Genomic DNA, 144,179 nt, shown 5'->3' with positions numbered 1-144,179 from the left:
ACTATTGTTTGACCATTGCCCTTGAGTATTTCGCAACATTTTGCGCATGACACAGTGTTCTTAAAACTTGGCACTCAGAAGATGCACTTTAAAAACACTTGACCAGTTTTGAGGAAAGTTACTTTTTAAAGTATTGCGTTATTATATTGCGTTACTCCCTATACTGTCACTAACTACTGTTACTTGAGTTAATTAGTTACTTTTTATGGAAAGTATTGCATTGAGTTATATTTGCGTTCGTTTTTGACCTGGGCTGGGCTTGTTTGTTTATTTTTTATTAATAATAAAGAAAAGGTTTTGGCAAATGTAAAGGCCTTTTCACACCAAGAGTGAAATGAATAAGTCAAATTCACGCCTGTACATTAGAATGGTGCAGCTCTGTAGCATTTTGGATTGCAGAAGAGGAAAGTTCAACACAAATTTTTGCCATTTTTGCTAATTATCTGGGTTGAATTGGATCATCAAAGGTTAGCAGCAAAGACTGGTTAATAAACTGAGATTAAATACATAAAGTATATTTGTATTATTTAACATTTAATTATTGCAGGTTTGCCTTTTACTGTGTTTATTCATTTTGAGGAATGCTGAATCTGTATTTGTGCAAGTGAGATGAGTGAATGCATGCTCACATTTAGTCTAAAACTAAATGTTTAGAGAGCGCACACAACGCCTCTGCACCTTACTCCCAAATTCTGGAGACAGGGGAGTCAATAAATGGGAAAACAAAGTAACTTGCGTAAGGGTTAGCTGAAAGAGTAACTCAGATATTTTGTTGTGAATTTAAAAGTAATGCTTTACTAGTTACTTAAAAAAGTAATCTGATTACATAACTCGCATTACTTGTAATACATTACCCCCAAACACTGCTCTCTAGACCTTGCGTTTTTGTTCCACTGTTCTGCGTGTCTCTTTTTTTTTTTTTTACACAAAAACGCTATTGTGCGAATGGCCTCTGAGGGCCACATCAACAGTAAAAAAATCACAAAGGAGATGTCTTTAATGTCTCAATTTCTTTAAAAGAGCGCTTCATTCTTAATTCTCTTGCTTCTCAGATTTTTCTCTTGAGAAAAATACCCCAGTGACCTTGCATGAGTTTTAGATAAGTCTGCAATCATCACTCAGAGATTGAACTCTCATCAAAAGAACCAGTGGAGGTCACACCCAACACCCTTTAATTTTTGATTGATATGAAAATTGAGAGGTCATTAAAGTCTCCTGAGATATGAAAGAACGTCCTCTGAGCAATTTTGCTCCAGGCATGCACTTTCACATTCGGCAAAAAGCATTTCCCCAAACTCCCACAGTCTTTCCACACATTTTCGTGGCTCAAGCTCATATGTCTAAGGTCTATAATTTCCGGGCAGAGGGCAGACTCGTGGGTGGACAGTTTCCTGAATCTTTGTGCATGAATTACTCAGAAAACACTGAGCATATTGAAGCCATCAACCTGATGACACTTCCATAAGATCATCCAAGAATAATGATTAGATGAATGCTCACTGAGATAATTGTCACCGTAATTGACAAAACATATTTAGCTAGAATCGCATGCAAGATAACAGAAATCACAATTCATGTTTATAAACCCATTATTTCATAGCTGCTACAGAACAACCTCTCTCTGCATGTACAGAGCCTAGATACTGATTCTAGAAATAAGTCTGACACATTTACTTGTTGGATCTATTATACTTGGCTTATTTACTGGTTCATCAGTTCTGAAGGCGAAAGAGGGCAGAGAGGTTTTTAATTTGAGCCAAAGTGGCACAGTGGAGCGTAATATCCTGTGATTCATTTGTGTAATTGCTCATCCATGTACAGAGAGAGTTTGGAGTCGTTGACACTTTTGTGAAATGAGACACACTGAACTTCAAGTTGGATTTTGAAGTTGTCTTTTTATTTCCTTTAAGCAGTAGTCTGGTGTAACTTCACTAGCAGACAAAGTGCATATAGGAAAAAAAAAATTCTATGGAAGTCAATGGGGTCCATCAACTGTTTGGTTACCGACATTCTTCAAAATATCTTCCTTTGAGTTCAGCAGAAGAAAGAAATTCATACAGGTTTGAAACAACTCGAGGGTGAGTAAATGATGACAGAATTTCCATTTTTAAGTGAACTATTCCTTTAAATCTGATATAATGGGAGAAAAAAGGATATACTTTGTCAATGCATTTAACCTGTATGTAAATATATTATATTATCAGTTTTGTGTTGGCATCATAAGTTTAGTAAGGTTTTGCTTGTTTTTTAAAAAAAGTTGTATTCAGTAAGGATGTAATAAATTGATTAAATTGATCATGTATAATGTTACAAAAAATTTCTGTTTCAAATGCTGTTCTTGTCATGTATCCAGTCACCACACCAGCTCTGTCACCTCTACCGCACTACACTTCCCAGCATCCCTCATGTTTCCCACCTGCACACCATCAGCCATCACCTAATTACACCTGCACCTCATCAGCACTCCCTATAAAGAGACACTTCTCCTGCACTCCCTTGTCTGGTCTCGTCTTTATGAACACCTTAAGACTGATTACCTGTACCTTACATGTTCTGTGGAAACCCGTCTGCCCTTCGTCTGCCCTTCGTCTGCCCTTCGTCTGCCCTTCGTCTGCCCTTCGTCTGCCCTTCGTCTGCCCTTCGTCTGCCCTTCGTCTGCCCTTCGTCTGCCCTTCGTCTGCCCTTCGTCTGCCCTTCGTCTGCCCTTCGTCTGCCCCTGGAACCGTCATCTGTAAATAGAGACGTTTGTTCAGAGCAAGCTAAGTCATCCTTCATCTGTTCTTCATCCATCATACCACCAGTCTGCATTCCTGTTCAGTTCTGTGTATCTGTCCAGTAAAGTGTGTTTGAACTCTTATCTGTCTGCAGTTTTGTGACAGTTCTATTGAACTTTCTATTCATCGAAAAATGCTGGAGAAAAAAGTAGATTTCCACAAAAATATTTAACAGCTTTCAACTCATACACTGAAGAGTAATGGCTGCTGAAAATTCAGCTTTGTCATCACAGGAATAAATTACATTTTAAAATGTATATTAAAATGAAAACAGTCATCTTAAATGATTTCTCAGTATTATTATAATTTTTGATCGAATAAATGCAGCCTTGGGTGAGCATAAGAGACTTCTTTCAAAAACAAAAAAATCATACAGACTTTATACAATAGTAGTGTATACGATATACAATCTATCATGTAAATATGATTCATTAGTTGAATTAATTAAGCTGATTTTTTGTGGTTCATTCTGTCACACTAAGAATCCAGTTGGAAAACAGCTTCATTTCCACTTCTCAAGAGTTACAGAGTGTGTGCAGCTCCTAAAATGTTATCTGCGCCCTGCACTCTGCCTCCAGACAGAGTCAGTCAGTCAGTCTCAGACTGAGTGCGGAAGGGCTTACCGAAGCCTTTTCAGGGGTGTCGAGACAGGGATGAAGCTATCTGTGAGCAGTGCTCTGGAGTTTTCTTAAGGAAGGAGTGCAGCTTGTGAGATATATATGTGTGCGCTCTCTCTCTCACACGCACAAACTTGCACACAAAGTTCAAACATCTTGGTACTGGCAAACAGGAAGATGTGTGTGATAATTTGACTTTAAAAGCATTCCGCTTCCAGAAACGAGTGGAAATATCTGTGGCAGGCCTGAATCTGAGCTCTCAGAAGTATACGAGCTGCATTAATAAGCTCCGCTCGCCTGTGCGAATTTATACAGACCTACACAGACTACAAATAAGGAATCAATAATAGAAGTACCTATCATGGGCACATAAACACACACATATGAGATGGATACAGGGTATTTGAAATACAGTATATACAGTAGGCAGTTAGATCAGAGAAAGGATATTCTTTTGATATCATAGCTGCTTGGTAAAAGATCATCTGATCATCTTCAAAACTAAAGATCATCTGTAAGTGCCCGTTTAAGACAAACTTTGAAAAAGTTTGCGGTTGCACTTTTGCAAGATTACAGAAAATATCAAGGCCACAATGCATCGCAAACGTCACACTGCAGCCAATCTATATTTGTGCTCTGAAAAACATTCATCCCTGACAGTGAAATTTGCTTGGTTGACAGTAAGGGAAAACAACAGCACAAAACTGTAAGGTTATTCATCTTTAAACTCAGCCTTAGTATGCAGGCAGCTTTTCTGAGATAGCCTGACCCCCTGTCAAGACTGACAATAATATCATAGAAGCAAGAAACAAATCTTTCAGTGAATACTTGAGTCACCCTGCTCAACAAACTCCTATTTCCCTCCTATTATTTTACTGTATGTAGTGCTGAGCAGTATTTCTTGTGCAAGTACATTATGTTTCTGAAGAGAGACCTCCTCATCTAGCCATCTGACCATTACTGACTCTGACAGAGAGCCTCTAAATTTCAGGTGTAACATGAATTATATAGAACGGTGACTTACCAAAGAGCAGAATCAGAATAGCCTCATCGCCCCAAACTACCACTTCAAAGTCACTGCCTACTTGCTTTTATCTTAGCTGGCACAGCTTTCTCACACATGACCTTTGGTGACTTTTCTGATGTGGTTTTCCCATAATTAGAAAAAAAATAAAATAAGGTTAAGCTTAATTTTAAGGTGACGTAGTTGTACTTACTAATTACTATAGCTATATATAATTACTTACTATATTATAACTACATGTATAGAGTTACGTTTAGGGTTAGGGTTTGGTTTAGGGTTAGTTACTTAATTATGCATAATTTACTGTTATTAGCATTAGGTACGTGTAGTAAGTACATGTAGTGTAACTACGCCACCTTAAAATAAAGTGTTACCAACAATAATTGTAGGGGTGGGTGATATGACCAAAATCTTATATTTTACAGTCATTTTATTTCACGATAACTATATCACAATAAAACTATTTTTGCTTTAAATGTGGTGTTTATGATACCAACATTTTTGATACCTTTGAAATGTCATCATTCTTGTCACCATTCTCAATATTACAAAAAACTAATACTAGCCTAAGTAAAAAAAAACTGAAAACAAGTAAACAGTGATAAAATAAGAACAATGAAACTAGCAGGAAAACAAACTACAATACAACAGACACAAATTAAATAGACCTAGTCTACCTGAAAATTTTCAAGCACCAGAAATAAGTATACTACATAAATTGTATAAAAACACTGCATATGGTCTTCACTGTAAATTACATTTATTCTTATTAAAGTTACAAAAGTGTTTTAGTGAAGAGCAGTGAGAGATTTTCTGTATTTTGTAGTTTGTTTAGCAGTTTTTAGGCTGCTGTCACTTTAAGGCCGAATGTAAGAATCCACTGATTCACATGCGTTTTCTTTCTCATCTGTTTACATTCACTTAAGACATAAATGACAGTGTTTACGAAGATACTTGCAAAGACGGGCATTTTGGCACATAAGTATGAGTGTATTTAACCAACTCAGTTCATTACTCATGCGATTAGCAGTGGCTTATTGTCAGAGAACGTCTAATGAGGGGAGAAGTGCCACTCAATAAACTTCCGGTTGCAGTTCCACTCTTGTTCCATATGAGGGTGCTCACATGACGAGTGCATAATGAATGGAGGTCTATGGAGCTATACCGCTCAAAATCCACTTTTCTTAGGATATAATTTTTTGTCTAGTAATTTGAATGTTGTTTTCGAAAGGTGATGCAAAGAAATTACACATTGCTTGGTGTTAGATTTTTTAGAGTCACTTATTTGCTTTAAAAAGTCTTTCAAAATGTCAATGACGTCAGAATGCTGACGTCATTAGCAGAATGCTAGTGTGTTATGGGCAACAACAACTCAACCTGTAAGAAATCGAAAAGAAATAAGTACTCTTTCATTCAACTTTCGATCTATAACCCATGTTGAACTTGCAAAACCTACAATCAAATCTGAGATTTCTCAACGGCAATCGGGTGAGGGAGACAAATTTAGCCGTCTAGCCCCATTGACTCCCAATCATTTTGTACTCATGGCGAGCGCCCCCAGTGGAACTCTGATTGGAACTACAACCAATAGGACTTAATAGGGCGTTGGAGTGAACAGGCTTTCCGTAGACGGGCTTTGTTATTGTGCACATATAGTGAAATTAGTTCTCTTTCGCTGCTTATTGCGCTTCATAGGACTTAATAGTGACACCTGTTGGCATGGATGTATGAGGTTTGTCTATTAACTTCTGGCACCCCACACCAAATCTATATGCTAACTGTTTTTGTTTGTTAATTTTAGTTTTTCTCTGTCACATACTAGAAACATCAACAAAATGGACATTCTTAAATACAACCCCAATACATTTTCATGCATTTAACGTGGCTGCATCATGCTTGCTGCAACTGATGTCCCTGCGTTTATCCTAAAAGTAATACAAAGTTAATATCACATACAGTATATTAGATGACATGGCTGGAGTCTCATGTGAGTGTGCATATTTTTATTCATATTTTCCAAACTTTCTGTTAATTTGCTTATGTGTAAAACTTTTTTTTAATTAGCAAAAAATTACTGAATGCACATTTAATTTACTTAGAAAAAGTAAATAATTGTAAGAAAATAATGGGAAAAATTATGCAATGGAAAAACTGCTAATGAGTGATAAGAGTTTGAATAATAGTTTGAATGTGAAAAGGCAACAAATTAAAAAAACAAAACATTTCTCTGATTCCAGATCAGCGTCCACAGCATTTGGCTTACTGTAAAGTCCTCCATCATTAATGTGCATCATGAGATATTTTGGGATACATTTGGCATATCCACCTGCAGGATAAACCAGAACACAGGTGCCAGCCTGAAAAAGACCCTAAATAATTACTCTCCTATCTCATGATTATTCATCAAATATTTTGGACAGACTGATAGCGTCCATTCATCTGAGCTGCATAATTGAATTATGCATTTTCAAGTCACACCCAAGACAATCTGATAAAGACATTCAGATGCTCCCGCTGTCTCTCCACCATTACCAATTCATCATGTGGTCCACATGCACGCAAACAGTCACACTTGTTTTTCCATAAATTCATACATAACTCCGGGCTCGTCAGTAGGATGAGATCTCCCGAGCCGACAATCAGAGGAGCAAATTCAATTACGAGCAGCATGGTGAAAAATCCCATTCTCGCTCTGACCCAGACAAGCTGTTGTGTTGCCGGGATGAACTTTACAGGATAACTTCAGCTGGTTTGATAATTGGTTTTTCAGCCATGAAAAATATGGATGAAATTTGTATTAAGGGCAGGAGATTGCGATTAAATGTGTTGGTATTTGCTCCACTAGTAGATCCCGCTGGGAAAAGATCTTTTAAATATTGCAAAAAAAAAAAAAAAAAAATCACTTTTGGGTAATAAATAAATGAGTAAATAAAAATCAAGGCCTTCAGCCATTACATGAAATATGCTGAAAATATTTCTGTCAGCTTTAGTTATAAATCAAATGTATAAACTGCTTATTTTCCCATTTCCTTACAGTGCGGTCCTGTCACCTGTAGGCAACACCATCAACAGTATGCACAAATACCTGGATAACCTAGTGTTTGCTGATATTCTGATATTCTGAAGTGAGATTCTATTATTCCATAAGGCCACAGGAGCTGATTACGTGTAATGTTGTTTGAGCTTGAAAATGGTCAGAAAAGATACAAAACACAAGGTCTCAAAGGGAGTTAAAGCACTGTTTCTGAACTTCCTGAAATGCCTCAATTCTAGTCTTGAGTTTTATTCCGGGAACATACACGTCACAATATCCCTCATTGAAGTAATTCCTGTACAAGGCATACGCAAAGAACCCCCCCCAAAAAACAAAACAAGGATGATGCTTGTAGTGTGTTGAAATTATAAAGGACGTGACATTTCCTAAACATGCTCAAAGTGGTTGACCAATCACAACGCATTGATCCAGCTGACCAATCCAAGCACAGTGTACTTTTTCGGAAGGAGGGGCTTCATCGAGACCAGAATTTAGAGCGTTACTGACAGACGTGCTGCAACAGTGTAAAATATGTGCAAAATTAGTTTTTTGAACATTCAAGCGTGATTACGTAGACTCCAAAAAAACACAATCAAGAGCATAAATTATGTTTTTTTAACAAAGTTCGTGAGGAACATGTTCAAACGATCTACCCAATCAATACGATTGGAGGCCTATATATATAGCCGACTCACCTCCGTTCCTTGCCAGTCTTTTCCGCATCCCTCCGCCACCCCGACTCCTCAATCTCGGCTAGTTCCTATCCTAGCCAAGGATAGGGGGGAGTACTCTGGGTTCGGGCCACATTTCCTCCCCCGGACAGCACGCCAAATACGCATAACTCTTTTACTCCATCTAATTATTTGTTAGTGTGAACTCGCAAATATTTCCCCTTAAAAAGCACCTACATATTTTATTTTTGTAGTTGTTAGTCCATCAAAGGTCATGGCAGATATTGCATATCCAGGAATGTATTTATTCTACACACCTGCATACCGTACGTTCGGTAATAGTCGAGAAGCATCAAATTCAGAACATGAATTTGGACACAGATAATGACACAAATAATGCTGTTTATTCATAAAAATTAATCTACTTCCTTTTACCATTAGCCCACTTCCTGAAATAGATCCTCCCCATTCACACTTGCAAGTGTTCCAAGGAGAGATATTGCTTCTGGCGGCCAGTGTCCTACATTGCGCCATTATGTAAACTCAAAAGATGAGGAGGAGAGAAAACAGACTTAAATGAAAGAAAAAAATACATACAGGCGATTATACAAAACTCATAACTGACAGCAAAGCAAAGCACCTGATAAGGGCCCACACAGAAAGGATGTGATGCCACAGATGGGTTTAGGTTTCATGATTGCCAATGAACATTTGCAATCTGCCTTTGGCAAAACCATACCTCAAAAGAAATTTTAATAATGCAATACTCATTTTAAATTTTCGGAAAAAACTTTAAAACCCCATCACTTATACTCACAATCAGATTTTGCACGGCAACTGAATATTAACCATCATTTTTCAAAATCCACCCTCCTCACGAAATGACTTTTGTGGTAATGTATTGAACAGTTCAAATAGAAATTGATAAAAAATTTTGCATTCGCAAAAAATTAGCCCCCTACTCATTTTTTGCTAAATAGATCAAATATAAATATTCATGAAACCATCATTCGTCAACATAAAATAATGCTGAAAATGAGCCATGAGAATGAGAGGCTCAGTGAGTGTATCTCATTCACTCACTCAGACAGTTCTGCGGTGGACTGAAGTCACACGGCTCATTTCCGCAAACCCCTCTCTGCCTCCCCTTCATGGGCCGGTAATTGAAAGTGAGAATTAAAAAAAAACTAAAAACATTTCTTTTACTGTTGAGAGACAGATAATCTTTATATCTTCCTTATAAATTAGTCCCAGTTCATCAAAACGTAATGATCTGGCAATTTCCTGTTGCAGAGGTGATTGGAGACTGATATGGAAATGTTTGGATGATGACAAAGCATTGGAGTGGAGGTTTTGGGGCGCTGATCAAACAGGATGAGGAATAATGTAGACTAATAAAGTCTGGAATCGCATAAAGAATAAAACAATCAGCTGCCGCTGCTTGCATAAGTGATTTATGTGTTCACTGTAAAAATCAGAAGTTGTATCAACTTAATTAAAATGTATTTATGCTTTCATAAAACATAATAAAGTCCTATAAACTCAAATGTAATCATAATTTACACTTGTGGATCCAAGTTCAGTATCATTCTGAAGTTAAAATATTTATATTGCACATTATTGATGTAGAAATATTCTTGAAGACTTTTCCACTAAAGTGTTTAAATTTGCTTAACTTGTGTATCAGTTAGTTGCACAAACTCAGAAGTTTAAATTATTTCTATGCACCAAAACATGTGTTTTCAATATATTCCATAAATTAAAGAAACTTGACCAAAGGAAACATTACCCTAATGGTGAATTTAAAGGAGACATATCATGCTTTTAAATTGTTCCTTTTTACATATAAATCATACATTTGTAGTCTATATAAAGCGGAACTGCAATGCTTGGGTCTGAATTCTTCATTATTATAGCTCCACAGGCCCCTTTTCTACCCCTTTTCTGATGTGCGTCTGAGAGCAACTCGTTTTGGTGCGGTCTCTTTAAATACAATTGAGACACTTCATACCCCGCCCCCTCTCCAGGTTGCAGAGGTTCAACTCCACCCCGTTCGGCCATTTTTGTAGTTTGATAGCAGAGATACGATAATCTAGCGGCACAGAAACTTTTTATTCACACGTTATTAACAAAATGTCAACAACGGAAGACTCGTCCAGCCAGCCTTACATGTTCGAGCCAGAGTCGGAGCCGGAGCGAGATGAAAATGAAGACGACGAACCTGTAGAACAACGTATTCATATGGATGTATCGCACTGGTGTGTACTGTATTTACACATGAAACTTTGGTCTTCCGACCTTTTACCACCTTGTCGATTTATTTCGATTAATATGTGCGAGGGAGAGAGAGCAAGACAGCGTCTAGTTTGGAGACGGTGATGTCTTGTTTACACTTTCGCCTGGCTCTGAAGAGAGAGAGAGAGCGCGCACGCGCGACTGGGTCTCTCTCTCTGCTCGTTCTTTCAGTTAAACATGCGCCCTTGTCACAAGCGCGGCAGTTTATCTACATTAGACGGTGTAATGAAGCGTGTGGGTTACTACATCCAACAACCGAACATTTTAACTTACCCTCTCGTAACTTCTGCATCCTTTAGCTTGGACTACAAAATTGCAGCGAGAAATAAAAATGGCGGATTGCTCGAAGTGTTGGGCCGGAAGTCAATGTCCTTATTTGGCAGTTCCGCTGCAAATACTGTGACGTAATAGTTCAAAAAACGTCATAGATAACAGAAAAATCGGAACAGGTTGAAAAATATGACCAAAACAGAATATAAAGATATCAACGAAGCACCTGAAGAGAATAATTTCATATTTTCTGTACTTCTAAACACTCCAAATATACAACAAAATGCATTTAAGGGCTAAAAAAGTGCATTTGGCATGATATGTCCCCTTTAAACAAAACAACTCCTTATTTAAAATTCTAAAACATCTAATTCTCAATATCAAATATTTGCATGTACTCATAGGTCCGCATGCTTTTACCAAAACACACGATTCAAATGCAATGGAAAAGGTGAACAGTGATTCATTTGATTAGTTGTCATTGTAAGTTATTGCCGTTTAATATTTTAAGTTACTCATTCTAATTGGCCTAAAAGTTGACTTTATTTAATATTTTATATAATTTCAACCTTTTTTTTTTTTTACATTAGATCTGATTTTAAATCAGCTTTTAAAATAGAATTTGTTTGAAAAAATGGAAGTTGGATGTTTTACATTTTGATTTGATTTTGATTACGTTTTATCTCCAAATAATTTCATGTACAAAACAAAACTGTCAAACACTGAAAATCATTATTTTCTCTCCCGAGAAGATAAACAAATGCCCTCATTACTAAAAAAACAACATTTATTAATGTTGACAGGCAAAGACGGTTACACTATGGAAACTGTTAACCATGAAAGGTAGAGATGCTCACACTGTTGAACATTATTGTTCAGTTCTGCTTCATGAAAGTCAATGATCTGTTCATACATTTGCCTGACAGCTTCAGATGACATGCGTATTCAATGTGTTGGAAGTGTTGAAACTCACACCAGACATGTCTGGTCAGATAGCACTGTCTTGGTCTCCTTTTCTGCAGTTTAATGAGTTTGCAGTCTCTTTCCAAGATACAGTCAGCTTTACTGACACAGCAATTTGTGAAAAGACTCTATAGTTGGAAGGAAGATTAGGAGTAGAGAATGTGGCCGATAATTTAAATGAAAAGTTCACTCACAAAATGAAACTTCTGTCATTATTTACTCACCCTCATGTCATTCCAAACCCATATGATTTATTTCTTCTGTTCAACATAAAGGGTGATTTTTTGCAAGGGTGATTTGTAGACTACTTTATGATACTTTTATGGCACATTTGTGTTCTTTCAGAAGTTTGAAAGCTCCGGTCTTCATTTATTGTAACTGCATGTATCAGCACATTATAAAAGAAGTCTTTCCACAGAAGAAAAAGGTCAAGTTTAGAATGACATGAGGGTGAGAAATGATGACAAAATGCTTCATTAATGCCAAGATAATCTTTATAATTACAAAGAAACGTAACAGTTCTGTTCCTTCGATATTATGTCCAGCCTTGCTAATTCTTCTCTGTCTCAGAGATTCATGTGCAGCATTTTTATTAGCAGACAGTGACTATTGAATACTGCCGGAGAAGCCCGATTAAAGCTCAGTTGCTGTGCACAAGCAGCTCTTATTAGAAGAACATTCGTTTTGTAGTACAACCAAGGGGTCAAGGTTTTGCTGGTTAGCATGGCTTTGTTAGCCCCTGCTGGTAAAAAACTGTAACTACACCAACTGGCTGAAAATCTTTCTCCCTTGAAAGCCATGCTATGGATTAAAATAATAATAATAAATAATCTTTAATTAAAAAAGTGATTAGTCACATGGGATGCTCTAGCCTAGGTGACCGGCTCAAAAGAGGCAGAACCTGAGAATCCTGAGCAAAGGGGGCAGACTTTTTTTTTGTGCGAGTATGATGACACTAATGCTGAAAAAACAAGCCGATTCCTCTTGAAAGAACTGAAGAATTGTTAATAATGTACGTGGCACCTGTTGCTTTGTTTCTGTCTCCTCCTCTGTCTTCATTAATTGCTTATTGACACGTGTGTGCTTTAGCATGAAATCTCCTAATTGGTTTATTGGGCTCGTTAGAAACACAATTTACCCACAATCCAAAGTGAAGTGGCTGTATTGACCCCAGCACTGAATCCAAACATCCATCACATCGAACCTCAATATGTTGTCTTTTATCAGCATAACTTCTTATGTTACAGTTCTTATGATTTACAGATCAAAAGATTCATCTGTTTGCCTGCGAGAAAAGTTACAGATAGATTTTTGCATACTTCAAGAGTACATAAATAAAGAAAAACAACATCATTTTTATCCTTTAAATACTGACATTATGATCAACAGCTTTGATCTTTTCCCCAAGGGTGAAAATATTTTGCCGTAAAATATTTTGATAGGATGATAGCATCTCAGAGCCGCAGAAGGATTTTGATGGGCTATCATGTAAATCTGTTAAACTGAGCTCAGTTTATCTGGGGTCACTGAGTCTGACTGTTGCGTGTTATCAGTCTTCCTCCGTCTGCTCTAACAGCCGTTTAATTCTGTTCAGGACGTTGGATCTTATTGGATTCTCACCTGTGTGATCTGTCATGATCAATCGCCACTGCAGCCGTAGGGATAATGAATATAGTTAATGACGGGGACGCCGGTGGAGAATACTGCCTGCCTGTTAACTTATCTAATTAAAACATTGCATCACCAGACAATTAGACTGGCATTGCTCTTTCTTTTCTCAGGCCAAAATCAGAGCCATTAAGGGTCTACGTCTAATTAAAAAAAAGTTTTTTCTGCACCGTGGGGTGTCCTGCTGAGGTGAAAACACATAAAACACTATCGATCTGTCCTGTTTGCAATTATAATTTTTTTTTTTTTTTTTACTGACAGAAGGGACCATTTAAAAAGAGAAGAATGTAACAATTTGGAATAAAAGAAAGAGGCTCTTACAAACGTTGAGAATTTTCACTATTGCTCTTGTATCGCTTTTCTATATTCATTTGTAAACTGCCATACAAGTACATTTAACTAAGAATAATTCACTGGAATGAACAATTGAATTGTGTAAGAAACATAAAAGGGTTTTCGAATGTTACAAGCTGTTGACTTTTCAAAGTGGGAAACAATCAAAATAGCCAAAATTTAACCCAAAGGTTAAGTCCAACTTTCCAGTCTCATCTGAATTCTCTATTACTAAAAGAGGTACTGAAGTAATGAGGGGTGATAAATTGTCTCCCCATGGCTCCTCTACACTGGCCTACAGTCAGTCTGCTGACACTATATTGTAAATGTTACATAGTCTTAGGTAAATAAGGTCTTAAAGGTATAGTGGAGGATTTTCTTTTTCCGGGTGGATCATCAAGACTATTGGTCCTCCTAATTGTCAATCATTCTGGTGATATGTTTACGTAAGGCTGTCGTACGTGCTCGTCCCTAGGTAGTTTTCGCTTTCTGCGCATGCGCACTTTCAGGTGTATATGTGTGGTGAGCCATTTATATACTGTCTATGGTGGTGAGCTACGGTTTCAGCCATTCATTGAAGCTCGCCCGTTCTCACCGGGTTTTTTCAAAATGTCTGAGGGTCGCAAGAGAAAAAGTGTCTACGAATTGTATGACAAGAAGAGAAAGGCCTCTGAAGAAAGAAACAAGAACAGAGTGCTTTGGGGAGAATATTTCACACGCTGGCGTGCGCTAAAAGCACAGGTTGGGCTTCCCACTGATGCCTCAGTCGCGAAGTTTCTACTCGACAGGTAAAGTTTGCCATGCTATTTGGAGAAATCCATTTAAAATAACTGCTAGTAAAAGTTAATGTAAGCTATGATTAGCGATGCTAGCCCTGGCACAAGTCATTTACTAGCCCTCATGTTGTTCCAAACCTGTATGAGTTTCTTCTTTTGAACACAAAAATATATATTTTGAGGAATGTTGTTAACTACAGGAGAGGTGATCCGTGATTGGCTGACCCATTTTGAAACTGCCAGCTTTGGTGGTGATGTCTGACATGTAACTCACTTGAAGTTGAGGCTAGGACTTCAGTGAATACTCTTAAATTATATATGTTACAGTATAACATGAATATAAGATGAAAGAATAATATTCCACATCGGCTTCTGCAGAAAATCTGTCAGAGATGACTCTGGATACAGTTACAGAAAACAATCGCCTTTTGCCTAGCAGCTTTCCTGATATTGTAACATCTGCCAAAGATTCTAGTCAATCTCAGCAGCGTCATAATTCCCACAACACTGCTAGAAAGTCTATATGAGAATGTCTGAGGTCAGCTGTAAGCCTCTTTCTACCAATCACCTACATGTTTACTGAGAGAAAATGACACATGTAAAGGCCCGCACTGTTTCGCTCAGATTCACCCGCAACCTGCAGGTGCATTATCACCATGGCAACTGCTGATGCGATCGAGAAGGGCTCACTCCAACTTTTGTGTTACAACATGTCTATTTGAACCAGACAGAATGCGTCACAGGTGTAACATCCGAATAACAATGACTTCCAGGTACATGAGGATCAAAGAACAGTCGACAGCTCCAAAATATTTGTGCTGACAGTGACAGGGTTTCATAAAGTTATCCAAGTGAATCTGCGCTTGGAACCGGTTGTAATTATGCTAATGCTATTATGTATCCTTCCTGGAGGAACATTTACTTCAGTCCCATTTATATCCATGACAACAAGCATCCTTGTGATCCTTAATTGCTAAAACCAATGGTGTTTGTTTGCTTCAGAAATCTGAAGGATGTCTTAATCTGCTCCAGTTCACAGGATTAGAATTTAACAGCTCCCAGCCCACCTCCAAATGCCATTAGGACGAGAACCTGCCTTAAAAGAAAAAACTACTCCCTGTGTTCAAATCCAGCATTTTAAATATATAATGACCCACTCGAACGGGGCAGACTCAATCTGTTTCACTGAGAGGAACATGTCATTACAGAGAAGTAATGAGAACTGCTTCATTTTTGCCTTCTCCTGCACTCTCTAGCATGGAGATGTTTTTTTTTTTACTGCATTTATGTAATTCTCCAAAGTGGCAGCACGCATCACTGGCATGTGATATGATTTCAAGCTCACGATGATAAAACATTCATGTCCCACATCCTCTTAGCTGGGCTTACAGACAGACTGCTCACAAATTCATTACAAAAATATTGTGCTTTGGAAAGTAACTTTAGGGTCTTTTGGGTCATCCTGCGATTAAATGTTGAATGGTGTCAATTTATTTTATTTTTTTCACATCTGACAAAATGCTTACCATTGTTGATGCTTTTAGAGTTCTCATAATTTCAGAGTCAATTAACTTTTCAAAGTTGATAAAACCTTAAAGGGGTGGTATAATGCCCTATTCAAGATGTAGAATAAGTCTCTGATGTCCCCAGAGTGTGTATGTGAAGTTTTAGCTAAAAATACTCTACAGATATTTTTATATAGCATGTTAAAATTGTCATTTTTGAGGGCGAGCAAAAACGCACTGTTTATGTGTCTGTCCCTTTAAATGCAAATAATCTGATGCTGCTCCACAGAGGGCGGAGCTTCAACAGCTTGTGTCCTTTTACCTCACACAGACATGCACCGTTTTATGTTCAAACCGGAGTCAGACAATGATGGAGAGACTCAAGAAGAAGTGACAACATGTAGAATGGTTAGTTGATGAATTTATGTAGCTTATGTAGTTATCTTCTAGTCCTTGATTAGCATATTCTGTCATGATAATCTATAAATCACGTTCCCGGGGGAGGGGTTTATGTAAATTTTACATGATGTCGTGTAGTGCCTACCAGCCTTTGTTGTAGTCCTTAAAAAGCAATTTCTTTAAAAGAAAATATCTCCCTTTGCTTTGAACTTTGAGCATTGTAACTTTGCAGATGTTGTTTATGCTCAAACAGCAACATTACACACTAACTAAAGTTAGAAAAGTGAAATCATAATCAACCACCCCTTTAAATTCTTATTTATTTGATGTTACACATCTCTTTTAAAAATGTGAATGTCTGTTAAAGTTCCCATGAAATCAAAATGTACGTTTTGGGTCCTTGTGGTAATTACAGTATGCCGGGCAGGAAATCCAAACGTTTGTCATCGACCTTAAATATGGCTTATCATTTGAAATGATAAGTAGTAGCAACTTTACATGGCTGCTCGTTCTAACGTTAACTTAGATAAATGTGAGCTAGCCTATTGTTAGGCGCATATACAAGTGTTTGTGTGGAGTGTGAAAGCTATTAGTGCGCTTACTTCATGACATGGAGGCGCCGGCACGATCACTTGCATTCTTACATCAAGATTAGCCTAATACATAATTTGAAACAGACAAATTTTATTTGTGTGCACTCACAATAACTAAAATTTGTGCTTTGGTAAAATAAAGAAACAATCAGGATGCGCTTTCTACTGTCTCTTTCTCTGTGAACTTGAGCGCATCAAAAAAAAAAAACGAAATTCAGTGTGAACTTTCCTCACAGACATGTTAAATACATATATCGAAAGCTTGAAATTTATATTTTTAAATGAACCGATCAAATGGAAAATAAATATTCTAAGAACCACTATTCTGCAGAGATGACAAGTCAGCATCGTCAACTTCATCACTGCAGCCAAAAACACTAGTTTATCAATGAATTATTAAAATGTTCAGACAGTCTCCTTGCTGTTTTTTCACAACACATTTAGAATCATTACTTTTGCCGGTGCGCTGTGGCAAACTTTATGTGTGCGCTTGAGAGATGATTAGGCTATGAATAGGTAATTAAAGGCTCATTATTATGAATTGGCGTATTAATATACACATGCAATTAGTCGTCTAATCGCTTAAATGAACGACTAATAGTCGACTAGAAAAATCTTTAGTCGAGGGCAGCCCTAGTAAATATGCAATCCATTGATTTCACGTTAGTGTCATGCTAACCTCCGCACGCAGTCTTCTTCAGTCCAGAAACACGATAGCACAGAGCGGATCATATGTGGGAGTTGGCTCATACTAGAAAACGTATCGGACCCATTTGAAATCTGCATGGAATGCTATATTTAAAGCAATATGGAGGAGATTAGGAGGAGAAACGTTTAGAGATTAGGAGGAAACTGCGGCTTTACAGAGATCAACGGCTCTGGCAGAGCTGTGATATAAATGAAACGCTATTGGCTATTTAAAAAAAAAGGTTTGATATGTCCCGCCCTGTCTTCCTGTTTCAGTAGAAATGACATAAACACATTGAATCAAGCTGTGACCTCCAATGCACTTCAGTGGGCCTTTAAAAAGATAAATGAATGTCAGATTTTATCTTTCTTGCTTGACATGAAACAATTTTAGCGACATCGGGGGCAGAAAAGATCAAACACAGGTACGTGCGTTATGTTTTGATGTTCAGGAGATTGAGTTTCTTATTCACTCTGATTTTTCTGATTGATAAGTAGCACTGTGTGTCTCTGCATATTTCAATCTGCATTATTTCAAAATAACCAGGCAGACACAGACAGAAAGAACAGCCAACAAAGAACACTTCGGGAACTGAAGAGTGTTAGATGGTGCGTGAAGGTCTAAGCTGGAGATCAGACTGAAATCACCAGCTGCCAATGGCACATTTTTTTCAAACTGCAGCGTTTATTCATGTGACTGAAATAAATCACAACTATAGGTTTTTTTTTTTTTTTGCTTTTCCACTGAGGAACATGCATTGTCTGGGTTTAACTTTTATATGATGCATTTTATGTATAGTCGGCATGAAACGTAAGTTGCGATAGTCTTTTCTTCCCTATTGTAACATACTGGATGCGATCTTTAATATATTACAGAAATCTCTGCAGACAGAAAATTATTTTTGTGGTCAAGCAGAATTGGAGAGACGTGTTGAATGTCGCAAATTCACCCCCCTAGGGGGGGGTCTTATGAAATGTTTGTTGTGAAGACGCCATGTTTCCGTTAATTCCTACAGTTATGGAGCACAACTATCGAAAATGACTGACCTTCTGATCAGACATCCACAGAGGGTCAAAACTTCATTGGAAATGAATGATTTCGTCTGTCGTTTGTCATAAACAGTGAAAAGGCCTGTTAAGAAATGAGTGGAGGATGAGAATGAGACTTAGCAAGAGTGAAGAAGGACAGTGGAAGGAGTGGATAGAAAGTGAGATGGAGAGTGAGACTTATTTTGTTGCTGCATTCTTCAATGTTTAATTGTTCAGTGTTTCTTGAATGTCTCTCGACTATGGTAGCTGTCCTCAAATTACTGTTCAGTTTTGTAAATGCGTTCATGCGTGTGTGATACCCTTGCTGTGTGCGAGACTGTACACTCTTAAAAATAAAGCTGCCAGGAAGAACCAAAAAGGGGGTTGCACAGCGATAGAAGAACCTTTTTTGGTTCCCCAAAGAACCTTTCACTGAAAGGTTTCTTGAAGAACCTATTTTTTTCTTAGTGCCATAAAGAACCTTTTTCGGTACTGCAAAGAACCCTTCTCAAAGGTTCCTTTTATGTTACTATTGTAAGTTTAAATATATTTTCGGGCCGCCACAGTCTAGTTAACAAAGGAAGCACAAATCTTTGTGGCGGTCAGTGTAGATATTGTGGCAGGCCGCCACAAATAAATCAATGTATGTGAAACACAAATTTACTCCAACAATGTAAGGGTAACATGAGATTGATGGTGAAGAACCCTTTTATAATCTAAAGAACCTTTTGGCGCTACAAAGAACCTTTTGTGCAATTGAAAGGTTCCTTGGATGTTAAAGGTTCTTCATGGAACCATATACCCCAACAAAGAACCTTTTAAGAACCTTTATTTTTAAGAATGTAATACGGTAGCATTGTTCAATTATTTTGATGTTTTCTTTCGTCTCGGGTCTAAGGAAGGAAAATATATGCAAATTAAATATGGAAATCATAACATTCCACTTTTGCCAGCCACCTATGAGGTCATGTGATATCAGAGCCCCTCCTCACCTTTGCATGCTTTCTGACATTTTGTCAGCCTGATCTCATGAGAAAAATGTGACCATGCATACATTTAAAAACAAGTTTTTATGTTATTTAATACAGATGAGGCTCAATTTTTAATCAAACCCAACAAACAGGAATACCTATTCATGTTTTGCAAGAACATAATCAAATTTCCCCCATTTTATTTAATTAAAGTAGTATATTTCATGACATTTTTTGTGACCCAAAAATCATTCATCATTCATCACTGCTTGTGTGTTTGAGGAATCCTGGACTGTTGGAGTGGCTGTTCCAGTACATGCTGAGATTTTACAGTCTCCCTAAGTGCTGACGGGAAATTGTGGGCTGTCAGAAAGGAAATGTCAATAATTCACTTGCAAACAAATGTCTTACAGAATCAACACAGAAAACAGGACTAAATTCAGATTTTCAATTGAGATTGCACAGTGTGTTTGGTTTGAGCTTGCAGCTACATAATTTGTTTGTAGAACACAATTTGGAAAAATTGTCTGCATACACTAACTGTACAGCGTCCTGTTAAGAAAACCAGCTCATAGTCAATATGAAGCCGCGTAACTAAAGCCTAGATTTCTCTCATATTCCTCAGCATAAAAGCCCCGGATTATAAAACTTCATAAACTAAATGTAAGATAATACTGGCCTTTTGGACAAGTCACTGGCCCTGATTTCTGTCACCTGAGTCTGAGCTCTTCTGTCAGATAATAGACCAATTTTAATATTCAGCCGGCAGCTGACCATAACCTCAGTGTCACGAATACGGCTCAGGTTATTTTAATTTCTTTGTTGCTCACATTAATTAGATTTCCTGCTCGTCTTTTACAGCGGCGGCTTTTGAATGGTGCTTTGAACTCGGCTCCTCTCTGAGGTGGTACAGGAAGGCGAAACGATAAGAGAGGAAAACCGTAGGACGGTTAAAGAGAACTTCCTGGTGGAGGCGAGCCTTGGGAGATTAGGATCTAAGATGAGCCCTGGCTGTCTCTCCCTCCCTCAAAAAACCGTAAGGTCTCATGTGTTGTAAAGTATTATATCGTGTGAGTTGCTGTGTGCTCAGTTTCTTCATCAGATAATTATCTAAACTGTTTGTGCACACAGTAGATCCCTAGATGAAGACAAAGAACAGACCGGCTCCAGCAACATCCATTTCCTCCTTACGTGATTCATTAAAATAAACGGATCAATATGTTACACATTTCTCATATTTGTCATCATGCAGTGTTCTCTGGATTTATCAGTATTAGATTTGAAACTCGAAATATTATTCAAATGCTCGCACCCCCGTCTACTTGTCTGTCTTTATCCATTTTGTCTCTCTCTTTCAGTCTTTCTCTCTGGCTCTTGCGAACTTCACAGACCATAAAATCAGCTATTTCATTGCTAGGCAACTAGCATTTGCAAGAAGCAGGATGAAGTGGAAGCTTCTCAGTGCTGTTTCAAATGTAGAATATGATCATGACTGTTAACGAGACACACAACATATTCAATTGGAATAAACTGTTCATCTGGCATGCTAAAGTCACGACTTTACACAATGGGAGTTTTATATTACTGTAGATATAACCCTGGAGAAAAAGTATCTAAAGTCACTTTTGTGTTTAATGCTGAGCAGACCAGTGTCACGGATGACAATGAGCTTCTGCTTATAGAACATTTTCACAGTATAACCACAGGGCGGCTTTTAAAAAATAGCGTGCGATACACAAAAAAGTTGGCAACACTTTAGAATACTGTTCAGTCATTAATGACCAACTACACAGGAACAACTGAGTAACGTTGTAACAACTAACTAACAAGAAACTCTGATTAACAAATTAGCGAGTGTATAGTGCTTAGTCGAATGAGGTAGTTCACTATTAGCTATTCAGCAACTACTATTTTTTTCAGAGGACTACTTAAAACTACTATATACAGGTTTATAATTAACATGAATTATGCATCATATATAATTAACTGTAGAGTGAAGGTCATAGTAACCCACTAGTAATGACTCAAGTGTTAACAAATCCAGTAGAAGCCATTACTATTCAAAAGCTTCCAAAAAACTCATTATTAGAGAGTTATTATGTTTTTCACTTTAGAATACTGATCCAAATCATTAGTAATTCCTTCTAATGGATTTGATAATACTTGAGTCATTACTATGGGTTATCGTGATCTTCCCTTTAGAATGAATTATACATTATGCATTATTCATGGTAATTATGAACCTGTAGTAGTTCTCTGAGAGGTATGAAACAAGTTTCTTGAATAGTAGTTACTAGAGTGTTAATAATGCATCACTCATTTGTTTCTGCGTAGTTATTCATTATTAATGACGGAATTGTATTCTAAAGTGTTACAATTACATCTTGAACTTTGCGGCCAAAATCTGTTATCAAACTGAGGCTACTTACACACGGGGCAGCTGATGAAGATATATCATTATCTGACTGGGTTGCTAATGTTTTCATCACCTCCTCCAGTGTTTTTGAACTCTAGAAAAGTTCCCAGGTACATAAGTTAAACTCAAAATTCACTTATTTTGTTACTGTCCACACAGAGCCTCAATTTTGGATGCGTTTTGGAAAGTATTAAAGGACAAACTAAATAATCAAGGAATTTAGGTGATGAGTAAAAAACAAACCCTCACACAAGGTTCCATCAGCTTTGGGTGCCGGAAATGAAAAGCATTGAAAAGTCAATAATATATATTTTTGATAAATTTTCATATTATAAAAATTGAAAAGAAGGCAGGGTCCCCAGGCGCGCTTTTAAAAGTTGAACTTCTTTTAACTTGACATGGCGTCGTCTAAACGCGGTGCCCATGCATCAAATACCACCTTGAAAATGGATATTTACTGTACAACCACAAACATGTTCTGTAAGGTTGAACACTTGCATGCGATGCCTGTGAACACTGTACTGAAGGTAAAGACCATTACCAAAGTAGGTTAACATGTGCTTTGGACATGTAGTCCTACCTTGTTTCAGGTCAGTTGACATAACTGTGACTTGCTATTTTGGGCCAATGATGCATTAATTGCGTTGAAAACTGTTAACTGATCTTGCAAATTCTGCTGATAATATTATTTAGCCAGCTAATATAGATGAGATTTTATATGATTTGTAGAAATTACTTAATTATTGTCTTATTACTTATGATAAACAATTCAGTCATGTTTTGACCAAGCGGCAACCTCCCCGTCTCTCTCTTGAAACCAACACGGAAGTGAGTTAAACTGCAATTCATTGACTGGCCTCTTGAGGCTGGCTGCACAAGTGAGTCAAATCTGTATCTCCCCCATGTTAAAATGACCAACTTTACAGCAGAAAAAAATATGTTTACAGCCTGGATCTCTATGTGGCTTTGGTCTATACAGCTAATTTTGCCCTTCATAACAACTGTGAGGGGGGTGAATTTTTTTAGAACTCATCCGTTTAGTTAATTAGATTAATATTTAAAGTTCTGCATAATTAAGGGTGTGGCCACTTGAGTGACAGGTAGATTGCCGCTGATGTCAATGCTAGCCGTTTGTCTGCTGTTACTAGTCGTCTGTCTGCTGTTACTAGTCGTCACTTCACCTCAGCAAATGTTAGCTGCTGAACTTGCCATCTCTGCAGTGTTTTGTGCTTTTTTTCGGGATTATTTCATACAATTTAATACACCCATTACTTCGCCCACGGCTTAGGATTCCGTCGTTGTCGTCGACGTCGAGTATCGTTCGAGAGAACAACCAGCGCTGTATTTCAGTTGTTTTCCTCTGTGAACATGCACTAATGGATGTCTGACAATTTCGTTGCTTTTTGGAGTTTTCAGATTTAAAAACATCAATAAAGGCTCGTTCGTTCTGCTCTCACGGAACAGATAGATTATGCTTATGTACCGTAAGGTGAAATCCTGCAGGTGTCGCGCTTTCTCCATCCATGCAATAAATGCACATCCTTGATTGAGCGCGGATTTTCTAGCGTATTTACTTGAACTTCATAGGCAATATATCTATGGTTTAACCCATTTGAGAGGCGGCCAAAATTAGAATTTAAAATGGACTGAATAATTCGTCTCTCTACGAACTTGACGAGCGATGCCGCGCTGACGGACCATAGACTATAAAAAAAGAGTGACTGACATGTAACGTTATGCACATAAATCACTGTCACACACACTCTCTCAGAGTAATATTAAGTTACTGCATAATACATTTTCAACTAGCAGAATAGTACAGAATCACGATACACAGTCTCACTTGTAGCCATGTCTTTTAACTATTATAATATTTCGAAGGGCAAAAATAGGAACTTTTAATTGGCTTTACATCATCAACTGCAGTCGCAGACTTGGTACTGTCAGTAGCATAATGTTATTGCATTACCTCCCCAGCCTGAGCTAACTCGATCACGTCGAGCTAGGTGGGCGTGATTTCAGATAGCCAGGCTCCTCAGCTCCACTCACGCCCCGCCTCTTTGCTCATTTTCTGTAATCCGGGAGTGACGCAAGGCCAAGATGGCGACGGCCGGCTCCGCCCACTTTAGGCTTCAAAAATGCTCTTCAGAAACCTACAGGTGACGTCACGGACACTACGTCCATATTTTTTTACAGTCTATGATTTTGACTTATATGCCATTCTTTCCCAGCATAAATGGTCTGATTACTTTTTGAGTGTTGGGACAAGGAAACATTGGAACTACAGGAAGATTCATTTACTGAACCTGATAAGACTGGTATAACCATGCAGTTTCCATGGTACAGTAAATATAAAGTACCCAGTAGAAGTATTACATCTGATACCATCTCTACCGCTGTAGTGTAGCCTATATATGGCACTGTCACTGTAGGCAACTTTTTTGAAAGGTAATTTTGAGAAAGTTCAGCTAGTGCTTTGTCATGCGAATTCTTTCTAGCCCATATAGTTACATTAATGCGAAACAATAGTAGGCCTACTGAAGAAAATGCAGCTCCCGAAATCACTAGAAATTGAACTCTTTGGTGCTGTCATGTTGAAAAAGTTTCCCTTCAGGGAGCCCTCACACCTTAGATTGAAAATGCACCTTTTTATTTATTTTACTTTGTCGCAATAATCTTACGAAAGGCTAGAAATGCCCCTCAAATGTGTAATGTAAATTTTTTTTTACACATATTTGGGGTTGCATGTAACAGTTTTATTTCTTTCTGTTTATGGTTTCCATTCCAATACAGTTCAGTTATGCCTAGTTTCCAAAACAGTTTTAATGTGACCTTCATTATAACGAAAGAAAAATCATTATTTCATTATAAATAAAAAAATGAGTGCCTGTAGTTGAACACCTTTATTTGAACAATTGAAACTGGAAATCTTCTATATGCTGCTAATTTCCCAAATATTTGAAGTTCTGGAAGTGGTTCCCCTCACCATTCATTATGTGTGAGTGTGGCCCGATTGAGAGAAAGAGTGTGTGTGTTAGAGAGAGGTGGGATAAAAGATCATTAGAGCAGAGAAAATTATGAGTTAGCTAATCATTCACCCTTATCTGCACTGCTTGTTAACTCGACTTAATCTGCTGCCAGAGAGAGAGATGGAGATGAGGGAGGTCAGAGAGAACATATAACACGCCATTTATTAGTATGACCACCAACGATTAAATTTACACTTCTCATGATCATAAAAACTCTTTGAAGGCTTATGATTAAATTCTTGAGTTAGTTTTTCAGGCAAATATAAATTGTGACTACATTATGAATTTCTTTACAGCTCAATTTTTAATGCATGAAAGGGGCCAAGTAAATCAGCAAACAGCATACAGGACACTACTTCAATACTGTTTAAAAAGCAGTACTCCAAAAATATGAGTTTTGGTTAGTTTTGGTCACTGTGTAATTCTCTATTTTTTCAGTTTTGTTTCTAACATGTTTGATGTTGTTGATCAAACCTTTGACTGCTAGTGTACATTCAGAACTGTATAAATAAGACTTTGTTGGGGTTTTCTATAAAAAGTGCTGACATTTAGCGTTGCTCAACGAAATTTTGCTTTTGGAAGTAATTTCCATGAGAATCAGAGCACCTGGGACGTTTAAAGATTCGTTAATCGCGCAAATTCTTCAAGCATCGCAATAAAGCCGTAATGATGCCAATGTAACTTCGCACCTTCATTCTCTTTGTCGCTCCGTGTCAGATCCCCTGAAGGATCTCGGGCAGTTTCCGGTCAGCAGCCTCTTCCAGTCTGCCCATTTTTTAAAGTGCAGTCACTGCTGCGCTTCTCCCAGTGGACTCGCAGCAGGGGATCAGTTCATGCAGTGGAAAGCTGGTATCTTATTTTCTCTTAATTTCGTCAAGTCTTGTGTGGCGAGGGTCAGTGAGCTTAGAGACGCCCCTCTCCACAGTTTTTTACAGCCTGGAAAAAACAGATGCAAGGCTCTAAAAAAACACAATAAAGAAAGGGCAAGGCGAGAATAAGAGACATGAAAAACGCTGTTGTTCCTGATCGCACCTCTCATTCGACATGGGCCGATGAGTCAAAAGAGCTCTCAGGCGTAACGAGACAGACAGCGTGAGATGGATGTATCACTGTATTGTTGTGGACCTTGACCTTCATGCCAACAGAACATAGGTCTCTCTAACCGAGAAATTGGAAAGTGCTGCCTTATTTCAAAACAACTCCAATGTCAAACAATCGACACATTCAATTTAGTGACATACATCCTTGGCCGTCACTTTGTTTTAAAAAGTGGTGAGGATAGTTGGGTCACTCATATATGGGGTGCATTGACTTATTTTATTTAGTAACATAAATGACATAGCATACAATTGCAACAAGAAACAGCCACTTCATATACAGTAAATCGAGGGCCTCATCAGTCATTGTTTTTTATGTGTGTTTTCTGCTCAATTAAGTCTCAACTGACGAAAAAATAATAGATGGCTTGTTGGAAGTGTGAAGGGATGTCATGACGCACCATAGCAGGTTGGTCTTATTTCAGCATGTGTCGAAGAGAAAATGGGTCACATTTCTGTAATTGCTTTATCATTTTACTGGTCACATTTCCCACTTTGCATCTGTCTCAGGAGCTGCACAATCTCAGTCAGATTGACACACCTCCTGATTATCACAGTCATACGTCTATCACAATATATCAGGAGGGTGACTTAAGAGCAACCTGTCGTGTAGAATATGCATGAAAAGACATAATTTATGCTTTAAAATAAATCTTAACTATCCTCAATAGTGCTCCAGATTGCACGTATTCTTGTTTTGTGATTAAACTTGTTGATAGTGCTATAACCTCCAGTGTTTGACTCAAGAATGGTACATAATGTATGTAAGCTGAGATGTTCTGATAAGTTTCACTCAGAGGGATGCAATTTTTCCCTCGATGGCTTGTACACAGTGTCCTCTGTTAGCAGTCATGTTGATTTACCAAGCTCTATAGTGCATGCACTCAGAAAATGCTGCAGGTTTCATATGCAGCAGTCATAAATTATGGGGCGGATTCGTAAACGGGATGAATGGCTTTATGCTTCACTGCTGTCTTTTTTCACAGTGCACCTGGATTGCCGAGATCCCATTCAGGGGCCACCGGCCTTCATCTGCCCCACTCCGACTGTATTCATTCAGAGACAATATTATTAACAACAATAAAATTAGCTTTTGTAAAATTTTTTATTTTGGCTTAACTAGACATATCTTTCCAGCGTTTCACTGTGTGTTTGGCTGAACACTCACCGACAGTCTGGAGAATTTGTAATTGTGACAGTTTTTTAGATGCTTTTGTCGAGGTTTCTGTGATATAACCAAACTGTTGAGGGACCGGAGCCAGGAGAGAATGCATGTATGTAAATGAAAATCATGACACCCTCACAAAGACGACTTTAATATGTAAAGCCAATGTGAACAAGCTGTGGCTTGAGAGGAACAGCGAGCGAGAGAGAAAACTGATAGCTTTTTACTGTGGTGACGTTGGAAGGCATCCCATGTTCTGTTTTGCTTTTCGCCAGCGGGTGAGAAAGAGAGATTGAATTGGTCTGTTATCTGCTGGCAGCCTTGTTATTTATTCCATGGTAATTCTGGCCCTCCCACTCCATTCCCTCTCTCTCTTTCTCTCTATATATTTACAACCCTATCCCAGCCCACCTTTTATACTTACTTTATCTCTCTTCCTGTCCCTTCACTTAGTGCGGTATACAGATGATAAGGCCAGTCATTTAAGACTGAACTTTCCAAGAGTTCTTGAGGCACAGGACCAAAGTGCCTCTCACAAAAAAAAACTAAAAAAGGCTCCAAATAAAATGTTAAAATTCTCTTTTGATTAATTATATACTTTTTTTAAAAATATTAAATGTGTAATTAATTCATTTTGAATTACCATTTACTATACACTACCAATTAAATTTTTTAGATCAGTAAGATTTTTAAAATATTTTTAAATTAAGTGTCTTCTGCTCACCAAGGTTGCATTTATTTGATCCAAAATACATTTTCCATTTGAATATATTTTAAAAAGCAATTTATTTTTGTGTTGGCAAAGCTGAATTTTCAGCATTACTCCAGTCTTTAGTGTCACATGATCCTTCAGAAATCCTTCTAATATGCTGATTTGCTGCTCAAGAAAACAGTTGTGTACAATTTGTCAGTATTTTTTGATGAATAAAAAGCTCAAAAGAACAGGATTTATCTGAAATATAAAGATTTTATAACATTATAAATGTCTTTACTGTCACTTTTGATCATTTTAAAACATCCATGCTGAAAATATGTATTAATTTATTTCTAAAAAATAAAAAATCTTACTGACCCCAAACTTTTGAACAGTAGTGTATAATATTACAAAAGCTTATTAAATAATCCTGAAAAAAAGAAAGAAAAATAAATGTTTCTTGAGCAGCAAATTACCATATTAGCATATCAGCATCTGAAGGATCATGTGACACTGAAGACTGGAGTAATGATGTTGAAAATTCAGCTTTGCCAACACAGGAATAAACTGCATTAAAAAAAACAACAACATTAAAATAGAAAACAGTTCATTTAAATTGTAAAAAAAAATATTGCACAATATTACTGTTTTGCTGTATTTTGGATCACATAAATGCAGCCTTGGTGAGCAGAAGAGATTTCTTTTTAAAACATTAAAAAATCTTAGCAATCTAAGGGTGCTAAACTTTTTATGAATTTTGGTCGTTCATTTACACGACAACGGTGTTTTGGGGACCTGCAAACGCAAGCTTTTGAAAACGTGTTTCAAAGTCCAAGATTTTGATAAGCAAGATAAGCAACAAACATGTGAATTTGTGAAAATGACTCGACGACAAATGCTAGACTAAGACATGTTTCTCCGCTTCTCAAATACACAACCCATTGGCCTGTAAATGAGTAAAAGAATGTTGTACTTATTTAAACAACTAGTCTACTTTCTTTTTTTACCATTGCATTGCAAACAAGCAGAGGCACTTAATTTAAGATTAAGGTGGGTTGAAGTTATGAGGTTTTACTGACAGTTTGAGGATCCAATGGAATTGCAGAAGCAAAGGCTAACCGATTGTAATTATTTATTGAAAAAAAAAGATGAACTATAATGTTTCCTCCCGACAGTGACAGTATGGTTTAGAATTTTATTTGATTGCTACCAGTGTTAAATTGTGTAGATTAATCTTCCTTCTAAGTTTAACCTCTTTTCATACTGTTATATTTTTCATATTGAGCACAATGTGCTAGCCTGACGTCGTCATACTCAGATTCTAGTCAGAATGTGAGTCTGATACTGCTCCGTTGGGCTGTGATTATGGGGCGTGTTTCAAACGAACCAGGAAGGAAAATGCCTCTGCACTCAATTGGATAGACCTACAACCAATCAGAGCAACGGAGTAAGTGACGTATGTTTTTCATTCATGTTTTCGATCGACAAATGCCTTGATCGCGGTTCTCTATTCCTCTTTTAAAATGAATGCGCTGTCGATATCTTCTATAACAGACGCGATGGCGGAATCTACACATAATGTTTTATAAACAAAGTTCAAATAATCAATCCAATCAACTTGTCATCAAACAATTACCGTCTACACTATCTGCAATGAGAGGAAGCATATATATTCACTCTGTCAACTCACCTAACATTCCTTGACAGTTTCCAGCATCCCTCCACTCACTCTCGGCTTGTTCTTCCACAGCCAGGAATACGGGGGGAGTACTTTGGGTTCGGGCCGAATACCGATCCCGGAGCCTCTCCTCGATGACTTATTTGTAAGTGTGAACTCGTGAAATCTCAATTCTCCAGCGGCAGTCATCTTTGTTGTAAAGTAAACGAATTCAACCCAAGCGCTCTTTGATGACGTGGATGATTACTGTTGCTCATCTGTCCATCATGGTATAAAGCCCGCCCTAACAATTTGATTGGTCCGAACAATTTTTGTTCGGGCATAATAGCTCCTCAACGGATCGAGTCCAGACCGAACTTCCCGACCTAAAAATGTTGTGGGCTAAATTCGGGTCCAGGCTAATAATGTGCAGTATATTACAACTCTATTCTAATTTCTACCAATATCTGAGAGAAGGAAGCTCAAGAGGAAAGACTTGCATCAAAGTGTTCATGTTATCATCATGCCGTTGTAAAATGCATTATACATTTTTTTTTTTTTATCTGTTTGGAAATTACTGCATTTACTTACATTTGCCACAATTTATCTAAAAAAACAACAAAAAAGTAGTCAAAATAATCATCCCTAGGAGATTCTAGAGACTGGATGAAGGCAACGACCACCCAGATGGCAAGGATTTGTGTCTGTTTTTGGGGATTAAATGTGTTCCCTTGAGCAGAGAATGTAAGACATCTGTTCTCTTTTCTCCCCTGAGAGCTCTGGTCACTTTTCTTTTTCACATAAAAGCCAGTTGTTCTCTCAACCTTTCACATCCATGAACTCTGTAAACAGCCTCTTCAAGTGTCTTTGACTTTGTGGCTTTTGCTCTTCAAGAATAATGAATACTTATAAATGTTTCTTCCCAAACAAACAAAATGGGACAACAAAGTGGCAACGGAAAGAAAAGGAGAAGAATTTCTAATGCAGACCCATAAACCAGCAAAAGAGCACGAAAAACGGGGTCATTGTTCTGTGGCAAGTTTAATTTGTAGCTCATCAGCTCAAACCCCATAAGAACTCTGAGTCTGAATATGCCATCCTCATAATCAGGTAAGCTATTATAAATCAAATATTTTTTAACAAAGGCAAATTAGATTAGATTTTAATACCCGTAAACTCTTTGTGAATCATTTTAATGCATTGTAAAAAATCTTCAGTAACTAATATAAGCTGAAGAACCAAGCATGATACATTTACCTGATGTGTTTCACGAAGTTCAACCCTGAGCTGACACTCTCATCTTGTGTACTTACACCATGGGTTTGAACCAAAGCTCTAATGTGACTGCATTGCCTACAATATATTACGATTTTATATTTTCAGTACAGTACAGTATATAGCATAATTATTACTTAACATGTTAAGTAACAGGTGTAACATCTGTACTAGGCAGAGTAAAAAACATATTAAATTGAATCTCCACGTGTTGATATTTCCAAGTAATTCATCCTGTAGTTTTAGACTGTTAAAACATTAATAGTTAAGAGATTATGATTAATAGGCAATCACACTGTATAGAACTGAATAGTTAACTTCTCGATAGCTTCACAGTAGTATTTTACATTGACAGGAACACCATGTTGTTCTTTTATCAAATCTTGTAATGCACAGTGAATATTTTCTTTTAGTGTATTTAACAGTCAAAAGGTTTGGGTCTGTAAGAATTTTTTTTTTAATGTTTTTGAAAGAGGTCTCTAATGCTCACCAAGGCTGCATTTATTTCAAAATATTATGAAATACGATTACAACTTAAAAGAACTGTTTTCTATTTTAATGAAATGCAATTTATTCCTGTGATGGCAAAGCTGAATTTTCAGCATCATTACTCCAGTCTTCAGTGTCACACAATCATTCAGAAATAATTGTAATATGCTGATTTGATGTTTAAGAAACATTTCTTATTATTATCAATGCTAAAAAACAACAAAAGTTGTGCCGCTTAATATATAGGCTACTTTAAAGGATAGAAAGTTCAGAAGAACATAATTTATTTGAAATCATTTTTAAAAAACATTTTGGCTGTTTTTACTGTCAATTTGATGTTAAAAATGTACGTATTTACCCCAAACTTTTGAACAATTGCATATTGACTGATTTTCCTTCCGAATATAGGACTGATTTTACATTGGATATCAACAAATAAGTGTGAGTTTTGATGGTTTTATGCTCTTTGAAAGCAATAACACACCACACAAAACACAAACCATGTTTATTTATTGCAGTTGTACCTGTAATTGTTTAGTTTGAGTTGTAGATTATTTCTGGTTTTGAGGATGAGGACACAACAAGCAACCTGTCCATGGCATGTACCTAATTTGGCTGCTTCCACCAGTGACTAGAGTTTGAGCGTCAAGTCAGCTTTAGAAAAAGAGAAATATTTTCTCCCTTTTGTTGAAAAGCCTTTGTTTTGCTTTACTCTATGCACGATTGGTTGATTATTTGCTTTAATTATTTGCATTGAGCAATGTCTTTTCGCTGCTGTCCATGACCCTATGTAAACAGATTTGCCATCCATTTTTAGGTCACGAACCACCAGTTGAGAAGCTCTGTTTTAAAACATTTACTGCCTGCAGCAATGAAAGCTTCTGAGTGAGAGAGAGAAAAACCACTTTCCTCTTCAGTCGGTTAGTCGACGCCACGTCGAGACAGACGAATAGGAATCTCACTAGAGAGGCCAATCTACTTCGAGTGAAACTAAACAAGCCAATGCACATTGGCGTGCAATCATTTGCATCAGCTGTTCAGCCACGCAGCGCAGGTATATAATGAGCTGTAGGTGCGACTGAACTTCAGCTTTTTGCTTCGGATCCGAGCACTTCAATGCTGTGTACTCTACTGAATGTGATACGAGAACGAGCGAGCTCTTCAGCGGGACCTCTCGTGTATGGTGCGGGCTGTTACAGCGTGGTTGATTCTTTCTTTCCATCTTTCTCTCTCTATCTTTTTGTTTTCTTCTTCAATTGAGCAAAACAAAAAGGCTGTTTTCACAGCTGGTACAGTGCGCCAAGAGCGCTGAAAAGCCGTTTTCACGGCTGGTAAGACCGCCGACGGAATGCGCTGGACTATCCACGAGGTGTGTACCAGACGTTTCCTTCGGCGCTCCCCACGATGAACAGATGTCGATCGCTGCATCGGAGGGTGGGTCAGACTTCTCCGCGGATGACGATTCGGCGCCGCTGCCCCCTTCGGGTGTGACAGCGGTGCCCGAGTCGGACCTGGAGATGACGGCCATGCTTTCCCGGGCCTCCAACAGGATCGGGATCATGTGGAACCCTCCACCGTGTCCCGAGCCCTCAACAGGTGTCCAGGCATGCTGTGGTGTTCACAGATGTATGTCCCCGCTGTGCTCAACCGTGTGGCTGACGAGCTATCATGGACTGTGCTCCCGGGAGAATGGCGACTCCACCCCCAGGCGGTTCAGCTGATCTGGAGAGAGTTTGGGGAGGCTCAGGTAGACCTGTTTGCCTCCTCAGAGACCTCCCACTGCCAGCTGTTTTACTCCCTGACTGAGGGAACACTCGGCACGGTCGACCGACTGACTTTGTCGGTCTCCCTCATGTTGGCCAGACACAGCCAGAGATGGCGCTCCTGGACCACCATAGTGGACATCGCACGACCCACCGACCGTGCGGTCACCTTCGTCACACTAAGCGTAAGGTCCGTCGTGGCACGAAGTACTTGGAGAACTCGTCAGACATTTTCGGTCGTCGAATCATGCCTAGAGTTTGGGCCGGGTGACAACCATGTTGTACTAAGACCCCTGGCTATGTGCCCAAGGTTCCTACCACTCCCTTCAGGGACCAGGTAGTGAACCTGCAAGCACTACCCCTGGAAGAGGTAGACCCAGCCCTGGCTTTGCTCTGTCCCGTCTGCGCTCTGCGACTGTATGTGGACAGAACTCAAAGTCTCAGGACCTCAGACCAGTTTTTTTGTCTGTTACGGAGGCCAGCAGAAGGGAAAGGCTGTCTCCAAGCAGAGGATGGCCCACTGGATAGTGGATGCCATCGCCTTTGCTTACCAAGCACAAGGCGTGCCCTGCCCACTCAGGTTGCATGCTCACTCCACGAGAGGCGTTGCATCCTCCTGGGTGCTGGGACATGGCTCCTCGCTAACAGATATCTGTAGAGCTGCGGGCTGGGCGACACCTAACACGTTCTCTAGATATTATAGTCTACATGTAGAGTCAGTCTCCTCCCGTGTTCTCACCCTAAACGGGTAGAAGCACTGAGAGGCCCGGCTCTGTCGGCTTGCTGCGCCCTACTGTGTGACCCTTATTGCTCCAGAGTGAAAAACCTGTTGAGTCCTCCAACACCCTCGCCCCGGACATGGCAGAGCGTCCGGCGCCAGGCCTTTATCCGTTGAATCTTTGATAACCGGGTCTAGGCAGGGTCCCATATGTGTGACCCTGCGGGGATCCCATATGTGTATTTCTTCCACGGCTGCTCCTAAATGGAAGCCTGTGTCTTTCCCTTGGGTCACCCAGTATTCATATGCAGTACAACCTTTGGGTTAGTCAATATGTATATCTCCACATAACTCCTTCAGTGAAGAATGTGGGTTCCGCAGCGTTCTACTTCTGTGTTATCCAGTCATTTTACTGAATGGGTTATCACGGTACAACAGTGACAGATATACTCTGTGTAAGCCCTCTCCTATCGTCCTTCCAGGCAAGAAGGGGCAAGAGGCTTGCACAGGGCACTGGATGGGGTCAGCAGCTGTGGCCCTTTGGTAGGGATTCCTATTTGTTGGTCTCGATGTGGTGTCCACTGACCGACTGAAGAGGAATGTCTCGGTCGCCACATCTGCTGCGGCCCGCTGGGGCAGCCAGCTTATCGGCTTGGCTCCTCAGCAAAAAAATGAAGTGCAATCACACCTGCTGCTCATTATATACCCGCACTGCGTGGCTGAACAGCTGATGCAAATGATTGCACGCCAATGTGCATTGGCTCATTTAGTTTCACTCTAAGTAGATTGGCCTCTCTAGCGAGATTCCTATTCGTCGGTCTCAACGTGGTGTCTCCGTTCCCTCCTTCAGGGAACAAGGATTACCATATGTAACGAGACATTCCGTACTTTCATTAAATCATGAAAAAACTCCATCCAGAATAAGGTTTTTTCTAAATTAACTCAGACATTGCTTCACTGTTAATGAATTTGTTTGAGTAGAAGATGCAACAGAGAGAAATTGAAAAAAAAACAAAACAAAGCAAAAGCCGAATATGAAACCAAGACACGAGAGAGTCAATATCAAATCTCCTAACGCAGAGAGTGTCTGATGTTCTGCTGGATACAGGGCATGGATTATGAAAAGATTCAGCCCTCCTCCCTCAGCTCAGATGAATAAATGTGCATTTTAGGAAGCAACCCCTTGCTTGCAGCATAAATTAAACATGACGGTCTATTTAGCCCATCAACATTGTCAGGCAACTCCTCAAAGAAGTACTTAATTAGACTATTGATGCAATTCAATCAATCATTGTGAAATGTGAATAATCCTTTCAGAGCAATGCTTCTTTTTAAACTGTACATTTCAGAATCAGATGAATGGAATTAAGCTGAATTCACATACCTGAAAAAAGGTGTTTTCATAATTTGTTTCAGAAGCTTTGAACTTTATGCATAAGGGATCTTGAGTTTCAGAACAGGAAACTAAACAAAGCCATCACCGGCACATTTCAGAAAAGTGTTATGTGTGTAATAAAAGCATTGAGCCATTCTCATAAATGTCAGATGGCCACCCTTCAGGTCTGTTTTTATGAGGCAGACACAGGGAATATAGCGTGAACTAAAAAGGTCGTTCTGATTCCTGGCTTCAATCGTTCTTCTGTAATTCCAGGTGGTGCGGATCTTTTCCCTTGAGTTTTATTGTATGTTTTTATTTTAGTATTGCCTTGTGTCTCACAAACCACACAGTAGTCATTCAAAGTTAATGCTATTTGAGAAAAACTGAGAGAACTCCTTCAGGCCAAGCTACTTTGTAAGAGTTTTAATATTCAAATATTTAATATTTAAATATTCAGGAAATGTTTGGGCTGTTATTTTATTTATTTATTTTTATGTTTTATGTTTTATGTTTCTCCTTACTTGTGCTTGTTTGGAGACTGATTGTTTTATTCACATTTGATTGACATTTTTATTTGAAAGCGGCATTTTTGATCAAATATTATTACATTTAATAATAATAACTAACTATATAAATAACAGTTTTCTATTATAATATTTTACAATGTATTCCTGTGGTGGCAAAGCTAAATTTTTAGCAGCAATCTAGTTTTCAATGTTGGGCTCAACATTTTTTTTCTCTCTCAATGTTGCAAACAGTTGTGCTGCTTAATATTTATATAAATATATGCTTAAATGATAGTATATATTTGTTATATATTTTTTTAATCAAATTTATTTCAGTTTTGTCATTTAACACTATTAACATGTTCTTAAAGGTCCCATTTTGTCAAAACTGAAATTTCCTGGCTTTTTTCATGATACCAGAGGTCTAGGGGCTATGTAACTATCATACGTTTCAAAACATACAATTCACAGACAAATGCACACAGCCTACATAAAGTAGCTGTGCCTTTTCATAAGCCGTTGTGACTTCCGTAAAAATGTGACGTCAGAACTAGTCACCGCCTTCAGTCACCACCCCGAGCACTGCCCATCATTGCACAGGCTTATAAACAACATTAATATAAGTTCTACCAGAAAGACTCGGGAGATAAAATGATATAACAAGTGTAAATTTATTAGTCTTTGGTGTAGGCCCCGTCCTTAGCAAGCAATGCGAGGGTAACGGAATCTGCAAATCCCGCCTGAAGATGAAGGCAGGGGCGCAGCCGACCCCCTGGAGGTAAAGGAAGGGACCATCCTGGTGGTGGTGGGGAAGATGGAGGGAAAGGACCATCTTGGAGGTGGTTGGGGAGGATGGAGGTAATTGGCGCCGTCAGTATCTGCGGACTCAGACGAAGTACCATTCTTTTATACTGAGAGTGTTAACACGTGATTGGTTAGAAGTGAGTTAATACATGACGCGCTGATTGAGTCTTCCTGGCAGAACTTGACGCTAAGCTTACATAGACCAGTGGCTAATGTTTATTTATTCGGAAATACCACAGCAATTTAGTTCGACTTTTAACCGTCTGTTCTGCACATTTCACAAGTGAATGCTTCGTCAATCAGGCACAGTTCAAAGCCGGTTTTTCAAAGAAGCTATAAAGATGCTGCTGTACATTGTTCGGTCCGACCTCAAATTCGCAACCTGTAAATAAACTTCTAACACATTTTATGTTACATTATGGAGCCAGCATAATCTGAAATTATAGTTTGTAAAGGATGCAACACTAAAGTGTTGCTAAATTGATGCTGACGTATTATTTTGTACAGTCTATGGTTGCCACAAACATATCTGTTGGAAACAAGACAAAATACGTTGTTTGTTTTCCTAAGTTACAGACACCGGCCCTGTTGGTGTCTGTTGTTTTTATTGAGTTTAAGACGGTGAGATTGAGTTCACTCAGTCTCTTGTGTCTTTTGTTTAGGTAACAGAAACGAATGTTTAGTGTACTTGCATGGGTAACGTTATTTCAAAAGTCTGAGTTTGTTTACAGACAGTTTAAATTCGCGTTAACATTAAATCTGCGTGCAGCATCGATGTAATTGTAATTATAATACTCTTACAATAAAAAAAAAAAAAAAACATGATTTACCATTCTGAAACATCCTTTTGTAAGCGCGTTTGAGGAGGTTGTTGATTGTCTCCTGTCGTCGCCGATTGGCGGGTCTGAGTCCGGCTCAAACATATAGGCTAAGGCCGGATAACATTTCCCTCAGCATTGTCCATCATTACAGGTGCTTTATTTACCTTACTTGTGAGCATCACCAAGCCACAGCAGGCTACCGCATACATGAAGAGAGAGGAGAGGCTAATGAATATTAATTAGACAGGCCAAAATCGACCCGTTCTTAGCAGAGCTCCGGAGAAATTAAGGAGCTGAAAAATTTTTTTTTGGTACTTATACCGCAAATATTTATTCTTAAGGACATCAAAACCTAAAATAAAACTACAGGTGTAGCCTACAATATGGGACCTTTAAAGGAAAATACAAGACCTGTTTTGTCCTGTAAATCTGTTATATTTTTACACAGTCAACACATTTACTGTCACCTCAGTGATTATTTATAATTGTGATTTCAACACTGATGGCAATCCAAGTCGACTCGTGTTACACCTCCCGCTCTCCTCGTCTACAGCAGTAACGGTCAGACAATAACAAACATTTCCATACTGTATGAAAAAGTTCCTGACATTTTAAAAATAGCTTTTAATAGTCTCACTCCTGATCAGAGTTTAGATCAAAGTTTCCTGCTATCCTTAGACAAGAATTCCACAGCGCTAGCAGAACCACAGGCTACAGAAACAGAAACAAATGAATGCAAAGGTGAAACATTAGCTTAGCGAAGGCCGTAGAAATAAGACAGAGTCAATATCAACACACATACACTTACACCCACACCTTACTGAATTACGGCCCTCAGAACAGGAGGCCATTAACACTTTTGATGCGGCTATAGGAAGCACAAGGCAACATAATACATGTGTTGTTATGTGAGTGGGCCATTTTATGTCTTTGTGCTTCTGACTGTTGCCCCCCCTCGCAGGTCCCTGAGTCTCCGTGCAGTGTACATGATGTGCTTGTGCAGGCTGGAGCCGAGTGCATTCACGTTGCACTGTATATGTGGGAGTGTGTGGGAGTTCTTTATTTTTCTATGCTCAGAGCTGCCAGATTCTCATACATACGCATTAAAATGCAGGATTTTCTTTTCTTTTTTCAAAGGTAATTTTTCTTTTCTCTGCGAGGCAGATAAAGCTTTGTGTTTTGGCCAGGGACTGCTGAGGTTATACAACATGTGTGAGTGATAGGGAAGCAGGCGAAGAAAGAACTGTCATATGCCACAGAAAGACTTTAGTTCCACAGACAGATCAGCTTTGGTTGGAGAGAGCATGAAAACAGAGAGAGAAAGTGTAGTAGGCTACAAGATCCAGTAAAGATCTGAAATTGTACGTTTTTGAATGTGCTTGTCGTAACTTTTCAGATTTGTGGTTCGTAATTTGTTAGAACTTTAAAACGACTTGCAAATGCAAATGTTTCTTCAGAAGATATGGTTTAGGATGGTCCACACCAAAATGAAACTTCTGTCATTATTTACTTGGTAAAGTCATTATTGATCATTTTCCTATCCAGTGAGCTATTAAGCCTAGATTGTTTGTAAATTTATAAGCGCTTATTTAAGCTTGTTCGCTTTTCACTTTCGATTTTGAATTCACGATCACGCGTACTCTCTACAGGGAGCCGCTATCCATATGTGGGATCTTGGAATCACTTTTGAATGCGTGTTCGCTTTTTTTTACTTTTTGAATTAAAAGTTCTCTGTGTGTAGGGAGCAGCGGTACTGACCGCACATTTTACAAGAGGAGATATTTATCAATGACGCTCAGGATCTGTTGCGTCAGTCATCTCATCTCTCCGAGACTTAGAGGGTTAGTTCACCCAAAAATTATCCCATAATTTACTCACCCTCAAGCCATCCTAGGTGCCTAGTGCATTTATATGTCTGACATATCCGAGTTAAACAGCTTCTTGAACAAGATAAATGTAGGGTGGGACTTCATTTTGTACATCGGGAATTGAAGGGATGCCATCCTAGTGCATTTATATGTCTGACTTTATATAAAAAAAATATCCTGGATCTTCCAAGCTTTATAAAAGGAGTGAGTAGCGCCTGAGAATTTGAAGCTCCAAAAAGTGCATCCATCCATCATAAAAGTAATCCATATGGTTTCAGGGGGTTAATAAAGGCCTTCTGACGTGAAGTGATGTGTTTTTGTATGAAAAATATCCATATTTATAATTTTATAAACTATAACCACTGGCTTCTGATAATGGCAGAAGGCAAGTCGAGTGACCTCTGACCTGAGGTATGACGTAGGATTATGTCCATTATTGGCAGCCAGTTATTATAGTTTATAAAGTTATAAATATGGATTTTGTTTCTTACAAAAACGCATTGCTTCACTTCAGAAGGCCTTTATTAACCCCCTGGAGCCGTATGGATTACTTTTATGATGGATGGATGCGCTTTTTGGGGATTTAAAATCTCAGGCGCTACTTACTCCTATTATAAAGCTTGGAAGAGCCAGGATATTTTTTAAGCAACCATTATGTTGCTAATTTAATTATAATGACCAAGTTTCCCAGTCAAATAAAGTTGATATTAAAAAAGTTAAACTGTCTTCTCACCATTTTAATGCATGAATGTTTCGCCAATCATTATTACACATTTCAGTCTTTAGCGACCCGGATCTATATCTAACATGGATGGCTGTCGGCGATAACATAAAACTCTCCTGATATCAGAGTAACAATTACAAAATAATAAAATAAAGCTTATTTTGTTACATTTTGAGTTCAGTTTTGTTCAGTTTGAGCAGATGTTTTATACCATCATCACTGTCCTCATCAGAGCTCATTTCCCAGTACATTCAGCATATTCGCAAACTCAAACATATTCTCAAAACTATCATTTTCAACAGGTTCTTTTAGCAGATGTTGCTTTTTTTACACAGAAAAATGTATAAACAGTCCCGAATAATGAACCTATATTAGACCCTTGGAGCCTTTCAAGTTAATGGAGGAAATAAATGAGGACAAGTACATTTTAAAGGTACTTTCAGCTTCCCCCCCCCCCCTGATGGAGTATAGTTCAATTAAATTGTGAAACTTCCATATAAAAAATTAAAAATTAAATTAATTTGCGAAAGTTAAAATGTCTCTGGGCAAAAGCGATCAGTGCCAATATTGTGTCAGTGAGTGAAATGGCACAGTTTCTTTTGGAAAGTTCCAGAGACACAGATCTAGTTGTGGTAAGTTGAAACTTTTCTCCCTTTGTCTTCACAAGAAAACTATAGGACAGCCAAAGACTTTCAGATGACCAGAACCAAATACATTGTGAAGTAGTATTAGCCTAACATTTGTAACATTTAAGTAATGAGGTTTTGCGTTCAGATTGCATCATACTTTTGTCAACTATATTTGTACTATGTAGCCTAAAACAATCGTGCTAGTGCTCTGTCCTCAATAAAGTTACACTGCTATTCATTTCTGTGGCATAGTTTGAAACCAGTGTCCGAGGGCTGGGGAATTCTTTAAATCATGTCAGCTGTTGTTTGGACTAATGTTCTCTCAGTGAGTGGATTTTTCAGCACTCAGTGGGCATGTACATTTTTAAAGACTGAAAGCTGGGACAATTATCTTGAACACTTGTTGGATTTTGTTCGGTAAGTCAAAGAGCTTCTTCATGAGTAATGAATGTTCTTTATCTCCTGTCTGATTTAAAGCTTGTGGATGAACCTTTCGATCTCTCTGTATATTTAAAGTTTTTTACACAAAACCTGGCTACAGAAACATACTGTTAGATGTAGTGCATGAGTATATGGACAAGGTTTATGCCACTTATTTTTGAAGCTTTTGTCCTATGAAAAGATCTGCAAGAATTTTTTTTAAAAACAAAATGCGTCAGAATCTTTGTCAGATTTTTTACTTGTTTTAAGCATAGACATCGCATTTTTATTTAAAAATTTTTTTATATATATTGTATTTAAACTTTTTATACAATAGACAATTTTCTAGTACATAGTAAAATAAACAAGGTTTGTAAATTGCTTTCTCTGCATTTAAAGTTGGCATAAAATTGAAGTTGCGATAGTCTTTTCTTCCTTATTGTGACATATCCGAGTTAAACAGCTTCTCGAACAAGAAAAATGTAGGGCGGGACTTTTGTACATCGGGAATTGAATACGTCATCAGAGAAGAGAAGTGATGTCGCTACAAGAGGGAGGGGAATTTTTTTTTATTGAAGATTACACAGGCACATGGATAAAAAAAAACAGTGATGTGCACAGATAAATCATTTATAGTATACTGCAATATTCCATAAAAAAATCATTTTTATTTTATGGTGCCTTTAAGCATAAACCTCACTTATTTTATTCTAGACAATTTGGCAGTATATGACAGTAAAACAAATGGCAGAGAAAGTATTTTATAATCCCTGTTGAAGCAATAAACTTATTTTGAACTTTATTATTTTATTTTATACAATGGACAATTTGGCAGTATACGACGGGTTTGTAAATGACGTCCTCTGCCATTTTGCATAGCTAGCGGCAGTTTTGGACACAACACTAGCATGTAGCACAAGACAACATCCAATGACCTTTGGGCCGCCAGCACTTGGTGCCGAACCAAGGAGATTGTGGGTGGTGGCCCACTTCTCTGAGACAGAGACACCCTCCTCCATCAACAGCCCTGATTATAGTTTCAGGACAATTTAATTGAGCAGCAGACTCTATTCATTTTCACTTTAATTGTCTTTTGTTCTCTTGTTCCAAATATCCGTACTTCATATTACTCTTAAGTGCTCCAGAGGGACCGTTTGAGTCACTGACATCCCCCTCCCCTTCCCCGTACGCGATGTCTTCGGTACAGCCAGTCAGCTTGCTAGTTCTGACTGTCTGCCTGCAATTAAAGTGGCTATGGAGGATAGCGATGCTAAATTAGCCTGTGTTTATAGCTGTTGGTGTACTGAAATGTTGTGCAACACAACACTGAGGGACTCATTAAGTAATGATGTAATATATTGCAGTCTCTCTTTCTCTCTCTCTATACATCTTCCTCTCTCACTTGCCTGCTCTCTCTCTCTCTTTGTCATCATGAATGCATTTATGTCTCACGTAATGGCTGAGTTATTTCGAATGTGAAAAGGTGGGAGAGTTCTGTCTCTCTTAATTTCCCCGCGCTGCAAACGCTGTAAGGAGACACTGCTGAGCTCTATTAAGATCTGAATGAACGTAAACAGGAGGCAGATGCTTAAAGAGTCGACACCATTACCCTCATCACACTGTGTGTATCTGCCTCATTGACTTTTAGAGGTTTCTCGAGTCTTTTGTAGCCGTATTATCCTTAATACCAGCCAGGCTGTCAGTGAGATGTGAAGAATGGGGCAAGTGAAAAAAATTAGCCCTCATTTATAGATTACACGTTTATGATGTCATTATTGCGGGCTGTCACCGGGACAGATAAACGTAAATGGTGGTTATTACATTACTGAGTGAGCATCACCAGAGAGGAGATTATAACCTTCAGTCAATAGTCAAACGCCCCTCTCTCTTCCCACGCTAGTAATAACTCATAATACAATGCACTGTTTCTCTCTCGCTCACTCTGGTAAGGATGATTAGTGCTTTGTGAATGCCGTTAATGAGCATATTTAGATTTGAATATACTGTATCTGCAAGAACATGTTTACTGCTCACGATGAGGCCCTTGTGTCTGTGAAGCAGCCCAACCACAACAGACAGACGAGTTCAACCCTAATGAGGATTAATTGGCTGAAACATCTTCGTATTCATTTGGAATGCATTCATAGTGGTCGGGAAATCCAAAACAAAGAACTATAATGGCAGTAATGAAAGTAATAAATATAGACGTTTGACAATTAGCCTAAGAATAAAAACAGTCAGAGACTGTCACGGCGCATAAGTGCTTTGTTTTAAATTCGAATGCAAGATGCGATGACAATGGTGTGTTTTGGCATGATTTATGGCTGGTGATTGCAGGGGCTGCCTGGCGAGCGAAGTGTAAAAAAATGAAATGATGTGTAACAAGATGTGGCCGGGACGACGGAGGCTCCCCCCTATGCGTAATAATGTCCATTTAATGAGAAGTCGGCCTTCATAAAAATGGCAGCACTTCTCTCAAAGGGAGTTTATTAATGGATTCATTATGGTGTCAGTTTCAGCATGCTGTTGGTGAAAATATATATTTTTTTTATCCTAGATTTTCTGCTCCAAAGAAAGGACCAACCGTGACACTATGTCAAATAAACTGGTAAAATTCTCTCTGCACAATTATTATATAATTTTGATTATATCTAAACCATTTTATTTGAGCCTTTTTTGTTGTGACATGGACAGAGTGACTGTATATATTTTGCAGTGTTTCTCTGCATGGATGTAGATAAATGACCTTGTTTTTAATCCACTATTATCAGTGTGACACTTCTATAATTGCATATTGCTATTTACCTGTGAGAGGTTCAAAACATGAGTAAGTGCCTCATCATGAACATTAAACACCCCCTCAAATTCACTTCAGTCCAAAAATGTTTAAAGGGGTCATGAACTGCTTTTTTTATTTTATCATTTTATCTGAGGTCCACTTATAATGTTATCAATATTTCTACATTAAAAAAACATCCTAATTTATAAGTAATAGGCTATTTTCTATCCTGTTTTTGACCATTGCTGTTGATAGGCGTGCCGCATTTAAGATTTGGAAGTAAATGCCCACTGCTTTGATTGGGAAACAGTTTTGCATATTAAAATAATTGTTTTGAGAACTTCCGATGCTGAAAAAATATCTGTAATATCTCTAAAATACTATTCCTCCTTTTTAATAAAGTGAAAAACACATCATTGTTGTGTTGTATTTAAATGAAATGAAACTTGCTGTAATGTCGTACTGATGAAAAAACAGATGTTGCTCACTGAAGCTTTTATTCGGGATTACAGCGAATGGCGATCAAAACGATAAAAGCAGCGTTCATCCATGCTTTCTCCCATATCCGGGAATCCTCTGTATTAACCCGATAAATGCAGAAGCAAAGGAAAGAACAGAAAAACACAACTATCACAACCATTCAGTTTGACTGTGGCGCTACAGTATAAATACTCAGCACATATCAAAAAAAAAATAACTGTTACTCACACTTGTGTGTTGCAACCTTGTCCATATTTTTTACAGTCTATGGTTGCAACATTACTGTCGGCACTGTCATCTTTTATTTTTAGTCTCTCTGAAAAGCCCGTCAAACTATGTCTTGTTTAAAAATGAATCCACAGTAAAATGAAGCGAACAAGCGAAGTGGCTTTTCTGACGCAATCTGACTGGAAGTGTAACGTCTCAAGGTTGAAGAAGATGAAGTTCCAGGCAAAAGATCCAAAATACTCAATATTTATTTACACTGAAGAATATACGAAACAGTGTGCGTGCACAAACAAAAGAGTGCTGACACAAACAAACATTGACCGACAACTGAAAGAAGAACAGGGAGAACTAAATACACAGACAGATGAACACAAGACAGGTGATGCAAATGATGACGATGATGATGATGATGAACAGGTGGGTAATTGAGGGAGTGAGTTCAGGTGTGGAAACAAGGAGGACTCTGGGAACTGTAGTGAAGACAGGACGATGACAGACGGTGAATGTGACAGGAACATTGTTAAAAATAGTTCATCCACTTTTTCCTAATGCTAGGATCACAAAGGCAATGCAAAGACTGTGTTTTTCTGCAGCTTGGCACTTCAACACGTCTTTTAATACTCAGAGCTATCTTTATGGTTTTGTTGCTAGAGTTACGCTGCATTTGCTTCTGTTTTGTATTTTCTATGACATGGCATGGGCAAATCGGTGGGCGGGGCTAAAGATGCAATGATGTAGAAGTAGGCGTTGCTCTTCTTCTGCAGGGTCTTTTGTTGCACTATGATGTAGTAATATGATCAAATCCAAAATGAGTCGTTTTCTGAGCTTGGTTTCAATAAAAGCTGTTTTTGGACTAACAAAGAATTGTCGAGGTCTGAAACTTGCAGGATATTTTTATAGTATAATGACCTCTTATATGTCAAAAGATCAAGAAATGTTTTATTTTTCAACCGCCTTTTTTCCCAAATCGCTCTGAGCGCCTTCATCTGCAGTGAGACATGTTGGCATTTTCCATGTAAATGGTCTATTTTGTAGTCCCTCCTGAAAGGAGACTTATACTGTCATGCAATTAAAAAAAGAAGAAATTAATAATTTTAGTTAGCAAGGATGCATTAAATTGATCAAAAGTGACAATAAAGACATTTATAATGTTACAGAAGGATTTCTATTTCAAATATTTGTATTCATCATAGAATCCTGGAAAAAAATGTATTGCGGCAAAAATAACAAACAAAACAACACAACTGTTTTCAACACTAATGATAATATTAAGAAATATTCCTAGAGCATCAAATCAGCATATTAGAATAATTTCTGAAGGATCATGTGACACTAAAGACTGGAAAAAATGATGCTGAAAATTCAGATTTACAATTAGAAATAAAAATTAAAATAGACTAATTTTAAATTTTACCAATTTACTGTATCAAATAAATGCAGAATGGATGAGCATAAGAGACACCTTTCAAAAACAATAAAAAAAAAAATCTTACTGACTCCAGACTTTTGAATGGTAGTGCATGTGAATTTATTCTCTGAAGAAAAATCCGGGAGTGGGGAATGGTGCATAAGTGAGTACACCCCTAATGTTAAATTCCCATAGAGGCAGGCAGATTTTTATTTTTAAGTATTTTTTTTTTTTTTAAATTTAGGATACTATGCATCCTGATAAAGTTCCCTTGGCCTTTGGAATTAAAATAGCCCCACATCATCACATAGCCTTCACCATACCTAGAGATTGGCATGGGGTACTTTCCATAAGATCATCTCTCAATGCAAATCAAACTAGCTTTTAGGCTAACTGAAATAAAACCATGCCAATCTCTAGGTATGGTGAAGGCTATGTGATGATGTGGGGCTATTTTAATTCCAAAGGCCAAGGGAACTTTATCAGGATGCATAGTATCCTAAAAAAAGTAAAAAATAAAAACTTAAAAATAAAAATCTGCCTGCCTCTATGGGAATTTAACATAGGGGTGTACTCACTTATGCACCATGTATTTTAAGGAAGAACATGTATTTATTTACGATACATTATTCATTCACAAAGAAAATTGGTGTCCTTAAAGGTTGGATTTTTCCTAATTTTTTAAATTAAGGCATTAAGTTCAATTTCCAAAATATGATTTTTTATTCCTCTTTTTAGTCAACTTTAGCATGGGTGTATTCACTTATGCATTGCACTGTATATATATATATATATATATATATATATATATATAACTGATATATATACAGTGCGTGCAGAATTATTAGGCACGCTGATTTTCTGATCATATTTTATTTCCAGGAATATTTTGCCAATTCCAAACCATATTAATCTTAATAACTACTATTAATTTTGTATTTAATCATTTATAAGTGATATATAATTGTTCATGAAGGCTGGAAATGAAAAATGTCTTATTTTCAGGTGTGCAGAATTATTAGGCAAGTTTTCTATTACAGATAAAATAAGCCAAAAAAGAGATTTAACAAAGACTGAAAAGTCAAAAATGATTAAATCCCCATTAGAAGAATGCAATACTAATGCAATATTAGAGATTGCAGTTAAGGCATGACCATTGGACAGTGAAATGCTCATTGGGTCAGCAGGGTCAGACAAAAACAGGTGGAGAAGAAAAGACACATGTTAACTGCAAAAGAATGAAGAATTATGGTGAAGAATTAAGTGTGAAACCATCAGGAACCCTTTAGTCTCCAGCGCCACCATTTTCCAGAACTGCAGCCTACCTGGAGTCTCCAGAAGTGCAAGGTGTCAGGATCTCAGAGACTTAGGTCAGGTAAAGAATCCTAAAAAATGACCCCCTCTTAATAAGAATCACAAGCTGTAGTAAAATACATGAAGACTGGTTTTATAGGCTTTATAGACAGACAGATTGAGAGTGACTCTTGAAGGACCAGCACCACATCCTCTTCTACGACTATTTGAAGAATTCATCTTCTAGAATACGTTTTAATAAGTTTTTGGAGTTTATTTTTAGTCCATCTCCTACCCTGAAGTCCGTTTTGCAGAGATGGACTAAAAATGATCTCCCAAAACTTATTAAAACATATTCTAGAAGATGAACTCTCAATCTGTCTGTCTATAAAGCCTATAAAAAACCAGCCTTCATGTATTTTACTACACTCCAGCTTGTGATTCTTATTAAGAGGGGGTCATTTTTTAGGTCTTTTTAGGGGTCATTTTAAGTCTCTGAGATCCTGACACCTTGCACTTGTGTGTGTGTATATATAAGTAAACTGAACTGTTTCATTGATTTGAGTTTTATGAAATTATTTCTTTTAATTTAGACGAACATAAGTTTAACTGAAATGGCTGGGGTGTCTATTTTCCAGCATGCTTTGCCGATGGCACTCGGAAGGGAGAGTAAATGCTAAAATTAAGTGTAATATAATGTTTTTTTTTTTTTTTTTTTGTACAAGATTAATGTTAAGTGGGAGATTTAGTAGTGATTCATGTTTTGTTCTGCTAATTTAGAAGAATTTCTGTTAATGTTGGTTATAGTTACCATCATGGTGACAAGTGGTGCATGCAGCTTGATTTGAGAGCGAGTAAAACCTTCATATTGCTGCACTCATACAGCAAGTGCTACTGTATAACATACTATAGATAAAATGTTAACAAATTATTACGTTAGCAAATTAGCTTGTTAAAGCTATAAGTTTAAACTAACAAAAGTGTTCACATTGAGATTACATGAAAGTTTTAAGTTAAATGTATGAATTAGTGTACTCAAACATTTCAAGTTAAGAACAATTAAAATGTATAAATAATAATAAAATAATAATAATAAAAATCTGCCAGTTCTGCTTATTTAAACTTTGAATATCTTAACTTAAAGAATTTGAGGCAACTGATTGCCTTAAATTTTTTACATTTTGCCAACTTATTCGGGTTTACAGTGTGTACATTTCCTGTTGTGCTACTAATGAGATCTTTCTTCAGATTTTTGCTTCCGATAGGAACTTCATACCTGCAGCACAGATTGTACCAACTAACTTGGGTTTTATACCCAATTGGAGTATTGTGGAGTATTAGACTTTTACAGACATGTTCAAGCAGACATTTGTCCACTCAGTCAGGCGGTCTAATAAAAGCGTTTAATTGGACTACAGGTAGCGTCTGGCCCTGGTGTGTAGAACAAACCTGCTGCTCACACACTGCTGTGTTTGCTTGCCCTGCAGCGACAGTGACAGAGCTCCGTCTAGCACACTTCTCATTTCCCAGCATGCTCTGCGCTCAAGGCCTAACCCTGCCCTACATATTTAGCACTCCTCCTAACACAGTTTTCTTTCTTTCTTTCTTTCTCTGTGCTTCTTTGCTCTGTTTTTTGTTTTAATCACTCTTTGTATTATTTTTGTAACTTTAGTTCATATAATAGGTATCATGAACTGTATTTCATAATAAGTAAAACATTTTTTACAACATCTATCAATCTACTGTTTAAAATTTTGGGGGCGGTATGCTTTTTTAAAATAGAAATTATTACTTTTATTAAGCAAGAATGCAAATACTGTCAAAATTGACAGTAAAGATATTGATAATGTTACAATAATAAGTGCTGTCCTTTTGAAACTTCTGTCAACGAATTCTGAAAAAAATATAAAGTTTTCCACAAAATATTAAGTAGCACAACTGTTTTCAACATTGATAATAATAACAATAAGAAGAAATGTGACCTGAGCACCAAATCAGTATATTAGAATGATTTCTGAAGACTCTGAGACCTGGAGTAATGATGCTGAAAATTCAGTTTTGTCATCACAGGAATAAAATACATTTTAAAATATATTCAAATAAAAAATATTTTAATTTGTAATAAAATTTCACAGTATTAATGTTTTACTGTATTTTTGATTAAATAAAAACACAAAACATGTCAATGTTTCCAAAATTTTGACAGGTACTGTATTTTAATTTCAAATAAGTCACAATATTACTGTGTTTATTATAAGTTTTAACAAATAAATACAGAGACAAAAAACACTTTCAAAAACATTAAAACATAAAAAAAAACCACCAACCCAAAACAATTGAATGGTAATGTGGGTTCATGTCAATTAATTTTAGTTTCTAATAGATTTAATTAATGTTAATGTATACAACATTAAACGTAAAATAATGTATTAATATAGGCTATGTAGAATTTAACCTTGGTTAATTAATTCTGTAAAAGTATTGTTCATTTTAGTTCATGATACCTAATGCATTAACTAATGTTAACAAATTCAACCTTATTGTGAAGTGTTACCACGGCAGATGTAAAGTATGCAATTTAATTAATTAAATAAATCGCATACATAACTACAGAGGCACACACATGGTCCCACTGACCAACTTTACACAAAATGTTAGATTTTTTTATTTTTTTAACAAAACTGTTAAAAAGGCTACTTTTAGTTTGACTGTTTCTGTATTCAAGCACTAGTAGATCTGAAGAACATAATAAAGAAAGACAGAAGAATCCTTTTCAGCATAAATATTTTAGATGCTCTCTGTGGACAGAAAAGCTCCTCTGAATGTAGATTGTCCATGAACCTATTACTCCGAAATGATGAATCAATGCATTGGAACAAGAAAAAATATTACATTAAATAACAGACTTCAATCTAAAAGGTGGACAAGTCAGATTATGTTCTGATCAATAGGGATTATAATAGTCATTACACAGCTTGCAGAATACTGCAGTCAATCTTCCCATGCTGTTCACTGTTTTCTTAAGCTCAAATGGGTCAGAGGGTGGGGAGATGAAGGAAGGTGTCCATTAAAATACCCCCAGCCCAGCCCAGACTCTCTCTGATCCCTATCAAATAATTTATCGCCTCACTATGATGGATGGAAGGAAAAGTAGCGCCCAAATCAATAAATAGGGGGTGTCGATAAGCACAAGGAGTGACTGTTGCTCACTGATGTGACAGGTGATGGCATGGGAAACTAAATGAACGCTGGCATGTGTGTTTTTAAATGAGATTAAAGTCCCATCCTGGGCAAGAAAAGCATGACGTGTATTTAGCATCCTCTGTAAATAAAGGTGCTGTCGGTTGTAGTGTGTTGGCAGTTAGTGGTCCTAAGAGACGTATGGGTCAGAGACTGATATCATATCCACATTGGTATTCTGCAGAAAGTTTTCATGCAGAAAATCACTTATACAGAAAAACCAAGTGTTATTTTAACATCAGACCGTGTAATTTGATGGTATGATTTATCATTTTTCACATGATGGAAAAAGCAGCTTTCTCTCGGCCCACTCTCATTGTGCTTTCGGCCCCTCTTGAGAACAGAATGCCTTATTTCCTGTCTCTGTGGACAGTTTATTCTGTTTACGGAAGGTAAATATGCCCATGTTGATTCCCTGTAAACATGACTGAGGAAGAAATTAAAATTGTTTCCTGGAAATATGCCTTTAAATAGACATTAAATTATCCGAATACTCTGTGCTTTCACAATATTTTTTTTTTTTTTTTTTTTTTTTTTTTACTATGGTTGGCAAATCAAATTTGCCATGGTCTAACAGCCTCCAAACTGACACATTGTGCCTCATTTTAATTATTTTGTGCGGAGAGAATCTTGTTTGGGCTGTCTCAACATGAGTCAAATCTCACCACGGGTCCTCAGGTACACAAATACAAGTGGCAGACTTGACAATATGCAGGTCTTTGACATGATAATCACGAGAAGACAGAGAAAGAGGCAAATGATGAGAGAAACAGAGTCCCCTGTGGCTGGAAATGGAAATGAGTTCATGAATCTTAAAAAAATGAGTTGATGTAGAAGAAGCCATAAAGTGTTGGAACAACTCAAACAGATATTGTACACTCTGTTGTATGAAAAACTTGACCTTTAAGGGCACTTCCTCCTCCACCTACTGTACATCACCTGAGTGTGGCTCTGTTCCAAAACATAGCGAGCGGTGCCAACTGCCTACATAGACAGTATTAATAAAAATATGAACATGTATTATCATTATTTATATAAATAATATATGTTTATTTTATATTTATATATAGATAGACCCTATATATTATGTATAATAGAATAAAAAAATATATATATAGATGTGTAAGTCATTTCACTGACTAACCAAAAGGTATTAAAGGGTTAATTCACCCAGAAATGAAAATTATTCTATCATGCTATTTCATGCATTCTCATTCTTGGATTTGTTGGATTCTCATTCTAAACATGGCTAAAGTTTCAATAAAGGAGTTGGACGTATGACGGAGTATTTCTGTGCCAAATACTGTCCAGGATTCGTATAAGTTTCGGAAAGTTTTTTCAAGTATGGCCCAGTATAACGTCATAAAGGGCGGAACTCCTTGTATGGGCATTTCTCCTGGAAGAGCGCATGCACACCTCAACCAACACTGTAAAAAATTTCTAACCCTCCCAAATCAAAAATTTCATGTGACCGATAACATCTAAATTTTTCAATTGGCCCAAGTGAAATTCTGTAAATTATCAAATTAAATTTACAGATTTTCACTTGGGCCAATTGAAAAATGTAGATGTTATCGGTCACTTGAAATTTTTGATTTGGGAGGGTTAGAAATTTTTTACAGTGAAAGCGAGCGAGAACGTAACCTCGTTCGGGTTACAGAGGCCGTCTGCAACGCTGTCATTCTGTTTTTAGACCACGAAATTAAAGGTATAGTGAAGGATTTTCTTTTTCCGGGTGGATCATCAAGACTATTGGTCCTCCTAGTTGTCAATCATTCTGGTGACATGTTTACATAAGGCCGTCGTACGTGCTCGTCCCTAGGTAGTTTTCACTTTCTGCGCATGCGAACTTTCAGGTGTATACACTGTAAAAAACTTCTAACCCTCCCAAATCAAAAATTTCAAGTGACCGATAACATCTACATTTTTCAATTGGCCCAAGTGAAATTCTGTAAATTATAAAATTAAATTTACAGATTTTCACTTGGGCCAATTGAAATTTACAGAATTTCACTTGGGCCAATTGAAAAATTTAGATGTTATCGGTCACTTGAAATTTTTGATTTGGGAGGGTTAGAAATTTTTTACAGTGTATGTGTGGTGAGCTACGGTTTCAGCCATCCATTGAAGCTCGCCGTTCTCACCGGGTTTTTTCTAAATGTCTGAGGGTCGCAAGAGAAAAGTGTCTACGAATTGTATGACAAGAAGAGAAAGGCCTCTGAAGAAAGAAACAAGACCAGAGTGTTTTGGGGAGAATATTTCACACGCTGGCGTGCGCTAAAAGCACAGGTTGGGCTTCCCACTGATGCCTCAGTCGCGAAGTTTCTACTCGACAGGTAAAGTATGGCATGCTATTTGGAGAAATCCATTTAAAATCACTGCTAGTAAAAGTTAATGTAAGCTATGATTAGCGATGCTAGCCCTGGCACAAGTCACGCACTAGGCTCGTGCATGCTCTCTCGTGCACACGTTTAATAGGCGTTCCCTCTCGGGAGCAGGTGGAGTGTTGCGCATGTGCATTTTTTCAAAAAGTGGAGAGGGCGGTTCTTTTCTAAAATTCGGGAAAATCCTCCACTATACCTTTAACAATGTAACCAAAGAAGTGTGTTTTTGGTTGTGATGGAAAGATAACCTTGTTCAGCTTCCTCAAGAACCCAGCGTTAGGGGAACAGTGGATGCAGTTAGTTTTTCCGGGGCAGCAACGGAGTTGTGCAAGTGTGTTTGTTTCTTCCAGGCATTTCGGTGACAAAAGTTTTATAAACAAGGCCCAGTTCGACGTTAGATTTGCAGATTGTTTGAAACTGAAAGATGGAGCGGCGATAAAATATCCAGGTCATGAGTCGGAATTGCAGGCGGTAAGTAACACTAAATGTCTGTGTTTTGTTGGCAATCGGCGCGTAAGTGCATATAATGTAAACAACAAACATAGTGAATCAAAAGTTATCCAGATGAAATTATGTATTTGCAAGACTCTTTAGCTCCGCCCACGGCACGCCTCCAGGAGCTCGGCTGTTTTCGGAAAGAATCCGTACAGCGTAACATTATATCTCTTATCTGTCATTTATAAATCTGATAAAACTAAAGACTCTTTGGAGATATGAAGGATGCAATACTTCTATGTACTCAAAATGAACATGAGATTGGCAGAAACTGTGTGTGTTATGTGCCCTTTAATTACTCACCCTCATGTCGTTCCAAACCCATAAGACTTTTTGTACATATTCGGAACACAAATGAAGATCTTTTTAAGGTCTTTTCCACCATTGACAGACTACGCAACTACCTTTAAGCCCCAGAAAGGTAGTAAGACATTATTTAAGTAATCCATGTGACTCCAGTGGTTTAAACTCGATGCGAGTGCTTTCTTTATTTTAAAAAAATCTTTAAATTAAAATCTTTAAATTATGTCTTTTTTTTTTTTTTTGCACATGGATTAAATTATGTCTTTACTACCTTTCTGGGGCTTGAAAGTGGTAGTTGCATAGTCTGTCAATGGAGGGACAGAAAGCTGTCAGATTTGGTTAAAGAAATCTTCATTTGTGTTCCAAAGTTAAACAGATGTCTTAAGCCTGGGACACACCAGGCCGACTAGCGGTGACGAAAACCGACGATGTTGTCATCTCCTCACATTGTCTGGACCAAAAAGCTGAACTTGAACACACAGCACAGACTAGGGTTGCCAGCTCTGCTCTAGTTACCACAGCTGCAGCTAAAAACGTTCCTGCTGGATCCTGCAGCCTATCTGGCAACCTCGAGTCAGGGGGGAGGGGGAGGGGATACACCACTCTACAGTAATTTGAAAGTGATTGCAGTACCAGTTTTGGCCACAATCTTACATACGGCTCCTTTAAAATAGTATTTTACTGACATCAATTAGAGGAAATGTTTTTTTTTTTTTTGTTGTATCTCAGAAAAGGGCTCTCAAATATTGCATTGAGCTGAAGCCGTGATTGTGTGTGTGTGTGTGTGTGTGTGTGTGTGTGTTGAGCTGAGGTAGTCTCTTGCAGGTCATGCGCTCTTCAGTTAATTGGACATTAAATCAAACTCTCTGTTGCAGCCTGTCTGTGTGGTCTTTAGTGAATCACCCTGGGTCATTGTGTGCAACCAGCTATAGACATTCATCACTAAACAGGAACTTTGTATATCACTGACTTAGGGAAATACATTATATGCATAAAATTCTACTGAGGTCATTTAAAAAATCAAACTAATTGATTTTGTGCATCAGGATTTGATTGGATCGCTGTTGGGTTGCTTCGCTTTGATATTATTGGTTAATATTACTTTTCACCACCTGGACAGCCTTTATTACATCAGTGAAAAACAAGTCATTTCAGTAGAGAAAAGTTGAATTGAATTATTATGAAAGATTCTTTTCAAACAGGGTGCGCTATGGATATTTATTAAACAGTAAATATAGTTCCAGTTTTGATTTCATGTGGCCTTTAACTTAAAGATTATTCATATTAAATTCAAGTTTCTGTCATAGTTTCAAATGAACAAGTCACTTAATTTAAATTAATTTAAAATTGTTTTAGGTATTGTGAATAAAGCACAAGCTCTAATAAGCCTAATTTACATAAACGGAGCCATGTTTGACAAAGAATGACAATAATTTAATTGAAATGTTTTCAGCATATAACTATTTAAATGTTTAACATGTGGCTAAACTAGGTGATTAAATAATAACCCTTTTTATGCAGCTAAAATACTGCACATAAAAGTGGCGCAAATGTTGAATGAATTTGCTCCTTAACGAATCTCTTGACAATTTAAGAGGACAGCTTTAGTAAGGGGATTTTTAGCAATAAAGTGAAGTAAGTGTGATTCTGATTAAACTCAATTTCTCAAAAGGGTCAATCAAGCCGAATACCGCTTGCAATAACACCGACAGGCTCCATTGATCCATAAGAGGAGAGCATTAGAAGCGCATTAGAGGAATGTTGTTCGAGGAGCACTGTGTTGTGGGAAGGCAGTGTTAGTATTGATAATGCTCCTGTGGTGAGAAAGTGCAGCTGATGAGGAACTGGAGATTACAGTATAGATTTACACTGGAGCTTCTTGTCTTCAATTAACACTCCTTCTTAATAAGGCCAATTCAGCAAAGCACACTGTGCTGCAGAACTACCAGAGAGGCTTGGATGCAAACCGACTTTTGCTTTTATGCTCTTGGTCTCATTATCATTTAAGAAGCATAAAACCTGGTCTCATTCTTGGTCTTTGATCTCAGACAAGACTGAAGTTTGATGATAACATTGTGCCACTTCAAATCAGCGCAATGTCTTTAGAGGTCTGAGTGATGAATTAATGAATATACAGTATGAGGCACTCAATTGCTTCACCTTCTATGCTGAAAACCAGCATCGCTGGTCACTTATGAATGGGCTCTTTTGAGTTTGATGTTGGGCTTGCTGAAATCTGGACTTCGCATCTATATACATCCGGTATTTGTATCCACTGCTATCACACACATTACTCAGAGCTTCTGTCTGGATATCACACATAACCCACACATTTCAAATGAGAGGCACAAAACACACCAGCTTTTTTTTTCACCACTTTTTTTTTTTACTTTTCAATGATCTCAAAAAGACCTTCCCCATTTCTTTTATACACATTTTTACTCTCTCTCATCTAATTGTTCACTCTTTCTGAAAAAACAACATGTATCAAGGTGTCCAAACAGTCTCGGAAACAGACATGCCTTCTGGCATCAGTGATCTGTGATGCAACAGTATCAGGTTTAGAACGTACAGCACTATTTTTCTATGGTGGTCTTTGTGGAGAAATATACACAGTACATTAGCAGTCCCATTCATCTATCACTAAACATCTATAATGAAATATTAGCAAGTATTGCTTTCCAAATATTTAATTTAGTCTGAATACACTTCTACTTTAAAAAGCCAATCAAAGGAGAAGGAGACTTTCTGTCCATTAAGACTTCATCAAGTCCTGATGAGAACAGTAATATAATTATGAAACATGTTTATCATTGATTAAATTGCTGTTAAGGAGAATGTCATACATGGAGTCAATCAAAATGCTAATGATGGATAAGTGGCTGCTTGCTTCACTCCTGCAGTTTTTCTGGCATCACTTCACCTTCCCTTCCCAACTCCACCTTTATTTCTATTAATTAATTACATCTGGAGCTTCATGAGCTCCTTAAATGTGACAAGCAAGCCCTTTTTTCAGACTCAAAACACATGTTGATTATACACGTGGACTACATGTAAAATCAGTTACATATCATTTCAATTATATAATTCAACTATTGCATCTTTTTACAGTTAAAATGCATTCATATGCGCATTTGAAATAAATGGTATGGTTATAGAGGAAAATAAATTTTATCTGTGATTTGATTGACTTATTTCTAAATTGTGTGCACAACTGAAACAAAATAGCTTTTACAATTTTTCCTTTAGTTCTTAATTCAAAATATTCACAAATGTGTTGTGTTTAATTAAAGTAGATATAGAAATGAAAAAGAAAAGAAGATTTGACAGAAGAAATCCAGCTTTACCATCACAGGAATAAATTACATTTTTAAAATACCTTAAAATAGAACACAGTTCTTTTAAATTGTAATATTTCACAATTGATCAAATAAATAAAAAAATCAGTAATTTGACATTTTTATAAAATAAATGCAGCCTTATTGACTTGCTGGCCCAAAACTTTTAAACGGTATTGTAAATATTGAAGGGATTGTTCGGAGTAAAATCAACCTAGGGTCCTTTGAACCCCCCCAGAAGCTTTTTTTCCCTTTGGTTGAACATTATTAAAGTTAGAGCTTATTTAGAGACATCAGCCGAATGTCTTAGTGCAGGCGCTAATGGATCCAAGGATGTATCCCGTAAATTACCCCACTAATAATGGCCAGAACTGGAAATAGGTTCTGTACTCATAAACGAATTGGAAAGTTTGTATCAGGAGTTTATTTAAATAACACTTGCCTGACGGCTCATGCTACCGCTAACCCTATTTGACCCTGTTTGGCTCGAGGTCATAGTGCAAAGGACCCTAGGTTGATTTTACTCCGAACCATCATGTTCTGGCAGGTCACTTTAGTCAAGCTCGCATCAGCTGACGCTCAGCTGATCCACGTCTACCTATAGGAATACAGCGCCTATCACATACATATATAAGCTCCTTCATTATTATCAGCAGCTATCGCATTCTCAGGAGCTAATTTCCCCCCTCCATCCCCAGCTCTCCCTCTCGTGCAGTCAGTATTTGGCCTTCTGAGTGCCTTTTGAATCAGAATAAATTCTCGAATTATGTTGTACTTAAAATCTTGAATTAATGACATCTGCAATACATTCATGTTGGTTCTGTTCAGTTTACCCTAAGGAGGTTATTGCTGCTCTCCCCCATGCTAGGCTGCATGGATGCTCAGGGAGTTCTTGCCCAGAACAGAACCATACCGCCAATCCAAACTATTATGCTAATGGTCAATCGTTTTTGACGATAGTGGTCCTGACAGAAATGTGCTTTAATACCATACAGTCCACAGCAATTCATTTTGAAAGTAAGTCAATTATTGTTTGTATATTGTAAGAATGTGTCCAGTGTTTAAGGCTCCTCACTCACTCCACACTGACTGTGAAAACATGTGGCTTCCACTTCTAGCTTGAATTTCTTTGAAGGTATGAACATGTATAGACTTAACGCACAGGTCAGGGGGCATGATTAATTGCAATGATTAGTTTTAAAATAATTAATCACACTAAATTAAACCATTAAATTGACAGTCCTACTAAAAACGGTAGGCTAATGTCTCTGAAGTCTTTTCTGTGAGAAGGTGATCTGGTGGAGGAGATGAAGGAGCTGAAAATGTACAGCCATCTGATATAGTCTTCGAATGAGGATTCTGGGCCCTGAGCCACTCTGGTGTGTGTGAAGCTATGGTCTGTGCTGACAATTTTTGATTGCCTTAGGAAGAGACAGAGTGATGGGTCTTATAGTGCCTCTGTAAAACACCACTACACTTCAGTTTATAGCATTTTGCTCTTTCTGTTATATGCTTTATCTATTTTTTTAGAATGTCCCCCTTCCCCAAAAATATTCTCCTTTTTTTTTTCTGTGTATCCCCATCTTGCTCTGACACCCGTGTGATTAATGTTTTTCATTTGATGTCCTCCACCAAGAACCAACAAATAAAACTCCCAGCCAGAGCGTGCAAATGATCTCTCGAAAGAGCTGTAAAAGAGGAGAGATAAACAGAGAAGGTGGGAGAAACAGCAAGAGAGAGGATGAGCGAGTGTGTGTTGGGCAACATAGGACAATTCAGTAGTTGAAATCTGGTCTTTGGAAAGGAAAACATTTGCGGAGGAATGTGACGGAGGTGTTTCTCTGTGTATAGCTCTCTTCCCTAGAGAAATTCCCTCATTGCTAATCTGCAGTTATTGCGATTGCCAGAGGCACTTTCCAAATTAAAGCAGGAACTCTGGGAGCACTTTAGACCCCCCCCCCCCTTCAATCCCACAAAATCGTCATTTCCACTCAGCTGTAACTCTCTCCAGCCTGTTATTACGGATAAATTATCAGTTGTATGCTCCTTGGTCAGATTTTTTAATAGAGACATAGATATGTTCCTCAGGATAAACAAAGATAATGAAGTGTTACTGATACAGACTCGTGGGAGATGTTGATGTGATATTGTTGCAATTTAAACGGATAGTTCACCCCAAAAAAACGAACTATAATAATAATAATAATAATACATTTGATTTAAAGGCGCCTTTCTCGGCACTCAAGGACACCGTACAAATACATTTAAAAACAGTAAAAGTATAAATAAATAAAGAATAGAAGAACAACTGAAAAAGGCAGAGCATGTGACATTAAATATGATAGTGCTATCCCTTTACAAGATCCCTTAAGATGTATTTGTTATTTTGGTCTCGTTAACCTTTCCATATTCTGTTTTTAATATTTTTATTAAAGATGAAAAAACATTGTTAAAAAAACAATACAAAAACAGCACATCTGTGGATGCCTGAACATCACCATAAAAGTACTGTAGCAACATTTTAGGTTTTATGGATTGAACGGTAAAAAAACCCGTCTATATCAATAACTGATACCATTCTTCTGAAGTAATGCAATCTGTTTTGTACCTTTATAATACACTGACAACCACCAAAAAAAAACACAGGTGATAAAAAAACAAAGAGAAATGAGAAAAACACGTAACATCTCATCATAAGTAGTTTTTCAAACTGAGGTCAATACTATAATTTGGATGTTGCACATAGTGTCAACAAAATGGCAACACTCATGCCACTAATTTAACAACAAAAGATGTAACCTAAAACCCTAATGCACAAAAACTGATAACAAAAAACTAAGAAGAAACATAATTATTTAAATAATTTAAAAAATTAAAGGTGAGAAACACTGACGTTCGAAATCAACCCAAACAAACACACCCCTCCCTTCATTGCTCCGCCCCCAAAATGCATAAACATGCAATGCAAGAGTGGATATCTCTTTATTACGGAGTCACAAAAGGGACGTGGTGGTGGAATTTTTTTTTTGATGGGTGAATTTTTTACCCAAATCTTTTGTGTTCCCTCGCAAAACTTTTGCGTTCCCCCGAGAAACTTTGTGTTCCCGCGCAAAACTTTTGCGTTCCCTTGCAAAGATATTTGCATTCCCTCGCAAAACTTTTGCATTCCCTCACAAAGATATTTGCGTTCCCATGCAAAACCTGTTGTGAGCTTGGACAGCTTCCTGTTTAATGTCCCGCTGGCAGTGCTTCAGAGCTCCGTACGTTTCATAGTGTTTGACTCAAATATAAAGGAATGCGGTCAGTGCTTAACTCAAGGTGGAGTTATATATATTCATAGATTCGAACTTCTCGTAGCAATAACTCGTGAGCTAAAAAAATATATACTTATTTACAATCACAGTAACGTAGAGCTACAACCAAATTTCCCTTACAATATAGGCTAAATGGATATCTATGAGCAGCCAGCTGAGAGAAGGGACCATCTGCAAAGTGCAATATAACCCAAAAAATGTGACTACAAAAATAGTCTTTAACTTCATTGTTACAAACTGTAGTGCCACCCAATTCAGTTTACACTTCAATGGTGTCCCACTGGTCATACTACACTGCTTTTGCACATTTTATATGATGAAAAATATTAAATAACTTCACTGTTACACACCAAATTTAGTCCACACATCACTGCTCTAATGTTGGTTAGACAACACTTAGTTTGGAAAGTAATTGCACATAAAAAATAAGTAGGCCTATTCTTTACACATATTATATTGGTAATCATATTATATCAATATATTTACACATATTATATCACGCAGGCTGCTAACATAATAGTTACAACCATAGCTTTTGCATTATATTTGCTTACTGAATTTGATGGCATTACGCTGTATAACAGTGTGAAGTTATTGAATATTTTTCTAAAAAGGGTGAAGTTATTGATTTTGTTTCATAATAAATAATCATAAAAATTATGCATTTTTATCATTGTAGTATAACCAGCAGGAGAGCAGTGATGTGTGAACTGAATTTGGTGACAGTACAGTGTGTCACAGTGAAGCTATTGAATATGTTTAATAAAATGTGCAGATGGGTTTTGGGATTTGCACTTTGCAGACGGTCCCTTATTCAGACTTGTCTCTCAATCGGCTGTTTAGAGACAAATTTATATTATAAAGCTCGTTTTGAGGAAAATTGGGTTGTAGCTCATTGTCTTACTGTGATTTTTGTGTTTTAATAACGTTTAGCTCACGGATATTGATCCAGGAACTTCGAATAGCCTATGTGAATATATTGATAACTTAATTGATAAGTTTTCAATATATACAGTGGGGAGAACAAGTATTTGATACACTGCCGATTTTGCAGGTTTTCCCATTTACAAAGCATGTAGAAGTCTGTAATTTTTATCACAGGTACTCTTCAACTGTGAGATTCAAAAATCCAGAAAATCACATTGTATGATTTTTAAGTAATTAATTTGCATTTTATTGCATGACATAAGTATTTGATACATCAGAAAAGCAGAACTTAATATTTGGTACAGAAACCTTTGTTTGCAATTACAGAGATCATATGTTTCCTGTAATTCTTGACCAGGTTTGCACACACTGCAGCAGGGATTTTGGCCCACTCCTCCATACAGACCTTCTCCAGATCCTTCAGGTTTCGTGGGCTGTCGCTGGGCAATACGGACTTTCAGCTCCCTCCAAAGATTTTCTATTGGGTTCAGGTCTGGAGACTGGCTAGGCCACTCCAGGACCTTGAGATGCTTCTTACGGAGCCACTCCTTAGCTGCCCTGGCTGTGTGTTTAGATCTGGCAACCACAAACATCAATGCTAGAGGGGACATGTTAACAATGCAAGATAATGCAAATGTCTAATAAAAAATAAAAAAGCGTTTTCTGGATGAAAAACGAGCGGGCAAATATCGCGATGATTTTTTAAAATTAATCTAGAGAGGCAGATACCGATATCGCGATTAAGATACAATTAATCGTGCAGCCCTACGATGAGATAAGGTGGGATTATTCACTTGTAATTATAGTAAAACAGAGACTGAAAGATTCATCTTTCACATTCACAACAATGGGATGTGAAAAATTGCAACTGGGAAGAAAACTCTGCAGAGCCTCTTTTATAGTTGATTATCTCATATTATGAGGGTTGTTGAAAGGCTAATAAAAAGGCAAGTAAAAAGACTATTTAGACAATACAACATAAAGGTGACAACGAGTAAAAGGTAGTAAGTATGATACAGACTGAACTTGTTTTGTGGAATGGCCCATGCAAAACAAGTTACATTTGGTATTTCTATCAGAAGGTTAAACTGCAGTTTTGTAGGATGTCAAGTGTTGTTTGCTGTCCAATAGAGGTACTTATAGATAACAAGTGGCAGTTTATGTCAAGTATTTCAGATGTGCATCCGAGCATCAGAAGAACAATTTCGAGCAGATGTTTATATACAACTTATCTTGCACATCAATGCGCAGCGCAACTTTAGAGCAGATGTTTACAGTCAGCCTTTGGTACAGTGGTACTATAATTTCTCTATCATGCTGATACATATACCATACTTTTTATAGTTTTGTTTTAACTCTCTAACCATCTCTAACCAAAAAAATAAATAAATGTTGTAGTTTTTTTATAGCACCGCCGTTGAGCTGAAATCTTAGAAATTTGTTTATATCTTGAGACTCTTAGAGTGATATTCTTTTCTTAAGGTGACTAAACTTCTAATTCATCATATAATTTGAGGATTTTGAGTAGGCTGTTTTTATAAGAGCCTCCGACTCATTACTTTGCACAGTGATTTGGTTTATCAGGATGGAGCGTTATTATTATGCCTACAGTAAATCTTATGATTTCCTTTAAAAAGTAATTTAAGAAAAATGTATTCCCTTATCAATCATAAATAATCAGTTAAATCACTTTAACTAGATGGAGTCATATTAATTATATGGAGACTCATTAATCTTTGTGTGGAGTCAGATTAATCCGTTCTAACACTTTATCCTTGTACTTGGAACCAGTCGGTTTCGGAACACTGACTCCCATTCGGTTACATCAAAGAATGTTGATAGAAAAGGAGGATGTTGTATTTCTGTATTTCGGAAATTCACTGAAACTCTCTGGTTCAGACAGATTAAAATCAGTAATAAACTAGTTTTCCAGGGATCCTAAAGGAAAATAGTCTCTTTTTGAATCTGTGGCACTAGCAGTATATATTTCCACTCATATCAGGAAGTTGAGGTGATCATCTGGCAGTTCAAAGTCTTCTGTTCAGGCTTTAGATGTTCTCCAAGTGGCTTCATTCTGTTCTCACTCTGTGTGGATAAAAAATGCTGTGCTCATGCACACAAACTGCACTCAGCAGCACATCAGCCTGTCATCCTTCCATGGCAACAGCAGTGAAAGAGAGCTTAGAGTACGTGATTAAACACTGCTTCTCATGTGGATGTTTCAAACAGCACTCTACAAAACCACCACTGCCCCTGACTTCTGCATAAAGTCTGGCCCATTTAAGCTTCTTACAGCCAAGAACTACAGCCCACTTAGACTGTCTGGTGGTTGTAAGAAATGAGAAATAACCAGCTATACAGTAGTTTGCTTATTACAAGACGTTTAGGGGTCAAATTTCTAACTATTTTTGTGTATAATACACATTAAGGCATGACTGTGAGGTTTACAGATAAAGAAGCAAATCTATTTTTGTTTTCTTGGTGGCACAGCAATAGAGAAGTGCAGCCTAATAGGCTATTGAAGTAATGATGCATAAACATTGAACTTGCAGTTCAGTAGTCATATTTTATGTTGATGCAGTAGCTGCACTGACTGATTTAAAAAAAAAAAAAAAATCAGTGAAGGATTACTCCGAATTATTTAGATTGGTTCTTTTTAAACTAATAATTACACTCTAAAACAATTTAAGTTTTTGTAACAGGTCACCTGAATTACTTTTTAGAGTAAAGAACTGACATGTAGTCATTTTATTTCTGAATCAGACAACCGGTTAGAATTTTGTAATATTTTTTTGGAAGGTTTTTAAAAGAAGTCTCTTATGCTCTCAAATAATTTGAGCAAGAGTAAAAACAGTAATATTGAGAAATGGTATATACATAAAAAACGTTTTCTATTTTGAATATATTTTTAAATGTTTCAAAATATTTTTAAAAATGCCTGTGATGTCAAAGCTGAATTATCAGCATCATTACTCCAGTCTTCAGTATCACATTTTTCTTCAGAAATCATTCTAATATACTGACTTGGTCCTCAAATATTATCAATTATTATTGGTGCTTCATTGTTAATAATGGTTCTTATTATAAGTGTTTTGAAATCTTTTGTAACATTACAAATGTCTTTTACTGTCACTTTTGATCAATTTAAAGCATCTTAATATATATTTTTTACTTACCCCAAACTTTTTAATGGTAGTGTATCAATCAATCAATCAATCGATCGATCGAGCGATCAATCAATCAATCAATCAATCAATCAATCAATCAATCAATCAATCAATCAATCAATCAATCAATCAATCAATCAATCAATCAATCAATCAATCAATCAATCAATCAATCTCGAACTTAATTTCTCGAACTTAATTGAATCCAATCACTCTAACCCAAAGGTTCTGTTTTCTGTCATTCAGTCTTTTGTTAATCCTTCTGTTAACACACTGTCTGTTGCTTCAGATGCTCTATGTGAAGGCTTCCTAAGATTCTTTTTTTTATTAACAACATCACCAACTTACAACTTAGTGTCTGCCCTAATTTAACTGTCCCCCCAATCTTGACACCTGCTTCTGCTTTTTGGGAGGTTTTTGATCCTATCAACCTCCAGACACTTAAGGATGTGATTGTCAAGCTCAAACCTTCATTCTGTCCTAATGATATCATTCACCCGAGATTTTTAAAATCGATCATTCATTTGGTTGGGCCAGGTATGTTATCTCTTATAAACAAGTGTCTCAAAACGGGCTTTGTTCCTGCCAATCTTAAAGTGGCTACGGTCACTCCTCTACTCAAGACGCCTTCACTAGATCCTTCTGTTTAAAAAAAATTTTTTTTCAAGTATTACCTTTCATTTCTAAGCTATTTGAGAAAATTGGGTGGGTACAAAAAAAAGCTAAAAGCTTCTGTCCTGAAATGGTTTCAGTCATACCTGTCTGACAGAAAGTTGAGTAAAGAGTAAAGATGGGTCATTTCTTCAGCTCGATGGCATCTCTGACCCGTGGGCTTCCACAGGGCTCTATTTTGGCTCCTTCTCTATTTTCTCTATACATGCTACCTCTGGGCTAGCCTGGGTTTCCCTATGCTGCCTTGCGTTCAGCGCGATTTTATTCACGCTGCTAGGTCCATGGACCAGATTTTCGCCTCAGCGAGGGGACCAATCACAGAACGGGGAGGGAGCACCAAGATGATGACGACGTCTATGCGACACACCGAAGCAGTTTGTTTATATCTATGGATCCAACATGGCAGCAGACACAAAGTTACCTTTCGATGCAGCCTTAGATAGTGTTCTAAGCAGTTTAGTCGCTGAACGCCATCGTGTACACATAAATCTCTGACCCATCATCTTCTTCCTCGTCGAATTTCTGTCGCTCTACATATGTCTTCTGGTATAACTGAAACGATTGGCTATGAGCTACGTACAGGCGCATTTGATAGACATTCGTAGCGCCCAATAAACGGCTCTGGGCATTCGTAAACCACGCCTCAAATACGAGAAAATGAACATGTGGTTCACAGACCACGTCTCAATGAGACGAGGTCTGACGTTAGCCAGGCTACCTCTGGGCGCTATTCTAAGGAGTCATGGCGTATCCTTTAATTTTTACGTGGACGACACTCAAATTTAGATTCCAATCAAGAGAAACAACCCTGCAGCGATGAATTCTCTTCTGCGATGCTTAGAGGAGGTTAAAGCATGGCAAGCCCAAAATTTCCTCTTCCTAAATGAGGACAAGACTGAGGTAATTGTTTTCGGCCCAGATGAAAACTCTCAGTGTATAAGTCCAGAGTTAGAGAGTCTATCAGCTTTTAAATCCCCAGGGGTGCGGAACTTGTTGACCAGCCAAATTTGACACACAGATCTGACCGTAATCAGTTTCAGTTTCTACCAACTTCGTCTATTGGCTAAAATCAAAGGCTTTCTCACCCCGAAAACTTCATGCATTTATTACGTGTCGGCTAGATTACTGCAATTCCTTATATCAAGTTTTCAGATTGCTCATCTTCAATTAGTCCAAAATGCTGCGGCCAGACTTTTACATAAGTGTCGCAAATATGACCACATCTCTCCGATTCTCAAAACTCTACACTGGCTGCCAGTTCGACAGAGAATAGATTTCAAAATTCTACTTTTGTTTTTAAATCTCTTCATAACTTAGCTCCTTCCTATCTCTCTGAACTTGTCCATCCCTACACTCCTTCCAGAAGCCTAAGATCCAACGACCAGGCTCTGCTGGTAGTCCCTCGCGTTAGACTCAAGCGTAGGGGGAGCGTGCATTTGCGGTGGCAGGGCCACGACTCTGGAACATCCTGACCCTTGAGATTAGAACAGCCCCTATACTCTGTCTGTTTTCAAGTCTCTGTTAAAAACCTACCTGCTTTCTTTAGTATATTGATCTCTTCTCTTATGGTTGCTTCTACTATTTTATATTTGAGTTTGATACTGGTTTGCCACTCCTGGTTTTACATTCTATTTTTGAGTCTGATACTGCTTTGCTACTGCCGTTTTTTTTTTTTTTTCATTCTATATTTGAGTCTGATACTGCTTTGTTACTGCTGTTTTTTGTTGTTGTTTTTTTCTTTATTTGAGTTTGTCACTGCTTTGCTAAATAAAGTGAACTTGAACTTGAACTTGAACAATCAATCTTAAGCATCAAAAACTTTTCAACATTGATAATAAGAAAGATTTATAAACACCAAATCATCATATTAGAATGGTTTCTGAAGGATAATGTGACTCAAAGACACAGAGTAATGCTAAAAATTCAGCTTTACCATCCCAGGAATAAATTATATTTTGAAATATATTAAAATTGTATTTGTATTTCACAATATTACTGTTTTTACTGTATTTTTGATCAACTAAATGCAGCCTTGGTCACCATAAGAGACTTCTCTCAAAAACATTAAAAAAAAATTAGTTTCGTAATTATTCCAAACTTTTGGCCGGTAGTGTATGTGTAATACTCTTGTGGTGCATCATTTACATCAAGTTCTGCTCACCAGGGAACTTGTTTATTGATTATAAGAGCTCATATTTTTTCACATTTCTGTCATGGCATGAGCACACCACCATTTTTCCAATTTGCACGACCCACTTATTCCCACAGTAGGAAAATGGCTGTATTAGACGGTCTGTGAACAGCCCATTGGCGGTCCGTGGGTGGTCTGTGGGCTTGCTGAGACTACAACCTACAAGACACTTCCTAAATATATTACCACACAATGACCAGAACACACATTTCCCAAACACATTACCACACTTATGTGTTTTTGGACATGATTAAAATGAGTCACAAACACAATTTATAACTAACATATAATTTCATGTTTACTAGTGCAAACATTACAACATTTAACACTCATTCATAAAATGTAGGAACTGTTATAACAGTGCAGTTATTGATGAGTTTGTTGCATTTTTGGTTTAGAAGACCCTGGGGCATTTAGCAAAAGTAGATCCCTAATCAGGGAAGTGCTGGCAAGAGAAGCCGGTTTTATTTGAACAAGACGTGAACCAATACATAGAGCACATTATAAATCAGCGGCATCAGTCAGCATGCACTCTGAGGCCAATCCATCACCTCAATGACACTTGAACCCATAAGTATCACACTTCTGAATCCAAGGGCGCTGTTCTGAGATCAGTTTCCTATCACTTTATTCTTTAGAAAATGAGCTGATCTCACATAAGCAAAGTTATTGAAAGAAATTCAAACAAATGACTGGCATTATAGACCGCAGTCAACTATTCACTTCATGCCAGTATTTTATGAAGCCTTGGTGCCTCTCAGGAACTGAGGATTCTGACTTAATCAGCTATTATGTATCATGTTTTGCTTGAGCTCAGTGGAGAATATTTGAAGGCGGGTACAAAGAAACTCGTATGAGTCAAAGAAAATCTTTTTCTAAGCTCACTTTCAGTAAGCACAGCGAAACAGCTTTATGACCAGCAGGAGTACCGCAGTGTAGTTTCTAATAAATACAGCCCTTAGGAGTTTTGTGCATATTTAACATTCAACTAATTAAAGCCCTTCAAAGATGTATGAAACAGCATGATGCAAACCAAGTTTTAGAATTTAAAGTCACAGTTTTATAAGAAAAACACCTTTAGGTGTTTTTAAGCTTGGTTAGAAATTTAGATAATGTAGTGCAAGATTCATATGAGGCAGGATTTTGCCAATATAACTTGACTAAATGTCAATGGTTTGCCTCAACAAATTTCAGTTACATTAAAAGGCAGTTTGGTAATTGGCAGAAAACAGATGATGTAGAAAAAAATTGACATTTCCATTGCAGGACCTCCTAAGGGATCTCTCCCTCTTTCTCTGCCAATGGAATTGGGTTGTGTCAGAGTGCATTGCTAAGACAGGCACATGTTTTTTTTTAGATAATTTAATGAAGGTAAAGCTTTTTGAACGTGGAGCTAATCAGTCCTGATCTATTGTAGAGCCAACAGAAAATGCACATATATTAAATCCAAATGATGTGGTTGATTGGTGGCCATCACTGCTAAAAAATTAATACTGGCAAAAAGCAGTTGGTAAAGCTGGTAGATCAGCATGGTATTTGTGGTGAAGATACTGTAGTTGACATGGATGTCAAGATATTTAAAGGGATAGTTTACACTACAATTCTTTTATTTACTCAACCTCATGAACCCATTTATTTTCCCTCTTTTCTCTTTGAGCAAGAAACATACCAAAAATTAACTGAACTAATCAATGAATGATAAGTTGAATCGGTTGATCCAGTTGCCAATACTTGAAATTGATTCATCATAATGATCTGGTTCATTGACGTCTGGTTCATAGTTCAAGAAATTATTAAAAATGCATATTTTTTAAACGTGTTTATAATATTTATTCCATTTTGTTTATTCCTGTGTATTGTTCATGTGTTTTGATTTTCTTTTATATTTTGTTGTGCTCACGGGTTATGGTTAGGGTTAGGTACTCTTGTATCCTTTTTGAAGTTTGAAAGCTCCAGTGCCCATTTATTTCAATTCTAGTTTCGGGTGAACGATTCCTTTTGAGATTCCTGCCCAGCACACAAACAAATCATCATACCATGTAGAGGATCAGCATCCAAAATACAACATAAGTGTCTTTTCAGCATGTATTGTTAAACAACTTGCCTTCTTTTCTAAATATCACATACTCAGTAACTATCAGATCCACAGCCCATAGCATATCTTCCAAACTAAACTTGATCTGTTCGGAAAAACACCAAAGATGAGAAGAGGTGTGGGTGGACGGTCATGGATACTGAATTAGTTTATATTCATTGCTGTAGTCCACAGGTCAAACTGATAGGCTCGACTAAATCATTCCTGAAAAGCTATAAAAAATGTCACAGCAGAGATTTAAGGCACTCTTAGCATGAACTTTCCCTTTAATTCTCTATCTAGCACTCTGTCTTTCCTTCTCATTCTTTTTCCATACCACCCCGCCCGACTCATTTTCACTCTTTCTCTAACCCCATCCTTTCTGAGGTTGACATTTAGAAAGGAGCCTGTCAGTGTATGTGTGTGAGTGAAGGAAAGAGAGTGATCATCTCTGCATTATAACTAGAGCCCGACCGATTTATCGGTCTGCCGATTTTATCGGCCGATATGAGCCTGTCACAGATATTTCGGTATCAGCGTTTATGGCGCAGATATGCCGCCGATATGAACTTTTTGTTTTTGCTTTTTTACAGAACATATACCGCGGATAAAATGCTTGTAAATTTTGTAACTATGTAGTTTGTCCAGCAGAACGCGCTCCATTGTTGGCTAATGGCGACCCAGGTTACTGTAGTGACACCAGCCAACCCTTTCACTTCAGTAAGGAGGTCTCTTCAGACACGGTGTAAGATGTGCAGTGCACACATTAGCTTCCATTCCACTGAGAAGGTATGAAACATGGCTAGCTAGCTAATGTAGAAAATGTTGTGAGAGTAAAAGACGTGGACATTGATTATTTCCTTTATAGCATAGTGTCTCACCAACTAGGTGACAACGTAGCGTTAAATCACCATTCAACAGACTCAAGCTACCACAGCATTGGTAACTAGCAACTTGCGACAAAAGACAGTTGAACCCATTATAATCAGTGATGTTGTCTACACTGGATGCAGCGCGACGAGCGACAAATCTCCGACAGTAAACTGATGCCTCATTCTGCTTTGTAAGGGCGCAATGTCCAGGGTAAACAGCTGTTGCGGCGCGAGCGACAACAGCCGCGTCCGGTGTAGACAAAGTGTGAGCCCATTCTGCATATAACGCTACATTACAGCATAAAGCAATATTCCTATCATTTATATCATTGTAACACTATATAGGGCCATTTTGCATATTGAGTAGTTTCACGTTTAGTACATTTTGCGAATAGGCCTATTTAAAATAGTATTTAAGTAAAAGTACTGTACATATGTAATTAAACATTTTTTCATTATGGTATTATTACTTTTACTTTAGTAGAAAGATCTGAGTAGCCTACTTCCTCCACTGGTAAAGACTAGAGGAATAAGACTAATAATACAAGGTTTTGCCAGTGTCACTTTTGATATATTTACTGATATAAGTTATTTTTTATATAACGTGACTAAATAAAAAGACAAAGTAATTAGTGAAGATTATGCAACAGTATTTAGAATATAATATACGAATAGAACATGCAATGCAAACTAGGTTGGTTACAGCTCAAATGTATCATTCTCATTCTATCATCCACCCTGCCAGTCACACAAGTATTTGATCACCACATTTGAGTGACCATTGCAAAAATCTATATACAGTACCAATCAAAGGTTTGTACACACGAATGGGAAAGTGTGTCCATAAGGTACTATATGCACATAAATAATATTGCTACTGTATTATAATATACACATAAATAATGGAGGAGAGGAGAGGTGGGAGAGAGAGGAGAGAGAGATAGATGGACCGCTCACAGTTAAACATCAGCTGCTTTAAACTGTATTTATCTGAGACTCTGAGGGATTTTCATCTGAATGGTGTTCACCAGAGTCCTGAACATCTCATTGGAATTTCTGCATTCATCTTGTCTCCTTTGATACTTCTTTCATGCTTTCAAAACAGTACTGCTCACCGCATATGGTGTAATCAGCTATACATTTAATAAATTGCTGTTTTGACATCATGTTAGCATCACGTTTCCTCTTCTTAAATGACGTGTGTGCAACGGCCTTTTATAGTGAGCCTAAAGGAACTTCATTTAGAATTGTGTGTTTAAAAGATTATCCAGTCAACCTTGATCCTACTTCATCCTTATATCTCACAGTAGCTGAGTGTGCCAAGATTGTGAACACTGAATAATGGTTTGGGTCTCAGCATTTGAAATAGTCTCCTCAGCCTGGAGAGGAAATTGTGAGTTTTTTTTATATATATTTTTTTTAATGATTGAATATAGTAATTAATCACAGGAAGAGCAGAAACAATAGGAATAAGAATAGCCTATAATTCAAAATAAGAGTCCTTATACACAAGAGGAGCACAAGATAGGAATCATAACAAACATACTGTTACAGAAGCTGTAGAGAATCTCCATCTTATTGAATATTGATGATAGGCCTTAGAATGCTGGTGGATATTTTAAGTTTAACGGACACAATTTGAATACAAATTTTTTCAGAACTCCAAACTACTCAGACTTGAAATAAAAGACATTATCATATTGGTTGGCAAATGCTTAAATATATCAGATTCTTTATTGCCAAGAAATCTGTATATGTATGAGATATGTATATGCATATGTATGAAATATGTATGAGCATAGTGTCAGGATATGTTGAAAATGTTTTGAACCTTCAGGAGCTTTTTGCATTAGACTTCTCTCTATTGAGAGATACAGCTTTTGATAAGCTACAAGATACTGCAATGCCCAAAGAATCAGCTATTTATTATATATCCTTGCTGTTGTTTATCGCTTGTGATAATATATATGAAACTTTGATTTCTTTATGATTTTATAACTATTTATTACTGGCATAAATTGATATATGTTGATGTTATATGTTTATGTCTGTAACCTTGTTAATTGTGCTGCCTGTCTTGGCCAGGACGCTCTTGGAAAAGAGATTTTTAATCTCAATGAGTTTTTCTGGTTAAATAAAGGTAATAATAATAATAATATGAAGGAAACACAGAGTTTGAAATTTTTGCATGCCTATTTTCCTACTCGTCATTCGGTGGCTCTGAGTTGTCAAAACACCTCTCAAAATGCTTGCTACGGATGTGAAAAACGCAGAAAATCGAACCAGATCCTAATTTTTTAATGACGGACGAAAGTTTCGGAGGCTGTGTGTAAATGTGATTGACAACGCAATGTCGTATTTATTTCGGACTCAATGACGAAAATTTCGGACTCAGTGTGCAAGGACCTTTACACTTTGTTTCGATGGTCAACTTTAGACTTCTACTAAGTAATATATACTATAATATTATATAATATACCTATAAGTCAACTACATGTCAACTAACTCTCATTAAAGTATTAGAAGATTGAAGACTGTAAGTAGACTGTTAGGTTAGGATTAGGTGTTAAGGTACGGGTTTAAGTAGTTATAATAAGTTGACACATAGTTGCAAAGTTACATATAGTCAGTAGTAAAATGTTTGTTGGGGGAGCATCAAAATAAAGTGTTAGCAGATATTAAGCAGCAGGCAGTCTACTAATACTCTAATGAGAGTTAGTTGACATAGTTGCAAAGTTACTTACAGTTTGTAAAATGTCTGAAGTGGGCCATTGAAATAAAGTGATACCTTTTTCAGCTTTTTTAAAAACTAAAAAAAGTCCACAAATTTCTCGCTTCCAACACCTTCTATAACAAAACACACGTTGAGGTGCGAGGGCTGAAAGGGTCAGAGGTAGACTTGGGGTCATTTGGAAAAGGGCTAGTGTTTTCACACTCAGATCTCATAAAGTGTCAGGACAGGTAAAAGACTCAGGTCTCACTGGTGACAGCCGGCACAGAGCCCAGAGAAAGAGCAACCGCTGCCGGAATTTTAAACCTGACCACGGGGGTCACTGAAGGGGTAAAGAAGTACTGCTATACCACCCATTAACCTTGCATTAACCTCACCAATATGAACACATGCTGGGAACATGAGTTCAGGGAAAAAACATATGTCACTCATTGCCTCTCTCTTATTCTTTAATGCATCCATTCTGTCTTTGTCTTTCCCTTCAAATGGATAAAAAGGTCACTAATGATCTATTAAAATCCACAAATACACCTAACAACTGAGTGCGATTACCGATCTCACCGAAGGCACTCAAATGAACACTTTTATTGTTTATATACATCAGGGATCCTCTTGTTATCGCTCTCAGTGTATTTTGAGTTCTTCAGCACACACTTCAGTTTCATTTTTGAGGTGATAAAGGACAAGTGAGCTGTCAGATGGAATAGAAGAAGAGAGGATGTGACAATTGCTGAATTAAAATAGATGCACAGATTCCTTCCTTCCCTGTTTGCATGCTATAGTCACTGGCTTGAGTCCATGAAACTCTCATATACAGCCTGGTATGTCAGCTCCTGTCAATCATTTGCAGTGACGCATAGTGAGTTTTATATGTAAATATCAAATTTTACCTTTGAACTCAAAGAAATCGCATTGAATATGCATGTTATTCTATTAGAGATTAGAACGCTTTAAAAGTTTACTCATTAGTTTAATGTGAACTATTTTTCAGGTCAAAGATTTTAAATATCTGCCGTGCTTAGGGCTAAATAAATCACAGTATGAGTATAATAAAATAAAATAATTGTCCCTGATAAATTAAAGTATGATGTTTAATTGCAGTAATTAGCGGTCCATTACAGACAACAAACGGCTAAACACTCCTATTTGCTGTTGCTTTGGTAGTGACAACAATAAAACATTTAAATTGATAAAAAAATAAAATAAAAAAAAAAAACCTTATGGTGACAGTAAGTATCAGTTACTATGGGTTTGGGCTTTAAAATTACTGAATAAATATTGCAAAAATTTTGTTTGATTTACTGTATGCTTAGAAAAAAAAGTGGGGAATATGATCTCTAGAATATTACAATATCTACGATATTACAAGAAACATCTAAAGACAAGTGTTCATATCTTGTGCAATATTTCTGTATCTTGTTTTGAGGATGTCTAAATACTTTTACTGGGAATTAAGCCATACTGTTTAAGAAAATGTTTTTGCTGTGTTAGTCAAGCTTTGGGACTTACATAAGAGCTGTCTTACAAACGATAAAACAACAGCAACCTGCACCTGTTCATGTACACTTGCATTTTCTGAGTGTTTTAATGGGGTCTGCTTTCAACTGCTTTCAAAGACTTTCAGAAAACCTCTTCATGAGCATTATGAAATGGATGCATCAGCTACATGCTGACATCACAAATTAACCAGCTATTAATTTATATGTATATATATACTGTTCAAAAGTTTTTGTTTTATGGTTTTGAAAGAAGCTATATTTATTTGATCAAAAATACAGTAAAAGCAGTACTATTGTGAAATAATATTACAATTTAAAATAACTGTTTGCCATTTTGATATATTTAAAAATAAATATTCATGTGATGGGAATTTATTCAAGGGGCAATTTCTCACATTTGTTTAATAATACGTTACAGTTTCTGTTCAGCAAAACAATTATTTTATATATATATGCACATTAACTTGTAAAAAAAAATTCATGTGTTAATTTCTTTACTCTCTCATAATTGTTTTAATGTTTTAATGTAGCTGAAAAGCCTGAATTCTATTCAATTGTAGTTTTCTAGCATTTAAATGAACTCTTTCCATCTCTATTTGACTAACAGTGACTAACAGTGTTATTTTAGTATCTTTAGTATAATATTTTATTTTTGTTTTTTTTAGTTTGAGTTATTTTAGCACATCAAGTTAAACTAAATGAAAATGTGAAATGTTGCTTTGGCAAATAGATCAAATAAACACATAGTCCAGTCAGGAAACAGGTGGCACAATGCTGATCAAAATGAAATGTCATCATCTAACATGGCTTGAGCTGATTGGATTCTGCTGATTCTGTAGCTAATGAGTTTGCTGCTTAATTTTTAAATTGTTTGGTTCTTTGTTTGCTGTAAGCAGTTTTGCAGAAACCCTCCGCCTCCCCCAGCTCCACCTGTATAGATCTGCTACGGGTATAGAAAGTATAGAAAGTCTCTGTACTTGCTCTGCAGCAGCAGCATAGCAGATCTATCCTGCCAAGACCAAATACATTAACATTGTCATATCCATCACCAGGGCTTGACATTAACACCTGCAAAAATTCGGGTGGATTTCAGCAGTGGCATGTAAAGCAGTCACTCCTACTCCTGAGTCACTTTGACGGGTTGAATTATATATATATATAAAAAAAAAAAAATATATATATATATATATATATATATAATATATATATTTATATATGTTTTCTTATTTATATATATAATTTTGTAGTCTTTTAAAAAGGCATCTTAAATAAAAAAACTAAGTGCATAGTGTCGATAGTACTTAAGTACTGAAATATCTTAAACGCTTCCAATACTCATTTTCCACATAATAGATACACGATACCAGCTGCTCTTTCTTGCTCTCTTATCTCTCCGACAGCGCCTCCCCTCACTCACTCATTTCATTTGCTCCGGGTGATGGTGTTACAGGGCTTGAATTTCTGCGTGGGGTTGCACGTATTTTGCATAATTTTACTCATTCCCGCAGATTTTGCTCACACCCAAACTGCGTGACATACATGTAAACCAACCTCGGTACTAATTGATTTCTTTTTCGCTACACAAAATAATGTCAAAAGGCCGATCTTGGTAAGTATTCAAGTAAACACATTCAGTTAGACCTATGTTTTGAATTGATCAGTGCATTCGTTCTTAAAGTGACAGCAGCATAATATACCTACTGACAAATTATGAGATAATGTTAAAAATATCCACATGGCAGTTTCCCCCCATGGTATTAATGTAAAAATTGTGGCCAGTGAAAATGCTGAGTGGCTTGTAACTTTAGAAAAGCATTAGCCGCAGTGGCTGGTGAGCAAAAAAAGTTAATGTCAAGTCCTGTCCATCATGCCAAACCCTCAGAGAGTTGTCATGAATGGAAGTTTGTTTTTGTTATATTTTATTTTATTTCAGTTTAGTACAGGAATGGTTAACTAAAATAACCCTGGTAACTAGGCATAGTATATCAACATAGTGGCATAGGCATAGTGTCACCTATGCGCATTGATCACAGCCAGTTAGTGATACCATTCAGGTCAGGCAGAATGGCTCTTGGTCTGCTCATATTTTTCCCCCTAAAGACTTTGCAGACCCGAATGTACCCTGTAATCTGTTTCCTTCTGTTTTTTCTTTTTTCAAATGCATTTCTACGCTTTCAGTATTATGCCTGTTTCCATAGCAATGACTTTTTCTACACTTCAGCATTCAGACCCTTCCCAGGTGAGAACTGTGCTACACTCTAGACTCCAGAGGTCTTGTCAGGAATCTTAATCAAAGACAACATCAGATGTCGGGCAAATCTTAGGTCCGCCTCCACAGCCTGGAGATGAGATTATCGAAATTGCCTGGGTGAAGATCCCCACTTTATATGTATCCCCACTTTCCCCCATTATATGTGTCCATATCAGCATCTGCATGTTTAGTTCTCAGATCCACGTGTACATCAAACATACACCTGACCTGATGTGTGCTGATAGAAATGCAAATATTTAAAAGTCAATATTCATCTACACTGTGTATGTGCGTATGCATAGTATATGCAAAGTGTGCATCTCTAGATGGCAGTGTGTGTCGGGGGGGGGGGGGGGGGGGGGGGGGTTAATACGTCATGTCTTGCCCTTCAGAGTATAGATGAGCAGAGAATTAATGCACACAGCCAGGACTCACACCTCCTCATTTGGCTCCTCTATCTCGCTTACTCTGTCCCAGTTCTGTTTTATTCTTTGTCCCTCTCATGCACTGTCTATCACCTGTGATTCTTCCCATCATCCTCTTATAGAAGTCTCTTACTGCCTGAACGAGAGCTCTGTGCATCAAATACCAGTGAATGCTCTGGGTTATTTTGCCTGGAGGGTAAGGCCCATGGTGGGGCTTATTGCTGGCCTATTACTCTTAAGAGGTTTGTAAGACAAGTGGCTGTTGAACTGAAAGCCTCACTAGTTGCAGAATGACTGATGTAAAATGAGCTTTCTGAAGCAGCTGAGACTCTCAAACATTTCAAACAAATCTAATTGTCACTCTGTATTCTTCACCATAAACACCTGTAATAGAAAATGGATTCTCTGATGTATACTAAATAAAACCATCTGTTGCCCAAGTACCTACTTAAGACTGCTCTACTGGTATCTACTGCTCTACTGCATACTGATACTTTTTCATGTCTGAGTCACCGGTTTTAAATTCAAGGAATTGTGGCGGTTGAAAAATGTGTTTCTGAAAGGTTATAGACCTATTAAAGGGATTCACTTAAAATAAAATAAAAAATTATAACATTATTTACTTACTCTCATGTTGTTGACTTTCTTTCTTTAGTGGAACACAAAAGATATTTAAAAAAATCTCAAATTGGTTGTACTGGATCTTCACGACAAAAGAGTTAATAATTCTTCAAAATATCTGTTCCACAGAAGAAAGAACGCCATATAGGTTTGGAATGATGTAAGAGTGAGTGAATAATGACTGAATTTAAATGTTTGTGTGAATTCTCACTTGTAAAAAAAAGAAGTGCACTTAATTCTATTTTAGTTTAATGAAATATAAGGCCACTTAAGTGTACTTAAAGAGAGTAAAGGTTCATGACTAACACACTTAAAATAAAGCATTGCTTTAATCTTAATCTTTTAAAGAAGCACACTGATTTTAATATGTTGACTACACATGTAAAGTACTTGATTATGATTTCAACTGTAGTCTGTCATTTAAAAATATATGTAAATACATGTTAAGTTCATACATTTTAAATGTACTTAATTGCAAATTCATTATTACAAATGTGTAATTACAGTTATATTTAAATGCATGACATACTGTACAAGTTTCAATAGAAATGACAACGTTTAATATAGTTCACCATAAACAATTATTGTCAGTACATTCAACAGGACACTTTAACCATATTTCAAAGACAATAGAAGCAATTATAAAAAATACATATACTAAAGTGGATCAAAAAAGATCTCTTAAAATTAACTAATTGTTTTTAATGTAAATTTAAACTACATTACATTTCCATTTAATTGTAAATAACATGCTCTTAAGTGTCTGAAAACATTACATTCAGTTTCACTTAAGTATTTGTGTTTAATTATTTTTATGTTTGATTATTTGTATAAGTGTTTTTTCTATGACAACTACTCTTTTTAAATGTAAGCTAAAGTGTACTTCTTTTTTTTCACAAGGGATCTCTTTGTGTCTAATATGTCCAGCATCATCATTGCCAGCATTTTGCAACTTTTTAGTGACCAATCTATCAAACCAAAACTTCAAAGAGTTAAAACCATCAAATAAGCCCTTTTAGGTGCTTATTGCTCTGTTAACTATCTTGGTCTCTCTGCTCATTGTGCTCAAATAGGCCCTTTTGTTTCTATCATCTCCAACGTTTCACTATCAGAGAGGAGATGTCCTCTCTTCACTCTGGTTGTCATGGTCACTGTCTTATTGTTGTGGCAGCTATTTGTGTCTCATGTTGTGTTCAAAGTGATTTGCAATTATTCCACCTTTTAAGGGGTTATTACAGCTCTGAATATTGTGAATATTGAGCACATAATGCAGAGCATTCCTTGAAATATACAAGGCCCACTTGTAAGAGTAAAACAACTGTTAAAAACTGTCAAAAATTTTAGTCAAAAACGGATTGTCATCTTGTAACTGATTATTGATTTGACCCTGGCCAAATATTATATTGGTTTCAAGGTGTTCCACTTATAATTTACTGTGTTGCGGTTGCGGGTTCAGCAGAAGGATCAATAAATCATTATGTAGTTTTACTGTTCTAAATATAGAGCATCGATTAACTCCTCAAAATATAAACATGTCTTGATGTATTGATTGCTAGTGAGTATCTCATTAATGAAGTGACATTTGGGGAACGGAGGTCTGACATATGCTAACTAGGCACTACTAGTCAAAACTGAAGCTTAAACCGTATAGTCAGGTGACTAGATAGTAAAAATGTATATGTATTAATCCATATAATAATAATAATATGTTTAATTTATATAGCGCCTTTCCCAAGCTCAAGGACGCTTCACAGTAACAGTAAAGAACAAACAATCAGTTCATACATAAATGGAATTATTGTATAATTGAATTATTGAATAATTATTCGAATATTTTTTATATAGGCTACACGCGTGTATTATGTGTGTCTCAGAGCTGCTCCTTTTGCTTTCTGATGGATCATGCGACACTCACGACTGGAGCAACGGCTGCTGAAAAAGCATATTAAATCGTTAAATATATATAAATCTAAAATATTTAAAAGAAAATAGTTATAATAATATTTCACAATGATATTGTTTTACTGTATTTTTAATAACATTTTTAATTAAATAGGTAAATGCAGCCTCAACAAGCATAAGAGACTTTGTTCAAAAACGGTGAATTTTAAAATATATTTATGGTTCTGGTTGAAGTATTGGGTTTATGGTCACAGTTAATGGTCCATAAACCACTGTTGAACATAAATATAAACATAAATACATAATGTTGAATAAGTTGAATACCATGTTTGGTTTTTAACACGCTTAACACAATTAAGAAACATCCTTGCAGATGATTCTGGCCTAGAAACGCCTGCAGGCTAATTCTGTCTAGCCCACATGAACAACAGAGCACTCACTGCATCAGCCCTGTACCTTCTAAACACAACTTTATTTCCAGATGGACTAGTGCACCCCAAATGTCAGAAATTGCATAGAAGCAGAATCGGATTGACTTGCCTGTGATTATGTATCAGGCTGTCAGTGGATGTACTGTGGGCGGTCCGACTAAGGTTAGGGATTTGATGGATAGGATGTTGATCCCAACAACGTGTCTGTCTTGTGTAAATCACATTGGGCTCCTATGGACAGTGTGGCGAACAGTGATTCAATATCTGCAATCTCTTTCTTGGTCTGTTTCGAAAAATCTAATCATCATAAAACATCTAAAGCTGAAAAATCCTGCAGCTGCTTCAATACAGACTGTATCTGTATAGGTTTAAAATGAAAGCTTTAAAGGGGTCATCGGATGCAAAATTGCATATAAATGTGTCTTTGCAGTGTGTGGACACAACTACCATACAAAAAAAGCAGTTGCTCATTATCATTTAAAGAGACATGCACCGAAACGGGTCGCTGTGAACAGAGCTGTTTTTGAGGAGGTGTTGTTTTACACAACCATTAAGGAAATTTAACCAAAGTATGTTACAAACTTTACACTAGGACCTTTAAGAATCTTACCAACTTGTGAAAAATTGGCATCCGATGACCCCTTTAAGAATCCAACAACCTTTTATTCATTAGCATAACCTCTGCTTTAAATTCATGACAATGAATTCTCTTGTCCACGCCTTCACCTTTGGCCTCCTTGACAATATACACTAACTCACAATAACTCTTGGTCTTGACCCCTTAGCCTTTCAAATTAGAAGCAGCTAAATGAATGCAGTAAGATTCGGCTAATTACCAAAGACAATACACTGTGAACTTCACTTTATTTGCATATGATAATACAGTTGTCTGAAGCTGAAGTAATGGCTCAATTAAAACAAGACAGATAAGACCCCAGTTTCTTGACAAGTTTAACTAATCACAGTTATCGAATTATTGCAGGTTAGCAACGTGCCCAAATTGTTATTGAACTTGGAATTGCTGTGGTCGATGTCGTTGTCAAAATGCTTTTTTGAGTCAGCATTTCGGGCTCTTTACATTGGAGGCTTAAATCATCAGTGTAAGGATTACACAGTAATCCTGTGTTAGTAAATACCCAGCCTGATACATACAGAACGTTATGAATAACTCACTCAGCAAAACTGCTCAACTCTTTTCTAAGGACAGAGGTTTCTGGTTTTACAGGACTGTAGGTATTCTACCATATATACCCACAGAATAAAGATTCTCAATTTGTTTTTGAGCGTGGATTGAACACAAAACTGATCATATATTTACATAGAGGTTAAATGCATTGACAAAGTATGTGTCCTTTTTTTCTCTCCAATTATATCAGGTTTAAAGGAATAGTTCACTTAAAAATGAAAATTCTGTCATCATTTACTCACCCTCAAGTTGTTTCAAACCTTTATGAATTTATTTCTTCTGCTGAACACAAAGGAAGATATTTTGAAGAATGTCTGTAACCAGACAGTTGATGTACCCCATTGACTTCCATAGTAGGAAAAAAATTCAGTTTGATTACCTTCTTATAAGAAGATATCTTCTTTTGTGTTCAGCAGAAGAAAGAAATTCATACAGGTTTGAAACATCTTGAGGGCGAGTAAATGATGACAGCATGTTTAAGTGAACTATTCCTTTAAGATAGTGTAAATGATCTCTTACATAAGCTAAAATATAAAGTTTCTCCAAAATGCATTTCCAGTAAGATTGTAATGGCGATAAAATGCAGAGCTGATGGAATCTGCTGAACATTTGCTGTTAAGGCTGGATTTGATATGCTGTACTGCTCTTTAATGCTGCTTATTTATCTCTTCATTTTCTATTTCCACAAACACCCGATTTATACTGGCACAATTTAAAGCAGCTTTCCTAGATGATCACAGACGTTGTAAACCTTCTATGCCTCGCATTTAGAAATGTCATCTTTTAAACTCTGCTCATCTGATGTAGAAAGTGGTATACATATAAGCCTGCTATTATGTTGATGTCTTTCCTTTGTTTTTATAGTGAGCTAATGACATTTTCTTTTCCTTACCCCTAGACGTAATCCTTGCACCTTTTTGTATTTTTAGACTTTTATGAAGGCATTATTTATTGTGTTTGTTAAGCCGTTTCCTCGTGGGGGTCATTAGCTGTTCACCACAAAATGTGTGATAGGTTTAACCTTGTGGGGGTATTTTGGTCCACAATGAAGGCAAAACGTGAGATTTCATACCATAACAGCAAGAGTGTATTTTCTTCATCAGGGTTGTTTTCACAAAACCATTCTCTCAAACGCACCAGCTTAATGAGCTTTCCTGCTGTTTCCCGACAGTCTACAGAGTTTTTATTCATTTTCAGCCGGCTAAAGCCATTCCTGTGAAATAAACAGGAATTCAAGATTATTTAACGCCACCGCTGTCTCTTTCTTCTTCTTCTTATATGGAGTGGAAGATCAATCATCTTAACAACAAAAAAGAGTCTCTATGTTTCACAAGGAAGAAAAATGTAGCATTACACTCTCATGTAATTTGCAGGATATGGCTCTGTTGCTTCAGTAAACCCACCTGACACTGTATTAACCTTGGGATGAGAAACTGATCTCCCCCTTAGTGGAAACTATGTACTGGTTGAGCTTTTCATAGCCCATATGCAGACTGATTTATCTCTGCAAGCAAAGATTTGGATATAATTGAGTTCGGATGAACTCCTCTGAGGGGAAAAAGGGGAAGGATGTCTAAAATGTTACATATTTTACTTTAAAATGACGTCACAGGTTTGTCAGCTAAAGCAGGACTGGCAGGTTGTTAGTCAGACGGAGGAGGAAAGGAGAGAGAGAGAGAGAGAGAGAGAGAGAGAGAGAGAGAGAGAGAGAGAGAGAGAGAGAGAGAGAGAGATGGAGTGAGGGTGGATAGCGCGCGCAGTGGTGATAACACTATCTGTCTATCTACCAAATGACGAGCGTTGCTTTCACGCGCTCTACTCATCACGCGCGTCCGTGAAGTGGTGTTTCATTCCTCACTCTTGTTTTTTTTTTCTCCCCCGCATCACCAATTTATTTGGGCTCTTGGAAGATTGCGCGAACTATCGAAGATCTTCTACAGCCGATGTATGACATGCTTTTACGCCACGGAAATCTCAATGTTTTGTCTTGTCGTTTTTTGCCTGCCCTCGGTCTCATAATGACAATGTAGAAAAAGTGCGCGGTGACCGCGAGCGCAGCGCACGGGCGATGTTGACGCCGTCACCTTGCCGCCTGGTTCCCATCGCTTCTTGACTTTTTTTCTCCAGTGGAGTATAATCTAGATGAACTTGCGAATGTAAAAGGAGGCGGCTGTTGAGAAGCAACTGAACCGTCCAGCTGCCCACGCTGTCGCTGGGTCGCTCTGCACGTCCGTGCGCACTTCTGAGGAGAAAACAGCGAGCAACTAAAAAAGGGGACAAGACGCGTCCTTGTTTTTTGTTTGTTTGTTTTTTTTGGTGAATATTTCGCACAGTCCTCGTTTGGTGCGCTCTGGAGAGACGTGGAGCTATTTCAAGCGTTCTGTTTCTCGGATATAAAATTAGAATGCTAGCATCCATAACATTTGGAGTAAGGTGTCTAACTTAAGGTGACCATTACGCTTGAGCGTCGACGTTTGTTGGAACGCATAAATGGACGAATACCAGAAGGACTGATTCGGAATTGTTGTCTGGAAAAATGTGGCTGAAACGGTGTGTCACACGCAGGTAATAAATATCCCTTTTGAGATCTCTCAGCTAAAGGCTGAATGCAATAAACGCCCATTGCCAAAATCCTGTCATCTGTGAAGAGTTTTGTGGCAAGTTGATGCGCGTCATGCTGTTTTCACACAACTTGTTTTTAATGTGATGTCTTACTTAAACCTCACAGCTTTGCTTTGTTATTATTCCTTTGGAAACATTTTTAAGTGATGCTGGTTTTTATGAATAACTAGAGGGCTCGTAATTAACAAGATTGCAATCGAGTTGAAGTTATTCACACAGCTCTCGCTAGGGGCCGCCAAATAACCGCCATTCAATACCAAAGACTTGACGCGCGCAAATTAGGTCGAGTATCAGCTAAACACACCCTCACATACCACAGTAAACCATGCCAGAATAACGTTTTTTGTGTGGTAAAGACATTTATGCAATTTTATGAATCACATCTCTCACTGTTTGTGTGACATTTTGATCACAGGGTTCAAATGGTGTGCAATTTGCCAGTGAAAAGTCAAGTTGAGTCAGAATCATAAGAGCTGTAATGGCCAGGGGTTTATTTATGGTTTACAGGAGTTCTTAGAACTTATATGGCAAGAGTAGGATTAAATCAGACATGCATGCAACACATCTTTATTATACATTCTGCATGGACAAAAAGTCAGCCAAATGTTAAGTAATACACTATGCTCGTGAATTACAGCAGCCCTTGCATATAAGAGCCACAAAAAGGAAGCACTTTTCATTGAAATGTTCATTACTCCAGTCTAAATAGTTTCCTAGCACTTAGGAACCCCATTCCAAAGATGATGAGAATGGCACAGTTAAAAGTTCAGTTATTCAAAGTGGCAGAATTGACTGCTGTCCTTGCCATTACATCTGCATTTAGCAGCTGTTCCAGAGGCATGTGGAGAGCATGTTTAAGGTGGGAATGATAATGGAGCCAGGTGAGCATCATTGTTCATTCTCTACCTGATGAATGCAACATCTTGCATTCACCGTTTCTCCAGAAGGTGCACTCTTACCACAGTGACATACAAGAAAGTGTATATTTTACATATTATTTTGCTGCATGTTCTGTTTAGACGAGTTCTTACTTTGTAGAGCAGTCATACTGTCCAGACTGGTCTTCCAACACAATCCAGAATGGTTAGTTGAGCTTACTCAAAAATTTGTTCAAACCCTTTGTTGTTTTATGTTCAGAGACAGAAAGTGTACAGAAACCCAAGGATCTTGGTTTTTAGTGGCTTTTCTCTGCGCTTTGTTGATTTAAAGGATCAATAATTATTAACAGTTCAGTATGGTATGACAGTAGCAAAGAAGAAAGTTTAGAGTTTAGCAGTGTGTTACATATTATGGAGAAAATTAGGTATGAAATTGCCGGTAAACCGGAGGAATTTAGATCTGGGTGATCTTCTGTTAAAAAAACACAATGAAATACAACAAATGTAGCCTCCCCATGCATATATATATCCACATATTTTTTTAAATTAATTTTACAATACACAGTGGCATGCTTTGTTGCACACCATCAAGGTCTGAGGTCGATCAGCTGCCAAAGTTATGAGACAGCGGGGAATCTCTCTTTTGCGGTTTATAAAATTCCTCACTGTCCCGAGTAAGCTGAACAGCCTTGAAGAAGATTATTAGCTGCATCTCTTAATTGCTCCATCAACTGCTTTAATATCTTAACATCAAGGTTATGCATCCTCTCACGGTTCTGGCTTTCTACCGAGAGCCTTGATTCTCCGGTGCACCTTGAGGAATTACGCTGATGTTCTCATATTAAGACAACCTGGCGAAAGGCTCCTCATATGCAATAGACTGGGCATGTATCTCAGTGTTCAGTTAACTGACCTGGAAGCCGTTAGGGGAGTAAAGAGTGACGTGGGAATGTGGGGAATATCAGCCCGTGTACTGACCTGAGCAGCAGCTGGTTCATTATGGGCTCTGTCACTGGAAAGGATTAGCTTGTTTTTTTGCTTCGACACGAGCCGGTGGGTAAATTTAATTTTTGTGAGATGTTTAAACGACTCAATTTGATCATATTTTTACATTTTCTTCTTCTCCCTGTCAGACGGGGCTCTTTAAGTGCACGCTGTACAGCCGTCAATGTCTTGTATGGCAGCACACAACTATTGCATTACCATGGACACTGTAGCGTGTAATAGCATGCCACTTCTGTAATTTTTTTTCTTCCTGGATGTAAGCTCACTCGCTCGCTCGCACACAGTAATGCATGCCTGTTTAGTGCGAGGAGTGCTTCTGCTCTTCATTTGGCACTCTTGATGGTTTGATATAATGGCAGGACGATTTGATTGCGCCCACCCCCGCTTAAACTATTATGTAACAACGTCTTCAATGGTTCAATAAGCCAGAAACAACTCTCCATACCACAGCTAATGGCGCAAAAGTCAGTAAAGCTGAAGTTATTTTAATCAGGAGAGATTTTAAAGGCCAGGAAAATTTGAGTCTGAAAAAAATGTCTACGATTCCACTCAGGAATAGTCACTCAAGGTTTTGACTACTTCAAAGGCATAAATAAAATTGAGACACCATGTTTAAAAAGTAGAGCTCGACACATACTGGTTATGTAACTTTTGCCATTTCACAAGGGAAATTGCCGGCATTAGCATATGCACATTCAGAGAGTTTCTTCAAAGCCTTGATCGGAGTCAAGTAAAATATTATATAGCATCCCGTCAGATTGAACGCATACGTTATAAAGCAGAGGTAATTAACATACTGACTCTCGAGACGTGCACACTCTTAAAAATAAAGGTTATTTATTGACGTCTATAAACTTTAACATCTGTGGATCCTTTCCATTGGACAAAAGGTTCTTTGTAGTGGAAAAAAGTTCTTTAAAAAATGGTTCTTTCTAGTCATTGACAGGTTTTTTTGGTAACCGAAAATGGTCGGTGCAACACCCTTTTGTTTGGAACCTTTATTTTTTAGAGTTCAATGTTGAGTCACCATGGCAGCCGAGTGCCCTGTACCCTTCAGCACGGCCTGTCTAACAGGGCAGAGGGGGGCACACCTGAACCGCACACACACACGTTTCATGTAGTGCCTTTGTTCAATCAATACCACCTCTATAAAGCCTCACATTTATCCATCATGGCACAAGACCAGCAGTGGCTTGCTAGCCCTCCAGGGCCATGTCTCTCCCCCTCTCCTTCTTTTTCCACACACAATCTTGAAAATGAACGGTAAACACGTTCATATGAGGTTAAAAGGACTCTGAGGATTTTCCCAAATATCCAGGGCGTCTAGGTTCGGCATGAGAGCAAGAAAGGAAACATTTAGTAATGCAGAAGTGTATGTTCTTTTTTTAAGCTTGAATGTATGTGCACATGTTTTATTGAGACTGTGGGCCGTGTACACAGTTATGCTGAGGGATTTTAGTAATGGGTCTGTAAATGCCGGTGGCTGTTCTGGCTCTTTTATCTGCAAACTTTTAGTTTGGAAGATCCCTGCAGTACAAATGCAATGCAGATCTTTTCATCCGTAATAACAGCTGATCCTCTCCTCCAAGCCATGTTCTGTATTAGACACAGATAGAGAGTTAGGTTGTGTGTGTGTGTGTGTGTGCCTGCACATTTTTGTTGTTGTTTACTGTGTTAAAGAGCCACTTGACTTTACTTACTTGACCTACTATAACACACACACACACACACACACACACACACACACACACACATATAAGTCATCCAGCGTTGGACACAGTCTGTTAACGCCCATGAAGAAAAGGATAGCAAGCGGGTTCCTATTTACTTTCGAGGCAGTTTAAACCAGTTTACGTTGGCTCGATGTCATTGGAAAAGAATGTCTTTACTGGATTATAAGTGGGGGCATCACCGTTCATTTTCACCTGAACATCTGTTTAACAATCCGTAAAATTACATCTGAAAAATAGCTATTCTTTACCATTAAATAACAAAATGTGTGTAGATGCTGAAGAGATTCTCATATCTTTCACAAATCACTTTTTTTATTTTTTTATTTGAGAGGTGATCTCCATTTCAACCAATTTAATCCGCTCAAAGGTTTCATTCTGCCATTCAGCCTAATTATTGGATTACAATTTGGATCATTCGTCAGGTTGCTGTTTGGCGTTCACTGTAGTATTTGTTGGATCTGATCTTAGCATTGTCTTGGCATTTTGGATTTAATGGGAGTAAACAGAATGTAGAAATATGACATTTCACGATTCAGCCAAACAGTTGTCCTGGAGGAGATGCTAGTGGCATCAGTCCATTATTCATCCACTCAAGAGGAAAGAAAACCATTACATTTATTACGATCAAATTATGTCATAATTTTCCACTAATCTGTTCTTGTGAATCTGCTAGTAGCAGAGGTGGCAGCTAGCTGTAATGGCTCACAGACTTCTAATCATTCATTATCCATCGCTGGCTCTTACTTGAATTTGAATAATATTTAATCTACTCGCACTGAGTTTTTCAGTTTCACTTATGACTGGTTTAGGGGTGGATCTATGGGTGGGATCTATCAGCTTGCCTCACCCTGTTGTTGTTTTTTTGCAATATAATTTTCTAACGTTTAACAATTCTTCAATAATTATTTTAAATGTTATTTGTTTTATCATGCATTAGAACTGTATTCTAATATTAAGTATAAGCTATATAATCTCTTCAGTTACGTGCCATATGGATTCCAATATGCAGCATCCTTTTTATGTTATTACAAAAATGTGATGTCCATCTGTGATGCGTTTAAGAAAGAAACACGTCGAGACAAAGATGACAGGACGCCGTTACAACTTGGCACTTTTGTCTTTTGAAAGAGAACTAACAGATAATTAGGATTATGACAATATCAACATCTCTCTCTCCTGCTTGGTTTTTGTTTTCACTTTCACGTGCAGACCGTTAGCAATTGTACAATTAGAGTCGGAGCTTTAGTGCTTAAAAGTGAAGTATGTAGTTTCTGCGACACTAGTGGAACCTAGCGGAATTTCCATGCGTCACGCCTGAGCCTCAACTGAAATTTCACAAACACAGCTCGTACGTGGGCTTGAGAAGGCATGTCTCAACAAGAAGACTATATTAAAAGACAATAGACAATATAAGGTCCATCATATTGAGGAATACTTTTAGCTGTGTTGCTATGTGTCACGAGTAAGCAGTTAAGTAGGCAACACTGGCTATGTTTACATGCAAACATTTTGTTTCAATTGAAATGAATTCATTCCGATAGATGAATCTGAACGTAGTGTTAACATGAACGATGAATAAAGTGATCAGGTTGATGTGCATGTTTGTCACAAAATCAGAATAGATTTTTTTGACATGCAAATATACAGTATGTGCATGTCCTTTTCTGTATATAGTGTTTGATACTATTCTCTTACATTGCTTCTTTTCGTTGTTTTAAAGAGATGACTTAATATGTATATATATATATATATATATTTCGGGTCCTGATTAGGAGACAACAAGCAAATGAACAGTTATGTCGTGCTGCTTATATCAAATTGTTATAATCAAAATATTATATATTTGTCAAACAGTAAAAATAGCCCCTCCCGCACACCCAAAATAAAAAATAAATAAAGTGTCTGTGGATGAGTGTATGAAGTGAGTATGATGCTCCACTTCACAGACAATTAGTGGTAGGAGAATTTTATTTTACAACAACTGCAGCTCGTTCCGTGTGTCATTTCGCCATTTCTATATCTTTGCACATGCGCAGTCCTTTCCGGTATCGGTTTTCAATCCGATCAAATGTTTACATGTGCTCTCGATTGGATTACACAAGGAATAAACCACCCCTTTTCAGTACAAATGAGCCGTCAATCCGATTACTAATGTATTATTTGGTTGCATGTGTCTCTAGAACACGAGCATCTCACTTATAATAAATCCATCCAACATATCTGCATCGGGAGTATTTTTTGACATGACGCACCACAACTATTTGAGGCTGTTTGCTTTGACGTGTGCATGACCTGTTTAATCTTTATCTTACATACTTTACCTTTAAGTCATGGGGCCCTATCTTGCACCCAGCGCAATTGACTTTGTACACCAACGCATGTATCATTCCTATTTTGCACCCGCGCACAGCGGACTTTTCCCTCCACAGATGCACGTCGGTTAAAGGGGTGGTTTACTGCCTTTTTTCTTTGCTTGATTGTGTTTATGGGCTGCAATATAACATGTCTTCGTGTTTCGTTTGTTAAAAAACGCCTTATTTTTCATAAATTTCACCTTTATTGTAAGCCGCTTCCTCCTCTGTCATTTGAACGACCGGTTGACTTCCTTAGTCTATGAAACCACTCCCTCAGAAACAGGCAATGAGCTCAGATTGGTTAGTTCGGCCGGTGTGTTGTAATTGGCTAAACTGCGTCCGGAATCTTCACGCCCATTACCCGGTCAAATGTAATGGTGTCAATATTGCCTCGTCAGTTTGAGCCAGAATCAGACCCAGAGAGCGGTGATAAAGAGAGTCAAGCAGAACCTCCGCAAACACGGCTCTTACTAAACGTTTCTGAATGGTAATTTTTTTTTATTATTATTATTTTCTCAAAGAATTTCCATACGCTGTTACTTGAAAATGCTACTGTTTGTTAGCTTTTGAGATACGGTTTCCCCCTGATTAAACATTTAATATAACTGAATACATGACTGAGTAATACCGTTTTTTAATTGATAGAATGAACAACCGTTTAACTATTCACAAAACTTACCGGTAGTTTACTCAGTTTGTCGTTTTCTTACATGATAACAGCAGCTGAAGTTTGCTGTTGCGATGATTTTTTGAAGTTTGTACACGTTTCTTATACACACAAAATAACATCGAACTAACTAGCTACTATAACCAAACAGCTTTGGCATTGGTTTGCGTTCTTGATCAAATCAAAAAATTACGTCATAAAGTATACATGGAAAATACGTTTACAAAATTTATACATATTACAAATTCGGATCCAAAATGTTTGTACGCATCTGTCATATACTAAAGCCAGCGCTGGTATTTTTTTACATCCTTGATAAAACTAAAACATTACGTCTTAAATTATACAGGCAAATACATTTAAAATGATTAAATCTTACTTGCAGGTTGTGGCCCAACAACTGCTGCCTCTGGTTTTATAGCTGTAACTGCTTCATGTTGGAGTAATAGTTTCTTGTTGAATCCGACATTGAACTCGTGTAGATTCTGGAAGCTGTCTTCCGTAAAATGCGCAGCACAGAGAGCTAAACTACGATTGTAATTGTCAGGAACATAATCAAACTTAAATTTTAACCATTGTTGACGAACTACAGCGTCTGTAGGAAGCCTGAACACAGAAGACCTGACAGCTACAGCTCTCCACTATAACTCCTCCTCTTCGACAGCAGAACATGTTCCGGAGGGAGGGTTGATGTAAATGTATGGGTTAGTTACGTATAAAACCCGGGAAGTATCTCGTTGTAGTCCCATTCGAGTCGTTTTTGTAGGCATTAAACTTCCTGATTTTTAAAAGACAATATCTCCGCTTACGTTGAACTTTCAGCGCAGCAACTTTGCAGATACTGTTCATGCACCAACAGCAACATTACACAGTATTTAAAATGAAAAAAGTGAAATAGCAATCAACCACCCCTTTAACTAAGAAATACACTTGCGCTCCCGGGGGCGGTTCAGCGCAAAGAGGAGGCGTGTTCCGGCGCAAACGTTCCCTCATGCTATTTTGCAGGTTTAGAAAACAATTCCGCCACTGACCGGAAAAAACTAGTTTAAAGTCAGTGGCGCGTTGCGCATGTTATTATGTGCTATTTTAAGGGCGCATGCTTGGCCATAATCAATGTAGCGTGTGCACAACGTGCATGCACTTTGATTCTCTCATCTACACAGAAGCAGCAGTTCTCATTTTCTCATAGATAGATAGATAGATAGATAGACAGTTTATTATAAAAGCATACATCTAGCTTACACATTTACCCAAATTATCATACGCCTGTTTAACCGAAGTTAATTTGGGTGTGTTTCTCCATCCCCAACATCACTTCTCTGTGTTTTACGGCCCTGACGAGAACGTCGGTCTCCTCGGCTGTGAACGCTCCTGGCATGCGCCTGGCAAATCCACCGTTATAATAGGAATCCGCTATAGAACAAGCGTGCCTGCTCTTAAAGGGAATGTGAGATGACACTCTGATTGGTTTATTTCACGTTACGCCCAAACCACACCTATGAATAATGAAGCTACTTCAGACCAACCCATTTTAGATTTGCGTCGGGCGCAAGAGTCATTTATCCCGCCGGTATAATAGCAACAGCGCCCAAGACCCGCCCACAAAGTTACTTGCGTTTCGCGCTTGATACTTGCGTTTCAGATCCTTAAAATAGGGCCCATGGGCCTTTATAGTGCCGTGCAGGGATCAGTCCATCAATTTTTTCTCTTCCAAAAAGAAAAGATGTGAATTATTCCAGCCCACCCACACTTTTAGATGCCCACCCATCATCCACTCTCTGCCTCTGCCAGCCCTAATTCACATTTACAATAATGTCAAAAACCTGCAAAATATTGAGATTTAATTTTTCTATAGAAACATTTAATCTCAATATTTTGCAGGTTTTTGACCATATTTGACAAATACATCTCAGTATTTATTTATTATGTCTGAAAATGCTGGGTGATATTCATTTATTTATTTATTTTGACCAAAAAGCTATTATTGTTAAATAAATTCAAAATATGTAATGCAAAAACTGAAACACACTCAAAAAAGATGGTTTCCTTTCTATTTTTCAGTAAATTTACACTTATCTAATCCTTATATTGACTACATCAATATTTAACTTCTTCAGAAAACTTTTTTTTATTATTATTGACTATGCAAACGATTAAGAAATGATTCAATGAAACAGACAGTTAGAGATTCAGGAAAATAAAATAAACTTGCCTAACTAAAAATTATCTTTGCTCTTTTTTAAGGTAGCAGTTTTCTATTTTGTCTTATATATTTTTAAGATGTCATTTTTCCTTTTATATTCCTAGGATTTTTTCAGTCAGCCCTATAGTTTGATTAATTGAATAAGTGAAACATTTGTCCTCAGTCTTTAAGTTTCTTTCAGGTCAATGTTTTTTTGCCTGTGATAATGATTTGCGCTCGAGTTCCCCATAACACCACATCAGAGTGCGCAGACAGGGGAACTTTAGCTTACATGCTAATTACAAGTCTCAGATAGTTTAGAAATGTAATTGGACAGTGTAATTGCTAACTATGCGTGACAGCAATATGGACACCAGGGACACATAAACTGCCACAGAGAGTTCCTGAAGCTAACTGGATGTTTTACATACACTGTGACTTATTGAGGTCAAGCAGGGATCGTTTATTTAGCGTGACAAGGCATTAATGTGCTGAAATGCCATATATCATGTTAGTCCAAACATGAGCTTCTGTTGGTATAGGAGCTATCAGAAGAGATATAAATTAATGTGCTCTGTGCACCAATGAATCCTCTGAGTCCATATCAGCTGGTGCCCAAAGAGTTGTTTGCGTAGCTATCCACTCTAAGACACTTTGCACACTGAGGGTATGGATATACCAATAAAGCCATCCTTTCACATTGAATACATAGCAAACAGAGGTAAATCTGGTAGGATCAATGCACTCTGCCATGGCTTGGATTTTGTGTGTGTGTGTGTGTGTGTGTATAAATAGATTATTGGTAAAAAGATTTTGTAATGCCTAATACTCACTAAGGCTGCATTGATTTTATTAAATACTGTAAAACAACTGTTTTCTATTTGAATCTATTTTAAAATCTCATTTATTCATGTGATGGCTAAAGCTGAATCTTCAGCATCATTACTCTAGTCTTCAGTGTCACGTGATCCTTCAGAAATCACATTTGTGCTGAGTTGGTCTCAATTATTATCAGTTATTTTTGGTGCTCAATTATTAATAATGGTTCTTATTATAAATGGACTGCATTTATATAGCACTTTCAACAGACCCATGGCCACCAAAGCGCTTTTACATATTGCCTCAAATTCACAGACGGCGGTGTCAGCCATGCAAGGCACCATCCAGCTTGTCGGGAGCAGCTGGGGTTAGGTGTCTTGCTCATGGACACCTCGACACTTGGTCAGGTGGAACCGAGGACAGAACCACCAACCTTCTGGTTTGTAGACAACCTACATGAACCACTGAGCCACTGCTTAATATGTTTGTGGAAACTTATACATTCTGTTCAGGATTCTTTGATTAAAAGAGTTTAAAAGAATAGAAAATTATAGAATATAGATTTATAACATACATGTCTTAACTGTCACCTTTGATTAATTTAATGCATCCTTTTTTTGCATCCAACTTTTGCATGCTACTAAATCATGGTTTCCACAAAAATATTAAGCAACTGTTTTCAACATTGATAATAATAATAAATGTTTCCTAAGCAGCAAATCAGCATATTAGAATAATTTTCTGAGGGAGCATGTGGAAAAAATCAGCTTTGCCGTCACAGGAATAAATTACATTTTAAAATACATTAAAATAGTTTATTTCAGTTTTCTACTGAATTTTTATCAAATAAATGCAGACTTAATCAGCACAAGCGATTTCTTAATTGCTTAGAATTTTTTTCCAATACCAGCATATTCAACATTTTACTCATGCAATCAAAATAATAAAAAATCAAGGATTTATAGGATATTGTTAAAAACATTTATTTATTTATTTATTAACATTATGAACAGTAGTACTTTGCCATTACTGGAACTAAACACTAGGCTGAAACTCAATCATAATTGGTAAGTCAAAATTAATTCAATGAACTTGCGTTGAAGCTTATGATGTCTCTATGGAGATTTGATTGACATCACATTTGATTGGACATGAACAGTAATGACAAAGTAGTATAACACTTGGCAGATAGCAGTAGAGGAGTATGACAGAGAGAAAATAGATGACTCTGCCCCAGATTCTGTCCAAGGAGCACGCAGAGTCATCTGATGGACACTTTTGAGGTAAAAATATCCAGCTCGGGGGTCAGTTAGGAGTTGCTTTGATCCAGCGGTTACTGATATTCCATATACTCAGATCCGTTAAAAGGTCTTATTTCACGGCTCTGTGGAATACTTGATTCTGATTGGTCAATCACGCCATCCAGCGGGAAGTTGTTCCCAGATAACAAGCGCTCCAAACAGATAACGCAGGCTCATCCGGGACACAGTGCTATTCGCCTGCTAGGAATGTTTGGTGAGCTAATAAAATATTAAAACTCAGTCAAATCGTGGTCTCGCTCTCTCTTGTTTCATACAAACGCAGCTGCTGCCATTTTGTGACTATTGTTTTGTACACTGTTGGATTATGAGATACAAACAGGTACGATTTTAAAACAGTTTAATCTGAAATCAATATATCTTATCCCCATTATTATTTGTGTGGCAAAATGCTGTGTAATAAGTGATATGAATGACGGTATACCGTATCTCTTAAATGTCCGTTTACTTTCCAGGTTGCAACGGCTCTCTCCGCGGAAGCTTTGCTTTTAAAGACCTAATAAAATATTTAAACTCAGATCAATATTTCGTGTCTAATTATTTACATATGTGGCAAGTAGCCGTGTAATAAGCGGGATAATGTACATCCAGCTGGTGGTTCTCTCAAAATAACCCCCGACAGGATGATGAGGACACACAGACGCGAAGCGGAGGTGGATGTTCATTATCCCTTACCTAAATGTTGATGAATCTCGCCCCTTTGAAACTTGAAGCCCAGTTTGAGATTTGAGTCATGACCTTGAAACCAGACAGCATTTTAGATAAAATTCAGCTTCAGTGACGGTTTCAGACCCCCACGGCCCTCTCCACACTTTTCCATATTTGCCTTCAATGGGGAGCTTTCTGCTTAAAGATGATTCCATCAAACCGGCTTTATGCTTGGTTAACCAGTTAATTTTCTACTGAAGACTTCAATATGAGGAAGATTTGAACATCCTCACATGGGCAAAACTAAATCTGTGGTATTCCTTGACAGAGCTCAGTGTTTTGTTCCTGATTAGCAGTCGGCTGAGAAGTCAGGGACACACTTAACGATTGTAAGGCCGATTATGAATGTAATTTTATACGTACGAGTGAACATGCTCAAGCGCACAGAGTCACAGACTGTAGCGTTCAGTCGGTGTTCACAGTCGGTGTTTAAAATCTGCTCCAGCCGTTGGAAACAGTCTGAAAGTGTGTTAAGATCAGTCTTAGAATGTAGTTAAGTGTGTAAGTTAAATGCTTTGATATTTGAGGCATGCTTCAACAGTATGCAAGTATGCAATATGACGTTGCGTTGTGCATCAGGGTTCCTGCTGTTTTTGGAATGCAAGTCAGTTTTATTTATGCCTTTTTTCCCTGCAGTTATGCAATACAGCATACTCAACATGAATCATTTATCTATCAGATGACTGATTCTGGAATGCTACACAAAAAATGTTTTAGATGCACTAGCATGAATTTAATATGTTTAAACCCAAAAGTAATTTTAAAAATATTAATGTAGGATACTAGCCTGACGTCGTCATACTCAGATTCTAGTCAGAATGTGAGTCTGATACTGCTCCATTGAGCTTTGATTATGGGGCGTGTTTCAACCGAATCAGGAAGGAAAATGCTTCTGCACTCAGTTGGATAGACCTACAACCAATCAGAGCAACGGAGTGAGTTTTCATTCATGTTTCCGATTGACAAATGCCTTGATCGCGGTTCTCTGTTCCTCTTTTAATGCGCTGTCGATATCTTCTATAACAGACGCGATGGTGGAATCTACACATAATGTTTCATAAACAAAGTTCGGCAGGAGCACGTTCACATAATCAATCCAATCAACTTGTCATCAAACACCATGTCTACCCTATCAGCATGAGAGGAAACATATATTCACTCTGTCAACTCACCTAACATTCCTTGACAGTTTTCAGCATCCCTCCACTCACTCTCGGCCTGTTCTTCCACAGCCGAATACCGAGGCCGGAGCCTCTCCTCGGACAGCACGCCAAATATGCATTTATTCTATCTGACTTATTTGTAAGTGTGAACTCGTGAAATAACAATTCTCCAGCTGCAGTCATCTTTGTTGTTAACGAATTCAACCCAAGCGCTCGTTGGTGACGTAGATGATTACGTTGCTCATCTGTCCATCATCGTATAAAGCCCGCCCTGACAATATGATTGGTCCGAACAATTTTTCTTCGGGCATAATAGCTCCTCAACGGATCGAGTCCAGACCGAACTTCCCGACCTAAAAATGTTGTGGGCGGGGCTAAGTTCGGCTGGCATCCAGGCTAGTAGGATACCATATTACCCTAATTTACTTGTATCCGAATTTAATCTATACAGTAAATATTTCACTTTCACTTGGCTAACAAAATAAAACCTTTAATTAGTTGAGCTAGGTTAAATTCTTCATTATTCTATTATTAGATTATTTATTGAAAACAAATCTTTTACATTCTTCTTCTGACCCAAAGACTATAGAATAACACAAGATTGTAAAAAACCATAAGCTTAGACTGTAAAAAAAATATGGATGTAGGATCCGTGACGTCATCCGTAGGTTTCTGAAGAGCATTTTTGAAGCCAAAAGTGGGCGGACCCGGCACATCCATTATGCATGTTCTCAAAGGAATCCAAAATTTATGAGACAGTTGTTGTGAGATTTCATTGGTGATTTCAAATATGAAATTTAATCGTAAGCTTGGTGAACAGTTTTGGAGAATTTGATGTTTCCCCATTCAAAGAGATAGGAGCTGAACTTGCATTCCTGAGAGGCGTTTCAAAGATGGCCGCTGAGTGAAATGACTTGTCTTAAAGGGACTTTGTTCTGACCTCAATGAATCAGACTTTAAGTGACAGCTAATGTTAAGCCTTGATTTTGTTTCGGGAGTCTATAGAATATGTTTTCATGCGTGAATGCTCTAAAAACACCTTATTTTATGTTGTTGCAGCTCCTATTTTTTACATTCTGTCAGTAACGTCTGTTTAGTTCCTGTCCCTATGAAGGCCCTCCTTCCAAAAAGCGCAATGTGCTCTGATTGGTCAGCTGGATCAGTGTGTTGTGATTGGTCAACCGCTTTGAACGTGTTTCGGATATGTCTCTCCCCTTACCATAACCATGTTAGATCCTTTGCAGATCTTTTTCATATTCAAACAGCAACATATACATACTAAAGAAAGTTCAAAATGTAAACAAAAGCATAATAGGTCCTCCTAAAGGCAGGTCAGAGAGTATTTTAGGTAACATAAGAAAATGAGGGTGAATATTGTTCAGGATTACTTTCTGAGTTGCAGGCTCTCTCATCTGTGTGTAATTTATGTATTGATAAATTTTCTGGTGTGCCGAGTCGTAAATTGCTTTGACCATCAAATCAAGTTGTGGCATAAGGGCACATTATACACACTCACACACAGATACACACACACATCCACATTCATCATCTCAGCAGCGCTCTGGCTCCTCTACACTGATCTTCCTTTATGTTCAGTAAGGTCAGTAATCTCATTTCACAGATCTGCTTAGGGAAACTCTCTCTCTCCTTCTCCTTCACTGTCGCTTAATTGGTGTCTTGTCTTTACTGCTCCATATGTGTGTGGTGGGAGACTCGTGAAGTAGAATGGCAGGATTAATCTGGCAGAGGCGGTGCAGAAGAAAATGGAGTCCAGCACTGCTCATAATTTGCTTTTTTGCTCCTCTGGACAGGCGTTTTGCTCAGACGCTTGAGCCAGAACTGACCTTAAGGCTTTAAAATGCAGCAGTGTTGACCTCTCTCCTCTCTCCAACCGTTATTATTCTCATCCACTTTGCCTTAAAGGTATAAACTCTTATTAAAGACAGTGAAAAGAACAAGTCATTGTTTCTTATCTATTGTGAATCCTTCGTCTCGGCTATCTCTCTCACTTTTTTTTCTCTCGGGAGCCATTTGAGAGCTTTTTGGAGTCCTGACCAGCATTTGATATCAAGAACCAAAAGAATAGTTTCTTTAGTACAAGAAAAGACATGGGGCTCTATCTTGCACCCAGCGCAATTGACTTTGTACACCGACGCATGTATCATTCCTATTTTGCGCAAGGCGGGCTTTTCCCTCCACAGACGCACGTCGGTAAACTAGGAAATACACTTGCGCTCCCCGGGGCGGTTCAGCGCAAAGAGGAGGCGTGTTCCGGCGCAAACGTTCCCTGGTGCTATTTTGCAGGTTTAGAAAACAATTCCGCCACTGACCGAAAAAACCTAGTTTAAAGTCAGTGGCGCGTTGCGCATGTTATTCATATGCTATTTTAAGGGCGCATGCTTGGCCATAATCAATGTAACGTGTGCACAACGCGCATGCACTTTGATTCTCTCATCTACACAGAAGCAGCAGTTTTCATTTTTGCAAATCATACATTATTACGATAGATAGATAGATAGATAGACAGTTTATTATAAAAGCATACATCTAGCTTACACATTAACCCAACGCTTTTCAGCGTGTTTATCAACGCCATTGACTTAACGTTACATTACTCTCTATATAAATATATATGACTTACCCCAACCCCGTCCCTAAACCTACCTGTCACTGGGGTTAATACCATTTATGAGTCTTCCCCTACCATCCTAGTAAAAAAATATCGCTCCCCAGATGTAGATTTACATTTTGCTTCGTTTCGCTCGGACATTTAACGGCGTAGACATACACGCGGAATCACTCGGACATTTAACGGCATAGACATACACGCGGAAGATGACGGCGTGGACATATACGCGGATAGCTCAAAATGCGTATAGATAACACGCCACTTGACTTGAAAGTGCCGTGTATGTTTACGCAAAGTCATGATGTCATACATTTTGTAAAATGCACAACTATTCAAAAGTTTGGAGTTGGTAAGATTGTTTTATTTTGTTTTGTTTTTGAAGTCTCTTATGCTCACCAATGCTGCATTCATTGTAACAAAATACACTAAAAACAGTAATATTGTGACATATTATTATCATTTAATCTTCTTGGGTCAACGGATACGCCGGCTCGTCCTTCTGGATTTTATTTCTCATAACAGCGGAAACAGCTTAAAATACTCAGTCACTTTTTGTCATACAGAAAACGAGTAATGCATGCATCATACTTTTATTTGTGTACACTCACAATAACGGCAAAACTTGCGCTTTATTTGTAAAATAAAGAAAACAAACAGGGTGTGCTTTCTGCCGTCTCAATCTCTGTGAACTACTTTCTGAAACACGTGACAAAAATGAACCAAAAACCTTAGAAAAGTTGAAGTGTCTACTTTTAAATTTAGTAATTCATATCGAAAACAAATATTCTCTGTTTATGTAATCCGTATGAAACCAACGAGAGGTACAGATTCTCATGTATCTTCTCATTATTTTTAATGTGACCACACGCTGCACAGGCTATTCACATGGCAATCGTCCACTTGACGTGAACCACGCGAACCTGTAAACGCCCCCTTCACCTCTATAAACTGCATCAAGCTTCATCATTCCTCTGCTTTTCAACGAGTTTTGAAGTAGATGGGCTGTAGATGGAATTTTTTTTTTTCTATTTTGAAATATAATTTATCCCTGTGATGTGATGGCAAAGCTGAGTTTTCATCAGTCATTACCCCAGTCTTCAGTGTCACATAATCCTTCAGAAATCATTCTAATATCCTGATTTAGTGAACAAGAAACTTTTCTCATTATTAACAATGTTGAAACAATGTTGTTGTTTTTTTTTTTTCAGGATTCTTAAACAGTATTTATTGGAACTAGAAATCTTTTGTAACATTATACATTTCTTCACTTTTGATCAATTTAATGCTTTTTAAATAAAATTATAGTTTTTTTTTTTTTTTTTTTTTGAGTAAGAAATCTTCTAGTTCCCCTCTTCTAGTTGTATTTCATGCTCCCTCACGGCTTGCTGTTTGTCCAACCTTAGAAAAGCCTGTGGGCATCGCAGACAGGTTACAGGTGAGGCCATGTGCAGGTGAGACAGCGCATTTCCCGTCTTACTCCCACGCCCCGTGCTTGAGACAACCTCGTAGTGCAGCCGAGCTGAAAGCATAGATTATTAATAGAGCATATATAGCCTGTGGTTTTAGGACCAGAATTAAACAACGTTGATGCTTGTCATTTAGAATTACACTGAGCCACTGAGCATTAAAGAGGCCTATTTTATAGACAGGTACTCAGTGATCCGGAATAAGCGAGGACATGTGGGCTGTCCATTCCGTTTTACTGATGAATCCACAGAAACCACATTTATTTCATTATTATTATAGGTCTTTTTGCATACATTTTTTTTGGAGAGGCGGTTGTCAGTATTATTCCTGTCAGGCACTAAGAAATCCGTCCTTTTCTCTGTCCGAGTGTAGGGGAGATGCCAAAAGCAAACTTTAAAGTCTCCTTCTATAATGCAAGAAGAGAGGGATAAAGCGAATGCACTGGAGGTCATCAGTTATCTGTTTTCCATCAGACTGCTTTTGGAAAAGGCAAATATCACTGTCAGATACTGAGAAGAACGGTTGATGCTGTTGTCTCTCTGTTTCTTTCTGTCTATCTATCTATCTATCTATCTATCTTTCTGGCTTTTCATTTAGGCAGTTCCATCCAGTCAGATGAATAGGCATGTTTGATCTCGAAGAGTTGCCCCCGGAGCAAGAAATGCGTGAGGGGAGTGAAAGAGTGAGCGAGAGAAAGAGAGAGAGAGAGAGAGAGAGAGAGAGAGAGAGAGAGCAAAAGGACCCTCATGGAGCTATTCATGAGCTTCTTCTTGTAACGCAATGCAAATGAAAGGATTCTTGTATCTGCGGAGTTCTATTTTAGGTGTGTGAAAAGCAGCATGGAGACTTGCTCAGGGAGATACTCACTATACAACCCAGGAAAGATGGGCTGAATGGACAGGAACTGTGTGTGTGTGTGTGTGTTCTGGCACACATTTACTGTATGCATGTGCTGCTGTGTATGTGTGTACAGTGCTGAGTGTTTGGAGGATCTCATCATTTCAGGGCTGCTCGACCCACTTGCTCACTAACACTTATGCTCTCTTGAGCCACAAGCCATGATGCTTATCAGAAATCCCCAACACTGTATGAACACATGATGGATTACGCCGCTGCGGTTTTCAAAATGACCTCCATCTTTACTTATTTTTACGTTTTCTTCTCGCCATCTTCAACATAGTAACATCTTCAGTACTACTCCCTGTCTGCCCAGAGAAGATGAATGCTATGTCAAATAAATCAAGAAATCTTTTGCTCACCCTGGATGACATTACCATCATTAACATGAAGACAAGTATGTCATTTAATGTGACTGAATTGACCAGATTTCTTTATTTTTTATGATTAGCCTACTACTGAAAGGTAGTTTATTTCTTTTATTCAGCAAGGACATGTTACATTGATCAAAAGTATCTTTAAAGACTTTTAAACTGTTACAAAAAATCTGTTTTAAATAAATGCTGTTCTTTTGCACTCTCTGTTAATCAAGGAATCCTGAAAAAATGTATCATGGTTTTCACAAAAATATTAAGCATCAACTGTTTTCAATATTGATAATAATAGGACTGGGCATTGACACAAATTTCACGATTCGATTCGATTTAATTTACAAGGTTGCGATTTGATTTGAGATTCGATTCGATATTGATTAATTAGGGGCTATCATTAGCAAATTTAAATATCTCTCAACTAATGCTATAAACTATACAGGGAATCACAGTTGGTACATCACTATAATATTAAAGGTTAAAATTAAAACGTACTCGGTTACTAACGTAACCTCGGTTCTCTCTAGAAGAGGGAACGAGTACTGCGTAAGATATCTTACGCTAGGGGAAAATCCTTTTTCCGCGAGATATTGAAGCCAAAAATTATCCTTAATTTTGTAATAATGCAAAACGCGTTGCGGCAGCATGCAGACATAGGCGAGACAGCTCGCGCGCCTATTGGCTGCTCTGCGGCAACTGCAGCAGCCTATCGAGCGAGGCCTGGCGTGACGCCAGACCCAATCAGGGCACTTCGCGCCCGCTGCGTCACGTCCCGCCGAAATGGGCGTGGTCTAGGCCTATAAATACCGCTCGCAGGCAGCTATTATCTGGTTTTTCATCATCGAAGCAACCAGAGCGTGTGCATGCACGGCAAGATACGCAGTACTCGTTCCCTCTTCTAGAGAGAACCGAGGTTACGTTAGTAACCGAGTACGTTCTCTTACGAGAGGTCTCTCGTACTGCGTAAGATATCTTACGCTAGGGGACCCAATGCAAAACGCCGTGCATGCTGAGATCTGACACCAAAGACCCAAGGGCGAAAGCCCGGGGTACATATAGTGCACAATCACTCAGGGAACTCACAGGGAGTCCAGGAAGAGGGAGGGGCGAAGCCGCACTCTTCCACATATGGTAGCGTCGCTGAGACGCGAATTTCATCATACAGACAGGGCGGGGTACGGCCTGAACTGATGGGGGAATGTGGGTCTTACACAGTTTGCCCAGGCACATCTCGTGCTGCTACTTTTTTACTGTCGAACATTGAGCTGTGCTCAGTAGACGCAGCATTCTGAGCTGACGCATCAGGTCAGATAATACTGGTAAACTTAGACCGACAGCAGCCTGGCCTGCAGGGCGGGAACCTCTAGGTTGTAAAACCTTATAAATGTAGACGGGGAGGCCCAGCCTGCCGCCATACAAATATCTTGCAAGGCAATCCCACTTGACCAGGCCCACGAAGAGGCCATGCCTCTCGTGGAGTGCGCTCTGACACCCAACGGGCACTGCATGCCCTTGGAGGCGTATGCCAGCGCTATAGCATCAACTATCCATCTGGATAGGCTCTGTTTCGACGCGGCTAGTCCCTTAGAACGTCCGCTAAACGAAACAAAGAGCTGCTCCGTCTGTCTGAAACCAGACGAGCGAGACACATAAGCTCGTAATGCCCTGACTGGGCAGAGGAGGCTCGCGTCTCTTTCCTCATCAGGGACCGGTAGGGCTGACAGGGAAATAACCTGCGCCCTAAACGGTGTGTTGAGGGATTTCGGAACATAACCGTGCTTAGGTTTGAGTATAACTTTTGAGTCATTAGGCCCAAACTCCATGCACGCCGCGCTCACAGAGAGCGCGTGCAGATCCCCTATGCGCTTCACCGAAGCGAGAGCCAGCAAAAACACCGTCTTGAAAGACAGGTGTTTCAAATCGATTGACTGTAAAGGCTCAAATGGCGCACCTTTCATGGCTTCCAGAACCGTAGAAAGGTCCCATACGGGGACTGAGGGAGGTCTGGGAGGATTCAGTCTCTTAGCCCCTCTAAGGAAGCGGATGACTAAATCGTTCCTTCCTATTGACTGACCAAGCGTTGTTTCTGAGAACGCTGCTATAGCCGCCACATAAACTTTGAGCGTGGAGGGGGCCCTGCCCCCATCCAACAGCTCTTGTAGGAAGGAAAGCACCTCCGCCACACCACAGTCTGTGGGTGACACACCACGGGCTGTGCACCAGCCCGAAAACACTGACCATTTCGAGGAATAGAGTCGTCTCGTAGACGGAGCTCTAGCCTGCGTGATCGTGTTTAATACTCCTTCAGGGAGTCCAACATGTACCCGTTGATGGCCCAGACATGAAGGGACCACAGTTCCGGGTGAGGATGCCAGATCGAACCGTGGGCCTGTGAGAGGAGGTCTCTCCTCACTGGTACTGGCCACGGGGCAGTACTTGCTAACTGCATCACGACTGGGAACCAAGGTTGGTTTTTCCAGAACGGTGCCACCAGCAGTACTGAGCATCCTTCTTCCCTGATCCGTTCTATCACCTGAGGCAGGAGAGAGACGGGGGGAAAAGCATAGAGCGGGCGGCGGGGCCACACATGGGCCAGCGCGCTCCTGCTCTTTGAGAAAAATTCCTGACAGTGAGCGTTTTCTTGAGACGCAAACAGGTCTACTTCCGCTCTGCCGAATTTCTTCCACAGCAGTTGGACTGTCTGTGGGTGTAGGGACCACTCGCCTGCCGGAACATTGTTCCTGGACAGTCTGTCCGGTCCTATGTTCAGGAGCCCTGGCACGTGCGCTGCTCTGAGCGAGCGCAGGTTGCACTGAGCCCATACCAGGAGGCGTTCTGCCAGCCTGTACAGGTTCTTGGACCTGAGGCCGCCCTGACGATTTATGTAGGACACCACAGACATGTTGTCCGAACGGACCAAGACGTGGCGTCCTTTTATCTGGGGACAAAAACGCATCAGCGCGTTGTCTACTGCCAGCATTTCGAGGCAGTTTATGTGCAGGAGCTTCTCCCGTTCCGACCACTGGCCGAAGAACGGTCTGCCCTCGAGCAGCGCTCCCCATCCCGAGGTGGACGCGTCCGTGGACACCACTTTCACCCTCGAGGAAGTCCCCAGGCTTACACCTAATTGGTACCAGTCGTTCGCTCTCCAAGGTTTCAGAGCTGTGACGCACTTCTGATTGACCCTGAGGCGAAGCGAACCGGATGCCCACGCTCTGCGTGGGACTCGCGCTTTCAGCCAAAACTGCAGCGGGCGCATGCGGAGCAGGCCCAGCTGGAGCACTGACGATGCTGAGGCCATGAGACCTAGCATCTTCTGAAATTTCTTGAGCGGGACAGACGCGCCGCAGCGAAACGCGTTCGCTGTGCGCTGAATGTCTACCGCGCGCTGTGGTGATAGTCGCGCTATCATGGACAGCGAGTCCAATTCTGTGCCCAGGAAAGATATCTTCTGACTGGGTAACAGAGAGCTCTTCGCCCAATTGACACTGAGACCCAAATCCTCGAGGTGATCGAGTAAAATGGTCGTGTGTTCCATGAGCACTGCGCGAGATTGCGCTAGAATCAGCCAATCGTCCAAATAGTTCAGCACTCGTATGCCTCTCATTCTGAGGGGTGCGAGCGCCGCGTCCATGCACTTCGTAAATGTACGGGGTGCCAGGGACAAACCGAATGGCAGGACTGTGTACTGATATGCCTGGCCCTCGAAGGCGAATCTCAAATATCGCCTGTGACGTGACGCTATCTGTATTTGAAAATACGCGTCTTTCAGATCTATTGACACAAACCAATCTCCTTGGCGAATCTGCACAAGGATTTGTCTGGTCGTGAGCATCCTGAACTGTCGCTTCACAAGCACTTTGTTCAGTTGCCTTAGATCTAGTATGGGTCTGAGACCCCCGTCTTTTTTCGGTACCAGGAAGTATCTGCTGTATAGCCCTCCTTCGCTCTGAACTTGAGAGAGAGGCTCTATGGCCCCTTTGCTCAATAGTTTCGTCACTTCGGCTCGAAGTAAATGTGCTACTTCTGTTTTTACCGTGGTCTCGACGCGCGCCACATAGCGGCGAGGGCGTCGGCGAAACTGCAGCGAATAGCCTCTTTTTATAATGTTCAGCACCCACTTCGAAACCCCGGGCAGCTTTGCCCATGCGTCTGCATGGATAGCTAGGGGTTGAATACGAAGCGCGCTCCGCTCGCTCAGCGATGGAGAGGCTTCGGCGTGCTGCAACACAAGCATCGCGCTCGTGACATTTGAGGCATGGGGCGCGCTGATAACAGCGGGCAGATTGCCCGCGCTCGACTCCTCTGCGGTGGTCAGCCGCGAGGGGGAGGGCTGGGCGGTTCCCGTGGGAACTGTCATGTCTGTGTGTGGATGTGGGCGCGGGACAGCGGGCACATTTATCACACCGAAAACATCGTTCGCTTGCGTGAAGCGAGTGCACGTTGGTTTCGTTTTTACAGAAACCGTGAGACATGCACAACGCCCATGTTTGAAGCGCAACCGATCTGAGTCGGTTTTATGTGCGCGAGCCCTGTGTGACAGGCTGTGCTTGTGTGTAGGGATGGGCACTGGGCAGTGGGCATTCTTACTACACATGAAACACCATCGGCCGTAGCCGGGACACCAGAAAATACACTCTTTTGGGGATTTATCTGGGTAGCCGTGAAAACGGCATTTGTGTGCAGGCAAGCGGGTGACAGAACCGACTTGTTGGCTGCAGAAAACACTGGAACAGTCACATTTGCTGGAACTGGACGAGCGAATAACTTTGGTGTGAGTCTGGCCGCAGCGGGACTCAAACACCGTCGTTTTCCTAGCTGTGCTAGGACGACTTCGGGGCCTCGGGCTTCACCGTAATCCTAGGTCGCGGGCCACGTGCAGCGGGGCGGCGACCGGATGAGCGGGAGCGCGGTCTCGCGCTTCGGGCCTGGCGGCGCTGTGAAGTGGAGGCAGTGGACGGTGGCTGTGGCTGTGAGCTCTGAGCAGACGGTTTCGCACGGCCTGCTGCAGAGCTGGAGCGCTTCGGGAGGAAGTGCTTCATAGCCTGTGACGCTTTCTGTACCTCTGCGAATCTCTCCGCGAAATCCTTGACGGAGGATCCAAAGAGGCCTGTGGCGGAAAGCGGGGCGTCGAGGAACGCGGTGCGCTCAGACTCGGCCATTTCCGAGAGCGTCAGCCAAAGATGTCTCTCAGTCACGGTGAGAGAGGCCATATTCCGTCCAATGGCTTGCGCTGCAGACTTAGTAGCACGGAGAGCGAGGTCCGTGGCACTCCTTAAGTCCGGCACGCAGATCGCGTCAGGCCCTTCCTCATCCAGCTTACGGAGGAGATCGGCCTGGAAGATCTGAAGCGTTGCCATGGTGTGCAGCGCTGACGCAGCTTGCCAGGCGGCGGAGAAAGCGCGGCGGAGCAGGCTTGACGTCGTGCGGCAAGCTTTAGAGGGTAGGGCCGACTTAGCACGCCGTCCAGCAGAGGGCGGGCATAAGTGGGCCGCTATCGCCTCTTCGACCGGCGGCAGCGAAAGGTATCCTTTGTTCTTGGCATCGTCAACAGCGGAGAATGCCGAAGAAACAGCAGGACGCACTCTAGCCGAATAGGGGGCGTTCCAGGACTTGGCGACTTCTTCGTGTAACTCAGGAAGAAAAGGCGCCGGTCTGGACGCAGGCGAAGCGCGCTCCCCAGGCAGGAAAAATCCATCCAGCCGGTTGTGAGCGGGCTGCTCAGGCGAAGACCACTCGAGGCCGAGGCTCGCCGCGGCCTGTGCGAGTACTCGCATGAGCTCCATCTCGATGGACGCTCTCTTGCCTGAAGACATGCGGGCAGGGGGCGCGGGGTCCTCAGAGCCCGCCCAATCCTCACTGCCTGACGCCAGGATAGAGCAGGAATCATCCTCTCCCAGCAGGGCTTCCTCATCCACGATGTCAACGGAAGCGGCGGCAGACGGCGGCCGCTGTCCGTCAGGAAGCGAGGGTGACGAAGCCGGGGAAGCAAGCGGGCGAACCGGCGAGCTTTGGCGGCTGAGGGAGGGTTCCGGGGCCCGCTGGGCACGGCGCTTTTTGCGGCGCGACGCCGCGGCGGGCGGGGGAGCAGTCTCGGTGAAGAAGGCTAGGCGAGTCCTCAGAGTCGCCATTGCCATCAGCTCGCAGTGAGGGCAGCCGCCGTCAGCGAGCGCGAGAGCTGCATGTTCCTCACCCAGGCAGGAAACGCAAATCACGTGGCGGTCCCCGTCGCTGAGTGTGGCTCTGCACGAGCCGCAGGAAGGCATCTTTAAAAAGACGCTAGCTCTTTTAGAATGTGTGTCGCGGCGGCGACACACACACACAAAAGTACAGAGTAATAGAAAGGATATAAGCGCCGGAAAGCGCAGCAGGAAGGCAGGAAGGCGGCGCGGCCAGCGACTTCAGTGACTCGTCCCGCTGAAGGTGCTCTCTCTCAGACGGCGCGGCTTCTTCTCCGGCTCCAGCGATGCGTGTGCTTCGCTTGAAGGATGAAAAATCAGATAATAGCTGCCTGCGAGCGGTATTTATAGGCCTAGACCACGCCCATTTCGGCGGGACGTGACGCAGCGGGCGCGAAGTGCCCTGATTGGGTCTGGCGTCACGCCAGGCCTCGCTCGATAGGCTGCTGCAGTTGCCGCAGAGCAGCCAATAGGCGCGCGAGCTGTCTCGCCTATGTCTGCATGCTGCCGCAACGCGTTTTGCATTATTACAAAATTAAGGATAATTTTTGGCTTCAATATCTCGCGGAAAAAGGATTTTCCCCTAGCGTAAGATATCTTACGCAGTACGAGAGACCTCTCGTAAGAGAACTTAAAATTACACAAAAGTAAGTTTTTAACGTTATAATAATACATTATACAGGTTACATTATTATTTAATGATAATTATGTTTTTACTTGTTTTTTGTTTTTGTTTTTCGGACTGAATGCAATGATTGGAGGTTGCAAGATGTATACATGAATGCAAGTGGAGGTTTGCCGCTCATTCAGAGGAACAGAGAGGGTGAGGCTTCTAGAAAGTCTCATTGTGAAGCAACCACCAGTCACAACCAATTTACTGACAGTAAACAAACAAAAAACAAAAACAAATGAGCTTTCTCTCTACTCTTGCCCACCCATGCCTTGCCCTGACATCTTTTCCCAATGTTGTGCAGTTGTGACTGGCAGCCAGAAGCCGGGGCGCTGTCCAAGGTGCTGAAGAGAGACCTGCTGCTCATTTGATTTGAGTCTCAGCTCCAGACAGCACCAGCTGTCTAGCACGTCTCTGAAACAACTCAAGAAAATGTTGTTCAGTGTAATCCCAGTGCACTTTCTTGGGACTTTTATGTCTTATTTCTGCAGGTATAGCACTTTTTTTCTTTTTTTTTTGCTGATTCATAAATCTGTTTGGAGAAATAACATCTTTACACTGAAGTGCTCAGGCATGTCTTTGAAAAACTGGGAAGATAATCTCACTGATTTGCTGTACTACTTAAGACCTGTCAGCAGATTAATGTGTGAAATCTTTCCTACAGCGAGTAAATGGCAGGGCTTTGCAATGACGTCACATCTCCCCAATGAGAGAGCAGGGATTTGTCCCTTTCCTTGGCTAAGCCTCATTACACACTCACATACGCAGACACCCCTGTCATGTCTTTCCAGTTTGCTTCTGACGCTTCTATATTCATATAATTACTAAGAGATACTTTCTGAACAGCTTTCCACTGGTCATTTCTAAGTCAAACAAATAAGCACTGCTGTCCAGTTCAATACAGTATATACAATGTGTTCTATTGATCATGGTAACAGTAATTCATCAAATAATGGAGGCATGGAAACATTGTTTGTTTCCCTACTTTAATACTTATAATACTAATAATACCTACTTTAATACTAATACTTAATATAATACTTAAAACATTTAAATTAACTTTTTTATATAGAGGTAGCATTTAGTTTTTGCAGCAGCATTTCGTTTTTGCTGTGGTTTCAAGAAAAGGTTTAGAGAATCTGTAAAGTTTCATTGGCAATGATTGGCATACTAAAATTTTATTATCATTACAAGCCTTAAGACTTTTAGTTCTCTCTCTCTCTCTCTCTCTCTCTCTCTCTGAGGCATTGTGTGTGTGCGTGTGTGTGTGTGTGTGTGTGTGTGTGTGCGCGTATGTATATGTGTGTTGAGAGGGTGTATGTGTGAAGAGGGAGTCATGTTCTGTCATCATTGTGTCAGGGATATGAAATGTCAGTGCAAGGCTGTTGGAGATATCTCCCCCACAGTCACAACACACACAAACACTCACACAGCTGAGCTCTCCAGTGGCACACGCGCACACACACACACACACACACACACACACACACACACACACACACACACACACACACACACACACACACACACACACACACACACACACACACACACACACACCAGCAGGAAGCATATTCTGATGCAGCGCTACCTATACGCTCATGTGCTAATGGGCCAGTGTGAGGGCAACAGCTGCCTGTTCTTTACTGCCAGTCTCTAAATATGTAACGTGAAATTCTTCCAGTTCATTTATGAACCATATATGAAAGACAAGTGCAATTGTGTCCAATGTTTTTGCAGTGCGGTCTAATTGGTATTCACGTTAACTTTTTTTGTGCATTTGAATTGAGCTACATTCTCAGCTTATATTTCCTGCTTGGCGAGGTTTGATTATAATTAGTTATGTTTCCATCCACCTATTTTTATGCCCATTTTGGGATATCGCATAAAAAAAAAACGTTGGATAGAAATGCCAAAATGTGCATACATTTTAAAAATGCACATAAAAAAGTGTCATTGTGCAATGCCTGAGCAAAGTCTGTTGTCAAAGTTGTTTGTTATAATTACCTGGCAGAACTGTGACACGACTGTGTTCCCAAACAGCAGGCATCCTCCTCAGAAAGCAAGATAATTTCATTGCATTTCGTCTGCATGCTCTGAGGGGCGAGTAAATTATTGTATACGAAATTGCTATTTACAGTGGCTTCTCCTATACTGCAGCAACTTCCATTTTTCTTAATGATATTTAGCGCCAGTTTATCAGGGAGTGAAATTTTGTTTTTTTTGTCTCACTGGATGGAAACGGTGCTTTATTCACAAATGTTTTATGCGATATTACAATTTTGCACATAAGTTAAATGTGCAACTTTGGATGGAAACATAGCAATTAAAGTTGGCATGAAATGTAAGTTGTGATAGTCTTTTCTTCCCTATTGTGACTTATATCTGAGTTAAACGGCTAAAAAATGTAGGCCAGTTTGCTATTGCTGTGTTCTCTTGTGAGTGACAGGTTGTTGTTACAACAAGATAAAACAAGAATTGTCCATTTTGATTTCATGGTGACTGTAAATTCAGTCAAACAAAGGGTGCATATGACTTTTATTAGTCGAATTTAATCAATAAATTTACCAAAATAAGAGGTCTTTTTCTAACACCATCACACAAAAAATGCATGTGTACACATTACATACAAATAGCTATGAATACTAATCTGATCACCCTGTTTTTTAATAAGCAAAACAGCAGGGGGACTGTATTAGTAGGCATATATTCATGCATTCCATACATTTTTATAAATACAGACTATAAGAACTGAATTAGATTGGATATCTTCATTATTATGTGTCATTGGAAGTAAATATTAGCCGATTTGATGCTTTCAGACTACCATGGGTTATCTTATAAAATAGATTAGTAATATTTGTAAATACAGATAATTCTACCTGTTCAATTACATTTCCGTTATTTTCACTCTGCTTAGTATAAACCAACTGACTGATCCAAGGATTCAGTCGGCTGTATGAGGATCAGACTGACTCACATTTAAGCTGCCTGCTTATCCAAAATACAGGCATGGAATCCATATTTATTTGCAACACTTCTCTGAAGTGTAATTTAGCTGAAAAATCGGACCATGAGTCATATGTCAGTGAGCATTTGGCTTGCCATCAGAAACCATTCGAGTCTGGTTTCTCAAGTTGCGTTTCTTGTGTCTGGAGAGAGTATGTGTGATGATTCGTAATGGAACGAATGAGTTCACAGCACTTGATTGTCTTGTGTGAAGACATTCACTCATCGGATCTGAACACAGCTGAGTAACTAGTACTGGATGTTCCTGTATTTTCCACCAGCCATATGCTTATCTACCAAATGTCTGATCTCATTAATAATAACCTGGGACAGTGCTTACCATAATCCCTGTGGATATACTGTATAAGGCTTTGCATGTGTATGTTTTTGATATTCCTTTGTGTAACATGTGGTGTCACATTGACAATATGAGATTAAAAAAATTCATTTAAAGACCTGGAAAAGTTTGCGGATTTTGAGCTTTTTTTTATATATATACTTTATTATGCAGTGTGCATGTCACACATCTTACATGTACTTACTATAGTAATAACAGTAAATTATGCATAATTACAAGCAACTATGCCTAAACCAAACCTAAATTATAGGTATTGTGAGTTGCTGAACTTGGTGTTTTTCTCTCCATATATGATCTGTTCTTCCATTTTGTAAACATAAGAGGACCACAATGAAAATTAGCCTTTTTTTGTGTATATTATCCTCAACAGTTTTTGAAATGTTGTATGAACTTTCTTTGTACAATTTTTTTCTTTTATCCTGTTTAATACATCAAACCATAAATATATAGTTGTTACGTTATATATAAATATATAAATACTCAGTATTTATATGTATAACTACCCAGTAACAAGGACACCTTAAAATACTTTTTAAATAAATAAATAAATAAATGTTGTGATGTAAAAAGAATGAAGATGCTGCACAATTTCTTGGTTGTCAAATTTGTGGCGTTGATCATGTGAACCACTGATGGTCAGATGTTCTTGATTCCATTGAAGCCCAAGATGCTCCTTGAATCGTTTCAAATCATGCTGGAGAACATGATCATTAGGTTTTACACAAACTTCATGCAGATTGAGTGCCACTGTCATTACAGCAAAGGTAATCAAACTTGCGTATTAAAAAAGGAATCTGCCTACCTTATGGTATATGTATTACTTAAATAGCTGTCGGTATTATTTGCTGGTTGTAAAAGTACTGTGTGATGTGTTAGTCATGGCTGGATTTTGACATCTAGTCCTGAGAGGGGCAGTAAATGACTGTCTATAAGAGGGAGTCAAATAAGACCGGTTCCACCCTGCAACACTAATCAGAACTGACTGAGCAACACAATGAATCCACGTTAATGTAGAGAAGAATAGGGAAATGTGGGAGAGGAAGGGATGAAGAGAGGGAAAGTTCAAGTAGTCAAAAGAGTGTTCTCTCTTCTCTGTGTAATGGTTAATAAACCCTTTTTATTGTATCATTCCCCATCATTTGTTGTATCTTCAAACTAAGTGTCTGTAACCTTTAGCTTCAGTGCTCTAGGAACAAGTGCTTCTGAAGTTCCAGATTCTGTATGAATCAGTGAAACCACAGACAATATGAAGAGAAGGAGCCAGGCCAATAATTCAAATTTGCTGAAATTGCAATGATCAACAAATGCAAGATGAATGGGATGGGAACATGATATTGGATTACACTGGACTTCATTACAATAGCAGATCTTTTACACAGAAAGACCAAAGCTGTAAGTCCTCTTGGAAATCACAAATAAATCAAATGAATCTGGGTTTAACATTGCCAAAAAAAAAAAAAAAAAAATATATATATATATATATATATATATAGAGAGAGAGAGAGTTTATATTATTATTATTATTCTGAATTGCGGGAAAAAAAATTGCAATTGTGAGATAAAAAGTTTATACTAACTGTTTATATCACGCAAGTCTGAGAAAAAAGTCAGAATTGTGAGTTTGTGAAAGAATTGTGAGTTCATACAGAATGTGTACAATTGTGAATTGTTGTACATTGCAATTATGTTTTCATTTTTTTCATTTTTTTTTTTTTTTTGTTGCGGAAACAAGCTTCCTTAATTTTTCTTAGGCATAGTTTTTGTTACACTGGCTAATTGTTTTAGAAACCACTAAATTATGTTTCATTTATGCATAAAAACTATTTGCAATATATAAAGAATACATGCATTAGAACATATTCTCTGAAAATCTCTATATCTCACAATTTTTCTTCTCATTAAATTGATCGGTTTTATGATATTTAGATAATGTTACTATAGAAAAGAAGATGCTGATCAGGAAAAAAGTTTTTTTTTTTTTGGCAGTGAATAATTTTTTAGCCTGATTTGGTCTAAAGATATTACAATTCTCATATTATTTTGGCAGGTTTTATTGGTGATTTGTTAAATGCTATTGAAATAGAAGCTTGGCATTAGTTTTGGAGATTTCAGGCTTTCCACAGAGCTGGAGTCTGTTTTGCATATCTGACTGGAAGTAGCTGTCTGGTGTGTTTCAAAGATGGCCTAAAAGGACTTTGGTCGAACTCATGATCAGTTCAGTCAGTGTTTTGAATGGTATTCCCTTTAACAGAGCGAGATTTAAAAGGAGATGGTCTTATCATAATCTTTCAGGCTTTTTCAGATCACATATTTTCCATTTAACTTTTTAGGGACTCCCAAGCTGCTTCTTTTAACTTGCTTGTGTCAGGAAATTTGTTATTTTGGCACTTTCATTTATTAAGTAAATTATATATTTCCCCCCCATTATCATGAATATGGATGAGAAAATAAATTATATATTCCCAGTGAGTCTATATTTGTGCTGCTGTTAAATCTAAGCAACTAAGCACAAATCTTATGCAAGCTTGCAAACATAGTAAACAAGAACCTAATGAATATTCAAAAGGGGAAATTCTTGTAGTTTTAATTTATTGTATTTTCTTCTTTATTTTATTTTTTTCAGCAAAACTGCACATAATGCAAGTTTGGTGAGTAAATAAAATAAAGTACTGTTATTCACCAGTTGGCTGGTCATTTTATTAAAGGTGCTCTAAGCGATGTCACACGTTTTTTGGGCCATAATATTTTTTGTCACATACAGCAACATCTCCTCACCATCCGCTAGCTGCCTGTCCCCTGAACACACTGTAAAAAAACGCGGTCTCTGTAGACACCACAGGCTCCACAAATGGCAAGAAAAACAAACTGGGCTAACCCGCACCACGAAACATAACATACTGTTCCAGCCAATAACCGACAAGAAGGATTTGGGGGTGGGGTTTGGGGGGTTAGTGCGCGGATGAGGAGTAGGGAGGGTCTAGCTAGCCTCCGTTTTGTTTGACAATACTTTAAACGTCAACAAGAAGTGACGTCACCCAACATCACTTAGAGCACCTTTAAGAACTTTTACATTGGGTTCAATGCTTATAAATGCTTAATTCAATTAAATCAGTTGTTGGGGAACAAGTTGTGGTTAAAACAACCACATATCTTCATATGAATATTCATATGAATGGCAAGTAATGGGAAAAGGTTTGCCCATGTCGTCTTAATTGGTCAGTATGGCAAAAAGCTAATTTTGGATCCTGAATGTGTGTGTTTGTAGTCTGGAAATTCAAATTGGGTACTTTGAAAATCGGAATAAAAACAAGACCTTTGCTTTGTGGCTGACGTGTTGAATAACAATGGAGAATCTAAATGGGTTGCACAATGCTGAACTGACCCGAATCGTAGCTGATGCGTTATAAGAAAAGAGCAGGGAGGGGTTGTTCATGAAAAAATGTCCTCAGTGTTTCTCACTCTAATTCACACCCTGTCTTGTGTGACTCTTAATTTAGCCCTCATTAATATCATATCAGCCTCCTTGAATTCACAATGTAGCCACCCAATTTCATCAAAAACCAGCGGGCGGGTGATCATTAATAGCACAACATCGGTTCCGTTAAGTCTCCTTAAGTAAATACATTGCTGTTCCTGACAGGAATTACATTCTAATGTAACACATTAGCACTGGGAGTGTGAGTCAGGCCCCTCGGGGTCCAGCCCAATGGGATTGAAGGACCTTATTAGTGGGGTAAAATCTCTGTTGAGTGGCCAACCCAAGGTTCTGACCCAGTTCAGTCAGACCAGATACCACAAGTGCGCTTTTTTCTGAATAACAACGGAGAAAAATGTAAAGAGAGGCTAGAAGAGGGGAAAATAGAGAGCAAGGGCCCTCTCATAGTGTGCTTGAAGAATCCATCTTAATCATGAACAGATGAAGCAGCATGCCAAACATACTCTTAAGTACAGGTAAATGAAAGAGCTCTTTAGATAAAGGGAATTTATTCCTCTTTGGAATGGTGGTTTTATTAACTCTTTTAGTATTTTCAGATATATGATTTTCAAATATTACACTTTATGTTTTGGACTTGTTGGTTCAGACAAGCTGGTTCACCAATAGGTCAGATATCTCAATAGAAATCCATCACCTCTGAACTCAAATCAACAGCAAAAGCCATTAAGTCTAGGCCTAGGTGTGGGCTCTTTAATCCCTCTAAATTAGCCTTTGACCGTGACCAATAGTGGAAGGACAGGAGAGATTACAGAAATGCCTTGATGAAGTCTCTTTCTGTTTGGATCAATAGAGACTCTTGGCTTCTAGACGAGCTGAGGGTATGGCAGCTCACTCCAATGTGTTTGAGGTTCTGAAATCAAAAACAAAACAAACAGCACCCTTCAAGTAGAAGTCCAGCTAAAACAATTCATAGAGGTAGAATCACAGTGGAAATGGGACATTTTATGGTTTGAAGAGTCTGTTATTTTACCAGTGGTTTTTAAACTGGTTTCATGGATCCTCAGGGGACCACAAGAGGGTGCAAGGGTATCCATGAAAATATTGAGAGCAATTGTACAAAATGCTTTTTTATGGCTCTCATAACAATGAAATGTGATATTATTATTATTATTTATTTATTTTTACAACCACCAGTTTGATCATATTACTAGTTCATTCTGCTTTTAAAAGACTACTTAGAAATCATGAGGTTAATTGCTGATATTTGATTTGATTTGACAGCATTTGGGAACAAAATATTTGGAAATAGTTTGTGGGGAAAATGATATAAATATATAATATAATTAATTATATATATTTTTTTAATTTGTACTTAATTTTCTTTAAAAATTTCTCAGTATAATATAAATGGGTTTTCATACATTTTATAGCTATGTTTATATTTAATAAGTCTGTTGCTCATCATTAGATCACTGACAGACACAAATTTTAGGAGATTCCGAAACATATCAGACATTTAGCACAGTTTTAGCCAAAGCAATATACCATGCATTCCAGCAAGACATTTTTTCAATACGTTTAAACCCATGACCTTGATGTTGCTAGTGCCATGAGACCAATTCAGCTACAAGAAAATTTGTTCACAAAGCCAAGTAATTGAAGAGTGTGAGGGTTAATACTTAGAAAGTAAATGTCTTTGAAAACAACATTGAAGTCTGCTTTTAGCATCTAGCTGTTAAAGGACAATCACACATCTAATTAATATTGGAGTTCAATTTATGAAAACTTAGTGAGTCACAGAGCAGAACGAAGCCTAGAGCAAAAATCACTAGACTGGAAAATGGTGTTGGAAATAAGGACATTACAAAGAGTGCCGTAAAGCCCAATCTACTGTAGTCAGTCCTACGATCCCATAAGAGAGTCTTTAAGGTAAAGAAGTTGTGTAAATTATGTCGAGCACGCATACTCTTTCTGTGATGCAGAAATCACGCACTTTGATTGAGATTATCCAATGTGGCTGATTTCTCTCTCTTTTTTTCTGCTCTCCAGTTCCATGGTTGCTTGGAGACCTGGAGGAATGCTGGGATGTAGAATGTGGATCCTCTTCATCCTTGTACATTTCACAATGGATCTGTCTCTGTGTGCACCAGCGGGCCAGGGGCTTACCTTCAAACTACTGCCCAGATCAGTGCCCCGCCGGCAGCCGCACCCTCTGCCCAGCCGGGACACGCTCAACGGCCAGCACTTGAGGACTCTGGGTGTCTTGCTTCATGGTGTTCCCCCTCCCTTGCCATCACTAGGTAACCATGGTGAGCTGGGGGGCAACAAACTGTGGGGGCGGAAAAACCGCCGGTCTCTCCAAAAACGACAACTTTGTTTGGAGTGTAAATGGACCCCCTCCGACAAAGGGAAGTTGGTTGCACTACCGGAGGGGAGTAAATCTGATTTAAATCTGCATTTATCTCGCTCACGGAGGCAGCTGAAAGGGGACGGCTATGACTCCCTGGAGGGGAGGACCACAACAGTGGCAGGATTTATTGACTGGGGCCCCACAGGGGCAGACGAGGTGATTGAGGAGGAGGCGAAGGTGACCCCGAACACCACCGTCACCTCTTTAGCCCCCTCCACCACCACAGTTACCATAACTAGCACTACCACACGCAGCCCCCAAAGGACGTATGCGGTGATTACAACCGTGCATCCTAAGAGGCACAGCACCACACAGCCAAGCAACTCCAGAGTGACTGCCAAACCACAGAAACCTTTTGGGGAGACACCAGGTAGGACATAAATCTTAATGGCAACTGTTATACTTTTATTTCTTTTTTTCATGTGTTTTCTAATCAGTGTAAGATATTTAATCAGCTTTTGGTGAAAGGTCATTCATGAACATGGCACAGAGGTTCTTGGATCACAAACCACAATGCAGTGTATCAAAAACACTGTGTGGGTTCTTTGAAAAACTGTGGGTGGAAAATACTCACGAAGCTGTAATTGGCACACAACTGCCCAGTTATTTACAGCAAAGAAGGTGGTTGAATTGTTGAAGGGCCAAGAGCGTGCAGCTAGCTAACTTTTTTTGTGAAAATATTGGCTTAAAATGTTAATTTGGTGTGAAACACCTCAGCTGATGTATAATTATGGAAAACAAGCAAATAGGGATAAATAACACAATGTACTGATGTTGCAATTTGGTCATTGGCTAATGGGAATCTGGTGTCCAAGTAGAGATTATCACGATTACCAAGTAGTAGCAGGACGAATACAGAGGAAAGATGGCAATCCAGTGTTGGCTCTTTTTTTGTCTGAATGTGAATTGAGATTAAATTTATAATGAACTGGCCACTCATAGCATGAAGAATCGGAATAACAGGAAAAGGAACTGGTAATGACATTCTGGGAAATACAGTGTTCTTCAATGCTGGTCTATAAAATGAAAGTTGTGTTCTGTGATTTTTTTTTTTCACACACACACACACACACACACACACACACACACACACACACACACACACACACACACACACACACACACACACACACACACACACACACACACACACACACACACACATAAATTATTATATATTTTATATTATAATATATAAATGATTATATTTAATATATAATTATATATTTTATTTAAACACTACCGTTTTATATTTTTGAAAGATGTCTCTTATGCTCGTCTAGTCTGCATTTCTTTAATTAAAATCATAGAAAGCTGAATTTTCAGCATCATCATTCCAGTCTTCAGTGTCACATGATCCTTCAGAAATCAATCTGATATGCTGATTTGCTGTTGAAGAATGCAAATCCTGATTCAATTTCAATTGATCATTTCAAATGATCAATTTCTGATTGGGATCAATGTTGAAACAGTTGTGCTCCTTATTTTTGTAGAAACCTTGATGCTTTTTATACTTCAGGACACTTTGATGAATAGAAGTAAAAAAAAAACAGCATTTATTTGAAAAAGATTTTTTGTCTCAATGCAAAAGTCAAACTTTTGATAAATTTTCTGAAGAAAAAAGTAATTCCTAACAACTGTCCTGCAGAGTTTAGCTACAACCCTAACCAAACACACCTGAACAAGCTAACCAGTGTCTTTAGGATTACTATGGCTATAGTTTTTTTTTTTTCAGGGTTGGAGCCAAACTCTGCAGGACAGAAGCTCTCTAGGACCGAACTTGGCTACCCCTGGTATAAACAGTTTTTTGTTATTTTTTTAATGTTGCCTATTTAGTCTTTGCACATGCAGAGGCAGCAACAGGGTTTCTACGCACTTCTAGTGTTACATTTATCATTTTTGGCTCCATCGCATAATCTAGACTAGATATCATGTCCCTGGCATGACAGAGTAGCCTACATATGTTAACCTCAGTATCTGTCAGCTGTATTTGTGTATGCTGGGATGATTATTCTAGTCTCTGTCCTAGAAAGATGATGATTGGCATTAGCTCTCATGTATGCCATTAGGCGGCAATCTGTCCTGTCTGTTTGGTATTGCACAGTATTAGGCTAGTCATCCATTCAATGCAAAGTCCTCTGATGTGTTCCATAAATCTGTGCAAAAGGGGAGAATGTCTTGACACTTTCTACAAATTGGCTTGACTCTAGCTGTGTATGCTGTGCATTGAGATCTGTTATAGCCTGCAAAGTGGGCAAAAGTTTAATGCACAATTAAGTTTACACAAGAGCGTGGATCAGTGGTATACATAATAAAAGACAGATAGCATGACCCCACGTTGATGATTTGCAGAAAAAGATGTTTTAATCCCTTAATTCTACACTACTGTGGAGTTATTAATCTTCACACGTTTTGCACATTAGCATGTCATAGATTATATTAGCTGCAAAGGATATTAACAATAAAGACTCCCATAAAATTAGATTCATGGTGAGTAATATACAAGCGAGAATAGTTTTACGACTCCCCTGAATGGAAACTTACATACATCCATGCATGTCGAATTATATTTCAGCACAAAGGTCAAACTCCAATCAAATGTCAAGGCCTCATTAACCATAGGAATGATTAGCAAAATGAAGTCAATCTGGAGTGACGACAGCAGTGTCATTACATCTAAAGGCCAGCGCAAGGTTTCTCTTAATCTCTAAAGTGCTGTTCCAATAATCCTCTCTGCCTTTCTTCTTCTTCATTTCGTCTGATCTTTATAAAGGCGAAGTAAAATATCAATCGCACCTGACGGTTCACAACCACCCAGTCTAACAGACTAATAGAGGACATTGTAGGATCATTTCAAATATATGTCTCATATATTCCATTCAATTCATTTCACATTTATTTGCATTGCGCTTTTCACAATACAAATCGTTTCAAAGCAGCTTTACAGAACATTCATGAGTCTATGTGTAATAAAAAAACAAAACAAGCTTTTATCCCACTATGATACAAGTGTGTAATTAGTTGCATAAAATGGAATTACAATGTATTTAAAAGGCCTGACTGGCCTGGACATAATATAACAATGGGAGAGTGTTTGAAACGTGTTAATTATTTGTTATTTTTGCATTATTTATTTATTATGAATCATTTTTGGCTGGCCTGATTGCTGATGCCCTATCTGGCCAGTGCTGTAGGCTATTACTGTATCATCTCATGTTTGTTGACCGTGCAAACGTAAAACATTTGGTTTTCTAGAGTTGCAAATTCTGCTGACTTAAATATTAGGCTGGCTATCATACTTGAGATTTTAAAATGGCTAAAATAGTATTCAATTAGTATCAATTAAAAATATATATAATAAATAAAATTAATTTTTTTGTTAAGATGTTAAATGTAAAAAATGAATGACACAAAACCGTATGGCTAAAAATAAAAAAATATTATTTTTGTGGTGAAAATGTTGACATGGCAAGTTAAAATCTCAACTTCTGGGCTCAAAAAAATGAGCTATTGTACCAGTGTTACCTTATATAAATATTTTGCCTGATATAAATCATTTACTGTATATAAAAAGTGGATGCAAATATGCTGGTTAATGCTGGTTATTTTGTGCTTTGCGGGAACCCTGAGGTAGTGGCTCACGTTCGAGAACTGTCACAATTTTTGCAGTAAGCAGTTTAATCTAATATTTGCCGCTAAATTAATTTGACTGTTTTGTGTTTTTTTATTGTACATTTTTATGCTCCTGGGTTTATAAGCAAGTGTAATGGGTTCCTACAGACAATACTGCAGTGTTTTTGCATATTTGAATCATCTGGTGAATAGGAAGAATAGCTGTGTTAATTGCAGTTTTAATACAACTGAGGCGTGAAAATTGAATAATTTGTTTGCTGCACACAGTCCGTATAGCTTTTTTTTAAGTTCTATTTTGCCATGAAAAAAAAAAAAAAAAACTCGTCAGTGACTCCAACAAATAACAAGCAACCTGAGAATATTAAAACTTAATGGAACTGCAGATGGAAAAAAAAGAGCTTGCTGATAAATAAATCCCTGAACACAATCATTCACTTCTACACTGTCCACATGGAAAGAGTAGTAAAAACATCAAATGCTGCATGGTGTCTCTTGAAGGTCTTATATTTGTCTCAAATGTGAAGTGCATTATGTAGTATGCTGCCTTGGCATGCCTTTCATATATATACATATAATAGTATGAAAGTGAGTTCTATATAGTGCCCTTAAGGAATGCCATAATTATCCATCTCTGTCGAGCTACAGGCGCAACTGTCTGATGAAACGAAATACCTATCAAGGTGAAATCTCTCCGCTTCCTCATTCAGCGAGCATCCCGGGTAAATTTAGCCCTTCGTAAACACCTGGACCAGTACTAAACTGCTTCTGACATATAGAGTAATGGGGGGAAAATAAGCAATGGGCTTTGAATACAAAGCTCTGGAGCATTAGACATGCATACGAGCGGGTGTTCAGCTGAGTTTATGTCAGAGCAAGGGAAGTGCATGGAGGTCAGAGTAACTGTTCACATGCCAGAATTAAATCCAGGACTCCAACAGCATCAAATCCTTTCATTATGGGATTATAGATGTTTTACCATAAGATTGCTGTAAAATTTGTTATCATTTACTCACCATTTGTTCCAAACCTGAAGGACTATCTATCTTCTGTGGAACACAAAAGAAGACATTCTGAAAAAGAAAAAAAAAGTTTGTCCATGCTATGAAGTTCAATGGGGTCCAAAACAACATTTGAACTTTTGAGTTTGTGATTATGGTACACTTTAGTTTAAATTCACATTCTCACTATTAGCATGCATATTACTGGGATATTGGCTGTTTATTAGCATATATTAATACTGTATTCTGCATGACCATATTCTACATTCCTTAATCCTATACCGAAACTTAACAACTACCTTACTAACTATTAATAAGCGGTATTAGGAGTTTATTGAGGCAAAAGTCCCAGTTAAAAGTTTGTTAATGCTGAGAATTGGACCCTAATGTCTGTGGTTGCTGATGTTGTATGACCATATAGTGAATTTACGTATGCAACCAGGGACAACAGCTAGTTTCTTTCCATTTTCATTATATCAAAAAGAGCAGCTTTTATTCTACAAAATACCTCGTTTTTGATCCACACATCAAAAAAAATAAAAATAAAAATAAAAATAATAATAATCATTTAGGTTTGGAACAAATATATGATGACAGAAATTATTTATTGGATGAAATATTTCATAAATTTTCTTTTAATAGCGGTCATCTAAGACAGTCTAGAAACCCTTCACTCAGTTTAATGATGAACTATATCAAGCTTTTCCCCAAGGACCATTGCCTCTCTACTGTGTGCAATGCATCAAGTTCAAGCTTCTCTCCATCAGCTCATTGCTGACTAGACTATAATCTAGAGTCACGTATTATTCCTGCTGGTGACAGCCTTGACTTTGCAGGTCTGTTGATACAGCACAAGGCAGATTTTATCGCTGCAGACCAAACATGATTCAGCTGTTTACCCATCAGTTTGTCTGTGTGTGTTTGTGATTGTGTATGTGCATTCAGAGAGGTCAAGGTGTGGCTGGTTAGCTTAGTCCAGTTAGTCCCTGTTTGTAGGGACCGTAACTTCACCATCTTGTTACACCGTCTTTTTTTCCATTGATGGCCAACCCAGAGTAGCAATTATTTATTTATTTATTTTTGTAAGCAACATTTACATCACAAATAATGAATTATTTTGCTCTTTGTATAAATGGAAAAGTGGAAAGTAAGTGAATTAGAAGTCAGCACCCATGAGCAAAGATTTCAAGTGGCATACTTTCAGGGGTCATATACCTGCTGAGATGAATAGAAATTCGAACAAATTGCTTTCTCCTGGTTTTATAAACGTGCATACCTGCGTATGTGTGTGTCCTTTGTCTCCATCTAAGATTCTAGCATTAACATGAAGATCACAGATGGAGCCGTCAGGTTAACAACGTGCGTGAGTTGATTAAAATGCCTTACAGTCCTGTTGTTCAGCACTGCGTGCTTGTTATCACGTCCCCAGGCTCAAAGGTTAATTGAACATTTAATAAGGAAAAGTCACAATTATGCATTTATCCAAGCCATATTGTGCTTAAAAGTTAATGGTTGGAAAAAATATTTTTGTTGTTAATTTAGTGAAATTATGTTGTGATATACAAATAACTCCTAATAACATTCTGCTCAATGAAGAGTGTTCAATGGTAAAATAAGATTTATAATAATTACTGGAGAGCTGGAAATATCATTTCTATGTTCCACTCAAATGCATTTCTCATCTAATCCACACCTAATCCTTCTTTTGTAGATGAACAACAGTAAGTTCTATTTTACTGAGGGGAAATACTGGGTCTAACCTGGGTGTTGAAACTTTCGCTAAACCACAGCTGTAGTTGTAATTGTTTGTTACTTTTCAAAGGAATGTGTTACAATATTGCATTTCTCATTATAAATAGTAACATCTCATTTTTTTCTCGTCATAAGCTCTAATAGACCGGGACTAGTTTTCCAGGGTGACGTTATTTACTTTGCAAATGTAATCCTGTTCGAATCTGCCAAGTCTGTGTTTTTCTCACACAACCTCTGTAAAACCTCCAGAGCAAATTTCCTACTGTTTTTCAAACCAACGGTCCTCTGAGAAGTCTAATCCTGTCCGAATGCGAATGTCTGGGGTTGCTGATGTTGTATTATCCTAACGCTTCTCCTCGGGTGTTTTTTGACTTACCTGAGCTACTGTTTGCCCTCAAATCTTCAGCAGAAATGTAAATCAAATTATCGCTGAAACTGTGAAGGACTGCCCAAGTGCCCATTTTAATATCAGTGTCATGTAAGAGTAAGATTTCTCTGCTCATTTATGCAAGTTTATCATAAACAGCCACTGCTATAAACTCTATAGGGTTTTTATAATACATTAAAATTATATCAACACATAATAAATGAAAAGATATATGTGATGCATGCAAGTACAGCACATGACCTTCTGTAATGCCCACATCAAAACACACACTCCCACCTCTGTAATAAACACAGACATGTTTGTCCTGTCCGAAACGGTACATGAAATCCTAGAAGTAAACTCGAGTGATAAGACCTGTAATTCAAAGTCGTTTAGAAAACTATCCCCGTCCGAATAGGTTTATAGTTTGTAAGAAATTATATACAGTATAGGCTATACTGAAAAGGTATGATTTCATTCAGATATGATATTTTAAAAAGACCAACAGTATGATTGTGTTTAGTTTGACTGCAATCAAACTCTTAAAGTGCATGTCAGCGTACTGTCTGCTAAACGTGACACACACACACACTCACTAGAATTATAATACCCATAATGCTCACATACTATAGCTCTTCAGTTTCTCCCATGGGGCATAGAGATGTTTTAAATTGTGTTTGCAATTTCGTGTTGCGCATGTTATTCATATGCTATTTTAAGGGCGCATGCTTGGCCATAACCAATGTAGTGTGTGCACAATGCGCATACACTTTGCTTATCTTATCTACACACAGACGCAGCAGTTTTCATTTTTAGAAAACCATACATTATTACAAGAAAAAACATTAACACATGAGAGAAATCATTGTTGTGTCCATGAAGATGTGAAAAAATCAACGCATTCTCATCCTAGGGCGTCATATACTGACGCTTTTGACATTTCGTCTACATCGAACGCACATGGCACCCTTTAGCGTCAATATGACACGCACAGAGCTTTGTTCGGTTATGGGTAGGTTTAGGTCTGGGGTAGGGTTAAGGTTAGACCGCTAGGAGGCGCCTTCTGGCCCATATCTATCTGCGTCTCATATTGACGCTAAAGGGTGCCATGTGCGTTCGATGTAGACGAAATGTCAAAAGCGTCAGTATATGACGCCTTGGGATGAGAACGGGCTAGGCATAATTCTAGCTTACACATTTATCCAAATTATTATACACCTGTTTAACCGAAGCTAATTTGGGTGTGTTTCTCCATCTCCAATGTCACTTCTCTTTGTTTTACGGCCCTGACGAGAACGTCGGTCTCCTCGGCTGTGAACTGCTCCTGGCGTGCACCTGGCAAATCCGCCGTTATATTAGGAATCCGCTATAGAACAAGTGCGCCTGCTCTTAAAGGGAATGTGAGATGACGCTCTGATTGGTTTATTTCACGTTACGTCCAAACCACACCTATGAATAATGAAGCTACTTCAGACCAACCCATTTTAGATTTGCGTCGGGCGCAAGAGTCATTTATCCCGCCGGTATAATAGCAACAGCGCCCAAGACCCGCCCACAAAGTTACTTGCGTTTCGCGCTTGATACTTGCGTTTCAGATCATTAAAATAGGGCCCGTGGTGTTAATGACAAAGTATGTAAAAAAAAAAAAAAAATTCAATATTGTCAAAAATGACAATAGTTATAGATCTACACTATGATTTTACAGAAGACAACAAAAGAAATGTTAAATAAAAAAAAAATAAAAAAATGTTACATACACTTTTACCTCCATTCACACTACTTGTAACATATTACATCCAATGATCTTCCATTGTGCCACTCCACCCTGGACGTTATTATTCTGAAAGAAAGACATAATTTTAGGCCTACCAGATGACCTAGTATTGTAGCCGCATACAGGGTTTGTGAGATGTTTTAAGGTGCACTGACTTAGGTAAATTGCTTTAGTTATTGCTTTCAGTTTGATGTGTTCCAGTTTTGTTAAAAGGCAACATTTTCCTTGTCAAAGGTGTGCTAAATTCACTCACAAGTCCTTAGGGATGTGTCTTACCTGCATTGTAATACATGAACTATAATATTTTAGAAGTGCTGTCTTTCTCAAAATTGTTCATCCAATAGGACCGTTCGGTTTCACTGAGGTAAACCTTTTAAAGATGTGATAAGCTCACAAGGCTGCTCTGACAGACAGCTGTGAAGTAGTTCCATCCAGGACAACTTCATTATCTGTTAAGTAATACAATCATAGAGTCTACTTTGACCACCCCTCCCTCCCGCACTGTACAGAGCGATTGGATTATACAGGGGAGCCTTTGACACTGGGAAAAGGCATTTAGAATAATTGCTTTGGATTTTTTTTTCTCTCTTTGCTCTGTTTCTCTCGGCCTTCTTGCAGTAAGGGTTTGGGAACGCTGTAGCTCAGTGGAAGTTAAGTGAGATTGACACCCTGACATCTACGTTAATTGGCAATCGTGAACCATCAGCAGGTGCGATGAGAGTTTTCCAGCGATCAGGTGGGGCGTGTGGGAGGACAACAAACGGAGCCAGGGGGACAAGGTTAACACCAGGAGGAGGAAAAGACTTCAAACACTTTCTCCCCTCTACAACTCCAATGCATTAAAAATTAGAGCTGGATATTTGCAGTTTGTGGGTGTCGGTTGGTTTGCAGAGATTTTTATCCAGCCTGTTTCCACAAATGAATGAGAGAAGGGCACACAGCAGGAGTCAACAGCTCTGCGAACAGAAAGCTGATGCAATCAAACGTAAATGTAGCTTGATTCACAAAGAGCTCAAGGATGTAACTGATAGAGATTTAGTCATTCTCACTGGTCTGCGAGAGGAGAACTGGTGCAGAAATAACAGTTTTTTTAATAATGCTGTGCAAATAAGGTTTATACATGAGAAAGCCTGTACCTGCATTACTATTCCTATTATTGCCCATGAATAAGTTACGATTCCATTCATAAGTGGAACCCTCTCATTCACATCCATTTTTCGGTCTACACACTTTAAAAACTTCTATAAAGAAGTAATATTCAGTGGCCATGAAGCACATTCTGTTCCTCTGCTGAATTATAAAGGATCATTCTAGAACTGTGGGCTTTCTGTGTTACATCACACTTGTTATAGGACATAACATAAAAGAAGAATGTTATTTTATGTTCCTCAGAAGAAATACTCAGAAAAATGTTTCCATCTCTGAGTTCATTATATATAAAATATATATAAAAGAAATGTTTCTTATATTAGAATGATTTCTGAAGGACTGAATTATCAGCAGCCTCACAGGAAGAAATTACATTGTATTGTATTAATATGTCCCATTATTATGGTTTTACTTACTATTTCTTTATTAAATAAATGCAGCCTAGTGAAAAAAACAAGACTTATTTCAAACACTATTTGAACGGTAGTTGGCATAGAAATTCTTATATAGAAGATAAAAGTTTGCAAAAATAAACAGTTAAAGAAGTTTGTTCTCACTAGAAATCATAATATATAAAATATAAAAGCAGCTAAAGGGTTAAAAAGCCCCCCAGCCTGTGGGTTAAAGGTCCATAAGATGTCCTCAATAACTACTGTATATTCCTATATCTGTCATTAGAAAGAGGGGTGCAAGAGGGACTTAGATTCTGAATTTGGCTTTCCACTGCAAATCCCCATATTATGGAAAATGCATAATTGCTTTTAGAAAATGATTTAAAAATAGATTCCTAAACCCCAGAGATTCTGTATGCACAGAGAATATATGCATAGACTCATCATTTTTAACACACAGTGAAAAAGAGCATTTTTAATCGCGAACAGTCATCATGGAAGAATGATTGCTCTTGCCGTCAGTCTCTCTTTCTCTCTGAGATTTCACTTATAATCAAATTACAACATTCCCATTAAAACTAAATCCACTTTTTAGATTACTGTGAAAAATCACCGGTGTTAGTGCTGGGAACAAATTCCAAGGTGTGATTTTGGTGAGATTGGTGTAAAGTCAAATTTAAACTTGGCGTCTGCACAGCAGTTCATTTAAAGTTTGATGGATCTGGATACTCCTGCATACAAATTCTGAAGTTACGTTTTCACGTTCTTCCCTTTTGAATGTGAACTCAAAGCTGTTGCTTTGCCATGAGTACTCCTTCAGCCAAACCGCAACATGATTGAAAGCACTCAGTGAAGGCATCTCCTTTCCACTTCATCTCACTAGCCCTTTGCAGCCATCTGTAGCTGCAGATGCCAGGCCCGGGCTGCACTAATAGTGCATTTAGCTGACAGATCCACACTATGTCCCGCTCCAAACCTCTAAATGTCCTTTAGGTGGATAGAGGAGTGTCTGTCTCTGTGGTCTCTGCTGGGGCCCCAACAGCACAAACTCATAACCTTCAGTTAAAATACTGCCCCCTGTGTATGTGTCTCCTTTGCATACATTTTTTTTCAAGGTCCTGTCTGTTAAAACTGTGCTATTTGGGTTTTATATTTGTCCTAGATTTTTAAAACTCTTTTCTTTCCACTACTGTCCTATTTTAATGTCAGTCTCATGACATTTCACTTTGTTAGGCCTAATTTTGTCTGGACCAGTTAACTCTGCTATTATTGGCCACTAGTAGGTCTTTGCTAATGTGTTTTGTATACATCCTGGTTTTAAATATTTTTTTTGTGAAGAAAACACTACACGGCATATGCAATGGCATAATTCAATGTATTTCCAATTTAAACAGAATAGTCAGCAGAATACAGTATCTTTTATGATTTGATTGGATTGTGAAAAATGGTATTATGGATTGCAGGGATGTAGTGAAGGATAAACACAGATTTACATTTCTTTTGTAGTACAACATCTTTTTAAAATATAAATGTAATGTTTCTACATTACAATTTAGAGTGATCTGTTATCAGAGGTGACTGTGTCCAAGTAATGTCCAAATGTACAGTTCTAAAATAATACAAATCATGTAGTTAGCTAACATCATGTATTCATTATAGGCAGAAACACTGAGCTCATTAAAGCAATTATTACAAGTTGTGATTGTAATGATTACAATATATAGAACATTTGGCAGTTGTGTATGTCGATTTAGAGTTGGCGTCATCTGAAGTCCTCGCAGGAGTTGGCGTCATCTCTTCACAGGTGTTCGGTCACCTGAAATCCAAACTGGAGCTGGCGTAATCTCTAGTTCTCTAGAAACAGAAAGCAAATGGAAAATAATTAGCATAGTTGCTTTTCATAACATTTCAAGCAATAGATGATAGTCATGCGCATTTCATCTGATATAACTGGAGTGCAAGTTTATGAGATGTATTATGTAAACGCTTGGCTAAATAGATGTGTCTTTAACATAAACATAAAGGCTTAGAGGGATAGTGCCTCTGAGCCCCGAACATTATGAAGAAGGCTAATCCAGAGTTTAGGAGCCAAATGTGAAACAGCTCTATACCGCCTTTAGTGGACTTAGATATTCTACCAAGAGTCCAGAGTTTCGTGACCTTAAAGAGCGTGATGGATTGTAAGGCGATAGAAGATCAGTTAAGTACAGGAGCTAAACCATTTATGACCGTATAGGTCAGTAGCAATACTTTGTAATCGATATGGAACTAGGTAACCAGTGTAGAGATGATAAAATTGGGGTTATTTGATAATATTTACTTGATTTTACTAAAAAGTCTTAACATACAGTAAATTGACTAGTTTTTATCACAGTAACGAACCTAAACTGTCTTGATGAATAATTGAATAAACTTCTCTTGTCATTTCAGTTTGAGGGGTGAAATCTTTTACACTCAACCATGCAAAATGAGGATTCTTTTTTTCCCACACAACATGCCTGATTGGTTAACATTTAAAAGAAAATATATTTTCCTTTATCCATGCATCTTTCAGCATAAAAGAAATGGAATGAATGAGAAAGTTCACAACATAAAAACAAACATTTTCCTTTAGAATAACATGCACTGATGGAACATGCACAATAAGACTAGGAAAGTTTTATTAAGAAAGCATATCCAGGCAGTTTTGCATTTTATGTTGCATTTGAATCGTCACCACCACAAAACACATTCTGAATTTATTTATTTATTTATTTTTGAATCAGTTAATGTAGTTAAAGAATAAACTAACTGGGGCTAACTAGATCATGCTACTCAGCCAAACCTTGAACTCTTTGAAATAACTTAAACAAACAGCACTCCAGAAAAAGTGTAATAGTTCAGCTTGTTCTAGTAGAGACGTTTAGCAGTATATCTGGCTGTAAGGGCCGCACGTCTCTGAGGCTTGGGGAGTTTGGGAAGTATAGTGCCTCTGAGGGTTGGGCTCTTTTGTCCTGATTATTGGCAAGGCGCCCAGGGAAACAAAGGCTCACCCCGAGCACCTGAAGCAAGGTGACTCCATCACTGGCAGAGTTAGGAAGGAGGGGGTCTGGAACCACAGCACCAGCCTGTGTTCCTCTTTTGACACTTTCCCTGATTGGGATTGGTGTGCCTATCTCTCTCATTGCAGGGCCAGGTGAGACAAGGTGATATACGTCCTGTTCTCTGAGCCTGGGCCGGAGTAATAAGAATATAATGGAGATACATTTGCATTTGTCTACTCTGGTATTATAAAGCTCTATATTACACAAATGTGATGGGTTTGGTCGGGGGTGGGGTGGGGGAATGAATCTTTCGAACTGAAATCAATACATAAAACAACAGGCCTAGAAGCCAATGAGCGTTTCGACTCAGAGCAAGGTCGAGGACAGAGAGCTCGTCTCATAAAATTTCACAGATGCATAAACACCTGAATATATCACCCTATACACTCTCTCAATTTAACCTGCTGCCTTCCATTTCAGAGCAAGAGGGACAGAGGGAGAGAGAGGGAAATTTAAATAGCTGTCCGATATGTTTATGTGTTGGTGTAGCTGGGGGACTCCATGCCAAGGAGCAGTGTTCAGACCAGGGACTGAGATAAAATTAATCCAGCTCTGACCTGAACGCAGGACACAGGGAGGGAAAGTGAAGCAAACATTTCCCAGATGCATCTGCATGCTTCCATCACTCATAGTGCCAGCTAAGCAATCAGGAAGGGTCAGAACATCAATATGAAGTAAACATGTGCCTGAACTCCTCTGAACCGTGACTAATTTTCCTCTAGGTCAAAAAACAAAACAAAAAAAAGGCGCTGCCAAAAACTTTATGTATAGAAAGACGGTGCACTCATGTTACCATGAATGGGAGAAAGTGTAACACGCAATATGTGGAAAAAGTAGATTTTTTTTCAATGCTATTTGAGCATAAGATCCAACATTTATGGTAAAGCTGTTGTCAGATTTCATTGGTGATTTCATATATGAAATTTAATCATAAGCTTGGTGAACAGCTTTTGAGAATTTTATGTATCCCCATTCAAAGAGATAGGAGATGCAGTTCAGTGCATTCAGCGTTTGACTATTCTATTTTTCATAAAAGGTTTGACCTGACGGCAAACTTCACTGACTTCACTGATCGAGTGCAACAAAAAGGGAGCGCAGTACTTCTGACTGAAATACCTAATATGATTTTTCTATTGGCTTATGGATTATTCTTGCAGAAATTAATTTGCTCTGTGAAAAACAAAAGTTTATGATTCTTACATGTTTCGTTCGTCATGATAATCTTCACAAATGGACCCAACGTCTATGAACTTTGCAACCTAAATACAATTGGCAGAAGTAAAAAGCTAGGCTATAAATGAACTACACGGTTGCATGACTTCAAACCCATCACCACTAATATTCTGACAACTCTTACAGTCTTTATTTAAAAAGTATTTTCCGTGAAAGTTTGAGGTAGAAAAGTTTGCAAGAGTGGACTAGTGAGTAGATGAAATTACCTGTTCAGTGTGATGTTTAATGTCCCTGACAACTTCTATTCAACCCCAATTTAGCCATTTGTTAGCAACCACCTTTTTCAAGACAAGTAAAATCCCAAGGGGGTATTACTGATGTATTTTATGTCATATAATAAAACATGAAAAAATATTTCGCTTATATTAACCACAGAACTTATTTTAGGAATTTAAACAAAAACTGAAAATTTGACTTCTGAAAAAATTTGACTTCTGGACGATGGAACCGAAAGTGCTAAAACACGATGTGAAATTCACTCCGATTTTTAAAGCCATTTCATTTGCATTTATTTGCATTTCTTGTTCAGTTACAAAAACATAATTGAAGCACCTTGATTGTAAGTCTAATAAGTGTTTTGTTACATTACAGTTAATTCTCTTAGACAAATATTAATGCAACTTTTTTAGTATGCTTGCTGAAGTAAGACTAGTTACTGTAATATGAGGAGTTTGCAATTCTCATACATTCTCAATGTAACATTAAGAGCACAGCTCAGAAGAGCTTGTTGACCTTCAGGGCTAATCTAATCTGTCAGAACTGGCCCAGATGTAATGTCACATTCACACATACATGTACAGGTGTGTAAACGTGCACACGTGCACAAAAGGCGTTTAACTCTCTTTCTCTCTCCGTTGTTTATATCCCTCTCTCTTTCTTTTGTCTCTCTCTCTCTCTCTCTCTCTCTCTCTCTCTCTCTCTCTCTCTCTCTCTCTCTCTCTCTCTCTCTCTCTCTCTCTTCTGGTATTGATTATTCAGCCAGAACTTGAGGGACTCAGCACCCCACAGGTCTCTAGGGTTAAGTAAATCAGTCCAGTGTTTTTTAGTACAGCAACACAGTATAGCGCAACTTGACCCTTCCTGCCAGAACTGAGACATGCCTGTAATTGACTCTAAAATGAGACACGCCTAATACAAGGGCACTAGAAAGAGAAATGATGTGCAACTTGACAAACGCACACACATAGCACAGGCACTATATGTGCTGCCCTGTTAGATAAATGAAAAAATGCATTAGGAATGCATTTGTGAGATGATATATCTCTTATATTACTATATACTGAATAATGCAAACAGTCAGACAGTGTAGTGGTTGCAAACTGAGGACTGTGGTTAAAATAATTATTCTGTTAATCTCCAAAAAAAAAAAAAAAAATAAAGTCCTGAGTTTGGTTTGGTTTACTGCCAAACACTGTTTTCACTTTTTTTTCTGGCCACCCCAAATATACCCAAAATCAAAATGAGGAAGATTTTTGTTCAGATTCCTTCCTGGTTATGATACGCCTGATGCAATCTTCATGACAGCAAATATTCCACGCAGCACAATCCAGTCAACATGCATTACTGTAAATCTCGTTTCAGCCTCAGATATTTTTGGCAGAAGCAAAGTATATGGGTAGTTGATGCATAAAATGTCAATTTAAACTAAAATCAAGATGCACAAGGTATGTTTTTCACGTTTTTACATTCATTCATTCATTTAAAGGGTCCTGTGGTGTGATAAATAAATTAAACAATTGTATAAATATTGTATTTAGTCTCTCAATTAATATGAGATCATAAAAACTGCATGCATAATAACTGTAAAATATTTTTTCAATAATTTTAATCATCAATGTCCCAAAAGGATTTAATGTCAACTACCCATATATAACACTAAGGGGCATTTGCATAGACTCAAACTTTGTACTTCAATTCGTAATGTACAGAGGTGGCATAACAATATTTGCAGTGTATGTCTTTCAATAAAATATCAAAAACACAAAATGAGTAGACAAATGTAACCACGATAACATTATGAAAGAACTTGCATAGCAAATTAGTGCACACTCATATGCACTGTCCTATATTCCGGTTGATGCTTAGTCCCATGTGAAGCTTCTGTGCCAGGTGTAGTAAGGTTAATAGTGTTATAACTCTGAAATGGTTCTGTGAATAAATTAATGTTGGAACTGTGAAACTCCTTTTGGTACTGCAAACTAACCACTTAAATAAATGCACCAAGCTGTAATGCATTCTCATTTCCCAGATACTTTAATATGGATGCTGCTGTTCCTCGCAGACCCGCACACAAACACTTTAATATTGATGGGGAAATCCATAAAATTGCTTCCTTCACTCTTATCAGCTCCAGCAAGAAATGGAAGTCGTGGCACTCTTTATATCTAAAAGTCTGTAACTGCGGCTCCCCGCGGGGTCTCATTTCTATCCATTCAGGAGTGACGGAGTGAGAAAGACAGTGTAGCTCATAGTTCTTGTGACACTCTTTATTCTGGAACAGAGAGTTCTTGTTCTGCATTAATTGTTGTTTGCTGACCTTTAGCCAGCTGGTGTGATTGCCATCTTCTCCCTGTTGCTTTCAGTCAAGCTGTTTCATAGTCCAGACCTTGTGAAATGGTACAATAAATGGACCGACTGAATTACTTTCATGGTGGCAGACAGGGCTTACAAAAAGCTATGGTGGTGCAGAGAGAGCAGTGCATGTTAAGATGCAGTATCAGTGTTATTGCAATCAAATACCTTACAAAAGGCACTGGCGCGCATGTTAGTTGCCATGGAGACAGTGATAACTATGCTCTCTTTGTTTTTCTCTTCTTAGGTCTGGCTGTTCACCAGATCATCACCATCACTGTGTCCCTCATCATGATCGTCGCAGCCTTGATCACTACTCTAGTCCTTAAAAACTGGTAGGAAACATTCTTTTCTTTCAGCAGTGTGCCAATGACTTTTTTGTCTGTCTGTCTCTCCCTATTCCTGTCCCTCTATCTGTTTATCATCTTTTCAATCTGTCCTTCTCTATCCCTCTGTCTGTCAATGTGGACAGTGACCCCTTATTGCACCAAACAATGCAGACACAATCGCTTTTTTCCCAAACTCAGTGAGCTTCCTCCTTAGGCAGCATTTTATGGCACCTAAGATAATTTCTTCTTTTTGATTTGAAAAATCTCTTGACAATAATTATAAACTGTAATGTTCATTACCGAGATTAAATTAAATACAATTACATAAATTAATTATTAGTAAACATACTATTTTACACCAGTTTGTGTCATATTTATATTTATGCTAAAGTACCCATTCTTCCTCAAGTTATTGCAGTGAAATCAATCGAGAGCCGAGTCACTTTTGCTGCCTATGTAAAGTGTTTCAGATCAGTCATAGCCCCTTTCACACATTCAGTCTTTACTGGTAAATAAACAACACCCTGGCCCACCCAATCAGGAGCTTGACCCACCCTACGTCAAATAACGACCGATTACAATATTGGTGCGACGTTCAATTCAGAGATCATGCTTTTCGGTGTGCTTGGTATCAAAAATCTGCTTCCCGTTCATCAGTGCTGTGACTCTGCAGTTACTATTGTGTAATATAGTAGCTCTAGTACTAAAGTAGCTATTATTCATCTTGTGTTTTTAAGAGCAAAATAACATTCTGAGTAGGGATGCACCGATACCACTTTTTCCAGAACGAGTCCGATGCCGATACTGTCATTTTTGGTACTTACTGATACCGTAACCGATACCTGTATTTTCACTGCATTTGTAATTTTTAAATGTATTAGTAGAGAAACCAAAAGAATATCAATCATATTAGTTGGCATAAAAGTTATTTTCATGCTTAATTAAAGGTATAGCGGAGGATTTTTTACTTCCGGGTGGATCACCTATACTATTGGTCCTCCTAATTGTCAATCATTCTGGTGAATCAATCAAACTTATTCAAAAAGTGGAGAGGGCGGGTCTTATCTAAAATTCGGAAAGATCCTCCGCTATACCTTTAAGCCTGCTAAAATGCATTGTATGAACTACTGTTACTTTCACTGTTCATATTGCTCTATCATATTTTATCTTTCATTTAATAGTACAGCACATATTTAGAGCTGCTCCAGCAGGGCTCAGTGCTGAGGATTGGGTCAGTGGTACAAATGTTTAGAGAAAAGTGAAATATCAATTATTTATTCCAATTTTGATACTACAACAAAACCAACACTGCATATTTATTACTGTATAAATTAAATATAGATGCATCTTTTTGTAATGTTACTAAAGGTAGCCTATTTAGTCAAGAGCAGTGAGTAATTTATTTGTCCTTTGTTTGATTGAATATTAAATTGAACCAGTATCTGGCTCATTTACTCGTACTCGTAAAAATGCTCCGATATGCATCCCTAATTCTGTGTGATCATCCCCTTACGCCTGTCACTCAGAAAAAGTAGCTAAAATGAAACTAAAGTGCTTCACCTCATCTAGGTGGGTGAAGAAACCAGCTCAGCGTTTTAAAGGTCATTTACAATGATTGAATTCAGAGTTTGCCAGTATTGTGGTTCTGGTGTGTGAATGGTATCTTACCAGTAAAAAGAGAGAACAACACATTTGTGTATTTACTTGAAAATACATTCTGATAATTTTACGTTAATTTACCGGGATTTCTGTGCGAAAGGGGCTAATGAGGTTCCATTTCAATTAGGATGCCTATTTATGAAATTCACAGCAAGGCAGCTCACTAGGTTTTTTGAACAGAGCTAATATGTCTGTGTCTGTCTCCCCAGTTCGTGTTAAATGTAGGACAGACACAGCGGTTCAAGGTATGATTTTATGTTGGCTTTGTGAATTTGGTGCGTGTTTTTGTAGTTGTGCGCAGTCCGGGAATGGCCGACACAGCAGCCATCAGAGAAAGATCAACCAGCAAGAGGAGAGCTGTCAGAATCTGACCGACTTCACGCCTGCCCGCGTGCCCAGTAAGGTCGACATCTTCACCGCCTACAATGACAGTTTACAGTGCTCACACGAGTGCGTGCGGTCCGGCATACCGGTGTACACGGACGAGATGATCCAGCACACACCCATCTACAAGACATCCTACAATGGAAACAGGCAAGAGGACATGATTCATATATATTCAGTAGGATCAACTGGGCTGGATGTTGGAGCTGCTGACCAAGTTGTTTGGAAAGCGAGTCGACTGCATTGACAGCCCTGTCCGTACTTTCTTACAGGGTTTGGCTTCCTCATAGCTTAGAGTGTTTAGTGCTGACAGAAATAATGTTCATTCAACTCTTGACCATATTATGCACAAATGTATAATTTGCTGGTTAAAGTGCGCATCACATTTGACCCCTGCAGTTTACCATTTTTAAACTAAATTTCACAATCCAGGTCATCCAAGGTCACCTAATTTATTTATATTCTTTTTTAGATATTTCATTTTTTATATTTTTTAACAGTGGGACTTTTAACTATCAAGCTGTGTTTTAGCTTATAGACAGTTTGCATGTTAAAACCTTCTCAGAAAAGTTAAATTCATCCTCTTTAATGCACCACCACTGCAGCCATTCACACGCAGACAGACTCTTTGGCATTGCATATTTCCTCATGCTGCATGAGCTATTTGTGAGCTATTTATGACAGCTTGTCAAGTTCAGTAAAACTTTTAAAATGCAGTGGTCTCAAAAGCCCTGCATTCGGTTCCATTCAAACTGTTTTTGAATGTGTCTTTGTTTGAAAATACATAGTTTCATATTTTTCTTTGCTACAATCGTCCAATTATAGAATAGTTTAGTCTTTAATGTGCATTTTGGAAATAACCAGTTTAATCTGCCAGAGAGTCATTATTTTTCAGATAAGCATGTTGAGACAGTCTTGTTTTTTGTCCTTCCATTGCCCTCGCCTTTATAAAAGACTGAGTATGGGCTTAAATTGTATGAATAATTTCAGTGCTGCTTCATTTAATACTGTATGCTTCAGAATACAAAACCTAGATGAGAGGTTTTAGAGGAAATGTAACTGTGGGCGCTTTTGTTTGTGGTATAATATGCCATTTTAAAAAAGAGAGTCTTGAATCAGGGAGTGGGACAGAAGTGCTTATATCTGCAGGATTGAAGAGCTGATCTGTCTGTCTATTTCAGACCGTCGCCCACTGAAAGGCAGCTAATCCCTGTGGCCTTTGTGTCTGAGAAATGGTTCGAGATCTCCTGTTGAGGCCCTTTTACTACCTTTGGGTTGAGCCCACGTCTTCAGTTTGTGCCCTGGTACGTACTATATTTCGTATGGCTCTAAAATTCACATGGTGTAATTTTGGCATGGTTTTCCAGTGCTTGTGTTCTTTCTAGAAATTCACAGTTCCTCGGGGTTCAGAAAGAATAGTTCACAAGTCATAGAATTTTAATGAGTTGCAGGCTTGTACTGTAGCTCATATACTTTCAAAAATTGTATCCTCCATTTACCAACAGCAGAAATATTAGGTGATGTGACAATATACAATGGTAACACTTACATTATATTAGGTAACATGAACTAACAATGAACCACAGTCATTTGTTTTTAAGGTCCCATTAGTTTGTGTTAACAATTATTAACAGTATTTATTAATCTTTGTTAACACTAGTTATAAAAAAAATACAACTGCTGACTTAATTACCTCAGGTTCAATAATAATATTAACATAATAATGTATTAGTAAATGTTGAAATTAACATTAAGATTAAGACATTCTTTAGAAGTATTGTTCATTGTTAGTTTACTAATAGTTGACTAATAATAAATAATAGAAGCTTATTGTAAAGTGTTACCAATTAATTAATCAATCTAGTTTAATGTTAATTCCTACATCTACTAATATACTTTTTTAACATTTCAAGTTGTAACATGTCAGTTAATGCATTATATATATTTTTAGAGTAGTTTATTTACAAAGTTATACACTATCAAGTCTTGTTCTATTTAAAGGGATTGTTCACCCCAAAATTCTGTCATTAATTACTCACCCTCATCATGTCATTCCAAACCTGTAAGACGTTCATCTTCGGAACACAAATGAAGATTCCCTTTCTATCCCTTCATAGACAGCTACACAACTGCCAGCTCCGTTTACCACAACTGATGTGTGAGTTGATGAATGTTTAAATGTGAATAAAAGCCTAAATTCAATCTGTTCATCATATAAAGCGATCGAGCTTTAAGAAAATTTGGACTAAGCCACTCAATTCAAATGGATTAGTTTTACGATCTCTTTCGTCAAAAAGAGGGTCAAACTGTCAGTTGCGTAGGCTGTCAATGGAGGGACGGAAAGCACTCAGATTTCATCAAAAGGATCTTCATTTGTGTTCCGAAGCGACACGCGAGAAATGAATGACTCAACAGAATTCAATTATTTGGGTAAACTAACCCTTTAAAAAGTGATTCATATTCAAACTCAACTAAAATTGAATCTTCTGTACTTTCAGGATCTCATTGGAAAATCTGTGAATCAAACACAAAAAGACTAAAACACAATAAAGCAAAACAAAACCACAACAACAACAACGACAAGCAATCACAGAGATGGGAACTGAGACGAACTGGCAGTTTTGTACAAATGTTGGATCTCTCTAGAAATGGACTGAAGATGTTTATTTTTCTAGACTGATGCAGTGCTATGGAACCACTCCCAAATTATTTTCCATAGACATGTGATCATTTTAGAGATGACATAGAGCTGATATATTATATACGTGTATTACTGCACATGTGGGTGTGCTGGAGTGGAGTTCGGCTGCGGGGACGCTCTCTGACACGACACGTCTGCTTGTGTGGAGAAAACACTCTCCTGAACTTTGTGCCAATAATGCCATTATGTGCCACTACATATATAGATGGGACGCGTTTAGTTTCGTGGAAAATTACTGACACAACATCAAGTAATTTCAGTGACTGTCTCCCAATATCAATCTGTCATCCGTTTTTGTATAAAAAGTATGAATATGTATTTGAAACATGTTTTGAAATAGCTGAGGAAATGTGTTACAAATGTCCAAAAAAATATTTATATGGAGCACTATTCATTTAGATGGAAAAAAAAAAACAAGTAAAAAATGAACCCAGTGAGGAATAGTACAATACCCAGGTTTTAATTTCACTACATTGTTACTAGACCCCGTTTTAAAGGAATAGTCTCTATTTTTATACAAACGAGGACACTAATGAGTCAGACAGACCTAATTTAACTGGACTGTTGGGACTGTTAATCTGCGAGTGGAAGTTCAATGAAATGTTAAAGGGTTTTTCTTTTCTTTTCTTTTTTTTTTCTTCCTTTTTTGTTAAAGCTACCAAACAATGTGGATGCCAGATTCAGTATTCATTCAAAGCTTATTTGATTTGCCAAAGCCATGCTTCAGACGCTTGTTGAGTTTCTGTTTCTTATCACTGATGAGAAATGACCTGTACTGGTTAATCATGTTTACGGACTCACAGACCCTCACAGAGCTATTAGTTTGAGGGTCGATCCTAAATAACACAATCAGTTACCTATTAGAACATTATAAAATAGCTAATAAACCACAACATTTTAATTTCAAAGCTTAATTTGAATAAAGACAACATTCAACAGTTATCAGCTTTGTGCGTAGACTCAAAACGAACAAAATATTGTATGTGTACTTGATTTTTGTGCCTAGTAATTTGTGCCAACTTGACCTCTATATTGGAATCTGAAACAAAATCATGAATGTCACTTTCTTTGTGTGCTACGTTCTACTTTTTAATTTAAGCTAATAGTTTATAATTTATTGTTTTTCACAGTTTGATTTATTTGAGAACTGACTGAAAGGCCAATATTCCATCAGCAGAAACAGTAACGTCTAGTGCCAATCATTTTAATAGCAATCAAAAATGCAGTAATATAAAAACAGCTTGAAACTTGCCAATCAGTTTCAATTATTGATAAAGCCAGTGGAAATAGACGAAAATTTGGAGGTGTGTGTGTGTGTGTGTACGTGTACGTGTGTGTGTGTGTGTGTCTGTCTGAGATCACAACACTCTACTCAAGCATCACTAGACCAAAGAGCTCCATTGTGGCTAGCAGTATTCTGTACATGATAAGTATAGAAAATAAGAGGGAGGATAACTATATAATGTTATCCCAAAAACAGATGTTTAATGGTTACAATTACATATTGTACAAAGGCAAACACTGTGAAAGAGGACAATAGTTGTTTGCAATAGTCTGTCACTGAAAGTGAAACGTCTTGGAGTCAATTTAATCATAGGTTTTCAGATGTTACTCAAAATGTTTATAACCAGTAGAGAGTTGTGATTCCTGTTTTCATATTCAGAAGACAGCAATACATATAAAGTTATGTCAACCCCCACCCCAATTGTCCATAATTAATTGACCGGTTTACCAGTTCATGTGAATCACACTGGCCAATCAGGTTAGATATTTAATAATCATATATCATATTGAACACTAAAGCTCTGTATTATGTACATGTGTAAATGTGTTTTCTATATATTTACCTTTATTCTATCTTGTGTGATTTTTTTTTTTTAAGCTTTCTTTTTTCACAGGATCAGTGGAAAAAGCTTTGAAAAAGGTTTTTGTTTACATTGCATAAGTCGCTGCAGATGTTACAGACATTGTGCCAAGCCTCAAAAACACTTGTTTCTGCTGTAGCTGTAGTTCTCTTAATAATTAGGATATTCCAGGTCATTTGCGTCACATTTTAATACTAGGAAACTTCATGGGAGATGCATTGAAGGTATTTTGCCGGTTTCTAGAGTAAGATTGTTTTTTTGTTTACTTGATTGTCCGGCAGATAGGCAGTTTGAAATCCATCCGAAGAAGAATGTGCTAAATGAGACACTTTTTGTTTTGTTGGTTAAATTGTATTAAAAAACACTTCTGGTGTTTGTCATTCTCATTCTCCCAGAGAAGGAAAATGGCTCCAAATCATCTCAGTCGACAGCTCAATAAACTGAACGTCAATTTAAAAAAAAAAAAAACAATAAACCTGAATAGACGACAGGCCCATGTGACTGCCGGCGCAGGATGAGAAGATTTGTGCTGTGAGTCTGATAAACATGTCTGGAGTTTGACTGAGTGTGGAATGTTGATTTGCTCTTCAGTCTTGACACAGAGCTCAGAATCAGTTGAATTAAAATCAGCTGGATAAAAGGTTAATTGACTCAGTGCTAAGCCCCGCCTTAAACACTACTGACCTATTCTACCTTAGCAACTGTTGCCATTTGGCATAATAAGACAACCATTTGCTCTACTATAAGTTTATTGAAGTGTGTTTGGATAGTTTTAAATGCAGTTTTAAGGAAATAAAAAATATAATATAATATGTCAATATATTATATTATATTATAGTAAAACATTAGTCATTTAGCCTTGACTTTGCCTAGATTTCATAACATTATTACATAATTAAATAGATCCTTATGGGTTTAGTTCACCAAAAAATTGAAAATTCTGTCATTAATTACTCACCCTCATGTCGTTCCAAACTCAAATTTCCAAAGCGATCGTGTCTCTTAAGAAAATTTTGACTTAACAGCTCAATTCATATGGATTAGTTTTATGATCTCTTTATGAATTTTTTGAAGCATCAAAGTGGTAGTTGCGTAGCTGTCTATGGAGGAAAAGAAAGCTCTCAGATTTCATCATAAAGATCTTCGAAGATCTAACGAAAGTCTTATGGGTTTGGAACGACATGAAGGTGACTTATTAATGACAGAATTTTCATTTTTGGGTGAACTATCCCTTAAAAGAATGGAAAATGGGGGATAACTATAATTTGCACTTTTCATTCCAACCCATGGAAGAATATATATATTTTTTTATTTTTATTTATGTAACTGCAAGTCATAATTTTTATGTAAATCTCCAATCACTTCCTATGGTAGGTTCTGTAAGGCTTTTCTGAGTGGGCAACAGTAACAAGTAACAAAGGGGGCGGAGCTTAGCGAAATGGTCAATTGACCGTTTTCATCTGTGCGTTACACCTGAATGTGCTTTCTCATTCATTTAGAGTTCATCAGAACGTTCTCTGAATTATACCTGCTGAATCCAGTGCAATATATTGTTTTTCTTATATATATATATATATGAAAAAATGCTTCTAAATAAGAGCCCTCCTCATTGTTGACATGTAAATCACACACTGCTTATTGTAAAGGCTTATTTTGTTGTGTTGTAATTTTTTGTTTTCATGTTGTACTATACTCAGGCATCATCTATCTATGAACATGTTATTTTATAAAAGACAAGTATTTAATGTTTACGAACAGGAATCTGGCTTTGGTTCTGTTAGACTTTTTTTTTCTATTATTATTAGTATTATTATTATTAGCAACGCACATTTGCAGAGTCATGTTTCACGATGACAGGTTTCATATGGTGCAGAACGTACTCCCAAACCCCCACCCCTCCCCAAAAAAAGCCCAGGGCTGTCAGGAGAGATTATGCCAAATTCCTCCTTGTGTGACAGAGATCCGTAAAAAGCGCTTAAACATAGAAACCGGAAACTCTTTGCTGAGGCTTAGTCAGGGAGTATCTGAGATGGTCTTTGGCTTTTGATTTGCTGCAGGTACAATTTATTACATTGCTCCATATTCCAGTCGAAAACAACCTGACACATGTCCTGTTGTTGCCATAGAAATAAAAACTTTG

At 38.2% G+C, this 144,179-nt stretch overlaps 1 protein-coding gene across 2 annotated transcripts; it reads left to right on the top strand.

The window, feature by feature from the left end:
• The first annotated feature begins 83,002 nt into the window (after positions 1 to 83,002).
• Positions 83,003 to 141,113, top strand: ajap1 (adherens junctions associated protein 1). 2 transcript variants are annotated; one of them, XM_084390198.1, is made up of 6 exons: positions 83,003 to 83,838; positions 117,789 to 118,519; positions 135,349 to 135,436; positions 137,381 to 137,623; positions 138,655 to 138,777; positions 139,972 to 141,113. In XM_084390198.1, exons 1-5 carry the CDS (start codon positions 83,810 to 83,812, stop codon positions 138,725 to 138,727), a joined length of 1,164 nt encoding a protein of 387 aa, XP_084246324.1. In that variant the 5' UTR covers positions 83,003 to 83,809; the 3' UTR covers positions 138,728 to 138,777; positions 139,972 to 141,113. The 2 variants fall into 2 exon arrangements, with proteins under 2 accessions (XP_084246324.1, XP_084246323.1); XM_084390197.1 differs by lacking the exon at positions 83,003 to 83,838 and having other exon boundaries at positions 117,726 to 118,519; positions 139,972 to 140,577.
• Positions 141,114 to 144,179: the final 3,066 nt, after the last annotated feature.

The sequence above is a fragment of the Rutilus rutilus genome, assembly GCF_951802725.1.
Source record: "Rutilus rutilus genome assembly, chromosome: 19".
Taxonomy (NCBI): domain Eukaryota; kingdom Metazoa; phylum Chordata; class Actinopteri; order Cypriniformes; family Leuciscidae; genus Rutilus; species Rutilus rutilus.
This window is presented reverse-complemented; position numbering and strand designations above follow the sequence as displayed.

Excerpts from the sequence above, each read along its gene's own strand:
- ajap1 (XM_084390197.1), top strand. The coding sequence starts at position 117,751 with ATGTGGCTGATTTCTCTCTCTTTTTTTCTGCTCTCCAGTTCCATGGTT. Across the intron at positions 118,520-135,348 it reads ACCTTTTGGGGAGACACCAG|GTCTGGCTGTTCACCAGATC; the intron begins GTAGGACATAAA and ends TTCTCTTCTTAG. Across the intron at positions 137,624-138,654 it reads ACATCCTACAATGGAAACAG|ACCGTCGCCCACTGAAAGGC; the intron begins GCAAGAGGACAT and ends TGTCTATTTCAG.